The sequence below is a fragment of the Lonchura striata genome, chromosome 5, assembly GCF_050655825.1.
Source record: "Lonchura striata isolate lonStrDom1 chromosome 5, ASM5065582v1, whole genome shotgun sequence".
NCBI classification, from domain to species: domain Eukaryota; kingdom Metazoa; phylum Chordata; class Aves; order Passeriformes; family Estrildidae; genus Lonchura; species Lonchura striata.
In genome coordinates this window covers 68,094,015-68,237,187 of record NC_140707.1, presented here as the reverse complement: position 1 = coordinate 68,237,187, position 143,173 = coordinate 68,094,015, and the positions used below count along the sequence as shown (strand labels likewise).

The window sequence follows — 143,173 nt, the reverse complement described above, 5'->3', positions numbered from 1 at the left end:
AAAAAATAGACAGCTTGTAAATTGAAAACTGTTGAAAACTGCAGCTCTGCAATGTTCCAAGGAGTAATTTTTCTGAACACTTCAATGGTGAAGGGTCGGAGGGTGAATTATTCTAGCCTGGTGGTTAGCAGTCGCTTTAATAATAATTTTATTATTTTGTACAAACAGGAGAGGCTGAAAATTTCCTACCTCTGAATATCCTGTAGGAATTAGGAAAATCTCTGGGAAGGTGAGAGGCTTGAATTGGGCAGGGAAAAATGTTGAAAGCTTAGCACATGTGTGGGGAAAGTTCCTTTCTCCTCTATACTGGATAGCAACACAAAAGCAACACCTTTCCACACCTTCTCAGTGTTTTGTGTTGTGTGGACTCTGGTAAATGCTTCCTTGTGGCTGAGTAGTTGGGGTGGCTGTTCATGTGCTCAGTGGTGGGTGGTGTCCTGGAAGAAGAGGCTGTGAGCATGGATGTCATGTTTTATCTTCTTTTCTTCTGCCAAGATCAGCATTAAATGCTCGAGACAGAATTTCTTTTTCTTGTATAGTTATTAATTCTTATCTGTGTTACAGTCTCACAAACTGTGAGTTCTACAGCATTTCACTTACAAACTACAAAATGGAGCCCTATCTCTCTCTCTCTCTACAAGGCTTTCGAAGGATAACCTGCCCAGTTAAGAAATGACACCTAAATTATTTTCACTTTTAACCCAATAACCAACCACCCGTGCCCTGAAATTATTACTTTTTTTATCCAGTTACCCACCCAAACCGCTGGAGAAGAAGGTGAAGAAGGATCAGCCTCCACCCTAAGACTTCCATCTTGCTTTATATATATTACTGTATTCTAAAACTTTAAACTCTTAAGTTTTTCACCATGTGATATTACACACTTCTATCCAAACTCCACGCCCATAAATCCCAGTTCTATCATTCCATTTTGGAAGCCTTCCCCATGGCCTCAGGTCAATGCAGAGTTCTCCTGGGGCTCAGTGCCTGTCAGCACAGAAAATCTGAAATTCTCAGCATCCAGGGCTCCAACAGGTGGAAGTCTAGAGGTGCAGCTCCACTGGCACTGCACCCATGGTGCTGGAAGTCTGTGTAAAGCACCAAAAGGTGCTTTAAGATTAAGCCTTTTGTGGCTCACTCAAGGCCACAGGAGGTTCTTGGCAAAGGAAGGGTGTGAGCTCAAGTTCAACAAATACAACATCAGTACCTTGGCCACAGAGCTGGGATGTCTCTGTTAACACAGGAGTAGAAGTGATCAGATTAAGGATGAGCAAAAGATGCTTTTTTTCCCCCCAGAGAAGTTTAAAAGAGAACCAGCACATGGCAGTGCTACCACCAAGGAAGTTGTGCCAAGGGAGGAGAGGGGGAGGACAAAGCCCAGTGTTGGATGTGGAAAGCAGAGGTGTGGTGCAGAAAGAAATGTTAAGGTTGGATTTACAAATCGGGGAAGGGTTACAAAGAGGGTCACTGCTGCTCCATGATTTCCACACACAGTTCACAGCATCCTAAGGAGAGGCAAGGATGGGTACATGGCTCTAGTAGAAATGATACTCAGTTTAAAGAAATGCATCAGCTTAAAAGAATAAACAGATTTTTACTCCTCCAAAGAGCTGTAATTGAAATCAAGATAACCTACTACCTCCCGAGGGCTTTGTCATAACCTTCAGATATCCTGAGGATCCATAATTGGATTTTTACCATAAACAAGCATTGAGAAACATGTTTCTTATTTAGGTTGTTCATGTGCTTTTTTTCTTACCTCTTAGTCAGGAGAATTTCTGTGGACACGAATGGGAACAGGAAGGGAATTTGTCACGTGAGGAAAGGCAAACTTCCCAAAGTCCACAGAACTCAAAACTTTTAACCTATTTTGGGCATTTAGAAAACAAAATGTTTACTCTCACAGACTTGTTTTGCCTGTAATTTAAACTCATTTTCTCTCCCATGCCATTTAAGCAGATTACATTTCAAAACTAGATTTTCTAGAGAGCTTGCTTATGTATTAAAGAAGGCTGACAAAAGCAAAGCAGCCACACATCAGATCCTACAGAATAAATTTATGTATGCACTATGAGGATATTTTCTAATATTTCGTCTGTTGGACAGAATTTTAGATTTTTTATTACATAAATATTAAATTATGTATCACATAAATTCAATAATATACATTAAATATTTATAAAATTATATTTTTTACACTTATTGCTTGTATTTATTTGTATTTTTGTTTGTATGTATTAAATACACTGAAGCTTCTGTTTTTTTCTTCTGCTTTTCAGTTTATTGTGTCTCTGTCAACTTCTCCCAGCAGTGCATGTTTTAGTGAGAGGATATGCTTTGTTTAGAAAACATGAATCCAATAATATGAAGAATAACTTTCAAACCTAATTTATTGACATTGTCAAAGAATGTGGAAAATTCGGAAAATTTGGAAAATTTCAAACTTTAAGGTCAAAAAGCTGAGAAAGCAAATATGTAAATATGCTAAATATGTAAATATGCTAAATCTTGGAAGATTGTGGATTATTCTTCAGACTTCCTTTTCTTGTTGGTCTCACTTTGATGCTTAAAATGGACTCAGTTTTGCAGGCAGGGTACTGTGAATGGGATTGAGATTTCTGTCTGTATTGCAGTGACAACCAAACAGCTGGTAATGATAAGGGGATTTTCTATTACAAGTCAAGAGGTGCTGGAGGGAAGAGCCAAAGCTCAGCTTTCAGACCTAACTTTTCATGTTCTGACAGTTATGTATTTGATTTTTCAATGTTACGGTTTACTGCTAGCCCAGAAAGACGATAATGAGAATTTAGAAGCACAGTGATATAATTGGTTTGTATGTGGTCTCTGAAAGTAAATAGCGTGAAAACAATTTGGCTGCAGTATTTTAATTGAATTTAACTGAATTGAAACACTTTATTTTTTAAAGAATGGGACCATTTTTCAATCTTCTAATTTTTTTTAACCTACATGCTGTATTTTTTTGATTGTTGTGTCTTCTGAGTTATATTTTATTCCTTTATCTATTCAGAAAGTTTTTGAACATACCACTCTCAAAAAGCGCAGGATGGGTGGTTCTGAATGCAATTCTGAAGAACAAGTCCCATGGATATCTGTGGATATATTCTCACCCCATGGACATGTAAAGTAGGTCTGGATTCCCAGTGGGTCTGAGTCAAAAGCTCACAAAATAATTTTGAGCTTTCCCCGTGACTCCAGTTATGTTTGGCTCACGTTCAGTGAATGGGGAGTCAGTTGACTTGTAATTCTGACCCCAACTTATTTTTATTTATTATGAGTGGACACCAGCTGCTTCTTTGTTGTCTGAAATATACTGCATGCCCTTGAACTTTGACATCTTCCTTCCAAGAGGATGATTTAGGCTTTGTCCCGGGTTTGCCAAACCAGCAGGCTACCCCATACTTTTGGACTTCCGACAGACCACGAGGGACCAATCCCCCACCTCCCTTTGGAGTGGTACATAAAGTGAAATAAGGAAAACATAAACGAGGCCTTATGAAATGGAAGTATTGATCGACAGGGCCACAGCTTGTGTGCTACCTTTGCTGATATGTTCAATTAACAGTCCTGTCAGGGAGAACCTGGCTTTGGTCACTCAACCTTACTTCATTTGAGTTGATAACCCTCGATATCCAACAGTGGGATAAACCAGATTCCTCAGCTTTGTTTGTTTTGGCCTACCGTGTCTCTTTATGAGGAAAATGGTCAAAGTAAAGTGCTTCCTCTGTGTATTTTGACAGGAAACAGTACTAATATGCTTTCCTTTTGTCGTATGCCTTGCTCTTTTCTCCCAGTGTTGTTTAAATATTTTCAGTCCAATGACATATTTATTAACCCACCACTCTCTGCATGGGGTAAGACTTTGATTGGCCCATCTGTAAAGACTCTCAGTTAAGGTGGTTTTTTCAGCGAGAGTTAATAATATTACTACTATTCACGTAAAACTCTGAGACAATCTCTTTAAAAATGGAGCACATTTATCTAAAACAGCTGGTTAAGAGAGCATGAGGGCCCAGCTAGAGTCGGCAAGGTCGGGGGTCAGGGTTAACACCAATCTCTCTGGAACTTTGAAGCTGACATTTTACAGATTATATGTGTCTCAGTGCACAGTGGGCATGGCATATAAATTGGTCTTAGAGGCCCCTATTTGTTCTCTGCATTTTTATGAGCCTACAGAGTTGTTCTTTGAAGCAGCACACACAGAAAATAAAAACTCATTTTAACGTTGTGGAACTATTTGCAGTAAATCATGTTAACATCCTGGCTTTTCTTTAGAGAGATGCAGGGTGTTTTTCCATGTTCTTGGGTGCTATGATTGCCTCTGATTTAATCCTGTAATTTTCCTTCTAATCTCACTTCATTCATCTTGTCTTCTCTCCTGTCCCCACTTTGGTGTTTGCACAGTTCTCCTGTGTGCCTGGCTGATTTTAAGCTCCAAGGACACCTTTACTTTGCTTCATACAGTGACTTAGTTATTGTAAGTGCTTACTCCCTCCTCTATCAAAAGTCCCCTGGCACTATAAATCCCTTGCTATTGTATGGCACTGCAGCCTTAAAAGGAAGCATCTGATTTCAAAGAGACCAAGTTCCATTCTGGAAATAATTATATCATTTATTTTATGATTTTTTTAAAATTGCTAGGTGTTTTAACTGGAAAATGCTGAATTCTGGAGAGCCACAAGGAACAGACACTGTTAACAGAATCTGCTGGAGGTATTTTAGCCACCTAATTAATTTTCAATAAATACTTCCAATAGGTAATTTGCTTCTGGCCAAATGTAAATCAACTGGAGACAAATAGGGTTAAAATTGGAAATGTGTGATGGGGACAATGTTTATGGACAAAATAACATGGCACTCCTAGAAATAACTTGCTGACAGTAATAGAAAATTGGACCACACAGAGGTTAACAAAACCTGAACACTGTGTGTCACATGGCCCTGGCAGAGTTTCTCCAGCTGGACACACAACTGGCTCCTGTGTGTGGGTCTCACCATACAAGGCCTATTTATCCTAATCCTCCTTTGGAATGGATTGGGAATGACATCCCTCAGTCCTCCTGTACCTGGCATCCTTCCTCAGGTGCCTTTTCTCCATTCTCTTTTGCAAAAATTGACTTTATCCTTCTCTTGAATCTCCACGAAGACTCAAAGACACTCCAGGCAGTACAAACATCCTCTGCAGTGTGTTCTCAAGGCTTAGGGGTCAAATTTTCAGAGGTCCATAATAGGTGAATTGATGAATAAAGTTTTCTAATTTTTTTAATTAATAATGGTACTAATCTATACCATCTTCTGAGATAAGCTTAAAATTGCATATTTGTTTTTCTTAAAGCTTCCTCATCTCTTTCACATATTTTTCACTGCTTCTAATTCCATAATAAATCCCATTGTCTTCTCCAGATAATGAAGTCAGTATCTGTCCTTTCCCAAAGGGGCTGGTAAGAGATTAATTTTGTGCTTCCCAGTATTTCCATGCAGGTGGCCCTTGGACAGGGCTGCCTCATGGCCAAGGTCCCCCATGAAACATGCCCAAGTCCCTTTCTGCCCTTAAATCCAAACTGGAAAACATCTGACCTGGGCAGAAACAGCTCTTTATCCATGGAAACCTTCATATGAAAAAAGAAGCATTAAGGTTTGATGCCTTTTTATTATAGATGCTAAGTCACTCACCCCATAATTTAGAATAAATTAGACAATTTGGTTCAGAGACAATGACAGGATTGGTGTTACTTGCTCCTGGTGTGCCTGTGGGTGCTGGGAGAGACTTCAGAGCAGATGCCAGGTGCTGTATGAACAGGGAAATCCCCAAAGCTGGTGATCATGGGCAGACCAGCAGCAGCCCTAACGAGATGTGGTGGAGCTGCAGTGACATTGTCATCCTGAAAAACAGGCTACAGATACCTCTGTGGCACGAGGTGTGACAAACACAGGTTGCTGCCAAATAAACATATGGACAATAGACCTTTGATTGCCCTTCTTGCTTAAATCTTGAGCGTTTTCTGGAAGCAAAACTCAACTTGTGGGTTCGCAACTTTTATAAACTTCTCTAAACATAAAGGTGACAAAACAAATTATGACAATTATCCTGCCATTTTCCCAGTCTCTGTTACTGAAAGGCACTCACATGGTCTCAGCATCTCCCTAATTTTAGTGGATTTAGGTCTGGTCCTATAGGTAGGATCTCTGTCAACTTCAGGAAAATGGCTGGGCAGCAAGTTTGTTGGTTGATCTAGCAAATCTTTTAGCAACTGTAGAATCATGAGGGGGTCTGGAAAATTTTCTTCGTCTTTTTGAAGTCCTACAAAGTTTATTTCTGTCACTTTTATTTTTCCATGATGGCCAGTGTATGGAAAATGGCAACGTATCAGGCTCCATCCCTGTCTCAAGCAGCCCCAAACAAGGCTGTGTGCTGGCTCCCATGCTGGTTTCCTTCTTTTTCTTGGCTGTGCTGGCGGAGGCATTTTGCTGACACTGAGAGAGGAGTATTTATTTAGTTCTATACCAATGGAAAGTTTCTCCATCTGCAGTGCTGCTCATCAGAGATCTTTGGTTTTTGTTGTTTTTGTTTTTTTTCAAATGGCTCAATGCTGGCAATGTCTTCAGTCGAAGACATTTTCTCGGTGTCCCTTTTTGCTGAGCAGGCAGATGAGTGGGTTTCATGACTGGACAACAGGATGGGCATGTCCATCCTGCTCCTGCTTCTCTGCAGTCTGGACAGCTTTGCTGCTTGTTAAGAATGCTGTCACAGGAGCTGCCCATGAGATTAACCACTGCAAGGCTTTGTGTTTTGGCTGTGGCCACACCTCTCTTTCAACATTGTGCAACTGAGCAGTGATGACAATGTCTGCCAAAATGTCCAGCTCATACTGTTCCTTCCTCCTTGTAAGACACACTGTTGCTCCATCAAAACCAACCCTAAAGAGCCTCTATGCTTTGGTTTCTCCTATTTGTGAGACTGCATGGTGGGATGAAATACCTAATTCACAAATCCTTGTATATTGACAAATTGTTCTCATTGAAAGCAGAAAATGCCTAGAGACCTTACCATACGGCTTGAAAATTCTTAAGGAAATACTTTATGATCAACAAAACCAAAGCAGCTGTTCCCATTTTGCTGGGATAATGCAATCCCAGCTGGAAGGTGAGCTGGACTGACCCCTGCCCTGAGGAGGCAGCAGCCCACAGCAGAGCAGGCTGGTGGCAACAGTGCTGTAAACATCTTTGCAAGAAATCCTGCATTGTACAAAAACAGAGCAGCCTTCCTTGATTTGATAATTCTGCTTTTTCCAGGTCTATGTACTCAAAAGACTTTTGCATAGCTCCAGTTTCCAATGTACCTGTCCAAGCTGGGTGTGTCCTGCACTCAGGTGTGATGAAATCAGCCTGAGTTTCCCTCATTTTTGGTAATAAGAAAGGCAGGTAAGAGCTGAATTCAACAGGATTGTGCAGCTTGATGCAAAATCCCATTACAAACAGATATTTTAGACGTGTTCCCCATAACAATATTCTAAGGGAGTTAAAAAATTGATAAAGGAAATAACTGGGCAAAAATGTGTTGTAAAGATAGGGACAGATCTCAGCTGGCCTAAGTTTCTATAGCTCTGCTGAAACAAATGGAGCCTTTTCTTATTTTATTACACTGGTGTTTCAGCACATAAAGCTGAATGTCCATCATTAATTATGAGTTGTATTTTTAAAATTCATAGTCAGACAAATAATTCTGTAATTAACATTGTGCCTAAACATGCGTTTAGGATTGCAGGAAGAGGGACCAATTAATCTAAAAACCAATAAAAGAGCAATTCACATGAGGAAAAAGAAACTGATTCTGCATGGTATTTTAAGAATATTTTTCTTCTGTATCATGAAGTAGATTGATTAATTAACCCTGAATCACATTTAATAATCAAGCAATCAGTTATGTGTTCCAGGAATTCTGATTTTATGACCCATCTCCCAATAGCAGCAAATTACCTTTACTAACTGTGTTTAAGATGGAGTTATCATAAATTTTTTTGACTGCTAGAAGAGCTGATGGTCATAACATCAGACAGATCAATCTGTTTTGGATAATAATCTTGAATTTTGAAGGAAGATAGTTTTACTCTTAGGATTCTCTTAAGATAAATGATGGCAAGTTTTCCTTAAGTCTGGTTCCACCCAGTAGTACAAGGTAGTTAATGAGGGACTTAGAAGTTGCTGGAATACTTTATATACTTTTTGAGTTTATGGACATTTGATACAGTGCTGAATCCATATATTGCCTTTAAATCTAAAAAGCATAACAAAGCTCTACATTTTCTGCATTAATCTAGATGTATTTAATTAGCAGTCAAGCATGAGGCTGGGAGCCAGGAGGTCTGGGCTGTAACTGCTGTGGGGATGCTTTGCAAGCCTTGCCTTTGCCTGTCACCTGGGAATAAAAGTCTCTCCAGGGAGCATTTGCCACAGTGGAACTTAATTTACTGATGTTTTTAAAGAGCTTTAAAGGACTGAAATGGGAGGCACAGGAGAAATGAGAATTGTGAGGATCTATTGTGCATCCCAGGACCCTGGCAGCTGTTAATGATGGACACATGGCAGAAAGTTTACAGAATAGCTTAGATAGCCACATATTTGGGTACTTACCAAACACAAAGCTTGTTCCTGCTGAAATCAATGGAAGTCCTGTGCTAAACCTCATGAAAGCAAGACCAGCTCTTGTTCTCTGGGTCTGTGTCCAAAAAATGGTGCAGACATGCTGTCATAAAATTTTCCCACCAGGACTGCCTTCATCACATGGAACTAGAAAGTGCAAAGGAAGAGGGAAGCAAGATACGTATCTCTTTACATGAAATGGAATTTTATTTTTAATCTCGAGACAGGCTTTTCTTGATTGCTGTGCACAAATTTGTTTTACTTTACTATTGCCAAATTTCTTGAGCTACTGCCAGTCGTAATTCATCTGAGCTCCCATGTCATGATTAAACACGTTGAGTGACTGAATGGAGATGGGAAATGCCAGCCCACATAAATCACAACAGTCTGCCAGTTGTTCTCCATTTGCTTCCTCCTCGTAGTCTCCCAACACCCATGATCAGTGCTGTTTCTTGGTTGCTTCACTCACATGTGTCCTCATCCTGCTTTTCTTACAGCTTCGTTTACAAAAGTTTCTCTCTTGTTCTGCCAAGTAATCCTTGTTTCTGGGGAAAGCCCATCTGGAACACTCAGGTGAGTCAAATCCAGTGGCTTCCATTAGCATTGCAGGGATATGTTCACCTTAGTGTGAAAAACCACCTGGAAAAACCCATTGAGCTTGACGTTTCAGCCATTGAGAAATGCCAGTAATCCACATCTCAGTTCTCATGGCTCTGCCCCAGCAAGGGCTCCCACCCCAGCCCAAAGAGGCTTAAACCCACAGATGAAGATGAAGAATTGTGCTCTGGGCTCCTGGCAGCTGTTTCCTCCTTTGGCAGAAGATCACAAAAATGACACGTGAAAACACCGAAAAAATGGTAAATCACTCAAGAAAAACTACATCTATTTTGTTTTGTCTTGAAGTGTTTCATTCTAATCATAAACTATAAGGTGTTAAAGGGGTTAACAGGCTCTCAACTCATTGTCAACTAATTATCTTTAAGGTGTTGTCATCACATACTAATCGCTGGGTGAATGCCAGTCCCACCACGGGGAGGTGCCCAACCCCAGGGTGACCTTCTCTCACCTAACAGATGCTTACTTCATTAACTTCAACCATCGCTTGCACGGAAAAAAGCTTTTAGGGGCTTTCATCTTTTTAAAAGGGCAGGGGAAAAAACCCTAATAAACTGGTAGCCTGGTTAGCAGTAGGGGACAGCTTTAGCTTCAGGCACCATGGGTGGCTAAGATGTATGAGAAACAGATGTAAGGCCTTTGGTGATAGGTCTGCACTTTCTATTTATTGACAAATGAAACAGGCAATAGAAGGCAATTAAAAGCCAATGATTGCACACAAACAGTGCAAACCACAACAGCAGAGAGGAAAGAAAAGCAACAGCACAGTGCAGCTCAGCTTGTTCAGGGCCAAGTGACATTGATTTGGGAAGCAAAAATGTGAATTCGTTGCAAAGAAAATGTTTTGAGTTTAAAGCTGAAGAGGTTTGATAGTTGTTCTTGCTTTTGGATTCTGTTTTTCCCTAAGGGCTGCCCAGTTACAAGGTACTTCCCAGCTGTGTGACTCTGGTTTTCTTTTTGGGGTTCAAGGAGGAGCTTCAGTATTGGTATTAATTGATGGAATGGATAAGAAACATAATCAAATGTGATTAGACAGCAAAGGAACAGTCCTTCATTGCTGTGACTGAACGTGACAGTGTTTTGATACCAAATCTCAAGTTTGACAACCTCTCTATATCTTAATGTTTTCTTAACAGGCAGCTGAGACCTGGACATGAAAAGATAAATTCAAATTCCTCTACTCAGGTTCTCTAGAGAGATTTATCCCTTTTCATTACTAATCTTTTGTCCTCAGGAAATCAGTTTGCAAGATAGTTTATCTCTGAAAGAACTCCAGGAGTGTGTTCTGCTGACCTCCCTGATCCCAGAGTTTACAGACAGGGAATGCAGGGAAGAGGGGATCTTCTTTGTAGGTATTTTAACAACCAGACCTGGGATAACACCTACTTTTCACTTAATATGATGAAGGTGCAAATCCATAGGCCCAATTTAAGTGAGTCTTTATTCGGCAAACTATAATTTTGCACCAGAGGCAAGGAGAAAACCAGCAAACCCTCCCAGGATGATGTTACGGCCGAGCAGAATCTCATTAAAAATCAATTCCTCATGTCCATAAAACAAGTTTATTTTATCTTGTGGGAGCCTGCTGTTAGCACTCACACAGTCCCATTGTGTGGAATTCCTGCCTCTAGTTGCATGCCAAACTGCACGGTGTACCATTAACAAGTTTCAATTTTATGCTAAGCTTTTCAATATTTTTGGTGTCATTAACCGCAGGTTATTTTGCCAGCGTGTGGTGTCTTATAACATATGTTATTAATAGTGATGACATGTTTAGGTTTTGAAGGTTTAAACAAGACCTCCAATATTTACATTTATAAAAGGGGGAAATGATGAGAGCAGAGCTGCCATTGGCCACCGAAGGCTCCAGCTGTGCAGGTATTCATCCTAACCCTCACAGGTCAAGGCTTGCTGGCCAACTGTTACAAAAACATAATGCAAACCACATTTTATAAGCACCACAAGACAAGCCAATACATGTTAATTATCTATTAATCTGCCCTTTTTGCAGAGGGTAACAGGAGGGACATGTGCTTGGCCTGGTGCTTTGCAGAACCCCACCCACCCAAGGCCTGCAGGGATGATGGCACCTGGGTGATGTGGGTGCCATGGGCTCAGGTGTCCTCATCACTCACACTGCCTTAACACACAGATAATCACAGAACAGCCAGAGCTGGAAGGGATTCACAAGGGTCTTTGAGTCCAACTCCTGGCCCAGCATAGAACAGCCCCAAAAATCACCTGAGACCGTTGTCCAAACACTGGGAACTGTGGCAGAGCTCAAGATGCTCAGCAGCTCTTCCTCACTGAGACCATGCCATAAAAGCAAGGTAAAATACACTCACATCTCAAAAAGTGAGGTCTGAATTAATGCATTTTATACCTTACTGCAACAGGGTAAGAATATGCCTGTGCTCAGTAAATAGTTTTGCTGACCTGTGGTGATTTTAACTTCTGTAACTTGATTGTGTCTCTGGGCCTTTCATCTACAGGGCTTTTACATCTCTCTCTGTGTGTTCTGGTTGAAAAATGGCATTTTGGATTTTTAGGCACTATTGTAGTTAATGAATAATGGTTTCATAATAATTTAGAAATGTCACTTTTGCAAGCTGTGAAGAAAACATCATATGTTCAAAGTATTGCTAATCTTGCATGTGTGTGTTTGGGAAGAGAGGGGGGAATTGCAGTCCTTAGTACCAGACATAATTAGGATGATTAGTCAGGGCTGACTACACTGTAAATTATAGGGAGCAAAGAATGGTGCTTGAGTGATGCTTTGTGGTGCTACAAAATGATTCATGTCTAGGAAGAATAAACACAGAGTCTTAAACGAATTATCATACACTGTATTTAGTTATAGTGACAGAAGGAGTCTAATTTTCTTTTTTTTTTTTTGAAATTATGGTGCATCTAAGATTGCAGGCTTAGGATTTTCAAAAGGACACATCCAGCTCTATTTAGGCAACCAACTAATTGACTTCATTTACTTGATTGAATTTCCCTTAAAAATTCCAGTGGCACTGGTTTAGGTTTTTGGTTCACAAAAAAAGTACAGGCATGGAAAAATGCTGCATAAAGTGGAATTTCCTGTGAAGACAGAATTGCTGTGTTTATAACAGGTAAGTGTAGGCAGCAAGGAAGTGATGGTCACAAATGTGCCTGTGGGCCCAGCTGCAGAACAGAACCAGGCATGGGCATGGGACCTCTTGGGAGAAGTCATCCCCTTTTCATTCCTTACATAATGATTGTGCTTTTTGTCACAGTGATGTTATTTGCTGTGATCTCAAATACTTCAGTTAAAATACAGGTAATTAAAAGTATGACATGACCTCATGCTGCTATCTCTGAAATGAATGGTCACAGAGCACAGATAAGGACCTGGTGACACAGCACTTGTTTGGATCACCAGGGAGCCCAAGATCTCTGTTCCTCAAACTTGTCTGGGCATAGGAGATGTCATGGTCAGACAATTTATTTTATTTTCCTATTTTTTTTAAATCAAAATTGCGCAATGAATAAAGTGAAGGATAAAATAGAGCTGAAATTATCCTTATGGTTTTGTGTAAGGAAACAAACAAAATTACCTAACGTATCACATGTTCCCATGCTTGTATTTTTGGCTTCCATTCATCCAATAAAAGTTGTGTGAAATTTTTAGGGAATTTCAACCAAATCAGATAAACAGAAAGAATATTTAAAGTAAGGGGGGATTCCTACAGGTTTTATGGAAAGTGATGTCTGTGTAAAATGAAATCTCCTTTCAGGACTTCAAGGGAACTTATAAAAAAGAGTGACTTTATGAACAAGCAGATCGAGGTAGGACAAAGGGGGATGGTTTTAAACTAAAAGAGGAGAGGTTTAGATTGAAAGAAATTCTTCCCTGGGAGGGAGGTGAGGCCCTGGCACAGGCTGTCCAGAGAAGCTGTGGCTGCCCCATCCCAGGAAATGTTCAAGGCCATTCAGTGTGGATGGGGCTTGGAGCAACCTGGGATAGTGGAAGGTGCCCATGGCAGGGGAATGAGATGGTCTTTAAGGTCCCTTCCAACCCAAGCCATTCTGTGATGATTCTGTGAAAGATGTAAATAAAAGCCCCTCCTGAGAGAGAGAGGCAGCAGCAGAGCCCTGGCTGAACTGATAGAAATGGGAAATACCTGTGAAACACTGAATACTTGTGTCACACTGAACACCCCAAGAAGAGAAGAAGTCTGTGCTGAAGTTCTGACCCAGGTATGAGACACAGCCACAGGTTATGGTGTTAACAGAACCCCTTGACTTTAGACTCCAAAAATTAAAATTCCATTTGAATTCAGCATCATAAAATATCATCTAGGAAATTGAAAACTTGTAGTATGGTCAGGACACTGAAGAAGGATTCTATTTTGTTTAAAAGGCTTGTTTTTACGAGTCCTCTCAAATTTTACACACAGAAGAAATAATTTGTTGTTAAAGTACTTAAAAATCAAGAAAAATTACCCAAATTTTATTTTCTTTCTAGTTAATGAGTTTCAAAATAATATTTATTGGAGTTTTTCAAAGCAAATGGGCAAGTTAGACATGCACCTCCTGCTGGCTTTCAGTGAGGACACAACAATTCACTGCCATATTTTTTCTTTAAAAATCTCCTCCACCACTATGCAACTATTCATTTAGGCAGGACTGATTTTGTATAGAAGGAGTGCCAGAACATTAACACAACTTGTAAATAATAGAGGGCTCTGCTGGGTGGTGAACTAGGTCCTGTCTCACCATGCTGCAGCCCTCTCACAACAGCTAACCCTGGATTCAGGCATCCAGCACTAGGAGTGCAAATTGAGAAATGCAGCTGGTGACTTTTTGCTTCATTTTTATTTTTCTCCTCCTCTGAGAAGTCTCCAGCTAGAATTCCACAAGGCCCCCTGCAGACAGCAGGAGCAAAGTAGTTGGTGGAGTCAGGAAATTTTGGAGAACCAGAATGATCTGATCTTCATTGTTGATTCCTCTTTATTTCTGGTTTGGGAAGTGTCACTGCCTCCCTACAGCATCTCTTAAAGGTTACCTGTAGAACTTTTTGGAATTTTAAGAGCCTTCACATTTCTCCAGTTCAAAAAGATGGGATGGCACAGTGCTGTGGTGCTGTGCCCAGGAAGGTTTGGAAGGAAAGTGTCACCTGGACTGGGCTGTGCCAGCTGCTGCTGGGGCAGGAGTGTGTCCATGTGCACCGAGCTGCTTCTCCCCCATCCTTTCATTCAGTGAGCTCAGTGGGGTCTCTGCCCTGCTCTCAACCTCAGCACAGGCTCTTGCCTCTTCCCTGACACAGCATTTACAGCACAGCAGCTGAACAGCCTCAGGACTGGTGTTTTTCTTCCTCTTTACCTAAAACTACCCTTTTCAAGGGCTCTGACCATGCAGGTCACTGTTTTGGAGGAGCACACAGGAATCTGGGGTTTGCAGCAGGTTCTAAATTCAATTATTGCTTTGATGTCATTACAGTAACCAACACCAAAAGCACACGGACTCAGATGCACTTCCCTGCTTTCCTCATTTTGGGAGCTCTTTGGGATCAAGGCAGAGTTCTTGCTGTCTGGTTATTTCTCATTCTCACTATGTCTTGTCTTCAGGACCTGGGAGCCTTTTCTGCTCCTCTCTTGCACACTTTCTTTACCTCAGCTGCTGCTGAAACCAACATTCTTCAGGATAAAAGCATCTCCTGTTTCCTGCACAGGGTGTCTTTCCCAGAACATACAGTCCCTTTGGTCTCTTCATCTGCAATTCCCTGCCACTGTTTCCTGCTATTCCCTCTCTTGTCAGGTGGCCTCAAGCAGCCTCCAAAGTTATCCAGGTCCCCACCTGATGATCAGCAGCTGAGCCTTCTTCCCTCCCAGTCCCTGAGATGTTCATCATACTTAAGAAGTGAGGTAGCAGCTTTCTCTTTGTCCATGGCTGTTACAGTGGAACAGACTTCTGGCAGCATTTAGTGACCCCTTTTTTTATTAGCCCTGTGAAAAGGCACTAACGTTTCTCTCATCACCTCCTGTGGATTCTGGGATACTCTAAGCCTAAGGGAGCCAAGAAAGAAAAAGATTCCCTGCTCAGAATAGGTTTTGTAGCCTCTCAGACATGCGAAGAGTCCCAGAGAGCAAGGAGAATTCACAAGCTGTGTGTGCAGAGATTGCCCAACTTGTCACTTAACATGAAATTTTACAGTCTTTCCCTAGGAACGTATATTACTTTAACAAAATAAAAAGACTTTCCCCTTATCAAGCATTATTCTTTTACATTTACAGTTTGCCTGACATACAGGAGTAATATTCCATGGTTTGCTACAACTTGTAAGTTTATGACCCTTCTGTGGTAGATCAGACTAAACATAATTCATTCGAAGCTACTTAGTGTTCTGGGAAATAAACCCCTGAACTTAAATAACTATAGTGTGACCTCTGTAAAATATTATTTATAGGTTAAGAACTGTTATTATGTACATATCAAGATATGCCAAAGGTTATAAAACAAACACTAGTCAGCAAACTGCACTGTTTACTGGCCAAGTCACTCGTGGCTTGCTCTCTGGTTATAGTCCTACAAATTCTGTAAATGGAGAAAAAATATGAGTTGGCTGCCTTGGTAATTAGAATGAAGTTGAAGCTATTGACCACTAAGGATTTGATACCAAATAATTCTCTGTCATAAACAAAATGCCAAACTATAACCAAGCAATCCAATGGAAACACATGGTGTTTTCCATTAAAAGAACATTGATTGCCACAAGGGTGCAGCCACTGTCCCAGTCAGCAGGGAAATGACAGCCCTTCATCCACTCGTTCTGTAAATCAGAAAGGAGACAGCTCCAAGCACGATGAAATGCCTCCAGAAGGGAATTTCAGGTTCTGGTTTTGATCTCTGCCATCCCACAGGAGGCTTAGGGAGCACGTGAGGGTGGATTCATTGCTCTGCTTGTTCCTGTGTAATTTACCCCTGTCAGAGCACATCTTGTGCACAAGGCTCCTGAAATGTTTTACAGGCAGGGTTGTAGGGACACTTTGGCCAGAAATATTCATATCAGTCAAAACCACATCATATAATTTTATGTGAGAAATCTGTCATAGTTTATTGTTTCTTCCCCTTCCTCTGTCATAGTTTATTCCCCTTCCCCTTACTCTCCCCTTCCTCCCCCACCCCCCCCCCTCCCCCCCAAATAATGATAGTAAAAAAAAGACAAAAAAGGTTTGAATGAAAAATTAACCACTAATTTTATCTGGACAAATCTTGCAACAGTCACATTTAATGTCCTAGACAGACCCTTCTATCACTTTTTCAGACAGAGAAGTTCCCCAGGAATGTCAAAGAGATTTTAATAATATCTGCAGTAAGGACAAATGTAAGTACCTGCACACAGATTTTCCTGGCTCTCACACCAAGTCCAGTAATGCTCAGCTCACAAAGATCCCTTTCAACTTGCTCTTTAGACATCAGGGAGGGTTTTAGGCATGTAAAGTAAATTTGTAAGGGGAAATAAAAAAAATTTTTAGCCTTCTGAAGAGAATTTTTTTATTATTAATTCAGGACTTTTTCTTTTCTTGTCTTACTACAAAACTACCACAAAGAGAGCTGGTACCAAAATAGCCAACAGCCCTGTGGTTAGGACAACCCCTACAGATAGTGAAGACTGAAATTCATGTTCTTTTGCAAACTTTGGATTTGCCCCTTGGTGTGCCACCTCCCATGAGAGTGCCTGCTGACCTTTCTCTGCTGACCAAAACCCCACGCTGGGCTGAGGCAGCTTTTCTCCTGGCAGCTGGGTGGGAACCAGCACCTTTGGCTGGAATTTCTCAATCCATTTTGTTCAACAGGTCTCTTCTGCCCTACTAGCTCATGCTTTTTCCATAGTGTTTGCACTGGGGGACCTCAGTCTGTTACACATCCTAACATTTCCTTCCTGACTCGATCCCATGACAGGAGTGACACTGGCAGTGACTCTGGGTATTTACATAAACACCATTTTCATTGCATTGAGGCTGTTGAAAGATCCCAGTTTAGTAGCAAGGAGAAAAATCAAATTACACCAATATGATGTACCATGGGAGGAATGAGTTAGTTGCTATATTGTCACTTCTGGGTGGAGTTGCATGAATTCCAGGGTGATATCCCTAATCTGGGTGGAAAACTGGCTGTTAGCATGTGAGCCAAACTGCTCATTAAATCCCTCTGAGCTTCCCTTAGAATATGGCAGGTGTAGACTTAGCCACCAGTCTCCAGGGATGTGGGAAGTACTGGAACAGACAGAGCTGGGTGTATTTTCCTTTGAAAAAATGAAAAGAGGTGAAATTTCCAAATATTTGGTTCCTTTTGCTAGGTCACAGTTTAGGTTAATGTTTCCCCGTGCTCAGTGAGTAAATATTTCCTGTGACCTGCTTTAGTTCAGCTGCAGCAGGGCTGGGGGGCCTGGCTTTCAGAAGAGCTGTGCATCCATGTCTGCATTCTAGGAGGAAAAACCCAAATCATGGGGAAACCAGGGCACACTGTGAGCACAGAGCATCTGAGCCACTGTGAGCCAGCACAGGGAGCCTGGCAGGGGAACTGGGTGTCCTGTGTCCCATTCCTGCCTCTGTCCCACCTGCAGGGAGTCTCAGGCCACCACTTTTCCCCTCTTTGGTCTGTTTTCCTTCTTCCCTTATGCAATGTCTGTTTTGATGGCAAGATCTCTGGGACAAATTGTGTGTTTCTTCCTGGGTTTTCACCCAGTTCTTAGTACAGGGCAGTCCTCTGCTTATTCCACTCCACTAAGGCACCACTAAAAAGCAAATAACATGAGAGATCTGAAAATTTTTGATCTTACCTATTCAATAAGATTAAATTTGTATTTTAAATATGAGTTCCTGTGGGTCTCCTGTTTTTTTTTTTTCATTTACATCCCAGAGTAATTTTTGTCTTTGATTGCACAGGAGGCTTTAACATTTATGTCCTTGGAAGAGGCTGGAGCTGGTAGTTGAAAGCACAGCCCTGTGCTGCTCAGTGCAGTCCCAGCCTGCCCAGGGGGCTGGTCTGACCAACCAGAATCAAATTAAAGCGTGTCATAAAATTACAGCATGCTTTTCTGTAAAGTTTTATTTTTACTTTCCTGGGCCTGGCCTTCAGGTTTCATTTGGAGCAGTGCTCAGCAGAGCTCCCTGTGGGCTGAGGGTACCCTCTAGAGGAACAGGCACTGGCAGCAGTGAAACACAGGGATGCTCTGTCTTCCCAAAGGCTTTTTTAAGGCTGGTGAGAAATGAGGGAAGATGGTATTTGGAATATGAAATCTGGATCCTGCCCATTTGTGCTGCACACTCTGTGCAAGGGTGACAGGGTACAGGTGGTTTTAGGGGTCACGTTTAAGGGGAGATGTGTGCTTCTTCAATCCTCCCAAAATCTGGTTTTTGGTTCCCAGGCCTGGTGGGAATAGTGCAGTGCAAAGAGGGACACAACACTTGGTGTTTCCTCCTGGTATAGTGCTGGAAGAGAATAATTTAGGTTGGAAAAGACCTTTTAGGTCATCAGATCCAACCACTGTCCCAGCACTGTCAAGCCCATCACTAATCCATATCCCCAAGTGCCACATCTAAAAGTTTTTTGAACACTTCCAGGGACTGTTATTATGATTCTACCACTTCCCCAAAGAGCCTGGTTAGGGCAGTTTGACCACCCTTTCAGTGAATAAATTGTTCCTAATATCCAGTCTAAACTTCCTCTGGTGAGGCCATTTCCTTTTGTCCTGTTCCTGTTCCATGGGAGCAGAGCCTGACTCCCACCTGGCTGCTCCATCCTCCTCTCAGGGAATTGTGCAGAGCCAGAAGGTCCCTTCTGAGCCTCCTTTTCTCCAAGCTGAGCCCCTCCTGTTCCCTCAGCTGCTTCTCATCAGATTTGTGCTCCAGATCCTCCCCCAGCTCCATTCCCTTCTCTGCACCAGCCCCTCAATGTCTCTCTTGGGAGGATCCCAAACCTGACCCCAGGATTTAAGGTGTGGCCGTGGTGGTCCCCTCAAGGCTTATGGGATGATGCAGGCTGAGCATGACATTCAGGCTGTCAGTTCTCTTCAGTCTGGCCAGCCCTGCTGGGAAAATTGTTTCCACTGTCCATGGAATGGGGTAGTTCTTCCTGAAATGGAGTCCCACTTTATGGGAGGAAAAGGAGTTCCTTGTTATCTGAATTTTTGCAGCCTTTCCCTCTTCATAGGGATATTCTTTACACTCGGATCTCAGCACCCTCCAATTGAATCTGTCTCTTCACCCCCAAACAATTGGAAGGAGTGACTTTTGTAAACAAGGGTATTGGCAATACAGGTTGCCAGTTCTTTGGTTTCTCAAAGAATTATGGAGAAGCTGATAATTTATTATTATCATTATTATAAAAATAAATTAATTATGAAGAATCTATTGACAGCACAACATGCAGGCAAAATAACGCTCCCATTCCACTCTCCCATTGCAAATGCCTAAGCTTTATATTCCCCCTGCCTTGCCTTATTGCAGAACTTCAGTGGCTCTTGCCTGGTTTGAAAACAAAAGAGGCAGCTCCATCTAGAGGTCTGTGACAAGGAAAGAAATCCTGTTTTCATAGCTCTGCTCTTAGGAGTTTCTGTTGATGCAGCGTTGTGTATGTAGGAGTGCTTTCTCCTGTTCAGCATGGCTTTTCCTCCTGGTTTCTAAATGCTTTCTAAATGTGTTCTAAGATTTTTTTGAGCAACGTCTTGACGTTTTGGAGCAATCCTGAGCTATTCTTATTTCCCCAGCTTATTCAGAGTGAGCTGCAGCTCAGCAAGAGCATCCCTGTGTGTAGCTGGCTGCTTGTGTGCAGAGTTTGGGACAGAATTGGGATGGTCAGCGAGGTCCTGAGCATTGTTTCTCTCTGATTCTTAACAGACATCTGAGAATTTCTCAAGGCAGTGTGGGAGAGAGGACTGTGCTCAGGCCTTCATTGGTATTTTCTGGCTGAGTGTACACCCTGATCTCAAAGAAGGGAAAAGTTCCACTCTGGGAACCACCATGGAGTGGGGATGGGGACATGCAGGTCACTTTTACTCATAGGTGTGTACCAACAGAACTGTTATTTTAAGGAATTAGGAATCTAACAGTCTGACTCAAAAGGTCCTTGGGATGGCATCTTCATATTCCAGAGCTTTAGGCTTTACTTAGATTTTTAAGATCTCAGTAAAGGTGCATACAGTGCTTTTTTCCTACCTCTGAGTGATGATTAAAGCAATGCCACAGAGAGACATCCCCTGCACAGCACATCCCAGAATGCAGCCCTGCCACAGCACTGTAATCCTGTGCTGGGGGTTGTGTTGGGGCTTGGTTCTGAACCAAGAGAAGAGTTCTTTGTAATGGACTGAAGAATAAAAATCACTATTCCTTAGATGGAATTCAAAGGTTAATAATGCCCAATACTTCCTATGTGTTTTTTTTTCTTCTGATCATCCACTCCATGTAATTGCTCGCTTCTCCCTTTGTGCATCCTTCATCATCATTATATTCTCCATAGTGTACTCTCATTAGAATACTTTTAACACTATTATTCCTAACCCTTTCCTGCTGCCTTTTATACTTCCATCTGTACTACAGGTATTGAAGATGATAGATCTTGTGGTTGCTAGAAAATGTACAGATAAATAGAAATTATTGGTCAATGCCTGCATTTCAGTAGAACAGAGTTCAGCTCTTGAGATGAAGAATGAATATGCAGTTCTTGGCAGACAAGATTTTGTTCTGAGAAAAAAGAAATTTTATGAGAGACATGGCAGGAAACTGAAAGATCAGGCTCAGTCTTGACTGAAAAAAGAACTTTAAGAGCTTGTTGAGCCTTTGCCAGTGTTAAAGGAGTCAACTCAGTTAAGTATTCTTAGCTAATATAACGAGTCTACAATGTGTAGTCATAATAGCCCCATAACATTATTACATTTTTTTTCCTCCTCTTTAGTCTGCTTAGTGTTAAACAATGTCTACTATTGTTTTAGCTCAGCTCAAAGTTCAGTCTTTGGGAGACTTAAAAAACCACAAAGTTAAATTATTCAATAAATTAACAACACCCTACCTCTTAAGGAATAACATTAATATTAGATAAACATTGCAGTGAACAAGGACATCTTTAACTAGATCAGGTTGCTCAGAGCCCCATCCAACCTTACCTTGAATGTTTTCAGGGATGGGACATCCACAGCTTCTCTGTGTCAGTGTTTAACCACCCTTGTTGTAAAAAATGTCTTTCTTATATCTGATCTAAACCAACCCTCTTTTAGTTTAAAACCATTACTCTTATTGCAACTGGGTCTACTATAAGTTTGTATCCATCTGTCTTCCAAGTCCCCTTTAAGTATTAAAAAGTCTCCCTGGAGCTTTTTGTTCTCCAGGTTGAATCCCCAACTCTCTCAGCCTTTCCTCACAGCAGTGGAGCTCTGGGCACCTCCATGGCCTCCTCTGGACCATCTCCAACAGTTCCATGTCCTTCCTGTGATGAGGATCCCAGAGTTGGATGCAGCACTCCAGGTGGGCAAAGACTCTGGGGTCTCTTCAGTTTTTAAACAGTCCTGCTGTTCCTCATGGAAAACCCTGGGATTTATTATGTTCCTCATGGAAAATCTTGGGATTTATTATCTTCCTCATGAAAAATCCCAAGATTTATTAAATCCTGAGCTAACCAAAAGCTGAAAGAGGCAGAGATGCTCTTTTATTCTACCATTTCCAAAAGGTAAAGAGAATGTACACACTTGACAGTCTGGGGCCATTCCCAGCAAGCCTCTGCTGCTTAAAGGCATAAAGTGCACATCCTTGGGCTTCTTAAATACTTCTGAATTTCTTGTCCAGCCAGTTCTGTTGCACAACATGTTAGCACGTGCTGGCTTGGGAAAGAGGGTGGGAAGGAAGTTGTTATCAGAAGCTGATAGGAGGGAAGCTGTATCCCAAGTGCCTTGTTTATAGGCAGGAGCAGATAAGGTGACTCATATCTCAGAGTCCCGGCACAACACCATCCCCATGCTCATACCACGTGAGACACAGGCGTGGGCATACGGAAAAGGCTTTAACCCCTGCTCCAGGGATGACAGAAGCACTTTTTAATCCTTGGTTATACAAACCAGCAGTGTCTTTAGCCTGTTCTTAGCAGAATCTCCTATTGTAAATGCAGGCGAACCCAATGGGAAGAAATGACGATGTCTGACTCAATTAAGAAGGCTGAATTATTTCTTTATTATAACTATGCTAAAATACATTAATATGCTATATAAAAGGAGGATACTCAAACTACATACTACTTTCTCTGACTCTAACTCTCTCTCAACTCATGACCCTCTCTCTCTCGAGTCCAGCCCCAGGTGGGTTGGATTGGCCATCAGGTTCAAACAATCCTCACCAGAATCCAACCAAGCACTCACTCCAGGTAAACAATTCTCCAAACACATTCCACATAGGAAAAACAAGGAGCAGAATTAGAAATTGTTTTCCCTTTGATTTCTCTCTGTGTACCTCTATCAAAAATCCTGAGAGGGATTGCCAAAATCTCCCATCTTTTTACTCTCAATACTGGATCCATTGGTTGCCATAACATCTGAATGGGCTTGCAGGTAGCACTGGGCTGATGTAATTTGACCAAATTTGAAGTCCATGCTTGTCCTCTGACCACTTTGTGTGTAGTCAAACCATGACAAGATCCCATTTCACAAGCCAAACAGGAACAGGGTTGGTGAGGCACCTCCAGTGCAATGCTCTGAGATACTGCATCGTGAATCACTTTATTTGAGGAGTGTGACCTCTCCTCTCAGAGAGTTAAGCATCACATGTGCCACCAATACCCTGTGCTGGTTGTGGCCCTATCTGATTGATCCAAGCCCTTAGAGAACAGGTTGGATCACCTATTCCAGGTGTGCCTTTGTAGCAGAGAACAACTCTAAAAGGACCATTAATAAGCGCAGTGTGGTAGGAAAAGACCAACAGCTCAGAAATTGAGTTATTTCAATACTATTAAATATACCCAACCACACAGAGGGTAAGGCTCAGTCATCTCACATATCTCCACCTCTGAAATGCTGATAGTTGTCTTGCAACACCAACTGGGTCTAGCACTGAGGGACTCCAGAAGATGGTGCTCTCAAAGAGCAGTAACAATGATTTCTGGGTGTCTCCTCCCTCATTTGGGTACCACGGCACTGCAGGTTGAAGGACACTGCTCAGACTGCTCCATGAAAGCCGCTTCCATGACAAGCTGCTGCCAGGCCTGCATGGCATTTTGACACTGGTGTTGTTTTTCCATTGCTTTGAACTGCAAAAAGAGGAAGAAAGCAGAGAGAAATGTGGATCAGGGACCTTCAACATTCAAAATGTGGAAGGGAAGGGCTTTCATATCTCGGTAATACTGGGCAATATTCCTCACATGCAGGCATTTGCAAGATTATGGCTCTAAGCTTATTTGTAAGCCACAAGGCCAGAAGAGAACTGTACAATTATCTGGACTAAATGTTAATGAGGGGCAGAAAGCATTCACCCTTAGCTGACACATCTGTCCCTATGCAGAGGAAGTAAAAGATATTTTTAAACTTGAATGTTGAATTTCAGTAGATTAGAAAGAGAGAACCATGAATGAAGCTGAAGATTTTCCAGCCTTCTATATACACGCTACTGGATCTTTTACATAAATCTCATTATTACGCATATGGGTGGAAGCTGCTGCCCAACAAAAAAATACAGAAAATCAGGAAAGCAGAAGGCACTGCAGATGCCTGGTGCCTCAGAGCTCTGTGGTTTAGAGGAGAGGTTTGTTGGGCTCAAGGGTAGGAGGCTTGCATGTGGACTGAGTGTCCACATGGATGCCTTGAACCCATTTCTGAGCATGTCTGTCATGTTCAGGAATAAGTGAGAAACTAAATTATAAATAATAGAGCAAGACTGCTGGGAAAGAAATAAACCCCAGTAAACCAGAACAATCAGTTTGTTCTCCAGTGTTTCCTGTACAAGTAATAAAATCTAATAACTGAGTTGCTGTTAACAGTTAATGACCACTGCATTTGTTAATGGACCCAGACAAATGAGAGCAGTTTAATACAACAAACAGGCCATTAGCTGTATTAATGCTTGGCTTGTAGGAGTTAGAGCTCTTATAAACTATATTCTGCAGTTTATAATACCAGCACTTTATAAAATGTCCTGGTGTTTTCCAGAAAAAAAAAATAATAATAAGGATCAGGTGAGTTACAGTTTAGAAAATCAGTATTCATGGCAACTAGGAAAAGCTGATATTAGACTACAATCTCTTTTTCTGGTTTGTACTGGAATAAATCAGGATCAACAGCAAACAAACCAGGCCCAATTCTTGTATAGCTTAAATGAGTGGCAGCTTTGCTTTTGACTTCAGTGAGTTTTGGATTGATCCTATAATTATTATTATTAGAGAGGAAGTTGATCTTTTTTTTTTCCTCTTCTTCTCCCTAAACCACAAATGATTTCACATATGGGATATTCAGTCTTGAGCAGCTGTCACTGTTTAAAGGTTTAATAAGCAGTCTTATAGAAAGAACTATAAAAGGGAAGTGGTATAAATAGACTAAAATTAATAGAGGAACAAAATAGAGTTAGTTCCTACTTCAATTGCCTCTACAGTTCTCTTAATTTTGTATTTTTATAGTGTATTTAGCTGTAGTTTCAGTTACAAAAAGTGTCACTGGTACTTTTTGTAATGGTAATTGTGAAAGACCATTGCTTTACAGACTCACTGCTGAATCTAACCAATGTCTGGTAGAAATTTAATATGGAGCAATTTAAGACTTTGCCCTTAACTTGCCAAATGAGGATGATACTAAATTATTACAGAATTATAGACTACTGGGGAAGGGAATAACACACAGTTTGGTGGGAAAAAGAAATTTATATTTTTACAGGGTGCATGAAATAGGCTCTAATTTGTATATATCTGTAGTGTGAGATGAGGCCAGGCTTAAATCATAATGTTACAACAGGACTTGGCCAAGCTCTTTGGCTTTGTTTGTGGATCTGAACTGGAAGTTTTTCAGACAATTCCCAAAAACATAACAGAGAAGTTGCATAAACTTATCCTTAAGGTTTCTGTGACCTGAAGGAAAAATGCAGGAGTAAACTATGAGAGTTGTTCCTATCTTTGACCATTCACCCACCTGCAGGGAATAGTGCCTAAGCCAGCCTAAGGAGGTGTCATTCTTCAATTTTTTACTTAGATATGGAAATTACAGCTCAGAGGAGTATAGCATGCTCACTGTGTCCCTCCTAGATCCATCATACCTCAGCCATGCTGTTCCATATCCTTCCTGTCGATTCTTTTCAGCTGGCAATTTGTGGTTTAAGAACATTCCTGAGCCAGGATTTATCTCATGGTCAGTAGCCACTATTAAGTCTATCCTCCATTAACACCTAGTCCTGGATAAAGCTGGTTTCTGGCCTCCATTTTCTACAATGAACTCCAAATTATAACTATGCATTCTGTGAAAAGGATTTGCTTCTGTATGTTTTTAAACCTCTGACCTCAAAACAATTGTAAGTGTCCTTTAGGTCTTGGCTGGGAAAGAATGAAAAATCCTTTCCCATTCATACAGCTCATGTGGTTTATGATTGTACAGATCTTGCTCATATATTCCTTTTCATTCATTCCTTCCCAGACTTAGAAATATCAAGCTAGGCAGTCTCTTTCCCTTCACAACCATGTTTGATCCCTTTCATCACCTTTGTCATCTTTTTCTGTACCTTTCCTAGATCTATTCTGCATTTTTTTGAGATGGAGGGAGCAGCAGGCTTGCACACAATAAATGGTATGAGTGTGTCATTTATACAGTGCCTGAGTGACAGTTTTGGCATTGCTGTCAGTTGTTTCAAACAATTGCCACTTGTCTACTTGTCTTTTTGATTGTTGGTGAGCTCTAAGCTTTTTTTTTCCCCAGGGAGTTTTCCACTACGCTAAAACCTTCTCCTAGAGTGCCAGGTTAATAAGATTGCCTGTACTCTGGTTTGTTTATCCTGTAATTTACCCATAATTCAGATTGCGCTGCCTTTCTGCTTCATTTTCTCCTTGTTGCCACTGCATGTCTCCCACCACTCTGCTGCTCAGGCACACCAGGAGATCTGTTCACTCTTCTCAGTGGGTTCCTTGAACAGCTCTGTGCCAGGGGCTGACTGCTCAGGGAACATCCAGCTTGGCAGGAAGCACTGGGAAGAGGTCAGCCTCCCTGGGCACTCCAGGCCACAGAATGAATCACCCTGCCATGCCTGGAGCCTGGTCTCCAAGGTCCTGCTGGGGAAAGGAAGAGACTCCACACTCCTGCAGACCTGACTGGCCCCCAGAGCTGTGCAAGGAGGATCAATGCAGCCATCACCAGATGGTGCAGCTGCATTCAGCCTCGCAAGGTCATGGTGTGCGGAGATGTTTTGACTTTTGGAAGAAAATACCTAACTGGGGATGTTTTTCCAATGCATGGATGTCTGGAGAGTAGGCAGGGTAGATTCTGACTTCATGTCGCTGCTCAGTTCTCTTTGAGAACAGGACATTTGGCCTTTGGCTGGGAGTTCAGAATAGGGGTGTGTTCAGATGCTGTTTGAGATGATCTGTTCCAGACTAGTTTGAGTGGATAAACAAAATTAATTAGATTCACATCATATGAGTCCACAGGATTGATTTTTTCCTGAAGCAGAAAACTGGCTCGTACTGCTGTTCACCAGAAATACTTACAACTGTGGCTCACCTGCTTTTTTCCATGAGTTTTACAATACTTGCTGGGTTTATTTGAAGTCTGGGTAGAGGAATCACATTATCACATGAGATTCCAATGAACCACTGTACAGAAAAAGTTATTTACATTCTCATTCCTATTCTGGATGAAACTTCAGCAAGGCAAAGTACTTCACCTTGTGTAGTTAAGCAGTGGAAAAGGCACTGTCTGAGCCTTTAACCAGCAGATTTTTGTCTTCTCCCTGTTTCTGGCAATAAATATGTAAGCCAGCCATTACTTCTAACATAATGCTTGGGATGACTTTCATCTCTGCCTGCTTAGGAAACTGAGGAAAAGGTAAAGAGAAATTTTGACAGTACTATGATTGTAGTTCATGTTTACCTCTTAACTATAGTCTCCCAGTGCCAAACATTGTTCACTGCTATTGCACTGAGCCCTTTGAAAGGGCTCCAAGCAAAGTAAAATCTGTATTTGATGATTTGGAATTTACAGAATGAGTGCTCCAGCCTTTCTAAGGCCTTCAGCCTTATCTTTTAGGTACCCATGCTGGGTGCTTTAAAGTTCAGGCTGTGTTTAAACTTTGTCTGCAGCCCTGAGTGAGTCCTGGTGAAGTCTTCTCAGAACTCTGGGTTGCCCACGATGGTCAGTATGGATTCTGCCCTGGCTTCAAGGGACAGCTCATAACTCAGAAGGACAGAAGTGGTGAAAGTACAGAATGACAGATACTGGAGCTCTTGAAAAGGTAAATAGGGGACATTTTTATTTTATGGTGTCATGAAAGGCGAAGTGGTGAATCCAGACATGAAAGCAGTAGCAGATACACAGCCGATAAAAGGAAATCTTCATTTCTGACCAGTTCACTGCTGTGGGATACCAGAATGCAAGAAGATATGAAGATTAAAACCAGGGAAAGTAAAATTACCTAGAATTATCACAACTAATGCTAAAGTGCATTTCAGAAGGAACAACACAAAAATTCTAAATCTACAAGTCTTTTATGAGAAGAGAGTACTCTGTGTTTACTTGGCCATACCTGCTGCTGAAAGATCTGCAGCCAGTCACTCCTGGAAACAAAATCCCAGAACGTGGGGTGGCAATTTCTAAAACTAAGCTTATATTCCTCTTCAGGATGAGCAGTCCGAACCAGGCTCAAAAAAATCCTAAACACTTGTATTCTCCAGTTAATAGTGACAGAGCAAGTAACTTAACAGCCTTGAAAGGAGACCTGTCAGAAGTCTGATTTACGAGTCTACAAGTTTTTCTGGCAGAACAGTTGCTTCCATGTGAGGAGTGATCACATTACTGAACCTGTTCCACCTGCTCTCTCCAGAGGAGGCAATCAGAGACAACCTGCTCTGTCTGAGGTTTGGAAGGAGCCTTGGCTTGGTGCTTCTACAAAACTTGGAAGAAGACAACGTGGAGAAGGGGGTGAGGGAGGAAAGGGGATGGGAGAAAATAGAGATGGTGTGCTAGGGAATGTGAAAGATGGAAGAGCTGAGGTAAGAGGAGTAGTCTGGAAAAGAAAAAAAAAAGAAAGAAACACATTAAAAAAAAAAGGCTGCAAGCTGTCAGCCACTTTTGGCACCATCCAACTGTGGTGGGTGGTGGGGTCACTCAAAGGACCGCATTTTAGGGAGCACAACCTAATTCAGCCGATGCCGGCTGAACAATGCCACCGGGAAGGCAGCATTTCATTGTTCCCTACCCAGTTCACACCGCTCTGCTGCGAAATCTGCAAAGCAATTAAAACTAATTAAATTCCGACTTTATTAAGTGCGATCAACCCCCCCGAAGACAATCCACCCTAAAAACAACCCCTGCGCGCCGAGTGCCGGGCACGTTAATCACCCGCAATTAACCCCCGAGCGGCGGAGCCAACACATCCCTGTGCTCCCTGCCCACGTCCTCCCGGCCGGGCGATGCGGGAAGGCGCCGGCAGCCGAGGGCGAGCTGCGGGCAGCGGGGGCAGCGCTGCTCTGGCTCGCTCCTGTCCCCGTGCAGCCGCCCAGGGGCCGCGGCTCCGAGCAGCCGCCCTGCCCGGGGGGTGCTGAACGGGGAGCCCCGGGGGATCGCGGCGCCTCGGAGCGTTCCCCCGGGGCTGTGTGCTCTCGGGGCCGGGCACAGCCGCGCGGCCCCGCCGCTCTCCCCGCCCGGGGGTCCCCGAGCCGGGTCCCCACAGCAGCGGCAGCCCGGGCGGGGCGGTGCCGGAGCCCCGGCACAGCCCGGGGGCGGGCGCGGTGCCGCCGGCCGGCCCCCTGAGGAGGCGCGGCGGGGCGGCGCCGGCCCGGCAGGAGAGGCTGGGTGCCTCTCCCGGCGGGAGCGGGCTCTGGCTCTCCTCCCGGCGCCCGGGCGCCCCCGGGGCGCGGCCATGTCCGGAGCCATGAAGTTCAGCGGGTACCTGAAGGTGCGCATCGGGGAGGCGGTGGGGCTGCAGCCCACCCGCTGGTCCCTCCGGCACTCGCTCTTCCGCAAGGGCTACCAGCTCCTGGATCCCTATGTCACCGTCAGCGTGGACCAGGTGCGCGTGGGGCAGACCAGCACCAAGCAGAAGACCAACAAGCCCACCTACAACGAGGAGTTCTCGGCCACGGTCACCGACGGCCATCAGATCGAGCTCTCCGTCTTCCACGACACCCCCATCGGCTACGATGACTTCGTGGCCAACTGCACCTTGCACTTCCAGGACCTGCTGCGCTCCGCCGCCCCCAGCGACACCTTCGAGGGCTGGGTGAGTACCCGTCCGGAGGAGAAGCTGGGAGAGCTCCTCTGGGAATGAATGAAGGGCACTGGCGGAGCCGGGGCTTGTCCTTGCACGCCTGTGCCGCAGACACCGTGCAGCCCGGTGCGTGTCTGCAGGTACACAGGTGTGCTCCTTCGCGCATCTGTGTGTGCCCCTCTGCTGCTCCTTAGGGACCCTAAGGACTCTCAGCTGTCGTAGCTTGAGGGTAAGGACGATCTAGTGGAGGGCTCTGAAGTCTCTCTTCATGTTTTTAAATAAACGGAGACAAGATCTGTAATACGTAATTTGCAAACTACACCAGCAAATTCACACAAAGGTGTTCCTCCCTCCTTTTTCTCAGCACACTGAGGCGCACTTGGAGACTTGGATATCTGGGTTGGATAGATTTCTGCCCAGCTCTACACATGCTTGCACAATGGTTTGATGTGTGCATGTGGATTTCTTTGACTTCTTAGCAGAATGGCAGGACTAGTCTTGTGTCTGTTATGTACACTGCTGCTCTGGGTCAATGCAGTTTCACTCTGAGCTAATTCTAGGTTATTTTGAGGTAAACGTCACTTGTATGCAGCCCAGAGAACCTGGTTTATGGATTAGTCCTGATGGTGAGAGAAACAGTACAGTCTCTAAAATTGTACCTTTCTTTCCAGTCTTGTAAAGGAGGACAGAGTGACTGCATTGATCCAGGCAGTTTGCTGGTAAGAGTTAGTTTGATAAAAAAAGGCATTTATTCTGAGTAGAGAAGGTGCAGAAGAGCTGAGAATATTCAAGGCTGTGATGGGTATAAACTTTTTGAGACCAGTAAGTTCAGGATATGCGGTCAGATAACAACCACAATAAAAACAGATGTTGAGGCTGATAGTATAGAGAACAGATCTTGATCCTATCACTGGGGAGAATGCTGGGACTTTCTGCTCTCAGCCAGTGTCTGTGGCTGAGGTGTGATGTTACATCTTTGGGGTGATTACAGGCAATGTATATTGGGGCCATTTAGTTAGGTACCTTACGGGTAGGTGTGAGGTTCATGCACTGGAGGTGTTCTCTCTCAGACAGTGCCTGATGCGGTTTTTGTGTTGGACAGAAGGGTCCCAGCCACTCTCCAGTGGCTTAGCTAAGGTATTGCTCCTGACAGCCCAGCCAGAGCTTAGGTAATTGGGTTTGCCTGGTGGATGCATGCCCAGCTTCCCAGGCTACCTGTGCCCCTGGAAGGTATCTGCTCTGCTCCTGGGGTTTGTGCTAAACCAGTTTCAAATGCAGAACAGACCCCTATGGGCAAGGCAGAGGAGTGAGCTTGAGATAAAGTCATGTGGGTTTGAGGGTTTTCTTGATGTTTGAGTTGCTGGGGATGTTTGCTGTTGAGAGAGGCCCAGTCCTCTAAGGAGGCTGGAGTCCTGGTCACACTGGAGCTGGCTGCATGTGGGGTGGGACTGCTCTGCTGCAAAGGTGGTGGCCTTATTTACCTTAGTGAAATACCTGTCATAATATTGCTGCTGGTGTGGATCCACATACATTTCTTCAATTTAGTCCATGCTGCTGTGCTGATTTTTAGGGCAGATGCAAACTGTGGCCTGAAATAATAATCTGGTCTTTGGTGAGGGAAAAGTTTTTAATCCTTGCAGGATAGACATGTGTTTTATGAACTCCTTTACCTGTGAGCTGATGGGTGCAATGGGGTGGGAAATCAGAGAATTCTTTTAACTAGATTGATGGAAACTAATTTTAGATCTGGGTGTGTAGACAGAGGCTAAGAGCTTCTGCTCTCCCTTTAAATGAATGTCTGAAACTTACAGCTGGGGTAGATTTAGTGGGGAATGAGCAAATGTTTGTCTTCTGTTGCCTTTCTCTCTCCCCTCCCTTCTGATTTGCTTCGTTAGCATCTCACATAGCGTGCAGCCTGCATCACATGATGACAGGGAACAGCATCTTGCTCTGATAATTTAATATGTCTTGATAAATCCAGCAAGGCTGTCACGGGAGTTTGTGTAATCAGGATAGGAAATGCTGGTTTGTACTAACCCGAAGTCTATGAGCTGCTGGCACAATGCGAAACACCACAAGGAAATGTAGATGATTTGAAACACCTCCACTCCAAAATCCTTCACTCTGTCCTTTTAGCACCCCCAAAATAAAAGCACAGATAGGCAACTAAGGAGTGAATCGAGTGAGAGGAAAATTGGTGAATCTTCCCAAGTTTAACCTGGCTTATGCTTACTTGGCTGTGCGTAATTTTTCATTTTGATTTGAAATAGAACTTTTATGTTCACTTTTCAGAGACAGGAAAGACAGTATTTTGGTAAAATCCAAATGATTAACAATAGGCAAACAAGGCAGTTGGCTGCTTCTGCTCCCTGAATTCTTATCCTGAGAGGAAGCTATCAGGAATTACCTATGGCAGTCTTGGTGTCAGCTCTCAGGCTCATGCTGCTCTGTTTATAAACATGGATTTTCTCCTGCTGAAAGAAAAAAAAAAGTGATTAGTTGTAGCATCGGTCAGCACCTTTTGTGAGAGTTGTAGGAAGTTTCAGCGAGAGGCAGGGAGGAGCAGTCTGTGTATAAGAGTTGGTACTTCCCAGATGACTTGCAGGTACATCACTGCAATTATGACCTGAACACTTATGCAGATGAGTAAGTGTATGGACATGAGCTGTCTCATCAGTAATGCTTATACACCTGAGTCATCCCACTGAGTGCTGGGGCACTGTTCTCTGTTCATGATGTGCTTTACAATTCATGTTGCAGAGACTTCAAAACTGACCCTTTTACTTCTAACCGTTTGGGTTGTTTTCCAAAGTCTTTCTAGTAAACACATTAGCATGGTCTGGATAGCTTCTCATTTGTGTGTTTGTTGTTACACACATTTGACTAAATTTCCACAGATCAAATTTGCAAGAGCTTATTAACTTCAAGATCCTTCTTGCTGTTTCCCCTTTCTTATATTAACTTGTCAGGTTTCAGTGAAGTCGTTTTTATTAACATTGTCAATTAAAAGCCATCGTGCCTTCAGCGTGGTGTAACGCAGTCACAGCTGAGCGCCACCTCCCCAGTGCCATGTTCTGTCTCTGGTAGGAATTTGCCTGTGTGGGTGTGAGATTGTGCAAACCTGAATGGTTGCATTTTACACAGGTGTGCATGACCAGGTGCAGGGAGGGAGCTGAGCTGTTTGCTGGGATTTACATCAGGGCTGAAACTTGAAAGCATTTAATTTTGCACTAGCCTGTGCTAGGATCTTTTTACTTGACATATGCACCTTTAAAAGTTATTATCTCCTCTTTGTCTGTGTCTGAGTGCAGTATAGAAAGCTGTCATATATCAGTGAAGCAAATGGAGTGTAGCTGAAATGGGAGATGTTTACAATACCTAAGATTATTCCTGAGTTTTATGTAGTAGCTGAAGTAATTTTTAACCTTGGGGAAACACTCTTTACAGATACTGAATGGCGTTGTTATAAGGGAATTGTTTAACCGCAGTTGTAAAAATTGTTAGTCCCTGGATGGAGATGTCATAATTTCTAAGACTTTAACAAGGAGTAGAAATTTAAACCTTGATCTGGAAGTAGCAGATAATGAGAGTACACTGAAGGAAATCACATAACAGATGGGCTATAAGATTAGTGAGCCAGTCACAACTTCCTGATGAGTTTGTTGCCACTTGCTCATGTGCAGGAAGAGATTAGAGCAATTCTTGTGCATTCCTTCACTTCAGCTCTTTTGCCTGTATGTTTCCCTATGATTTTTTTTTCTTTCTTAGGGCAGAAATAATTGTGTTTCACCCATGTTTATATACAATTGTATTTGTTGAATGTGAAGTTCAAGAGTTAAAAGATAATTCACCTTCTCTCCAGAGCATCATGGCCATGGCAGAGAGGCAGGGTGCTGCAGGTGAAATATTATATGGTTGCTGCTTCTTTTGACTCCTGCTTGACTGCAGGGTTCTTCAGGTGGGCCAAAGTTGCTTCAGGAAGCCAAAATACTTTATAGCTCTTGACAGAGGATTTTGTGGTACAGTATTTTGTGTCTGCCCAACTGTAGAGATAAATGAAGCTGGTAGAGCTGGAATAAGTGGTGTCTCCATGCATGGGGCAGAAGCAGGCTGGGGTGAAGTCCATTTGACTTCTGTTTCCGTGCTCACACCTGTAATGTACATAGTGCAGATCTCTGATCTGCGTGAAGGTCACACTGCTTATTAGTTAGGCTTGAGTAAAATGAGCTCCTTCCCTAACTTTTTGGAAGCTTTAAGTTGTTTCTGTAATTGTTATTACTGATACGCAGTTACTATCTTGAATAGGACTTGTGGAGAGAAACGCCCACTGCAGGAGGCAAGATGGGTCTGAAAGCTACTGGAATTTCAGCTTTTCTTTCTTTCCTTTAACATAAAGTTGTCCTTTGGCCCTAAGAACAGATCCCCTCAAAATGCCAAGAGAGATCCATGCACCACGACTACCTGAGAGTGCCCTGCAGCCCAAGACAAAGGCTGTAATAAGTAAGGGGGGAATTCTTGCTGTTTGTCAGGTGTTTAATAGTCTGTGGGGGTGTGATGCTAAAAGCAGTTGTTCTGATCCAGGCAGATGAGACTGCTGACTGTCATGAAGAGCTGCATACGTAGTGCCCTGTTCCAGCATCAGAAGTTGAGGTATTTGGAGTCCTGTTTCTTGCTCCTCCCCAATAAAAGGCCTGGCTGGCAGCTGTGAGAATCCTTGGAGAGCAGGGGCATTTTGCTTGAGAGAAGAGTGTGTTTGGCTGGGGAGATTTGACCCAGCATGAGAAGAGCCAGTTTCCAGTGGTTGGGGCCAGTAGAGGGTTATGGGACTGGTGTTCATGTCCTGGCTTTGAACTGAGTGCAGCAAGATGTGGGTTTGGCTCTCAGGGTGTTCTGGGGAGCAGCCATATGGGCAGTGAAGTGACAGTGTTCTTGTCCCCTTCAAAGATGTTGTCACTGCATTCATCAGGGTCTGTGGCTGAGGCGGGGGAAGTTCTGTGCCTGGGGCAGAGCCAGAATTCCAGGAGTGCAGGACAAGGCAGGACAGAGTCCAGGCAATCAGGTGCTGCAGTGACCTGGAGGGAAATGGTCACATGGCTAATGGGCACCCTTTGGTACTCTTGCCCTCAAGAGCAGTGGCAGTCACCTCAAGATGGATGTACTGGAGTACTGCATCCATCCCTTGGGCCCCCCAATAAAAGAGGAACATGGACTTTTTGGAGGGAGTCCAGAGGAGGCCATGAAGATGCTCAGAGGGCTGGAGCACCTCTGCTATGAGGACAGGCTGAGAGAGTTGGGGTTTTTCAGCTTGGAGAAGGCAAAAGGGAGGCCTTTCAGCATCTTCCAGTGCCTAAAGGGGCTAAAAGAGAGCTGGGGAATGATTTTTGTCAAAAGCATAGAGAGACAGCAAAAGGCTTTAAACTGATAGAGGAGAGATTTAGATTGGATGTAAGGAAGAAGTTTTTTTTTTACAGTGAGGGTGGCACAGGTTGCCCAGAGAAGCTGTGGATCCCGGGCCATGTTCAAGACCAGGCTGGATTTGGCTTGGAGCAAGCTGGTCTGGTGAAGGTGTCCCTGTGCATGGCAGAGGGTATGGAATGAGGTGGTCTTTAAGGTCTTCTATTCTGTGGTTCTCTCAAGCCCTTGTTGATGTTGTTGGCTGGAGTGGGGGGCTGACTTTGATGCCAGGGGTAATTTTACATTCCTGCTGATGGAGTTGCTGCTGAACCAGTTGAAAGCTCTGGTTGGAGGGAGAAGAGGCAGCCAAGGGCTGATGACCACATTGCCTTTGGTCATGTTTGATGCTCATGAGAAGGTGTTTGCAGACCTGCACCCACAGCCCTGAGGGTGCTTTTTGCAGAGAGGCTGTGAGGAGGAGGAGGGGGCAGCAGGGTGACCGCAGTACAAGTGAGCCCAGCACCCCAGGAAACTCTGTCCCCAGCCCTGCTGGCCCCACCTCACCCTGTTGGTGTTTTATATTTAGCTTTTTCTGCAGGTCTTTTTGTAAAGCACATTTCACCCAGGCTGTCAGAGGCTTTCTGTTTGGAGTATTTTCTGAGTAATGATTTGGTTTCTGGCCATTTTGAGCTTATAGGCAATAAACTCTGCAGAACGGATCGTCAAGGGGGCCATTTGAGCTATTGAAATGCCATTAGAAAATCTACTGATTTACAGGGTAATTCAATATGAAAAACATATCCCTTACTGAAGTGAATAAGACTCCCACCCTTTCTTCACAAACTATCAAGGCTCCTTTGATGTTTTAGGCTTCAGCTATTGTGCTTTGCTAATACAGCCAGGAAACTGGGGGCCTTTTGTGTAACCATGGAGAAAAAGATGAACAGCAGAGTTACCACATGAAATGAGTTACTGGCAGCTTTTATAAGGATTCTGGATCAGCTATCGCACCTTCTTGCCTCCCAGATTTCATCCTATTTAGGCATGCAGTTAAGACATGTCAGACCATGCTGCAAATGTAATTTCTTCTGGAGACAATGAGCAATCTTTGCTCTGATTGCCTGCTCCACCCCTGTTCTATTTGCAGGGCCGTGCTGGACCCAGGCTGGAGTCATGGATAACTAACCTGGCGCCGTGTCCTGGTGGAGATCACCATGTGGTTGTTCCTCTCCCAAGCCATGCCCTTTTGCTGGCTGCTTGTGAGGGAAAGCCATGCTTTATAATAATGATATCAAAGATAAATGTGTTTCTGAAACATAGAGCATCCAGAAGTGTCCCATTAACATTGCTAAGCCACTTAGGGTAAGCCAGGCAAACAACTATATTTCTGCAATGCCAATGATATTTTTGTATGCTTTGATATCATGAGGTGTTCTCATCACTTAGGGAGGTCAATTGCTGAGGAAGCCATCCTGCTTTAATTTAGAAGCCAGCACCAGGAGCAGATGTGAGCCAGCTTTGGTTGCGTTTGAGCAGTGCTGTGTGGGAGCAAGCATCCCTCAGTAACTCCTGTGCTCTTGATATTCAGTGTCCGTCCTGGGCCCAAGGTGATGGAAAAAATTGCTTTTTCAGTGCCCCTGCAAGACCTTTTGTGCCCTTGTTGTGTTAGACCAGAGGCATCTAATCAATGTCCAGATCTATCCCGCAGGCTGCTGGAGCAGTCTGACCAGCTGATGGCCCCGCTCCCTGCGCTGCTCTGTCCTGGGGCTCCTCCAATGTGGGGCAGCTTGCAGGCAGAAGAGTTGTTCTGGTAACTGCCAGGGTTGGTTTTTTTTTTTTTTTTTTTTGCCTGATCTTCCTTGTGAGACCCACTGCATCTGCAGAAAGCCTCGCTCTCCAGCCCACTGGTGCTCTGTGTCCAGATGCAGCCCTCAAGCAGAGACAGGATGCCTGTGACCTGTGTGACAGATGGATGGCACACCCTGGGCAGTCTCCTCTGAGTGCCACATTGCAAAGCAATTAAGCCCATCCTGGGGAAGATGCTGCAAAGCCACAGGGCTTTTGGGATGTCAGGTCTGGGATAAGATTTTCACTTGCTGGCTGGACCTCTGTGGCTCTGGATGGGAATTTCTGTGCTCCATCAATGTGATGTGGACCTGTCCTTTGGGTCAGTACAGCTCACACAGAACTGAAACCCAGCTGCTGTCACTGTGCTTGCCCAGGAGCAATGCCAGTACAAAAGATGTTGGCAGGGGAAGAAGGAGGGAGGGAGGTATGAATCTGTTAGATGATATTACATAAGGGCTTTTTCTTGGTGTTCACCTGCACAGTTTTGTAATTTTTGAGTTTTGTGAGCGAAATGGTTGTATTGGAATCAGTGATACAGTGGCAGCTCTCCAGAGTCCTTCCAGGAGGGATCTCCTTTCTGTGGAACAGGTAGGAAATGAAGCACTGATGCAGAAACACAAGCTGGGCAGCTGTGGTAGCTGACTTCAGTTTGTGAAATGGGAGATAGAATAAATAAACTATTTTTTAACCAACATGATAATGCTATTTATGCCTTAGCGGAATTTCTCTCTTATTTTTATTTTTTTACTTTTTAATGTAGTACAGCTATGTCTTTTGAAATGGGGAGAGGAGGGGAATGCATCCATGCAAGTCACATTTCTAAATGTGTGATATGCTGTATGAGTGTTGCATGTCTGCTTTATGTTTAAAAAAAGATCGGTACAATCATTTGCAGTGTGAAATCACTTAACAGATCAGTAGAACCCAGTAATCTCTCAAAATGAGGTAGTAAGGGACAGGATGTGAGAAACAGCCTGTCTGTCTCTGTTGTCCCAGGACTTTACACCTAATAGTAAGAATTACAGTGACAGATTGTCTGATGATATGCAGCCACGGGCTGAGGAGAGGTTTGAGCTGATACCTCCATATCTGACACTGTGGTGGTTTTTCTGCCTTTCTCTCATATATTCTGTATTAACCATTCTCAGAGACAGGATTTTGACTTGCCAGCTGGTCTCATTTGTTGTGAAAAAGCAGCTCACACCTTTCTACAGCACCTCTGGTTTCCAGCTCTCTCTCGCTCTCTGGCCTGCTCTGTGGTTTCTGTTTTGCCCTTGCTTGTTCCTTTTTTTTTTTTTTTAATTCCTTGCCATCAGTCTGCATTTTAACATAGCACGGTCTTTTGCATTTTTTTATCATGAGTACATTTAATTTTACTCTGTCATATAAGCAAGACATCCCTTGGAAATTAAATTCTTCCTGTACATCTCCACTTGCCAAATTTAGTGTCTTAAACCTCCTATGATAGCAGTGGCGTCTTAGTTTGGGAATCCTGTTGTCATTTTTGGATAGAAAAATGTTTGCCATCCTTCACAGCTTTATAGATGCTGTAGTAGGTTCAAGCAGGACCAGTGGTGCTGGGTGCTGTGGGTGTGAGTCAGAGGGAGAAGTGCACTGTCAGAGGGATCATTTAGGGTTGTGGCAGCTCTCTGGAGCTGGCTGGCTCCACAGTGAGGATGGGAAAGAGGGTGACAGTTTAACTATGACAGTAAAAGTCAGCATGGGATGTCTGTGCTCCAAAGTGCTTTTATCTGACAAAATAGTTGCAAATCAGTGTTGTCTCTGATAGCATTGGAGCTGGCTTGTCAATGTGTGAGTTAGTTCCTAGAGGGATTCTCTCTACCTAGACTGATCAGTGTGTTCATCCCATGCTAAATGTATTCAGTTCTGGGCTTTGCTTCTTCAGAATAACAAAGGTTGTCTAAATCAGGAATGACTAATGAAAGACTAGCTTGTCCTGTTTGAATTCCTACTTGGTCCTGCATTTGTATTCTTGGTAAACAAGGACATGTAGCTTGTTGGCCTTTTCCCCAGGACTGAAGAGCAGAGGAAAAATAGAGTTCCAAGTAGTGAAATTTGGGATTGGTTTACTGCATGTTTTATTCTATCTCATATCCTTAATTTCTTTTAAATTTTACATGCTTTTAATGTTATCCTTCCCTCACATGTAAACTGGCCCATACATGAAGCTGTCCGTACCACACTTCCTTCTGGTATCAGTTTTTAATAACATCTATGTTAAAGTTGCCTTCTTCCTTTCTTACTTGTTTTTAAAAAGTTTGCCTGCATCTTCTGTGAGATTCCAGCAGAACAGGAGCCTAGTGTTTGCTTCTGCTGTTGCTTGTGAGGTTTACGTCAGTGGGCTCCCCATGGCTTCGATGGAATTATGCTCCCAGCTTTGCACTGGCTAATTGGGAGAAGAACTGGACACGTTTCCTTCCCCCTTCTTGCATGCAGCAGGAGTTGATAATGATGGCTGGGTTGTACATTATTTATTGGGCATAGTGAGTGCCCATGGTGCTCTGAGAAAGAGGAAGGAATTGGCTTCCGTCAATGAGTTTATTATCTAGGTCATTCACAGACTGAGGCATCTCACATTAATATATTCAATGAAAATTTATTCCCTCAGGCAGTTTGCTCCTGAGCCTGGAAGAAAATATATCCATGTGAGGAAAGTGTTCCTGTGCAGTTCAAATCCATGGTGGGATTTCTTGTCAATGCTGCTCATTGGAACACGCTGTTAATACAAAAGCTACAGAGCTTTGTGTAGGGTGAGCTTCCATCTCCTAATAGGGCTTGGTGGGAGTATTGCTGCTGATAATCAGTTTTCTACATGGAGCCCACGCTTATCACTTCATTATCTGTTTACTTGATAGCAGCAAGAAGTCCAGCTTTGGGTACTTCCTAGGAACTGCTCACCAGACTGGTTTGTAAGGGAGGGCGGTTTACTGGAAATTGTTGAAAATGACCCTGCAGTTATTTTCTTTTATAGAAGTTTGTCCCTTGTTTCTGCAAGGGACTCCTGATGTGGCAGCTAAGAAGAAATGCTAGTTTATTTAGTCTTGTTGAATATGATGAGATGTAACTATGGTCATTTAGTAGCTACTTTACAAGCAACTAAGTTGTTCTCAGCTTAGAGTGGAGGAGAACTGGGTGGAAAAGACAAGCCATCTTCCTCTCAAAAATTTGCCCCTGTTACAACAATCCTCTCAATACCTAATGATAGTAACTCATTTTGACCAGCTTTAAATCGATTAGCTTGAGTAAGATCTAGCCTGTCTTGCCAATAGGGATGGTGTTTTCCCCTCTTTCCTTGATTCTAGAAAGGAACATGTTCCACTTTCCTCTTGCTGAAAGGTGTATCAAAATCTATATCTTCAAATTAATTTTGCTCATGTCAAAGAAGGAGCAAGGTTTAGAGCTGTTCTAATGAGCCCAGAGAATGGAGCTTTATTCTTTCCCTTTGAAGGACAAAAAGGGTATTATGTAGGCAAAATAAGTGGTACAGGAATAGATAAAAATTTCTTTGGCACATTCGCACAGGTTGAGGCTGATTTCTCCAGCTCTACCTAAAGCAAAGTGGAATCCCCCATATTTACTGTTAAGGAGCTGTCTCTGCTGGCCAAGACTCTCTGTATCCACATCCTTAGGGTTTGTCATCCTCTGGGAGTGACAGTGCCGAAATGAAGAGCAGACTCCTGGATTCTGGAGGCTCAGGGATAAAGCATCAAAATTCCAGGCTGTGCTGCACATCCTCACAGAGTGTTTTTCAGCCCCTTTGTAAACAAAACAGGTTCATGTTCTAGCATGACCCTTTCCATCTGGGCTAATACAATGCTTATGAAGTCGTCCAGTGTAGGAATGAGTTTTGTGTTTAAATGTGATGGAGCACTTTTTCATCAGGCCTGTGACTTGTGGGCTCTGGCAATTTGGACAGGGCAGATCCAGGAGGGCGACCAGCGGGTTTTTGCCCTCCTCTGCCCCATGGGCAGTCGCTGTGCAGTGGGAGAGGTGGAGAGCTTCCTGCTTGAGTCTCTGCTTCTCACATACCCCATTTCACAGCTGAGCTTGCTAAAGAAAGCATCAGTCAGGCGCCAGGCAAGTCAGTGTGGGGGGCTGTTTGCTGTGGTTTTGGCGTCGTGTGAAAGCAACCGTCCATTGTGCTGCCTCTGCAGAGGAGCGGTGGCGGCCGGAAGAAGAGGCGGGAGTGGAATTTTGGGGCAGCTGGGGACCTTATTCTGCTTTTGGTCAAAGCTTGATGCCAGGATGGTTTTTCCCTGTATTTTGTATCTACCAAAGAACTTGGTTAATGATTTATCAGTTCATAGAATCACAGAATGTTTTGGGTTGTAAGGGACCTTAAAGCTCATCAAAGTTCCAACCCCTGCCATGGACAGGGACGCCTTCCACCAGACCAGGCTGCTCCAAGGCATGTCCAGCCTGGTCTGGAACACTTCCAATGATGGACCAGCCACAGCTTCTCTGAGCAAATTGTGCCAGTGCCTCACACCCTCATAGGGAAGAATTTCTTCCTAATCTCTAATATTTACCCTCCTTCAGCTTGAACTATCATCAGCCCTGTACTTCCCCAGCAGTTTCTGATGACCACTGTACCAAGCCCTGAGGTTACCTGTGCTCCTCTGGAGGACTGTTGGTGCTGCTCTCCTCTGTCTCTTGGGTGAGAACTGCTGCGTGTGGCTGCACATCTGCAGGAGAGCAGGATGTTGATGCAGTGGTATGGAGCTGCATGTGAACGCGTGCATGCTGTGGCACAGACAGGACACGACACACATTCATTTTAGTTCTTGCTTGGTGCTCTGTGTAGCAAAGACAAACCCTTTTGGCTGGTTATGTTCTTCCTGATTAGTGCTATCTTGATTAAAATTCTTAGAATTAAAAGCTTCAGAAATTTTGAGAAGGTGCTTAGACAATTGAAGCTGTATCTAAAATCATCACTTGGTTCATTTTAGAATTGCATGATTCTGATTTTGTCAAGAATAATATTGAAGGATCTGAGTGATTTCTTCAAAGTGGAGCAAAAGATCATTCAAGTTGTCACATGTTTTGGCTTATGTGGATGTGATCTCAGAAGGTTTCTGGTGCCCTTGCAAGTTTGCAATTTCCCTTTGTCATGGAGAAAGCCGTGTCTGTGATTAATACGAGGTCACTGGTGTTATTTCTATATATAAAGAAGCTTAGTGCAAAGAGGCTTGCCTCAGCAATGCATATGCAGTACTCATTGTTTTTAAGTAATGCACTTCTTATTTTAGTAACATTTTTGAAGCTCCTGTTCCTGTTTTGAACATGAACATTAGGTGAGAAAAGAGTAACTGAGCTTGCAGGTTTTAAGTAGCCCTTGGTGTCCCCATGTTTGGCTTCTGAAAGATTGCTCTGAAAACATCTTTGTGATCTCAAAAAAGCTCATCAGTGTTTTCTCAGTATAAGTACTGTGGTTCATTTCTAGGTTGACTAAACTATCTTTTTATGTTAATAGTTCTGGTCATAGGAAATTTCATTTTCAGAAAAATTTGCAGATCTCTCATCTCTGGAAGTGATTGGATGGGGCTTGGAGCTACCTGGTCTAGGCAGGTAGATCCATTCCAAACCAAACCATTCTATGATTCTGTGGAATTTGGGTTTGGTGGTTTTGGTTTGTTTTTTTTTTTTTTTTTTAAATTCTCCAGCTGCACAAAAAATATGCTGTTTCAGTGCCTGATAATATTTTTCACTGTCAACAATAAGGAATTTTTTCTCTTTTGAATATATATGTATATTTTAGCCAGTAAATGGGTAGTTGCAAAATTCTGTACACCTATAGCATTTCTTCTTACTCCATCTCTGACAATATTAAGCAAGTGTTTCCACAGGAACAGTGCTCTTTACAATAGACAGTGTTGTGGCTTGCTTCAAAGCCACAGCTAGAACATGTAGGTGTTTGAAGAGTACCAGATCTTTCCATCTCTTGCTGTGAATTTTCCAGTGGGTCAGTATTTGTTCAGACTTTCTATCTCAGTATCTGACACCACCCCCCTGTTTCACGTTGCTCTGTGTGGCAATGCCCCAGAAGCCTTTCAAACTCTGCTGGGCTGCAAGAGGAGTTTTTTAGAATCATGAAAAGTCACAATTTGTGGTGTGGCCAAGATCTAGTCAGCAGCTCCAGTTCAAGATCAAGTGTTCAAGGCCAGGCTGGATGGGGCTTGGAGCAACCTGGTCTAGAGGAAGGTGTCCCTGCCCATGGCAAGAGGTTGGAGCTGGATGATCTTTGAGGTCCCTTACAAACAAAACCATTCTTTGCTTTTTTTTGTGGTTCCATCAAACTCCTTGCTACTGTAATCTTACCTCAGACTCTTTCAATGTAATGTGTATTAGGAGTTGAACAGTGTAACAGTGTAAATTATGTTTCTTAGGGAGCTGTGTTTGTAACGTTTCCCTTCACTGAATGTGGGTCAGTCATTAAAAGGGACTGGATCTCTTCATTTACTTCCCTCCAAGGTGGTTGCTGAGAGGACAGGAACTGAGTGCCTCTTGGCTTTATATCACACAGCTTGGTAAATCTTAAAGAAGGCAAGCAATTTGACTTTATTTTCAGGAGATAAATGCTGTCCAAGTGATTGCTGTCCTCAGCTGGTGAGAATTAAGGAGTTACAGGAATGTGTCCCCACACACAGCAAGGGCTGTTTGTCAGCAGGAAGAGAAGCGTGAGGTCCACATTAGCAGTACCACCCAGTTGGAGATGTGCTTTTCTCCAGGAGGGAATTTATACTTTAAACACATTAGCATGCTGGAGTTAAAAGCATGTGTGTTTGTATATAAAACACATGCAACACTTTGGCACAGATAAAATGCCAGGCCTTCCATTCACAAAGAAACAAAAGGAGGGAACACGACAACAGTTGTTCTAAATATGACTGGCTTTGTAAGTGAGCCTGTCCTGCTCTTGGCTTACCCAGGATTGCCATGTGCTGGGGCTTGTGGCAATCCTCAGCAAAAGATTTGTTTGGAGAGCAGAAGGTTTATCTGCAGGTTTGTGGGTGAAGCTGAAATGTGAATGGGAAATGTGGTCAGCATCCAAGTTATGTTCTCAACTGGCCTGTCAGCAAAACCACTCCAACCATGTCCTGACCTTTTCCTCTACATACCCTTTCTGGGTGTCTCAACCCTCTGGTTTATTTAATCCAAGGTAAATCTTGGTCACATTAGTTCCCCATCTTGAAACCATGCTTTGGAAAGGGAAAAAGAAACACTAAAAAGAGGAAATATGTGACAGCATGCTGCTGGTAGGTGCCAGCAAGCTGCCTGTCAGCTTGCAGTTGTTCACAAAACCCTGGAGAGCCTTCTGTCCTTCAGAGGGAGGCAGGTGGCTGGGTCAGCTGAGCAGCACATCCCAGTGACACAGCACCTTGTCACCATCCGGTGGCTTGGGACAGCTGGAGGCTGGTGCTGTTCAGCTCCTTCCTGGCTTAGCCTAATTGCTGGAGTCACAGCTCTGACTTCATGGTCACAAGTGGGTAGTGAGATCATCTCTCTCATGAGGTAAATGAGGAAAATTGTAATCACAGACTTGATAGGACTAAAAATTGCTTGGTCTTGGACAGTCTGTCTCTTATTGTAATGCTTGGCCTCAGGATTTCAGGACAACTTTTTTTTTTTCCATATTATTTTTGGTATTGATATCCAACCCACTGTCCTTCCCCATGAAAAACCTCACCTCTGCATCCTTTTCTCTAACTGCTGTTTCACAGAAATATTTTGGTTGTACCCTTCCATCATCTCCACCAAAATAAAAACCAAAACCAAACATAAACAAAACCCACTGTACAAATAGGATATGATCTAACTTGGCAAAGCAAGTGTTGGCAGTGGCGTGTCTTTTCTGGGTGTTGTCATCTGCAACCTACATTCTTTTTGCTGCCTGGAGACTTGATTGTGGCTCCCAGCACTGGACCTCATGGGATTGGAGCAGAGATGTGAGCAGTAACATCTGGACACCAGGAGCAAGCATCATACCTTCAGGAATGCTGGGGGTGTGCATGCCTTGGCACTCCTTTTTTTCGGGTTTTTTTTTTTTTTTTTGGTACCTTTGGAATCATCTAATTGGCTATGCAGCCAGAAACTGCTGGTGCTTTTACATGATGTTCTGGGATGTGTCTACCAGGGATATGGAGCAATCCCATAAGTGGTTGGCAGGGAATGGGAGAGGGAGTATGTGGGCTAAAGTACTCTTAAACCTTTCTTTTCATCTTTCCCTGTGTCCCAAGCAGGTTCTCTCCTGTGAGATGCCACTCATATTTGATAGTCTGCTTTTCATCCTTCTGTCTCAAATTATTGGTCAGATCATCTTGCAACATGGAGAGGGGATGTGGTGGATTAATACTGGCTGGGTGTAAATGTTACTCATTAATAATTTCAGTGCTAAGAAACTGCCAGGTGAGGAAGTGAGAAGAAGAAGAAGGAAGTCACTGTGATAAATTCCAGATCTGGGAAGAATTATCAGAGCTGAGCTGCTTAGGCTTCCCCATAGTGTTACAGACCATGCTAAGGTTGAAAGTTGCTTGATTTAATTTCTCCTTTTGGTATCCTCACTAAGGATGAGTAATGGGACTAACACTTTAAATGGGAATGTGAGCTGTGTTGGGAGCTGTGCTTCTAAAGACTGGCATGCCCCTGAGACATGCCATTTGAAATCTCAGGATTTGCCAGAAATATTGCTGATAACTTGATCCTGCAATAAATTAATTCATTGTGATGCTGACAGGGGTGGTGTTGTGTGCCCCTCAATCACTTAGCTCACGGCTTTAAAGTCATTGAAAAGACTGAGAGTTCTGGTTCTTTGAAGCAATTGACTCTTCTTGATGTCTGGGCTTCTGTGGAGTCCAGGTACATGTTGCTTTTGTGGGTTTTGCCAAGTTTCCCTTGCACTTCTCCAAGCAGTGTGGCTGCTGTGCAGTGAGCTACTTCTGTTTTTTGAAGACCCAAAGCCCTGTTTCTACCTCTGCTCCTGCCATTCCCATACATTGCTTTCCTTTTCTGTAAAACTGATGGTGTGGGATGTGCTCAGCACCCAGAGGGGCTTTGCTGTCTTTGGTTGGAAAGGTGGAGATGTTTGGGGTGTGTCTGATGTGGGTGATGTGTTTGGAGTGCACAATCTCCTGTGCAGCTCCTTCCTTCTGTCACATTGGCTTCAGGAGAGATACGGCAACAGCACCAGAGGAATGTGACACCAGGATGGCAGCCTGGGTGACAGCCAGCACTGTGGGCCTTCCTGAAGCTTCTGCCATCCACTTTTTAGGGTTCCAGCTGTCCCCAGCTCAGTGAAGATCAGTAAAAGTCTTTTTAACACTTGTTGTCGAAGGGAGGAAAGAAGGAGGAAGGTGCCTGTAAGTCAAGCTCTCTGCAGGGCTGTTGGTTTGCATCTGTACCTCTGTCTTGTGGAACCCCATCTTCCTGGCATCAACATGCTAAGCACATCTCACTCCAGAATTCTTCTTTTGTAGTTTTACAGTGCTCATTATTAGTCATCAGGCATCATAAATAACTGAACTTTTCCATCAGATTGTGTTTTGCTGCAGCACCAGGACTTAACTTTTAATTGTTGCTAAAGGGATGGTATTTGGCTCTTCAGTATCTGACTGAAATAGTTGGAGTAGGAAAAAGTTGTGACCTTTCCCCTTTCTACCTGAGGTGTTGAGAAATTTGATGGATTAGCTTGAGGACTAATGGATTTTAATGGTTCATTATCTCATCTGCTGTGGCCTGGTTTTAGAAAGAAGAAAGAGCTATTGGACAAAAATGGAAAAGCAGCAGTACACCAAATGAATTACATGTAGCAGGAAGATATTTTAAAAATAGTGACACACCTAATGGAGACTCAAATGAGAATAATTTCTCAGAAGTTTAGAATTATGCAATAAAGCCTGTGAATAATGAGAAAATATTTCCCAGCACTGAATAGTGGAGAACACCACAAGTAGGTGAGTGAGCAAAGTTCTGGGGAGACAGTTGTAGAGGGGCTCTTCACATAGTGATGCAGCTGGTTTAGGGGTCCTTGCTCCTTGGGTTGAATCCGTGAACAGGGTGTTGGGGGCTCTGCCTGATGCTGTACAACCCAGTGGATTGCCCCTAAGTTGCCCCTAAGTGCCGTCCTGCTTTAGCTGTGCAGTGGTGGTCCCTGGGCAACCCATGAGACACAGAACATCAGACCATGTACAGACTGTGCTGCTTAGTGTAAAGTCATAAATGATTCATGAAGTCTGCCTCAATTTGTTAGGGAGGTTAATTAAAGCTGAAGGTGAATTCTGTGCCTTGGAAGACTTCTCAAGACTGAGAGAACTGTTGTTTGCTTCTCTGCCCAATCTTTTTGTTGCTCTTCCTGAATTTCTGCCTGGTGGCTGTTCTGTTCCTCTCTGGGCCAAACCCAGGTCTCTGGTGTGCACTGGACTACCTGGACTTGCTTTTTAACTGTTCTTTCCTTCCTGGGGAGCATTGCCTCAGTTCTAAGCACATGTGTGTCATTGCTTTACTTTGAGGAAGCTCTGCTCAGCATCTCATTGTGGTGGCCCTTGGAGTGTTCCCACGTGGGAAGTGCCACCAACTTACCTTCTTGGTACCAGTCAAGGAATTTATATCTTTATAACTGTAAACAGAAAAAGTGGCACAATTTCCTGTGTTTTCTGCCAAGTTATGTTGGGTTCATTTAGGAGACAGAAAATACTTTGGTTGATAATCTCCAGATCCTGGAGATAGAGAAGGGCAATTCCTGTATTGTGTGTTCAGTGATAGACCTAAAAGCTGTCAGGATCATCCCTTTGCAACTCCAGCTCTACAGCTATTGAAAGATTTTTCTTCTGGTGGTGATAACTGGTTGTTGAGGTTTACTGATACGTTGTCACTGTTAATTGAATGGAAATAGAAGACTTTTGTTGTTTGATTATTGGTCAGTGCTTTGAAGTCCCCTCAAGAGCAGAGACCCTGTCCCACTGTCAGCCTCTTGTACCTGCAGTTGCACATACAGGTGTCTGCAGGCAGATTTCCATACCTTGCATATGCAAAGCTGATAGCCTGATAGCAGCTACTGAATGTGAGCATGGGTGTATTTGCTATAATCAAGTGTTCAGACAGCTCAAAATGAAGCCCTGCGTTTGCCATCCTTTAATTGAGTGGTCCTGCATTGATGTCAGCATTTGCCTTTGGGAAATTAAATTAATTTGTGATTTTCCTTCCCATCCCTTAAAAAAGACTAGCTGTAGGAGGAAGGCAAGAGGAGCTGGAAGGAAAATACAGTGATGGACTGGACATGGTGGTATTTGGCACGGTGTTACAAAGATGCATGGTGAATAATTAAGGTTTAATTGCGCTCAGCAGAGCTGAAGCTCTGCTTGTATGTGCTTGTGGTAGGGAAAGGCAGCATCCGTCCTGCCCACGGGATTCTGGTTTCACACGGGCTGTGGGAGGGAGCTGGGGGGTTCCTGCCCCTTCTCTCTGCTCAGGGAGGCTCAGAGCAGCCTTTTCTCTCTGCCTGGCATCTCCCCTGGCCACCATGTGCTGTCCCCAGGGTGGTTCCAGCAGCAGCTTTGCTGTTGGTGGCAGTTCAGAGAGTCATCCCACGCTTGGCATGTTCTGTGCCCTCAGGAAAGGGACCCTCACTGGTTGGGTCTGGTCATCCTTCTCATTTTCTTCTCAGCCCATTCACCAGCCTAGCCATTTCTAGCCCCACACTTGTAGGAGGCTGTGGATGGAAGCTCTCCTCTCTTGCAGACTCCAGTGTGTGCATGAAATTCTTAGATTCTCCCATGTTCCCCCCATTTTGGTTTGAATTTCACATAAATTTCTAAAGGAGTGGGTTCTTACTCAGTGATGGTACTGTTGGGATCTGAGCCTTGTCTTCCAAAAACTTCAGTACCATGGGATTTATAAACAGGCAATTGGATCCTTTGCCCCTGGCACATAACTTGGGAAAAAAAGGTAAAAAATCCCTCTGGAGAGTTGTCATTTTTCTTTGAAAATATAAGAAGAACAAAAACATACTAGTCCCTGAACCAGTTGTGTCTGTGTTTCTCTCTTATTAACTTTATAACATTAATTTTTTTTCAAATATGCTAAAGAACATCTTCCTGCAATCATTACTTGTAAATCATTCATTGCTTTAGAGGTATTTCTCAAAAGCCATATAAATTATTGTTACACCATAGGAGCAGACTCTAGCTCATGCTTTCAAAAGTTTTAATTTTTTTTTAAGATTTGAAACCTCCTTTTTTATCTGTATTCTATTTGTAGCTCTTCAAGCAGGTTTTCTTGGCAGGAATTTTCACAGGATAAATAAATCTTGTTCCCGCCTCAGCAAATCTACTGTAGAGGTGGGTAATCTCTTGGATGAAACCAGACTAAAATTGATTAAAGAGTCCAGGATTGGCTAAGAATCATTAGTTATGCATACCTGTTCATGGCTGGTGCACAGCTTATAATTAGTCAGCTTGAACGAAAACAAAAGTAATATTTTAAGCAGCTGTCCTGAAACAAAAAATTTAAATGACAATATTACAGTAATAGCTGGAATAACTGGTTATAGGAGTTTTGGGAGAGACTGACTTTCCACCCATGGGTGAGTTTAGCTGCAGAGTATTAAACTTTGTTCAGGTGAGCTGTGAGGGCTTTCACACTCAGGGTACGTGGACCTGCTGACTGCAGGTGGGATTGGCAGCTTTTCCCAGGTCTGCCCATGGCAACTGTGGTGGGAATTGCTGCCCTGAGCACTTGCCAGCCTTTGCAGCAATAAGAAAATTCTTGGTACCCTGTTTTGTGTGTATGCTTTTATTTTTTTTTTTTAAGGCACCCTGATTTGAATCTTAAAAAGTGCATGCTCTGTGTTTGTAGAAAAAACACTTTAATGTGTTGGTCTGGAAATGCAAAATCCTCTTTGTACTAGACAGCCCTGAGGATTTTCAAAGGTGTCTGACTTGATAGACAGGTGTCTGTCAGCCTCAAAAAGTATAAGAGAGACTGGTTAACCCAGACATTGCGTATTTGGCTGAGAAAATTGCCATTTGACCTGTCCAAGGAGGTGCTACCTTATTAAAATACAGAAAGAGCTGACATTCCATAAGCATGATCTGGTAAGAGCTTAAACAAGAAAGATGACAAGAAATAACTGGAGGCATGTGAAAAACCGGCTATAGCCTAACCCAAATTTTCAGCTCTTTCGACTGAGCCTTGGGAATTGCCTCTACAAATGACTGATTACATATGCAGTTCTGTTAATTAAAATTAAAAATTATGTAGGAAGTCAAAAGATACAGCTACTTGTTTAATTAGGCTAATGAAGTCCCTAGGTAGCTTTTATATTTGCTTTACTCACTGCAAGTGTCTGGCCTGTTCTGTTTTTGAAGCCATGTCAGCATCGACATGCCTTAGGAAAAGGCTGTGCTTCTAGGATGCTTATGGATTGTGCCTGTGGGGAAGGGAGGATGGGGCAGCAATGGGACAAGGGATGTTCTAGGCTCCAGGGTAAACACAGTCATCTTTTGTGTCTGATCCAAACACAATAAAAAGATTCCCACTGATTCTGATGTGCCTCAGATCAGACTTCCCAGGTTGGATTATCTGTTGAGGGGATGGGAGGGGAGAAAAAAAAAAAATCTTATAAACTTGTGTTTGTGCGATGTAGTGCTCTTGCCAGGTGCAGTGTTGAAGATGTGTTTTCATCTTGGAGACCCACCTTACCTACCTCATCTTGATTTTGGAGAGTGAGCGACTTGCAGGCAGGCACCCTTTGGATCTGCCTCTTCCCATCCTTTCCCCGGGCAGGCTGGGCTCTCTCGGAGGCCAACTCACTATACCTGCTCTTCAAGTTCAGTGGATGCTTCAGCTGGGTGTTGATATGTTGCCTGAGAGATTACCCTCATTCTGAATTTGTTTTCCAAACCTCTTCCAGCGATGAATCATGCATGGACAGTTTTTATTATATGTGGGAAGGCATGTGATTAAGTAGCCCTGTTTTGGTCTCCCTGCATCTGCTCCACTCCTGAACTGACTTATTTTTTGTAATGCAGAGAAGGGGAGTAAATAATACCTGCCCTGTGGTTGGGAACAATGTCAGCACAGCCCTTTTCTGGGGAAGGTGTGTGAGATGCTTCACTGGTGCCCCTCCTTGTGGGAAACCGGTCCCTGGCAGCTCTCTTTTGAAGTCACGTGGAGCAGCAGGATCCTGGCAAGTTCAGGCATGGGGCACCATGTGAGTGGTTTGGGTTAGAGTGGAGTTCCTAACTCCCAGCACACTGTCCTGGCAAAGGTTTGTGCCTCGCAGTGGAAGTGTCATGAAGCCGTGGCTGAACTCGTCATCCTTACCTGCTCGTTTCCAGCTCGCCTGCCAAAATCCTCCAGCGCTTGTTTTCCCTGGTTCGGCTGTGAAGTTCAACAGAAGTTAAAGTGAGTGCTTAGCTCTGGGCCAAAATCCTGTGCTGTTCTCACAGGTACAGCTCAGCTCCAGCAGTTGATTTTCCTCACCCCTTGTGCTGTGGACAAACGTGCTGCCTTCATTTCCTTGAGGGTGACTAAAGGATTTACTACGCTGATAAGCACACTTTCCTCTCCCAGTGAGCTAAAACTTGGCCAGGTTACCTCTAAAGCAGCCAGAAAGTCTGTTTTTTCTCCTGGTTCTTCCCTGGGGACCAGGCTGAGGATGAAAGTGCTGGAGAAGCAGGGAAGGGTGATGATTGTTTACAGGTCTACCTGCCAGTGGTACGATGCTGCACGCCACCAGTTTAGTTTGATTTATTCTGAGATCACTGCACCTCACAGCATTCACAGTATCAGGCATGTGTAGAATTTCATACTTCTCCTTTGCTCCCAATACAACAAGACTTTCCTTTGGCTTTGATACTAAACCGTCCAGGCATAAGCTTGTGATTCCCTAAAATAAGTTATCCCATGCCAGATCTTTGGCATTAGGAAACTTTTCTCTGTACATATTACTCTTTGTTGATTGTGTCAAATACTTATGGATGGTTACATTCCTCTATCACTTCTCTTATACCATGGTGTAGGAGTTTCTCCTGAGCATTACCTGTGCTGCCTTCAGGCTGTTGAGCCTCTCCTGCTTTCTTTAAGAAAGAATATCAGCTGCTTTGTTGACCCAAACTGATTTCATGGTCTGCTTTGGACTTTATTAACTCTGTCAAGATTAATATTGCACCACCCTGTTTCTCTGTAAAAATGTAGGGGTTTTGCTTTTAATGTCAGTGCTGGGAAATGCAAAACAGAGAAGAAGTGAGGAGCAAAACTTGGTGTCTGCGTGGTGCTTGTGTTCCACCCACGCTGCTGTTGGGAGGATCCTGAGGGTGTTTGCTGGTGCTGGGAAGTACGGGCATCACTGGAGCTGTGCCAGCATGGAGTCAGGGCTTGGGCTGCCAGCCCAGGTCGGGTTATCCCTTCCATGGCTGGAGGGCCAGTCCTTTGGCAGCTGCTCCCTTTTGAACTGCTCAGGACTTATCGAGTAACAGAACACGGTGAGAAGCCCTCTCTGCCTGTGAAAGGAGGTGCTGGTGCTGGAAGTGCTTTGGTGACTGCAAAGATTGAAGCAGAGCTTATATCAGTAGTTCCTCCTTGTGGGGACACAGTGGGCTACCAGACTTCTTATCTGTGGGTCTCTGGTTTCAGCTGGCTCTGGGCAATTTCTGCGTGCCCAGCTCTGGCTGCAGTTTTTGGATCGGGAGAGTTTCCCACAGCTGTGGCTGCGCTGCAAGGGTGAGAGTGCTGCTGAGGGTGTGAAGGTGGTGCTGAAGGTGTGAAACAGGGACAGGAGCATGAGTGGCTGTGCTGCAGGGCTGCCTGAGGTCACTCCCAGGGCCTGAGCGAGGTGCTGGCTGTTCACACCCAGCCCAGCACGTGGGGCTGTCCTGGCACCGTGGGTCCAGCAAGTGTGAGCAGCTCACGGTGTCAGCTGCGGCCAGCATGGGCCACTCCGGTGGTGTGGCCATGGCTCAGGGTGTCCCTGTGATGGTGGGAAGCGTGTCCTGCCAGGCAGGTGCTGCTCTCAGGGAGCTGCTGATGTTGCTCAGGTCTGTGGTCACATTTTCCTTTCAGGTTTTTAGGTCGGGTGTTGTTTTCTGTTTTGGGCACGTTCCACAAGTCTGAGAGTTTTCTCAGGTACTGAGTTGGCTGCTACTTAGCTGGTCAAATTCATTCTTAAAGGAGATCACAGCAAGTCTAAAAGCCAGACTTTTCCATGTGGTCTGTTATTATTTAATTTCATTTCTTGGTATGTTATCTTTTGTTGTTCTGTTGCTATCAATTTAAGACTAGAGAAACCATTAAGACTGTCTGGTTTAAATCCTTGTAAAGGATAAGAACTCCATGCATCCATCACCACTGGTGTGCCAAAGTTTCAGCAGCTCCTGGCATGCTGGGTCTTCAGCCTCATTTTGGAGCTGTAATTTTTAATTAGAGCCCCCTTAGATGTTCTTTAAGAAGATACTGAGTGTAGCTCAAGTCCTCTTGGCTGAGTGCTCTTGGACTGTGGTACAACATGAGCACAGCTGCTTAGTAGGTGCAGGGGATTTGTCTGGTCTTTAATCTTGGATCTGGAGGGGAGAGAGATTGTTTTATAACCCTCATAAATCTCATGCTCTTTCTTTCTGAATTAATTTGTTTCTGTTTTGTAAGATGCTATAGGCAGAGGACTGTGCTGTGCTAGGGGCAGAGGAATCCTCTTTGCAGGGATGGAGAACAAGGTGTCTCAGGACTTTGGGCCAGTTTTTGTCTGTGCCCTGTGTCAACGGTGGCTGATGCTTTTGTTGGATTTCCTGGCCTCATCCCAGAAGCTTGAATCCTGACAATCCTTTGCTCTTAAGACTGAACAAGGAGTACAGGATTTAGTCCACCAGAGATACTGTGTCAGAAGAAGGGAGGAAGGATCCTCTTTGTCAGTGTGGAAGCAGGAATCTGACATATCCTGTATGGAGAGTGGCAGGAAAATAAGCACTGAAAAATTATTTTGGAAACCTAAGTAAGTAAGGATTTTTCCATAAAACCTGAATCCTTATTGTCTTGTAAATCAATCTGTGTAATTATATATTATTATATATTTTGGAAAGAACCATCTCTTTACAAAGCTGCACATCTCTCCAGGAAACTGAAATTTAGGTAAAAATGATGCATGATATTGCTGGAGTTGAAATTTATTTGGGAAATGTCTTCAATATTAATGGAGTCAGAGGGCTGTTGAAACACAGCTTCCTAAAATCAGTATAATATGCAGTGCAAACAAGCACAAAAATTAATATTGAGTCAAGACTAAATATTTGCTTTAAAATTTCCTTGTGAGACTGATTTTAATTTTTTTTTTTTTAGTGGAGAATGTAGTGTCCATAAAATCAGCATTTTGCTCGGATTTTCCCAAGCAGTTGTAGTTTCCCTGCTTTGTGTCCCACTGATAGGAGTCTGTGTGTGGCACCTTACAACCATAGCTGGAATCACGTGAATGAGGTGTTTGCTCATTCTTTTTCCCGAAAACATTTCTTCTGCTCATCCTAACAAATTCCCAACAGTTTAAGTAACAATTCCTCTACTTCTGCAACAAATTCCCAACAGTTTAAGTAACAATTTCTCTACTTCTGCAACAAATTCCCAACAGTTTAAGTAACAATTTCTCTACTTCTGCAACAAATTGTGGGCTAGGGAAATGTATGTCTGTCTGTGCTTCCCCTTCACTTACCCCAGAAGGGTGTTTATTTCTGGGCTGTGTCAGCATTCTGTACCTTAGCCCTGCAGAGTCAGCCCAGCTCAGTCACCTCCTCCCACCTACAGCTGTGCAGGTGCTTTCCTTGCATTCGTAGCTTGGCTGTTTGGCTTCTCTTTAGGGTTCACCTTTCTGTTTTTCCAGTATCTTAATATTATTGCCTGTTAGGTTCATGGCAGCAGCCTTTTTTGGAAACCAGGAGCAAGTTCCTGGGTCAGGGGTGGTCCATAGCCTTTGCTTTGGGAGTTCAGGTTGATGTTGGGGGTTTATTTCAGTGATGTGCTGGATGTTTTACACTGGAGAGGAATCAAAGGGCTCACAGTGTACAGGAAGCAGCCTGAGCTCATCATCCTGTGGTTGTACAGGAGGAGTAGGGAGGGTTTGGATGAGCAATCTATTAATTCCCCCAGAGAGCTCCATTTTCAAAATTCCTGTTTTGCATAGGTGATTGATACCCATGAGGTGTGAAGCTCCTCTTTGCTAATTTTAACCTTGAAATTTGTGGGAAATTGAGGGGTGCCTTGTTACTTCTTTCTTTGTTTTTGTTTTTTACTGAGATTTCTGTGTGACAGCCTGACTCAAATGTCATGAATCCTTAGCTGGAAAATTTAAAAACAAACAAACAAACTCAAAAAAAAAAACCCATCAAAAGCAAGACCTTTATTAAAAATGTATCTCAAAATGAAAAAATCTACTCGCCAAAAAATAAATGCTTTCTTTCAAGGACAGGCTGACTGACACTGGGATTGAATGTCTGATCCCTAAAATGATGTTCTGTATCTCTATCTAATTTAGATTAAACGACAAGAAGTCCTTAGGTAACAGCAGTAACAGTTTTCTATTTCCTATGGTTTAAGGCCAGAAGGTGATTTATGTATTAAATCACCATTTGCCTCAGCAATGATGGTATTTTGAGAGACTGAAACAATTTCATTGAGATAAAATATAATAGAGAGGAAATATCCATGTAATTCTCAAAACAGCTGCACATTGATCTTCCCAGAGAATTCAGTGTTAGTCCTGCTTCATTTGTCTCACAAATTGGAACACTATTAACCAGATTTTATTTTTTTAAACTTCTGTTTCGTCTAGCAAGGTTGAAATTGTTCAGCACTTCCAGGAAAAAGGAAGACTCAAGTTTCTTATTTTTTTATGGAGCCCTGAATGCTGAACAATTTGGGCACTGGATGCTTGATTTTTTTTTTTTTATTTTTTTTTTTTTCAATTAAGGTGTGAATGAGAATATATACGCTTTCAAATATTTTCAAATTTCTGCCTCAAAGAAAACAATCTTCTAACATTTCCTTTCCTTTTTTTCAGGTGGATTTGGAACCAGAAGGCAAAGTGTTTGTTGTCATAACTCTTACAGGAAACTTCACAGAAGGTAAGGGAGTTACTCTGGCTTGTTTCCATTCAGAGCTGGGCTCTGGTCTGTGTCCCTGCCATCAGTTCCAGAGCAGTGCAGATGTTTTGGATTCTTCAGGAGGCACATGCTGTGGTGTGCCTGAGGTTTCCTGAGTGATGGGGGAGATCTGGTGGGGGCTGTTGGTGGCAGCTGGAGCTGTGTGTGCCCTCTGCTCTGATCTCACACCTGGGGAGCTGGGTCATGCTCTCTCTGGTTTATTCCCTGAAGTTGTCCTTCAGACAGGTTGATTTTGTCACTTGTGCTTTTCACCTGGCTTCCTCTCGAAGGGCAAGCTGAGGAGAAAGCAGAGCATGTTTAAAATGGAGCACGTTTAAAACATCTGGATGGTTTTTGTTCTGTAATGGTTCACATCTGCTTCAGGAGCATTTCTGTTTCCCATGTTCCCTTAGCACAGGAAGCTTGCAAGATTTTAGTGTGACAGCTGCCCCAAAAAGTTATCTGGGCAGCCTTTTTTTGGTACCTATATTGAATATGTATTTAATAGTGTGATGGTTTTGATGTCCCTGTTTTTTATTGTGATACCAGTTATGAGCATGGATGTGAGCTGTGCTTCAGCAGCCCAGGAAATCTCTGTATTTGTAACCAGAGAACAGGGAGAGTGCCAAGGTGTGCTGGGGGGGCCTGGAGGAATTTCTTGCAGGGATGAAAAGGATGTTAGAAATTGGATTTAATTTCCTATGACAGAGCCAGGGATAGAAGGAGAAGAAACCGGAGTGCTTTTACTGACTTACATCCCAATTTGTGTCCACATGCAAGAGTGCCATGCTTGGCCATTTAAAGCAGGGTTGAGCAGGGTTGGTGGGCATGAGCATAAATCCAGAGCGTGTTTCAGACCTGTGCTGCTGGCTGAGCATGTTGCTAACAAGGTCTCAGAGATGAGAAATGCAGAACTCAGATGTTTGTACAGCTACTGCTTGCCGAGGGAAATGGGAAATGTTGGAAATCATTTACTTCTCTTTCCTCTGTTGTACTTGAGGATGTGTAGACTTAAAGAACAGGAACATCAAAGATGGCACTTAGGATTTTTCTTGTCTGGTTGTTCCCATGTATCTGGTTGTTCACATTTAGAGTTTCCAAGAAAAGTCTTAATCCAGGGCAAGCCTGATTGCAGATACTGACTTTTCCCAGTCATTGGGTAAAGCAGGTGTTAATGCAGAAGGAGTTTCCCTCTGATACACAGAGAGGTCTTGTTCATAATATCATATTTAATTCTGCTTTTGTCTCTTTTGCTGGAAGTGTGGAGGCTCTGAATGGTATTTGAAATTTTAAGGGTTTTTTGGAAAAAAGTCTGAGAATTCATTACTTGAAAGCTCAAAAAGTGGCTTCTCACTGATTCCCCTGATCTGGAGGGCAGCTGCTACCACCATATCATCCTTGCTCCCTGTGACTTCTTATGCTGAGCTAGCTGTTCTGTTTATGGAAATAGCTAAATTCACAGGGTCTCAGGCATTGTCTGCATCCAGTAAAGTAAAAGTCCTAAAAGTGGGCAAAGAGAGGGAGGAAGTGAGGGGGATAAGAAGAAAAATTAACAAAACCCAAAAAAAACCTCCAACAAAATAATTGAGACTGGGGTTTTAGGCTCACGTGAGACTGCCCTATTTTGTTTGTCCTGTTTTGCTTACTCAAAACAGGCAGTCCTGGTGGTGTTTGGACTTTACCTTTAGGACTGGTGGGTTTTTTTTGGTTTGATCAAAAGTTCTTCTGACCAAAACCTTAATTTGGTTCTGCTTACCTATAGCAGGGATGGAGGAGCAGGGTGTGACTCCTGGGAGTCTGCCAGAGGCATTTGAGAGCTGTCAGGATGTGAGGACAGTATAGCAAACATGCAGCTGCAAAGAGGTCAGTTCTTTGCAGGTCCCCATATGGCTCCTCTGTCCGTCACTGCTACCCTGCTGTTTTGAGGCAGGGAGATCTGCCTATTTGATGTGTTTAAAATACATGTAGTTTTTCAGAAAAAGAAAGGAACGGAGCAATAGGAAGTGAGGAAGGCCTAGAGAAATTATACCTGCCTCTCTTTATTTTCTGTGCTTGGATATACTTGCTGTGCTAAGCTGTGTTTGATTATATTAACTACCCTCATTCAGCTGACATTTCCTGTGTGAAACAAACAGTGCAAAATTAAAATGAAAGTCTCCTTACCTTAGGAGGAGATTACCTCTCACAGAAATCACAGAATACTGAGTTGGAAGGGACCCACAAGGGTCAGCAAAGTCCAGCTCCTGAACTCCAAGGGTGGCACATCACTGGTGGCCCTGGCTCCCAGCTGGGGTGGAGGGAAGCACACTCTTCCCCAGCCATCTCCCTCACTGACCCAGGAGCTGTTCCAGTCCCGACTGTTTTACAGAGAAGGGGAGGACTGACTTCTGCCTGCCATACTTCAGGCATTGCTTAGGTATTGATTTCCTGCTTCTTCTCAAATGAATTTATTTACGCTTTTCTGGGTTTTGTTTATTTCCCCATTTTGGATTTTTTTTTTAGTAATGAAATTTTTTCCAAGCGTTTTTAAAACTTTATTATTGTTTTTACTCTGGATAGAAATACAATTGTTTTTCTCCCCCAAGGGTGTCTTTAGCATTTCTTACCTCTGTCACTGTGTCTCCTTGCCTCTGCTCTAGTAAAAATAGTGAATGTGCTTTCTCGGAGGTATTTTTGCTGTGGATGTGGCCCATCTGTGGATGTGAGGCATGTTGTCAGCTGAGGAGCTGGGGGAACAGCAGCAGGCTGCAGTGTGTGGGACCACACCAAGCTCTGCCCAGGCCTGGGGACTGCAGGAGCTGTGGTTTAACAGAACGCAGGGAGTCCTGCTTCCCTCCCTCCCTGTGATCCCATGTGTGTGCAAGGGTCTCTGAGATAATCCACAAGATCTCAACTCTTGCAGGGCTTCTTTAAAGGGAGAAAATCTGCTTTATTGCTCTCTTACACACGTAGGGCTCTTGAGGTACCCCAGAGGGTGTTGCTCAGCTGCTGACATGAATTCAGACCTGCTCTCCAGTGCTTGTTGCTTTCCCCACTGAGCACTGGTTTCAGCTGTGAAAGAGCAAACCCTGAATTAACTCTTCTTGGGCAGGATAAGATTTGAAATCAAAAGCCTTGCAGCGAGTGTGGGTGAACCACTGCTGTGGCTTGTGCCTCTGTGAGAAGTTAGAAGAGATTCCCAAGAGCTGGAGATGGTGCTTGGGCCAGGCTGTTTGGCTGCAGCAAGGTCAGGCTGGACACTGGGAGGCCCCAGGTGTGTTCCTGGGTGGATTGAACCTCTCCCCTTGCAACACTGGAATCCCAGAGCCAGCCCAGTCCACTCACAGCTTTGCCTGCAAGGTGTGCTGCATGCCCTCAGTTTGCCACCTCTCTTTCTGTTTGCTCTATTTAATTCTGAGCAAAGCTAATTAAATTAATACAAATGAAGTATTTGACTGAATTAATGAATGAAGCAAGCCCTGTAGAAAACAGTGTTTCTATTTTAGTGCTTTGAACTCTTGCAATTTGCCTTTTTTTTTTTCATGTTGTCACTCAAAGTGATAATTCTGGCTTGAAGTTCAGTTTTAATTTCATCGTTCTAAAATAAGTAATGGTTGTTTCTTTTCTTTCAGTGTCAGTAAAGACAAATTTAAGTTCTGGGCAAGAAATAGAATGACAAGAATATTGAAAAGCCAAGTGAGTTGGTAGAGCAGATATAGCACCTATTGCTAAATATTTCATGTTTATAGGGTTTGCAGCAGCAAGGAATCACAGAATCATATTGAAAGGGACCTTTAGGATCATCTAGTCCCATTCCCCCAAGGGGGGAAGCTGAACCTGTTTACCTACAGGTACCCTAACAACCAGGTTCAGGAAGCCCAAACCTGCTTCTGGACCAAGAAATGCTTCTTTGTTTTGCAGCTGGCACATTCAAATGGTTTGTCCTCAAACACAGAGACTTGTGGTCTTTTGCTGTCATTTTTCTTAGAATACATTTTTCTAACACAAAGTTTTTTTAAAGAAATGATGTTTTCTCTAACAGACACCACTAAAGATCTGTAGCCTTAAAGTGTGAAGTGGAACAGAGGTATTGTGCTAACAAGATCCTTGCTCTGCACTACAACATAGCTCCTCAGCCCCATAAATTTTATATTGGCAGATCTATTATCAGGTTCTTGCACAGCAGGGAGGAAAAGAGTTTTACCAATCCTGTAACTGCAATAATGACTGTAATAATGCAATAATGACTGCTTTCAGCTCATCTTTTATAGTTAAGGGAATAAATACTGGAAACTAGGAACCAGGAATAAAAAAAATGTCCTGTTCTCATCCCCTGTGTTTTGGACCACTGCTCTTTTTTGGTTTAGTGACTCTAGCAGAGTTTTAAAACTCGTAGTAGACACCACCTAGAAAACCTGCTGTTGCAAACAGGACATACCAGTGCAGAATAAGAAAGCTCTGCTGTCTTTGGTTTACAGTCTGAGGACATGGAAGTATTTAATGTCTAGCCCAAAGTCTTATGTGGCAGACACCAGCAGGAAGCATGCATTTCTACACTCTTGTATTTTTTTTTCCAATGTCTACATGTTTTTCAGTGCTTTACACTTGTCACACCTGTGTGCTGTAGGCAAGGGATTTCCAGATCCACTCCATGTTGGTTCAGCTCTGCATTTTCAGTTGGAGATAGGTCAGGACAGTGTTGAGTCTCATGGGGGAGCAGATACACCCTAAGTGTGCCCTGAGAAGATTGAGCCCTTGCAGGGACCAGGAATGTAATCCACAAATGCTGTGCATTTCTGTGTGGCAGGCAGGTGAACTTCAGTGGATCCCCAGCCTTGCTGAAAGATGTCAGTCAGGTTAAAAAATAAAATGCCAGGTTAAAAATAAAAGGTTTCCAGAGGCTGATCTTGAAGTCCTGAGCAAGAATTGGTCTCCTGGAGGTCACTCAGCACACCCCACAGAGGTTTTCAGACAAGCAGGTGAAGGCAAGAGCAGCTCTCTCCTGAAGCCTCCACGAGTTTCTTTATTTTGTATTTCAAAGTGAAACTTTCAAAATGTGCACATTGCATTTCATGGGTAAATATTGCTGAGAGAACCTGAGTATTCTTGCACCCTGGAATTCTGGTATCTCATATATGTCTCTCTGCCATTAAAAAAGAGAAAACAAAGCGAGTTTGTTAAATTCACAGGATGAATTTTCGCAGGGAGAAAATATTTCAACAGGAAAGCAAACAAACAAACTGTTTATTTCTGATAGCAGGAAGAGCCAGACCTTGGAAAATTAAGTGATTGGCTTGGTGTTTATGGAGTGACTGTAATGCAGAGGCAGGAGAACAGCACCCCAGCCTGCCACATATCCACAAGGCTACTTTTATTTCTCAGAAAATGATCCGTGTGAGCCTCACAGCTATTGCAGTGTGTCTAATGCCAAGAGGTTTTTGTCATTCATTTGTGACTTGCCAAGATCTGCCAACTGCAGAGATACCCAGGCACTGTAAAAATGCAACAAACAGCAATATCAGGGTTAACTTCACTTCCTCAGTGGGCTCTGTTTTGTCTGGGCTCTGAAACCTAGAGATAAATATGCAGGCTTGCAATCAGTGGGATTTCAGTGTTCCTGGCTGTAATGAGGAACAGAGGTTTCTTTGCTTTATTTGAATGTGATTCCTGGAAGAGGTGATGGTAGTTCCCAGGAGAGATGAAACCTCCCTGGCCTTGGAGGGCAGGGCTGTGCTGGAGCTGGTGTTTGTGCTGCAGTGGGGCAGGATGGGCAGTGTGGGATGGGAGGAGAGGAACACAAAGCTATAGGAGGTGAGTGCTGGGATGTAGGGATAATGGCACAGCCCTGGTTGCTGCACTCTGATGCTGTTTCATGGGCATCTCTCTCTGGACCCAGTGTGGTTGAAGGCACCTGGATGATACCCTGGACTGGGATGAAGGGGATGCCCTGACAGCAGCACACCTCAGCTGGACCTGGATTTCTCTAGACAGAGTTTCTGAGGTGTGCCTGACTGATGGAATAGGTAAATGGCTGTCCAAAAGCCTCAGTGCTTACCAGGGGTCACTCTGTAAATCTGTGCCAGAAAATGTGGGAAAAAATTACCAACAAAGCCATGCTGTTTATTTTTTCATCCATCCATTTCTCTCTCTCTCTCTCTCTCTCTATATATATATATATATATATATATATATAAATACACGCATATATGTATATATAACTTTGGCTCCACCAACTATCAAATTATGCTGTATCCCATTTAATATCTGAGTCTCTCAATTCTGGCTTCTGGAGGAGACTCCTGATTTAGGTGGTTCCACCCCAGTCAAGGATTTTCCTTGTGTCTGGGTGCCTGTTCAGCATCATTGTCCCCTGAAGGTAGCAAGTGCTGTTGTGCTGCAGTGTTTAATTACCTCAGTTTACCTGGGAGGTGTTCAGGCATGGTTAGTGCTCGTGGGGAGACCCAAGGGTCCCTCTGGCTTCACAGACAAGAGGAGGATCAGCAGCATCAGTCTGCTGCTTGGTGAGGGTGTTGTGCAGTTCAGTCCTGCACTTCACTGGAGGGGGACAACATGTCCCAAATAACCAACTGAGCTCTGACCCAGCAGAACTGGGTCTTTGGCATTAGGTGAGCTGGCATAGAGCTGTAGAAGCAGAGCTCATCTTCCAGTGGTGCTTTAGTAGGTGAATATTCACACTTGCAATTTATTCACCTCTGCTTTAGGTTGTTGCAGACCATGCCCAGCAGAAAATAATGAGTTTCCTGCTCTTCAGTGCCAGCTGTTTTTGTTTCCTGGAGTGCTTCAGCAGCAATGGTTCTGTTTGTTTTCCAGAATTAAATGCTGAATCAAAATAGAGCTTTGAGCAAAGAGATCCTGACGTTGTTTGGCCAGGGTGACCTCAAGCTTGGCAGAGGCAAGAGAGGGAAGGATGAAAGCTTCTGCTGTCCCTGTCTGCTGTCTTTGGGTAATATTTACTCATTTGTGATGTGGGATAAATTGCATGCCATCAGCATGGCTCGGGGTGCTGTGGACACCACCTGCACTGAACCACCTCAGTGGCTGCAGCTCCTGGCACTGCCTGCACTGCTGGCAGTTGCAGATGAGGGAATGAGGCAGTTTCATAACTGAGGGTAAATCTGTCTGTCTGAAAAGGATGCTCTTGGGTTTCCCTGGGGCTGCCTTGGGTCAGTTCTTCACCAGCTGTCTGGACTGGGCTGTGGTTGGTTCTTGGGCCAGAATTCTCCCTGACTGAGCTCAGCCCTGCCCTGGGTGCTGCAGTGAGGCAGGAGGGGGAGCCCTGGCAGTGCTGCAGAGGAGGGAGCAAAGCAGGAGGTCTGGCTGAGAGGTGTCCTGCTCTCCTTGCCCCATCTGCTGAGACAAGGGACCAGGGCAGTGAATAGTGGAAACACTGGGAAAAGTTGCTTGGAGAAGAAATTGAGCCATAAGGGCCTGGAGGAAGGACAGAGATAAGGAATATAAGGAGAGATAGGAGGTAGGAGACTGGTCTGGGGAGTGGTGATGGAGGGGTATGGGCAGGAGTAGTCAGGACAGAGCAGCTTAAAAGAAGCCCAAAAGGTTAAAGGAGGTGAGAGGATGGACAAGAGGGGATTGTAGGAGAGCTGCAGGGGACAGGAAAGGCTGCAGCAGTAGCATAGCTGTGACCATCAAAGCCAGTTTCTTGCTAGTCTGGAACTGTTTTTAATCCCAGAATCTCAGCTCTTTTCTGCCGTCTAGCTGCCAGACTTGCTGAGCACGTGTGTCTGTCACTGGCACTGATCCACACAGTAAAGCAGAGTCCCTTCCTGGGAAGTGTGTTCCCCTGTTAGTGCTCTCCTCTCTCCCTGGAGCTGTGTGCTCAAAACCACAGCCTTGCTGCTGAGCCAGGACCGAAGAGACTGCTGCAGTTCCAGCAGATGAACTTGCTTCCAATAATAACTTTATTTGTTTATAAAATGTAGGAAATTGCCTTAAAGCCAGAAACCTTTTCATTTGAGGGTATCACTAGAAAATAAAACTCTCAAAAGCCAAGCAGTGCTGAATTTTTATGTCTAAAATGAGTCTTTTGTGTATGTTCACAGTACAAACTTGCAGATCACACTTGCAAGTCAGCAAGGACAAAGGCAGAAAAATGTTTCTTGTCCAGCCTGCCCAGCTCAGAGTTCTTAAGTGTTGAGTGAGGAATCATTCCTGAGCGATGGCCTCAGTCTAGTCCTACAGCTGTTTTTACTTGCATCAGCTCTCGTTCTGTATTTCACTTGTGAATGGGAGGCAGAGTGGGAGAAACAAGCCCTTCAAGGAGGGGTCCAATTGCATCCAAAAGGGCTGATGACAACTTGCACAGGAAGGCCACGGCAGAGAAATCCCCGTGTCCCATGATCTGGCTGGAAAATGGCTGTGTGGGAAGGCAGTGCTGGATGGAAAGCAGGGTGCTGTGTAGGGGGAGAACTGCTTAAACCTGTGTGAGGGCTGTTGTGACCATCAAACCACAGGCTGGCTTTCATCTCCTGTCATTTGAGTCTAAACAAATTCCCTCCTGAAGTGCTCCTTCCCCATTGAAGGACTGGGAAAAAAGATGAAGCGAGGTACAGGTTTTAGGTGTCTCTCGTTAAGCTGTTGGGGAAAGTGACTTTCTTTCTGCTCACCCAGCTCTGCTTGTTTGTTAATTGAGAGGAGTGAGGTGGGAGAGCCCGTGGGGAGGCAGGGTATGTGCATCTACTGCTACTCTTACACGTGCTGGAAAGGGCCACCTGTCTGGGAGAATGAAATAGGTGGTGTCACATTATGGAGCTGCCCAAGCAATCTAATGGTGAGTCACTATCCCTGGAAGTGTTCAAGAAACAGCTGGACATGGCACTCAGTGCTGTGGTTTGACAATGTGATGTTTGGTCAGAGGTTGGACTCAATGATCTTGGAGGTCTTTTCCAAACTTTATGCTTCTATGAGCCTGAGCCGAGGCAAGCAACACCCTCTCCATGTGGCAACCAGCATTTTTAAAGCTGTATTTGTTTGAATTTGGGACATCTGCTTTTGAAATACCAGAGACATATTTCAGAAGTGGAGAAATATGTATTGCAGGGTGAAAACCATGTTTGGGTGGAGATGGGGAAGGGGGAGAGAATCAGATCTGGCTGTGTTAGCTGCTGGGAAGCTCTTGGGGCCAACTGCATTTCCTGGAGGCCTTGGGAAATCCCTCTGGGAAATCCCAATAATCCCCTGGCACTGGGAGGGGCAGAGCACTCATGGTTCCTGCCATCTGCAGGGGTTTCAGGATGGATTGTGCAGTCCCCAGCCTGAGCACTGAGTATTTCCTTGTTGCATTGCCAAGGTGGGGATGTGTTGATGAGGAGAGGTGCTGCTTCTTGGCAGAGCTCTTCCCAATAAGCTGGGGATACAAGAGGCTGAATTTATTTTTCTTGACAGATGCTTTGCTGTGGCAGTGTCTTTCCCAGCCCATGGTGTGTGGGAACCTGCGTGGGAGAGTGGCATGGTAAACAACCTGCTTTTTAAGGCTGTTGAAATTAGAGGACTCATTGGCAAGCTGCCACATGGAAATCTCAAAAGTTCCTGGGTCAGCTGTGGGATCAGAGCCAAGTTTGTTGCTGGACCACTTGGGCTCTGCAGCTGTGGGATGACCAGTCCACCAGGAGAATCCAGGTGTAGCAGGGTGGTGATTCAGGCGTTGATCATCCTGCCCAGTGAGCCCAAGGCCAGTGCACCTCCAGGAAAAGCAGTGGAGGCCCCAGTGGCAGAAGAAGGGGAATATTTAACTTGTCCTGTTGAATTAGCTTTCCCAGGTACTTTGTTCCTGACTAGATTCCAGTTGTGCTTTGGGATACAGTTTGCTTTTTTGTGGAGATAAGTACAGTGCCATTGGTGAGGAAGGCTCAAAATTTCATCCTAGGGATAGGTGCTGTGTTGAGCAGTGTGGTTACTTATTTTGGAGATGCTGCAAAATTTTGGGACCCTCTGGACACAAGATACTTGATATTCCCATCTCAGCTGGCTTTTTGTTCAGCCAAGCTGCTTTGTGTGTTTTGTCTTTGTGTTCCATAAAGAGTATTCTCCTGCTCCTCCTTCTTTTGAGGTTGATGTTAAACCTGTGTCTCTAGCAAATTACACTGCCTTGACACAAAAATGTGAGTTTTCAGCAGATTTGGTTGATTGTCAGACATTGTGTGGACACCCTTCTTTCAATACCAAAGCAGCCAACTTCTGAAGCTGCCCCCATGCCCAGAAAGGGGGATGTCAACTTTTAAAATAGCTTTAAGCTGCACTTGGCTAAAAATAGGTTTGGCTTGGATCTTGTGCTTCCCTGTGTGAGCAGAGCCTCCCAAGAGTGAGTTGTGATCGTGCTCTGGAGCCACCCACAGCATGTGAGCTGCTGATGGTTGTGACACGCAGGAGCCCCCAGGCAGAAGGAGCAGGGAGGATTCAGGATCTCCCTGCTACCATTCTGCTTTTCTGCAGGATTTTGCACAAGTGATGGGAGCTTTGACTTACAAATGCTGTCACTCTGTTCCTGCTGCAGCATGGTTTGAGATCTTCTAAATCAGAGGGCTTCTGGCACATGAATTAATCATGGAAAAGATCAAAGTTGCTTTGTTAGTTTTATTTTCCTGTTTTTAATGAATAATGTATTAAATGGTTTCCTTCTCTAGTAAATCACATCTCAACATTTTTCTCTTGAGTTTGGTAAGTGGGAAGGACCAACAGGAGGTTTTACAATGGAAATTCGCTTGCCTAAGCCCAAGGAAATAGTAATGATTCTAATTGTGAGGGGAGGAGGGAGTGGAGTCAGTTTGTTAGGGCTCTAATGAGCCATGCAGTAAGAAGTGTTTTGGGTTTTGTTGGGTTTTTTTGCCTTTTCTTTCGTAGGTCAGTGTGACAGGAGTGGGTTATGGAGCAGTTGAATGCTGGTAGGTCTGAGATGGCAAGGAGGGGGCTCAATTGTGAGGAGGGAACAGGGGGGCTGGGGTGACTTTTAGATTAGACTTCTGCTGGAAGACCATGCCAGAGAGAAGCACCTGTCTGGGATACGACCGGACTAATTTTTTTGTTTTTGAAACTGTGTCTTTCTGGGTAAGGGACAGATATGAGGTGGCATTCTGGTCACAGAGCCAGTGTGGGGTCTGACAGCCTTAGTTCAGTGCTTAGGTTTCTCTTGTCTCCCTCAAATCCCTTTTCTGATTGCTATATAAAATCCTTTTCTCCTGGGGTCTCCTCTCTGTGCAGGCTGAGATGGTTCTTTGCCATTGTTGCCCAAGCCTGGTCTCTCTGGCAAACAGATATATCCTGAGATTTTGCAAATGAATGCAAAAACTTGCACAGATGGAATGGTAAGGTTACTCACTATAGAAATTAGTGAGAAGGCTTTTCCATTGACATTTTTCAGCCTTGTGCAGCATACTGTGGTGCCTTGCTTCACAGCTGTCAACATCTGCAAGCAAACATTTAAAACCAGCTTTTCTTAGGGGAAAAAAAAAAAAAAAACTTTTCCAAGAAAAATCATGTAATAGCAACTCTGGAAAAGCTGCTCTGTGCACGTCTGAAAACCTGTATGGCAGCTGGGATTAAAACTCTATGCAAAGTAACCTGTATGGTGTTCATAACTGGTTGGGAGACTTGAAGAGGCAGAAAAATACTTGTTTTAGAGGTTCTCAAGCTGCCTCCTTCCTGCTTTGTCATGTTCTCACAGGAGTTATGCAAACAGATAAAAAGCAGCTTTTCCTCCCTCAGCCCCAGCACTGGGCTGTACCCTTGGCTTTGCAGCCATCTCCCCTCCTGAAGATGAGGATGCTCCCAGCAGCCACACACTGGTCACTCCAGCTCTGCAGAGCTGTCCTGCTCTCCCTGGCACTGCTACAGCCAAGTTCAAGAGGCTGAAGAAAACTGAGCCACTCAAAAGTTGCTCTTCTGTCTTACCTGCTGGCACCAGCAGAGCTTTGGCATCACTGTGTAATTCTAGAAATAAGCCTGTGATGTGCTTTTGGTCATGCTCACCAATATTGTGTGAACCTCACTGACCTGTTCTCACTGCTGACACACTGAAACATCATCCTTCAGCTTCAGTCCTCAAATGCTGCTAATCACTGAGAGCTGAGAAGATCCTAGATCTGGCAAGAAAACAAGGAAGATGGCTCTGCCCTACTTCAGCACTTGGACCAGAAACAGAGGTCTTGCCTCCAGTGCACAGTTCTGTGTGATTTGATGCAGGGATGATTACATATTTGCATTTCCAAGAATGCTGATAGTGCTGTTTCACACTCCTGAATGGGGAAAACTTTTTATTGATTAAGAGCATCGTTGTTCCTTCTTACTCTTTCAGACAATATTGACAGGTTGGCATCTAAGAGGTGAGCTGCCTGTTAACATGGCTTTTCTGTGAAGTCCTGAAAGACAAAGTGCTGCCAGCCTTTGCTGGCTCTTTCTCTGATCTTCACACAAAACTTTATCCAGTTTCAGAGGGCAAAACAGCAGCTGGATCAAACAGAAGTCTCAGCCTGTGTTTGATGTGCCACATGTTTGCTTTGCAAGGAGCCTCTCCTGGGGTTGGAATGAGAGTGCAGAGACTGGATTGTGCACAGACTGGCAAAAGCAACAGAAAGATCAGCTGCTGCTGGGAGAGAAACCCCCTGTGGTCAACATCATCTTTGTGGAGGTGGCTGTTTTCCACCTGGCTGATTTGTGCATCCAACTTAATTTTTATGGGCAACTGAAGAAAAGCTTTGTAATAAAAAAAACTAGGCTTTCACTCTGCAGCACTAATGTTAGGGAAAAAGAATAGGATGCTTAAATCCTTTTCCCTTTTCAGGGTCAGGCTTCTTCAATGGTGTGTTTGTGTTTATAACATTTTGATAGCAAAGCTTCCTATGGTTTTGACCATCCTTAGGATTATGGTGATAAAACTCCTGCTTAAAAGATGCAAAACCTTAGTAAGGGATTTTTGTCATAACTGACATGTTTTACAGCCAGAAAAATAAACATGCTGGTTTAGCCTCAGTTTATATTCAGTAGATGTGAGGAAGCCCACTGTTAGGTAAATATTGAGAGAACACCTACATACTGATGACTGGAGGGTGTGGGGGCTATGAATTAATTTATTTGATCTGATTTATGTATTATTTTCCTAAAACACCCACTACTAGTCTCTGTTAGGGCATGGGTAGATGAGCATTTATCATGATCTGAGATTGTTGTTCAGTGCTGTGATGCTTACAAGAAGTGAGGGATCCCTTAATCTTCTATCTTGATTTTTATACTGCAGTAAAATCAGTGGTTGGTCTTTGTTCCGTGCTTGTGTGTCACTCAAGGGGAGCTTGCTCACAGTGCTCCTAGGGGAGGATAATGGTACTGATAAAAAAATGCTTAATTAAGTTTTTACCTATTATCATTATTGATTTAAGGCTTTTACATTGTTTTTTAGAATATCTTTATTTATTTCAAGTTAAAATGCCGTGGTGCATATGGGAGTGTAACACTAGGAACTGCCCTGTGTGAGGAGGTACCTGGCTGACCTTTGCTGTGCTGGAGTTACAGTGAGATTTACTTTCAGCAGATGAGACCTGACTCGAGTCAAACAGCTCCAAACACACCATTTCATCCTGCAGCTCTTCCTCTTGTTTTCCTGCTGTAGTTATGCCACCACTGTAGGGATTTGCCTGGAATACAAACTGGGGCAGGGGGGAAAGGAGGGATCTCTGGCCAAGAAGCTCAGGGGGCAGGTGGGGTGGTGATGGAGGCTGCTGAGTGGGTGAGGATGTGCTAGTGCTTGCATGTGTCCTCAGATGACTTGGGGGGTTATTTATTCTCCTCTCCCGCTGCATGTATAATTTCCACTGCCATAAACACATGTTCAGTGTGAGTGCAAAGGAGGAAAGGGGAAGAGGCTTTTTAGTGTTGAACTTTGTAGTTAAGTTTTGCACATAGGCAGGCACCCTGGATACCCCATAGTTACAGATGTCCCAGTTGAACCACGGATGTGGAAACTCCCTTCACTGAGCAATCACTTGTATGCTTTTATAGCAGTATTTGGACATTTGAGCCAGTCATAATGGTTGTTGCTTTACCAGAGATTAGAGGCTTTTAAATGTCAGGGTCTCTTTAATGGTCTAGAATGGCTTTGTTTTGTAAAACACTCTCTGTGTCCAGAAGGAAAATATGTATCCTGTAGGAAACTGGCCAGAATGCAAAACACGAGCTGGGAAAATGTCTCTGATGGCTTTATATCCCCTGACACCAAGGATGGGAAGCATGAGGGGCTGCTGCATTGGCTACCCTGTCACAGAGTCACAAAATGCTTTGAGTTGGAAGAGACCTTAAAGATCACCTCATTCCAACCCTCCTGCCATGGGCAGGGACACCTTCCACTATCCCAGGTTGCTGCAAACCCCATCCAGAGTGCCCTGGATCACTGCCAAGGATGGAGCAGCCACAGCTTCTCTGGGCACCCTGTGCCAGGCCCTCACCACCCTTACAGGGAAGAATTTCTTGCTAATAGCTCATCTAAATCTATTATATTTCAGTTTGTATCTATTCCCCCTTGTCCTAGCAGTACATACCCTTGCAAAGAGTCCCTCTTCAGATTCCTGGTAGGTTCCCTTCAGGTACTGAAAGGCTGCATTAAGGTCACTCCAGAGCTGCCTCTTCTCCAGGCTGAGCAATCCCAGTTCTTTCAGCCTTTCAATTAGCAGGCTTCAGTGCTTCATTGATGGATGATTTCTGCTTACAGCCTCTCACCCAGTGGTACTGGGACCTGCTGAACAGATGTTGTGGGTGTGAGTTGAGGAACTGCTGTCCTGGTGCTTGGAAGGAGGGAGGTTTTGGTAGCCATATGTTTCACCATTTCAAAATCACTTGCAGCTTGTTGGAGGGCTGAACTTGGCAACTCCATGGTGTGGTGTGTGGCATGCATGAGCACCCAAGCCCTAAGAGAGAGGGATTTATTCTTTGGGATGTGGTTGTATATGTAAATCATGTGGTGGATGGTCTCCTGCAGCTACACCTGGACTCAAGGTATGGCTGAGGTTGTGCTAAGCTCTCCCTCTCCATTTCACTTGAGCCAGCCCCAGGAAATGGGAAAGAAGAGTGCTCAAAAGAGTTGAGTTGAAGGTTTGGAAAGTTATCCAAACCTTCCTGAAGCCTGCTTAGTAACACCCAGATTTGTTATATTGTAAATTGAGGTGAACAAAAGTATGGGTGAGGATCACCAGAAAGATGTGCAGTATCAGCAGAACATTAGCAGGGTCTGACAGCCAAGTAGTGGGAGAAAGTGTGAAAATTGAGGAGCATTTTAAATATGAGTTAGCTTTGAGTAAAGAAAAAAAAACCCAGCTTGTGGCATGTGCATTTAATGACAAGCAGGTCTGCAAGATGGAACTGTTGTGCTGTGGGATTTTGGTGTCTGGAGAACGGGGGATGGAAGCCAAGTACAGCTCTAGGGAGGAGGCTTCAGGCTGGCCCTGGTTGTGATCCACCAGTGCTGGCAGCATGGAGACTCCCTCTGTAGCCCAGGAAAAAGCAAGTGCCTGTAATTTTTTGGGCTTTGTGAACTGTTTCAAAATTGCAGTCTGTCTGAAGCTGGGCAAACCACCATGGTGATGCACAGCAGTGTCCCATGGGTGGCTTTGCAGGCTGTCATCGACCGTCCCCTATTCCTGGTGCCAAGGATTGATTCCCTCTTTCCGTGTGTGGTCTGTACTGTATGGGAGAGCACCAGGGACGTGATTACCCCATGCTGGTTCTTGATGGGAACCATAAAAAAAACCAGAAATTGTGGGAGCTAAATTGGGAACATACTCTTTTAAACCCTGCTAAATGGGAGCTTAAAGCTGTTGGGCTTCTAATGGAGCAGCTGATATGGAGCAGGTTGGTAACTGGATTGCTTCTTTAGGTGATTTAGATGCTCACCACCCACTCAAGCCCTGTGCTTCCCTTTCCATGCCTCAGAAGTTCTCCTCTGCATGCTGAACACCTATACAGGACACTTTGCCAGTTGAGGTGTTTGGCCCTGATCCAGGAAAAACATTTATGTGTTTGCCTAAACCTAGATCAAAGTGATGATCTCTTGAATTTGAAGTTGGGCACATTCTGTAATGCTACAAGGAATTTTTTTTTTTTTTTATTCTCACATGAAGTTGCAGGAGGCTCAGCAAAGCAATTGTCTCTTCATCTTCCTTTTAGAGGACCTTTTGGTTGCCCTCTTGAGGTTCTTCTTGGGCTTGTTTTCTATGGTAGATAACAAGGCAGTTGAACTTGTGCAATGATGGGTGAATGTTTGAAAAGAATATTAAACCTCCACAAATCAGATTACACTTCTGGAGATCAAAATGACATCTTGTGCGTGGGAAAGAGGTGAATTATCTCCCAGCTGCAGAGTTCCTCCATCTTGCTGTCATGTGTTTCTGGTTGCCCACTGACAGAGGCAGGATGCTGAGCTAGATGGACCAATGTTCTGATTCAGTCTGATAATTCCTGTGGTCCCCTGAGTCCTGTTGACCTCAGTGGGAATTAAACACATGTTTAAGCACTTCCCTGCAAAGGCAGGCTCTTCTGAGCCAGTCTCTGCCCAACTGCTTGGAGCTCTGCACTGAAGAAAGCAGGTTTCTGTTAAATGCTTGGATCAGACTTACCACATCCTTTTTCTTGGTGTGTTGAAATGGGAAAATCTTAATTTATAGCATGTGCTTCCATGTGAAAAATAAATGCAAGCTGTCCTAAAGTCAAACCATGCTCCATGTCACTGTGATGCCATTGGGTAGGAGGTTTCCATCAGTGCCTGTGGAAGGGACATGTGCAGAAATGGCTGGGAGAACTCAGCAGAAAACTCTTGGGCTTTATGGCTGGCTTTGCTTCTAAACCTGTAGCAAGAGTACCAGGAGGAATACATCCTGTGGCTCACAGCCCCTTGAAGTGGCTGGGCTCAGTACTGACAGGATGGTTTCCCTTATCTCAACTCCTACAAAAAGGACCAAGAAATATGCCTGTGATGTGGGATTCCTGCATTTCAGGCCTTGATCAGGTTGACAGCTTTTCCTCTATTTCCACCCTCCCCCTGCTCCCAGTGGTTAATCAGCAAAGCCAGTTGAAAGCAGGGAATTGCTCTGCCCCCTTTTTTTGTGGCAAGATAAGTGGGAGGGTGACAGCTGTGTTTGGGTCCTGTTGCCAATCCACTGCTCTAGGAGTTTACAGACCTGCCCCTTCCTGTGGAATTATATCCGTGCAAAGGGTTTGGTAGGAGCTGGCTTTGGTCTTGCATCCAGTCCACTCTCAAAAGTCCTGAACACTGTTGCACAGTCACCTCTGGCAGACTCTGGTTTCAGGGTCGTCACTTTGCAAATTAATTAACTTGAAAACTGCAAATTTAATTTCTTTCTTCTGAGCAAGTGTGCCCCAGATGAGGCTTTGATCTGGGAAGCTCAGCTGAGTGCTGTGTGAGGATCCCAGAGACCAGCTGGCTGGGACATGCAGTTTGGACAACTGCTGCCTAAATGAGAATGGCTCTCTTCATCTAGAGTTCAGTTCATGCCCTTTGAGAGACACTTGTTTTGTGTCAATTGAGTTTTGCTAGGAAATTGTTATATAGCTGAACTAAACTCAGTAAAAAGATTAGATTATATTGATAGGTAATTAAATTGTGATACTAAATTGTGCCAGAGGAGTTTGGACTGGGCATGAGGAAGCTTTTTTTAATGAGAGTTGATTCAGACCTAGAAAAAGGCTTCCTAGACAGGTGGTCAGTGCCCACAACCTGTCATATTTAAGAAGCACTTGAGCAATGCTCTTAAAATACATAAACTTTTGGTCCATTCTGATATGGTCAGACAGTTGGACTAGGTGATTATTGTAAGTCCCTTTCAACTGAAGTAGTCTACTCTGTTCTAAAATTAAATAAAGTTTTGGGACAATTCAGATTTGAATGCCAGCAGGTCCTAGATTGCTTCTTTCTAGAACCATCAAATATTACCTAACATTTGGAAAATGAGCCCTTTAAAGGAAGCTGAGTGTGGCACATATCAAACTAGCCATCATTGAAAAAGTAGCCTACATTTTTTTTAACCAACACAGGAAGTATTGGAAGTATGTAAAAATGCTGCAAATAGTGAAAAAGAAATGTAGCTAGAGAATACCAAAGGTGGATAAACTGTTCTCAAAGAAAGGCACTGCTTTCACTCAGCAAGTGTGGTGGTGGTCAGTTGATTATGTGTAGTCTTGTTTTCAGGGGTTATTGCCCGAAAAGCTGTGAGTTATTACTCATTAGCCTTGAGCTTCTAGTCTATTTACAGTTTTTGAATTAATAGCTTACTGGCATGTCTCAATATAGGAGGGGAGTGAGGATAAGATAGGAAAAGGCAGATATTTTTAGATGAAAAATACAATTTTGACATAAATGGGACATTGCAATTAAGTTCTGTACCTGTTCCAGATGCCATCCTTGTTCTAGACCACAGTCCCCTGACTTCTAAACCAGGGATGTAATTATGGCTTTTGAAAGCATTTTAACATAGAACCATAGAATGGGTTGTATTGGAAGGAACCTTAAATATTATCTAATGCCAACCCCTTGCCATGGGCAGGGACACTTTCCACTAAACCATGTTTATCCAAGCCACATCGAACCTGGCCTGGAACATTTCCAGGGATGGGGCAGCCACAGCACCTGTGGGCAATCTCTGCCAGAGCCTCACCTCCCTCACAGACATTAATTTCTTCAAAAGATCCAATCTAAACCCACTGTCTTTCTTTGTGAAGCCATTCCCCCTTGTCCTGTCACTCCATGGCCTTGTCAAATCCCTCTCCAGCTCTCTTGGAGCTCCCTTTAGGCACTGGAAGAAGCTCTAAGGTCTCTCCAAGCCATCTCTTCTCCAGGCTGAAGAGTCCCAGCTCTTCCAGCCTGTTTTCACAGCAGAGAGGCTCCAGCCCTGCCATCATCTCTGGGCTTCAGCAGGTCCATCCTCCTTAGGCTGAGGTCACAAACTGAATGCTGTAGCAAACCCAGAAGCAATAACTGTGTGTGATGACTTTAACGTTTTGTTGTCCCTTTTTCTCCTTCTCCCCCTTCACAGGGACGTTGCAGAGGGACCGGATCTTTAAGAACCTCACTCGGAAGCGGCAGCGGGCGATGCGAAGGCGGGTGCACCAGGTGAACGGGCACAAGTTCATGGCCACCTACCTGCGACAGCCCACCTACTGCTCTCACTGCAAGGAGTTCATCTGGTAAGAGCAGCTCGAACACCCTGGCACAGAGCTCCCTGGTCCTTCGTGTTCTGGGGACAGGGCACCCCCAATCCTGAATGTCACCAGGGCCTCCGATGTAATGCCCTTGTGTGGCAGGGTACACTTGTGCTGCAAAATGGAGTCTGCTGCAGAGAGGCCAGAGGTGTATCTTGGATGCTGGAAGCAAACTGGCTTGGTGTGTGGATGTGGCAGTGTCCCTCCCTTGTAACTACAGATATTATTTCAAGAGAAAATAAGTAATGAAGCAACCTGAAGAAAGAACCCCACTCACTGGAGTGGGATGTTGAGATTACACTGAGAAAAAAAAACAGTTGCTTGAATGTTTAGAGAAAATTCCTGAGAACAGAAAAGCCACCAGAGAGGTGTGAAGTGATGCACATGGAGGAGTAGGCAGAGTAAGGAGAAAAACGTAGATATGCCTCAAAGTACATGGAGTGGGAGAAATAATAACAGGGTGTGGGCTGCTGGGATCAGTGGAATATGTGTGATGTGTGTTGTAATGAAGTGAGGTATTTGAGAAATGAGAGTGAGGGGGAATATGGGGAATACAGGCATGTTGACAGCCTGCCTTGTGAGCCATGCCTGTGCTCTCACACCCCTGTGCTGTGTTGCACCACTACTGCTGGGCAGCTCTTCCATGGGATCTGATAATTTGGGATCCTCCTGCATTTTGGCTCTGCCCTCTGTAAACAATCTGCAAGACAACTGTCCTGCCATTGAATTGTGTCTGTGTTTTCTCTTGGCCAGGGGCGTGTTTGGGAAGCAGGGATACCAGTGCCAAGGTAAGGTGCTCTGCTCCTGTGTGCTGTGTGTGGGATGTGCTGCTTTGGGATGTGCTGGGACACCCTGCAGCTGTGAGCTGCTCTGGAGTCACCACTGCTCTTCCTACCCAGGCAGCCAGACCTGTGCTTTTGAGCCCTTGTCAGGTTTGCCACTGACATTCCTGCAAACACCTGCGTGTCCGGATGCTGTTCCATCCTGTGCAGGTCCACTCAGTTGCTACATGCAACACCCAGCTGGGCTTGAGGCACCCAGGGTCCCTTCAGGCCAGTGCTCAGCTGGTGTTGGGACACCAAGTACCCTGCTGGAATGGCCACCTTCCTTTCTCTTCCTATGAACTTCAACAAAATAAAATTTGGGAGTTTGCGACTTTGTGGGCTGGCACAGCCCTTCTGCCTGAATGCATGGCATGGTTGACTGGCTGTGGAGATGTATGTGGTGCTTGTTTGCATTTAATTATTGTTCTACCTTTCCTTTTATTTTGCCTTTCCCTTTTTCTCAGAACTGCCTGCTTCATGGTCACTCAGTATAGCCTAACACAGCCTGTTCCTGTTCAGTATAATAGGGCACTGGTGTCCTGGGAAAGGAGGCTGCATGTAAACAAAATAGATATTGCTGTGTGAAACTCTCTTCACTGGATAATTATTTCAACAGTATCTTTTGAATAGCTTGAGAAGCTGTCCTGCTTCTTTCTGTGTCCATCACCCATATTTGATATAGGCAGCTATTTTCTAGGCAGTGCAGAATTTTTGTTGCTGTAGGTTGAAGATACATCTTCAGATCTGTTGTAAATTCCAAGCCACCATTTTTTTTTCACCTCTGTACTGTGTGCTGATGATGTAGCTGAGCAGCTGAGCCTTAAGGAGCCCAGCTGGTGGATTGATGTGTTCTGAGTCTTCCAAGGGCTCTTTTTAATGTGTCTCTTTTATTTCCTAGTGTGCACCTGTGTTGTACACAAGCGCTGCCATCAACTCATTGTCACAGCTTGCACGTGCCAAAACAATACTAACAAGAACGATCTCAAGGTAAAGTCATGTTGGTTATTTTGGGTCATCATACTTTGTCTGGGTTGCTGGGGTTGTCTTATAAGAGAATTTGTTATTTTTATTAATGGGTTTAAAGGTGGAAAAGAGTGATAGGGACCTGCTTAAAAGCCATGCAATGTCATCCAGTTGGTCTGTTGATGCCATTAACTGTTTGGACTAGCACATGGTTTAAGAAGTCAGGATATTGTGAAGATATCAATGGAAGACATCAATAAGTGGCAAATCCAATGGTTTCCTTGGTAATTTTCTTGCATGATTAACCATGGTGCAATCAAAATCTGGTGTCAAGTTCTTAATGTGGATTTCTCTGGCCAACCACTGGTCTTTGTTTTGCCTCTCTTTTCTTTCTGATTGCCTGAAGGGCTCATTTAGTTGTTGCTCCAGACCTTTGGTCTGTGAAATACATTGTAATAAAGAACCCTTGCATAATTTATGTTTCTGAAGGTTTTCCTTCCTGCTGGTTTTGGCTGTGTTTGATGGGAGTAACATCCCCACCAGACACTGCCCTGTGCATTGCGTGTCTCATTTCTGGAGCTGGAAATGGTTCAATAGCTGTTTGAGGAAAAATCAAATAAAATCAAATCTGTTTATTCACGAGGCAGCTCTGTGTTTTGTGCCATGCAATTGCCTTTGTTATTTCTTACTTCCAAACTGCTGAGCTGAACTCCTTAAAATGACCCCTTGACAAGCCAGATGAAAATCAGTTAAGAAGCCTAAGAGTAGAGTGCAAGTTAAATAGTGAATGTCCTTGCCCCTCTGTCAGGGTTATGAAGGTTTTATGACACATTTAAACTACTTTAAAAGAAGCCAGAAATGAGGAGGCACCACTCGCCTTGAACTTCTTGTTCCAGTCACACCTCTGACTTTTCTTTAATAGAGTTGTGGGTTCCACCTCAGCTTTCCAGGATCTGCACGTTGAGAAACAAAATCAAAAGTGATGAATATGCTAAATGGGGGCTGGTTTCTTCAGCCATTGAAACATTTTTTTAAAGGTGCCTTTGAGATCTGAATGATTTACAATTGGAAAAGAACAGGTTTTAAAAAGGGGATGAGTGCAAGTGATAAAGGGAAATGTGTGCCTGAAAGGCTGTTAATTACAAGGAGGGCAAAAAGAGGAATGAGAATTTTAGGAGCTGTGAAAGCAGTTCTATATTAAAATTAATAAAATCAACATTTTGATCTAAAGTTACATATTTTTGCACATAGTAAACAAGTCAATAATTTTGAAACTGTGATTAAAAAATGCTCTAACTCACACTGCAGTGGGATTGGTTTGTTTTGAGGTATTCCAATTCTGACTTGTCTTTAAGAATTTAGACTTGGCTAGGGAACCCTAGCCAAGGGTTCTTGAGGAACCTGGAATCTGCTTTGCCAGGTAGTCTGGCCTGGCCAGCAAGGAAAGCAGGGCTGGCTCACAGCAGATGAGGCTGTTAATTCAGTATTCACTTGCCATAAACTTCAGTGAGGTGATGGGACATTATCTGACTTGAAATTATTTTCTTAGATTTGCACTTAAATGTCTGTATGTAAATGAACACCAGCTTATAAATATGTATTTGAATTTTAAACCTGTTCTTTCCTTTTGGTGCTGCAGGTGACTGAACAGAGGTTTGGGATCAACCTTCCTCATAAATTCGGCATCCACAACTACAAAGTCCCGACGTTCTGTGACCACTGCGGCTCCTTGCTCTGGGGCATCCTGCGACAGGGTCTACAGTGTAAAAGTGAGCAGCTTCTCACTGTTGCCTTTTCACAAAATACATTTATTTTTAGACTCCTGATGCACTGTGTGGACTTGATTTGTGCAACCTTCAGGAGAAAGCTGAGCAATTGATATTTATATTTGTAAGAGTTAAGAAAACAGTGGATCTCCTTTTGAATCTCTGGCTGCCAGAAAGACTCTACTTTGTACTCCCAGCACAGCTTTGTTTAACTTGCATTATTAAAAGTTTTCTGCTTCCTTCATTCGTATTTTCCCTTTACCTGTAGGTTTTTCCTCAGCTAATGAGATAAGGCAGTGAAAAGGCATCTGAAGGGAAAAAAAGGTCATTGCTTTAGGCTGGCTACCCTGCCTATTAATTGATGACTAAGCATGTTCTGGTGTTATGTTTTTGTTTCAGTATCCAGACTGTAAAATCCTCGCCTTCATCTCCCACAAGAGGGTGTGTGTGTGTGGTCATGAGTTAGAACAGGAATGATTTTTGTTTCCCACTGAACGCTTTCTTTAAAATTAGATATAGGAAAATGCAGGGGACATTTGTTGCAAATTCTGTGGCATTATAAATATTAATTGTACTTACAGACATAGCTGCAGTTATGCACCTCAAAAATATGTGCTTATGAAAAGCTTTAGGCAATAATGGCATCCTGCTTGGAGAGTTTGGGGTCTGTTCCTGGTTTTCAGGAGTTTATTCTCTTACTAGAGTCCTAATTTTGCTTCTACTTAGATTAGTGGCAAAGAAATCCCTCTAGTTTAAAGATGCAGGGTAGGTCCAGATGGGTGTATGTCCTGAAGCAGAATTAGTAAATTGTTTCTCAGCATTGAACCCCTCCAAGCTGTTTTAATTGTTCCTTTGTTTTTACTTTACCCCCTCAGTCTGTAAAATGAACGTCCACATCCGATGCCAAGCAAACGTTGCTCCAAATTGTGGAGTGAACTCAGCAGAGCTTGCCAAAGCCTTGGCCTGCATGGGTCTGCAGCCGGGAAGCATTTCCCCAAATTCAGTGAGTATTTCTTTTTTTCTTCTCTATTTAAAGCATTTACAACTGAGTCTTTCTGTGGGTGTAGGAGGGGGCAGAGGCTTCCAATAGGACAGGTAATGTTGGGTGGTGGACTGCAGGCATAGGTCTGTGGCTTGTGACAAAGGCCTTGCCTGGAAAATGGATGTTTGGCATCCAGGTTTTCATCAATAGGTGTTGCTTTGCAATATGCTTATGTTTCACAGTGCTGTGACTCTTCAACACTCATCTGCTTATCACAAATGAGAGCAGAATAAGACCCCCTAACTAATTAGTGATCAATATAATTCATGCCATGCTTTTTTTTTATTACTGCACTGTAAATGCCATCTGTGTGCATGTTTTGTGATAGAGCAAAAGAGCTCAAGAAGAAGCCTAGTTATCTTCCCAGCATTGTCACTTTTGCTGTGTCATTTTGGGGAAACCATTTCACTCTTCACTACATCACTGGCCAAAAATCTGTGGCCCCTGTCAACACAACAAAAAGAAAATGTTAAAGCCCAAACCATAATTTCCAGATGTGGTAAATCTTCTCATACAATTGGCCAGCTACATTGATCAACTACATCAGGCTGTATCAGCCTAGCAGGCTCATTAGGATGTGCTGCCCCTTTTGATTTCAGTCAGCTTGTAGCAAACTCTTATCCTTGTTCTTCCCCCTGTAGTAGTTTGGAGGACAGTTATCCTGAGAGTTACAAGGAAATCCCATACTCCCTTTTCCATTCTGCAAAAGTCACCACTTGTTCACACTTGTTGTTTGTATCATCTGCACATAAAAAGGAGATGAAAACAGAAAAAAAAAAATCTGTGCTTGGTGTTTAACGATGTCTTTTTGTTATTCATGACATAAAGGATCTAGGAAAGTTTTTAGAGTGTGCTGTAAGGACAACCTTGAATGGCTTTAAGGTGAATGAGGGTGAGTTTAGATTATATATTAGGAAGAAATTCTTAACTGTGAGCCTGGTCAGGCCCTGCCACAGGTTGCCCAGAGAAGTTGTGGATTCTCCATCCCTGAAATGTTCAAGATCAGGTTGGACTGGGTTTTGAACAACCTGGTCTGGTGGAAGGTGTCCCTGCAGGGATTTGGAACTAAATGATCTTGAAGGTCCCTTCCAACACAAACCTCTCTGTGTTTCTGTGACTGCTCTTGGTTCTTTGCCCATGGTGGCGAGTCTCCTGTGCAGAAGGAACTTTGCTGTACACCAAAATAGTCACAAGATGGAGCTCACGAAGTCCCTGTGACTTTGTTCAGACCAGTAAATTGAATAGAAGTGCTCGTTTGTATGCACATGCATACCTGGAGAGCTGTGAGCAGAGGGCACCAGAGGTTGGCTTAATCTTTCTGTACTTCAAAATTAAGAGCTCTAGAAAAGTGTGCTAATACTGGTACAACTCCTAAATATGCAGCACCTCACTGCTGGCTTGCTCCACATCTCCATGAATTTGGAGCACTGGAGCAAGCCAGCAGCCCAAATGTGGAAAAGAGACATGTTTTGAAGTTGGGGTCCCACTGAGCTGGGCTTTGAGTAAGAGTCTTAAAATCAAGTAGAATCATAAGAAATTCAGATGAGATCTGCTTGGGTTCTAAATCTCACCAGCCCTTTGCCTATTGCAGAAATTACACAGTCCTCCTTACTTTGCTGATAGCTAGAAGACTTGGATCTCCCCACTCATTCTCTTTATTTTTTTGTGGGGAGTAAGAATGGAGAGAGTCAACCTTGCCTCTTGACTCTTGGGGATGGTCCTGTGCAGGGCCTGGAGTTGGACTTGATCCTTGTGGGTCCCTTCCAAACTCAGCATGTTCTGTGATTTTCTGTGATGTGCTGGGCAGTGGGTTTACAACCTGAAATGCCCAGATCAGGAGCTGGTGTTGAGATGTCAGCACAGCCCTGAGCAGTGCTGAGTTTGGCTGGTCACGTGTGGCAGCTGTGTGATTCTACCAACACAACTTTCTGTCTCTGCAGCCATAAAGTGCCCCTGGAAAGGCCCCAATGCCCTGGTTGGTAGATTGCCTACCTGTGAGCACTTCTGAAGCAGAAGTACAATTCCTCTGCAGACTGACACTTCTTTGCTTTCTTCCACAGAAACTGGTTTGCAGATCTACATTGAAACATCAGGGAAAAGGCAGCCTGAAGGATGATGACACCATTAATGAAATTTCAGCAAGCAAACTTGGGATCAAAGACTTAACCTTCCTTCGTGTATTGGGAAAGGGGAGTTTTGGAAAGGTGAGAGTTATTCCTGGCTATTTTGTGATAAACCACATTCCTTATTTAAGAATACCCAAGGTAGGTGAAGTGATTTCATAACATGGTACACAGGCTGTCCAGTGGTACTCCAGAGCAAGTACTAAGTGGTACTTGCTTTGTGCAACAAAGTTGGTTGCAGAAAGCAGGGAGAAAAGGGAAGAGAAAGAAAGCTGACAGCAAAGTAAAGAATTGGATATCACAAAAAAGAAGTTAGCACCTGAAAGAACAGCTGCATGCCAGGGCCTGTACCAAGAGTTGCAAGTGTGTGTTAACACCGCTTTGGGCAGCATTTCTTGGAGCTTGTAAAGACTTTTCCTTTAAAGGCAATAAGGCAGTGGATTCAAGTATGGTGAGATGGTGGTTTTGTTTCTCTGCTTTGCCAGGAAGCCAATGTGAAAGAGTGTGTTTGAGTTTTATAACTGAGGAGAGAGGTGGAATGCAGGGCCCTGCTCAGGCAGTTTGTGCTGGCACAGTGGGTGACCTTCGACCAGCCAGCCCCGTGGCAGACAGGAGCAGCATGTGGGTATTTCTGTCCAGAGCAGCCTGCTGCAGGCAGTAGTGTGTGTCATTGATTGTACACTGATGCCCATGCTAACAGGCTGACTCACTTTGGTCCACAAGCCTGCTCATGAGATGACTGACATTTCCAGTCTGGGAAGGTGTGACAGACTCTGTGTTGCTCAGAGACAGAGGGCTCAGCCCTTGACATTCACCCTCACTTTTGCTTTAGGTGATGCTTGCCAAGATGAATGAGAGTGGGCAGCTGTATGCAGTGAAGGTGCTGAAGAAGGATGTCATTCTCCAGGATGATGATGTTGAATGCACCATGACTGAGAAGCGCATCCTCTCCTTAGCCAGGAACCACCCTTTCCTCACCAAGCTCTACTGGTGCTTCCAGACCCCTGTAAGTATAGCCAGGCAGTGGCCAGCCTTCCTCCTGACCTTGCTGGCATGAGGAACCTTGCTGTGTTTTTGGCCCCTGGCCTATTACCAATGTCCACCTCAGATCCAGGAGAAACCTCTCTGCTGGAGGATGAACAGAGCCCTGTGCTGTATTTCACCTCTAACATCTGCTGGGCATTTGGCAAACAAAATCCTGGCCTTTTCTAAGCTCCCTAACAAATTGGTAAGGCACAAAGCCTTCCTCTGTGTCTTCCCTAGAAACATCTCTGTGCCGTTGAACATTTCCAAGTGCAAATGTCTGCACACCTGCAGTGTCCTCTGGTTCCTCTGGGATTTTAGGCTCTGCTCTGTTGCTGCCTGAATTTTTAACAAGACTATATTTGCATTGAGTTTTCTGCAAACTTTAAGATTTTCACTTGGAACTGAGGGTAGCCTCTGGTCTCTGACAGCCTTTGTAGGCTGCTCAGAACTGAACCAAAGATCCTTTTGGGGTTACTGGAAAGGGTCTGCCTGACAGGGATGGTCACTGAGGCAGATCCATGTCTGGTTGGTATTTCTTTTTGTGGAGGGCAGGCAGATGGCAGCATTGCTGTCCCTTGTGCCCTGTGTACCGAAGTGGAGGACAGAACATGGGCTGAGTGCCTGTCTGGGAGCCTCATCTGGTGTGTGCTGGTGGCTGGGAGCCTCTTGCTGGTGTGGGTGGTGGAGGGAGGAGTGGCTGACATGGGAGGCAGTGGCCGCAGCCATGTATGGCAAGGTGAATTTGGGAATCCCTCAGCTAAGCTGTTATTAGGACCAAAGCATTTTGTGCATTGTAGCTCTTCAAAACTGCCTGGGCTCCTTTCCAGTTGCATTTCATTCTTTGCTAAAGGGCAGTAGAGCTTTTTTTCCTCTTCCAAAACGTAGGAGAAACTTGCCCTTTTAATTGCAGCTTTGCTCCGCCCACATAAACCCAAAATACCTTTAAAAAACCAAAAAAAGAGCAGACAAATGTATTCAGCCACCCACCCATTTCTCTTTTCACTGGGGTGATGCAACAGCCAGCTATGGAGGTGAAGAACTGTGCTCATTTAGGGTGGAGCCTTTGGGTAGACTCATCTAATAGAAATGAGTGGTTTGTGTTGGGTTTTATTTAATGCACAGCTCACATGATTCACAGAGCAGCTGTGCTGTATAGCAGAAATGAAACTTAAAGCTCACTGTTGTCACTAGTAACCAAAGAAACTTTCATTTTGTGATAGTTCAACTTGTAATGGCTTTCCTGAAATATCAGGAATGTCCAGTATTGCTGTGTTCTATTTGAGGTCAAATGTGGACTTCGCCTCTCATTGCTATGGCCTTTGGTATTACTTTGCTTACTAAATTTGTAGTGTGGATGTGAAAACAGCCAGTGTGCTTCTGGGCTGTGCAGAGTGCTTCTTATGAACTCAGGGAAGGTTCAAGGTCACTGTGTGAGCACTGTTTGTCACATTCAGAAAAACTGAGTGCAGTCTGCTGTGGGTGCAGGCAAGGTGTTCTGGGATGGTGAAGTAATTGCAGTCATTTACAAAGAGGAAGAAAAGGGGAGAACTCAGCCTGTTTAGACTAGCAAATTCAAAGCAAAAAGAGGATCCGATTGATGTCTGCAGATGTCAAGCACTGAGGAGGGAAACAAAGCTGTCAAGATGCTGGTTAAGATTAAATGAGTCTAGACTGGCCATGGGTACAGTTAGACTGGAAGTTAAAAGGAGGTTGCTAAACAGTAGAGCAGCCTGGAACAGGAGTTTCTAGACCAGCTTATCATCAGACAAGCAGAGGGAAGAACCCCTCAGCCCTTGGTGCCCCAACACAGAGCTGGTCAGTCCTTGAAATGGTGCCAAGTGAGTGGTGCTTGTATATCAGCATCCTGCTACTTCCAGTCTTTCCTAGGTTCCTCTTTCACTTGAGTCCCACTTCCACTCTGACGATGAATAACACAAAAAAGGGAAGCATTTTTTACCAAAAAAATGCAGATTTCAAATTAAGGTGGTTCATGACGTTTTTTGTCTGTGGTCTGCACTCAGTGACACCCACTTCAGTTCAGAATAACTAGGTTTAAATTGCTTATACAAGCACAATTAAACCCCTTTGCTATAGCAGAGAAATTATTGCAACACCAGGATATTCACTGGTCCCAGTCCTTCCAGGAAGGCTGAGCCAGGCTGATACAAACTTGGGGTTTCTGTTTCTTGTTTGTATGGCATGGGGATATCCCCTCCATTAACAAGACCTTGGCAGAAAACGATATCTATATATATAAACCATTATAGATATAAAAAGAGTAACCACTTATTCAAAATGTCATCCTGCAGCCATATTTAAAAATTTATGGAGTTTGGGCATGGTACCACAAATACCCAGTTTGCAATTAGATGGAAACCACATGACATGTATCACAGTTACAGCCCAGACTCTTAAAATGTGGTATTAATGGTTCATGTTATAAAGAACAAAATACAGCTCCAGTCTGCCATGCAGATCCTGAGTACATAATGACCTACATGGTCTGCCTTTGGGAATATTTCAAGAACTAGCCATTTTGAGGCCTCTTACCATTTGTCAAGGCCAAGTCAAAGCCTGATCCTATAAGATCAGGACAAGGTGGAAATGACTGGCCCAGCTGGAAGGCAGACAGGGCTAATGGTAGGTGCCAGATTCAGTTGGAGCCAGCAGTGCAGCCCCATGGAATGTGAGCTAAATTATGGACCAGGCTGCTTCAGGAACTTGGACGAGTCATTATCCATTCTGCCAGGCACCATCCATGCCTGGCACTGGTGAGGCTGTACCTGACACAGGGGTGTCCAGTTACAGCCTCCCCATCCCAGTTCAAGAGGAAATCATGGAAACTCAAAAGGAAGGCTCTTGGAAGTGCCTGAGATGTTGCTGCAGTTTGAGGACAGAGCACTCATAGGATCTGAGAATTTGGCTGGATCCAGAGCCACTTGAATTCTGTTTCTTCTACAATATCCCAGTCAAACCAGCAAACTCTTCCCCTGGCTTAAGCAGCCTGAGGGTGACTTTAACAACCTGGGACATGTCTGTGCTGCACAGTGTGATGTCCTGTGGTGCCAGGAATGCAGCATTATTCCAGGGATGCCCCATCCCTGGAAGTGTCCAAGGCCATGCTGAATGAAGCTCTGAGTAGCCTGATCTAGTGAAAGGTGTCCCTGTACAGGAGAGGAAGGTTGTAATTAGATAATCTTTAACATCCCTTCCAACCCAAACCATTCTGTGATTTAGCTGAGCAGGCACAAGTACCTGAAAGAGCAGTGCATTACCTGAGTTCATCTATACTGCTGCTTCTTCTTCTTGCCTATTTTAGACCTGGCTGAGGTTTTTCCGAGCTGATATTAGCCACTGATGGTTTTCAGAAAGGTTTTCTGTTCTCTTGTGCTGCCTCTGTGCTCAGTGTGAGCCTGCCTTAGTCTCAGCTGCTGCTTAATTGATGCCTTCCAGCAAGGGCAGCTTTATTTTCCCAGGGTGGGCTGAGGCTGCTCTGACCTCCAGGCAGCCTCCTTGCTCCATCAGGGTTGAATCCTGCAGCCACTAGGTGGTAGGAGCTGCAAGGGCTGTCTCTGCCTGCTGTGGGTCACAGTTTTCAGAGCATAAAGATGAAATATCAGCAGCTCAGTGGGCTGGCAGAGGCTGGATGTAGCCATCTGTGTGCCCAGCACTGGACTGGGCAGTTTTGGACTTGCACCTCTGGATTCCTTTGCTATGAAAGGCAAGGAAATAGTCCAGATGCTCCATTTCAGGGGGGCAGTTTTAATCCTGCTTCGGCTGCATCTGTGGGAGGTCTTCCTTCCTCACCACCTCTCTGTTTTGTTTTTTTTTAACTTGAATTTTTTTTAAATTTAAGGCCTTGCCTTGGGAGCTTTCCACCTTGCCTAAGCCATTTACCTCTGCTTTTTCTAGGGCCTTAGAATAATTCTTTAGTGCCAGAGAGGATTATGCTTCTGCTCCAGTAATCTGCGAGTTATTGACAGCTGCTGGGACCTGTGGATAATAGTGGATCCTGCATTAGGGGTGACAAGCACCAAAAAGTGTTTGTTTCCTTTTACCTGACAGTGGTGTCATCCAACACCTCAACAAAACTGTCCTAGGAGGGGTGATAGAGGCTAAATGTATAAATAGCTAAGTCAGTAATATAATCCTGAGGAATGTGAATCCTGGAATGTTTTAATTAAAATCGGTTTGCAGTAAGTAGGTGCTGTCTTCTTTGGGGTTTAGGAGCTATCCTTCCTGCACAGGTGGTTTGCTTTTAAATCCTTTTGTCTCCGCTCATATGCATGAGAATGAAGAGTGGTGGGGGAGATCAGCTTCCCATGCCAATACAGTTGAATAGCTTCTGGGTTTTACTTTTATTGCCCTTATCCCTTTTCTCCTGACCAAAGGGTTCTTCCAGGGGACTGTCCCCCAGGCGATGCTGTTCCCAGCACTGTCCGGGTCAGCCAGCCTGATCGTTGTATGGATTTGCTTTTCCCTCTGGCTCTGCTGTCAGTTGCTGAGGCTCAGAGCCTGCCCCTGTTGTTCCAAAAATAGTGAGACACGAGAACTTGGCAGCGGGATGTGATTTTCTATAACGAGCGTCCTTCCAGATAATGACGAGCAGGGTGCTATTTAAGCCAGGCAGGACTGGCCTGGGACTCCAGGACAGCATAATCATGGAACTGGTCCCGTTTTACGAGGGCAGCCTGCTCTTTGGCACGCAGCTTTTTGTCCCCATTTCTGGCTGAGGGCTCATGTCGTGCTCTCAGCATGGAAGGGGAAAGCTTCTCTCCATCTCCACTGGCTCTTGGGGCACTCAGGCAGTTCTGCCAGGGTCAGCGTGGTCATCTTGTGATGGAACCCTGTTCTTTAGAGAAATGAGCCTGTGTTTCACCTCCTAGAATTGCTGCAGCTGACCTGGAGCCTTCAAAAGGAGCATCATTAAGTGAGGGCCCACGAGCCAAGGTGGTGGGACTGAGAGGTGGCAGCTCACCCACCCCTTGCCCCCAGGTGCCAAAAGAGAGGTCCAAGTGCCCTTGTATGTCCAGGGGAGTCCTCAGTTGTGATCTCCTCAGGGGATCTCCAGTGTCAGCCTGGTTGTCCACCAGCCACTCCAGTGTCACCAAATGGGCAGAGCACACGGCAAAGCCTGGTGTACTGGAGATGAGGGAGGCTGGAGAGGCAGTGACAGCCTTCCCAGGGCTCTGGGAGATAAACAAGTGCCCAGACACAGACTTTGGAGTGTGCTGGTGGGCCTTCAGGAAGCTGTGAGGCCTCTTTGATGTTCTCTTTGAAAGGCACTGGGAGGGAGCCCTTTGGGAGCAGAGAGGATGGCTGTGATCCACTCCCAGGCTCTGAACCCTCAGCAGTCCCTCTGTGGCACATTGAGGAGACACACCTCCTTGCATGCATTTGTGTGACAGCTAAATGCATGTCTTGGGTACTTTTCTTCAGGCATTGGCACTTTTTCTCTTATTCTTGAGAGTTGATACCTGTGTTAGCCCCAAGCCACTCTGTTGGAAGGCTCTGCAAGTCAGGCTGGAAGGAGCTTGAGCTGTTCTTTAGCTGGGGTGGCAGGTTGGCTTCTGGGGGGCTCTTGGACTGGGAGGTACAGGGGAATTTCCTCTCTTCCCCTTCACTGACCAGTGTACATCTTGCAGGTGTGTGCACCGTGTGCCCTCGTGTTGGCTTTGTACCCACAGCAGGGACAGCCAGTTTCTGCTTTCCTCTGGCTCGTGTCTAGCACAGAATAAAGACAGGCTGGTCAAAAGTGCATCTTCCTGTGGTTTGACAGTGTCCACATCCAGCAAAAACCCCTGATGTGTTTGCTGGTTCCAGTTGTCAGTAAACCTGACGTGTGAGGCGTCCCCGTCCTGCTTGGAAAATCTTTGCTTTTTCTGACATCTGCAGTGACATCTTGCAGTGGGCACTTCATTGCAGGAACATTTGAGGCCAGGGTTTTTTTTTTGCAGGCAGGAGGTGAAACAAGATCAGACTGACATTTCTGACTCTAATCTGTGAACTTTGCTGGGTGTCCATGCTTGGGCTGCACACTGAGGCGATGCGAGCTGAGGTGAAAACCTGAGCTGGAGGGTTGGAAGGGGCAGCTGCATCGTCCTGTCGCAGCTCCCCAGTGTAACTTTCTGACCCCAGATGGTTGAGGGACTTTGGATATTTGCATTTTCATGAAGCTGATATAAATGCCTGTCTCCATCTGCAGTGGCTTAGGGGCAAGACTGTAGCTTGGACAAATCATCAAGCTCACTACAAGGGTAGCCAAGTGTGTTGCCTATGGTTAGCCACATTATGTGAAACTAATATTTTTTGTCTTTAAAATCAAGGAAGTTGCAGCATAAAAAGAGATCAAAATGGAAGCAGCTCTCAAGCAGCCCTGAGCAAGCAGATGTCAGTCAGTACTGAGGAGGAAGGGGAAGAAAAAAACAAAGGCAATCTAAGCTCAGAGAAGAGGTAACTAACTGAGGTGTAAGCCAGTGATGCTTTAGGTTTCAGTCTCTTTGAATCCATATTGCTTTCCAGGTGATGTTTAAGGTGAGAAAATGATTCAGAAATCCTCACAGCAAGCTGTTTCCAAGTGGCTTTTGGATGTTTTGGCACTTAATTTTTGTGAAGACCTTTAGCTGAGTCTGTAAAGGTTTATAGCCTTCCCTAGCCTTGCCTGAGCCAACAAACATTGCAGAGCTCAGTATTTTCTAAAATGGGAAGAGCTGTTGCAGGTTGGTCACTCTGAACTGAAAAGACAAATTTCAGTAGCCTTTTTAAACTGAGGGCTGTAAAAAAAGCATGGTGTTTACAGGGCTATTCTCTTCTGAGATACCAAGATGCCAGCAGCCAGCTGAGGGGTGCAGATGACCTATAAATCTTTGATTAACAGGTAATGTCTATAGTGACACACACTCTAGTTCCTTATTTGTCAATTTATTCCCCTCTGAGTTCAGTCAGCCCTTTGAATTTTTGTAATCTTTCAGGTGGGAAGGAGTATTTACCTAGTTTTCTTTACCATTTTAAAAGGTCTGGGAGGGAAGATTTTGTGTTGCTTCTTCTTTCAATTTGTTTTGTATCCTTTTAATATTTCATTTTAGTTATGCTCAAATGTCTTTTTTTTTTTTTTTAATTGGGATTTAAAAAACAGACCTTTTTTTGTACATAATTGATTGGCTTATCTGAGTTTTGGGTTTTTTCCTAATTTGGGTCTGGTCTTGTTTCAAGTAGAACAGATACAGGTGAACAGGATAACCATCCTTTTGCACATGTGGTGTGTGAAAGTTTCTAGTGAAAAGATAAGCTACTAGTGCTGTGAATTAGGCTGTCTTGCAGGGAGGGGATGAGGAGGAAGGATGTGTGTATGCTTCACTTGAATACCCCAGAAGATGCATTGTTCCAGACAAATGACTGAATTTGCCTATTACGAAAACTCTTCAGCATATGAGCTTGAAATATCAGCCAAATGGTTAAGAAAGTAGCAGCAGGAATTTGGAGGATGCAGATAGATTTGGGCTTGTTTGTTTTTTTTTGGTTTTTTTTTTTCTTCTGGGGCAAGTGGGAATCCACAGCTCCCCTCAGCCCATCCTGGTTTGTGGTTGTCATTGTTAGCTACTCTGGAATGAGCTCAGTGTTGATGCTGCACTGTGCACCCGAGTGCCAGGGCTACCTTCACCCCAAGGGACCCTGCAGAGTTTATTTATGCAAGTGGCAAGAGCCACTTCATGATTCTCTGGGCCATGTGTATGTGCCTCGCTGCAGTGGCCTCACAGGCAGCCTCGTGGTGCCCACTGTCAGCAAGGTCAGAGAGCAGAGATGGTGAGGTGATAACCAGTGATAACTGCCTCCTTTAGGTTGGTGACTCTTTAATAAAGGACCTGAAAACGAGCCTGGTGTGAGGAAGTGACCCGAGATTCTCAGAAATGTGTTCACCAGCTGTCCAGCCTGGAGGAGATACCACATGTACCTCATGCCCATTCTGAGCTGGCTTAATTTCCACTACACCTCCTTCTAGCTTAATAAACCACCCAAAACCAGGAGAAGGAAGAAACCTTCCCCTTCCTAGCCTTTGCATCACTCAGTGAGCCCTCATCTGGGTAGCCCCAGGGCTGTGTGTGCCATCTGTGGCAGAAGTGGTTCCTGGGGCTGGCAGGCACTTCTGCAGCCACTGGAGCAGGGAGGGAGAGCAGCTCAGCAGAGCAGATGGCTGTAAAACCTACTGCCTCTCTGCCTGGGAGTCCTGGGCCACGTGCATGGGGTTCCATCTGAGCCAGCATGGGGCAGAGGTGTTCCTTGATGTAGTTGCTGTGATTTGAAATGAAAGTACCAAATCTTCACCTGACATCAGTTGCTGCCTTGCTCTGTTGCAGTCAAGTGAGAGTGGCTTCGTCTGGAAGTTTGGGGCTGAGCTCATGAGGTCTGCTCTTGTGCTCACACACGTGTTTGTGCATGGGTTGTTGTGACTGCTTCATGGTGAGGCTGTTCACAGGATACCTGTGATCCTCCCTGGGTTTGAAGCCATGTGTAACCCCCCTGGATAGCCTGTTCTCCCTAACCCTTGAGCTGGGAGCAGCAGGGAGCTCGTGGGGTGCAGGGCTGCTGTGGTCCAAGGGCTGGGTGTAGAGGGGAGGCATTTCCAACAGGAATTCATAGAACTTGTGTATTTTGTGAAGGGCTGGGTATGGAATCATAGACTCATGGAATATGCTGAGTTGGAAGGGACCCATCAACAGCACTAGGTCCAGCTCCTGGCCCTGTACAGCAGAGTCCCCAAGAGTCCCACCCTGTGCCTGAGAGCACTGTCCAAACCCTTGTTGAGCTCTGCCAGGCTGGTGCTGTGACCAATGCCCTGGGGAGCCTGTTCCAGTGCCAGCCACCCTCTGGGGGAAGAATCTTTTCCTGATATCCAACCTAAACCTCCCCTGACACAACTTCAGGCCATTTCCTCAGGTTCTGTCACTGGGCACCACAGAGATCAGTGCCTCCCCCTCTGCCTCCCTCATGAGGATGTTGAAGAACACAGTGAGGGAGGGAAAGCACTTCCAACAGGAATTCATAGAATCTGTCAGTGTTGTGGAGGGATGGGTATGGAGGGGAGGCACTTCCCACAGGAATTCATAGGTTCTGTGGAGGCCTGGGTATGGAGGATGGTCATTTCCTCACACAGCAGCATCTAAGAGTGGGGCATGACTGTGTTAGTCATACAAAAATAAGTATTCAGTTAAAAGCCTGATTCTGATTCCTCCTCCAGATCCTGTGCTTTGCAGTGCCTTGACCCAGATACAGATGGCCACTTGTACTGCTGGGGAGTTGGACATGTGGCTTTCTGGAGCCCAGCACTGAGAAATCATGGTTTATTTGCTCGCTCTCAGCAAGACTTAGGGCAGATTTGCTTTGTGTGGAGGTTGTGGACCACGAAGGGAGAACATTGGGAACACTGAGCAAGCCTGCCAGCTCTTGTAATTATCTTGTAATAATTTGCTCGCAAGCTCCCTAAGCCGTGCTCCTCTTTTTGGAAACAATAACGCTTCTCTGGAAGCAGTGACACAGCTGTCTCTGTTTGGGGATGATTTGGAAAACCTCCTTTGTGCTCTGCAAAGCATAAATTACCAAAACAGGGAAAAATTACTGTTTTTTTGGGGAAGCCCTTTGGCTTCAGTGAACTCAGACTGAGCCCAAAGATGATTTTCTAAGGAATTGTGTGCATGAATTATTTTTAAAAAGATAAAATGCAAACTAAGTGGAATTCCTGAGCCAGGCTGGCTTTGATTTTTGTGTGGGAAAATTGGACCTTTATGATTGGTGATAGGCTCCCAGGAGGCCTTTGGTCTTGTGTGGGTTGTAAATGGACATCAGCTATGACTTTTAAGTAGAAGAAGATAGAAGCTGGCCATCACACTGTCCCTTCTGGGCACATGGAGAAAAAGGATGCTCTTTAAATAAAATCTGGATTTTTTTTCTTCCCCTGTGATGACAAAGAAGAAAGGTATGAGGATCCAAACCAGCTTGTAGAGCTGGTGAGAACAAAGGGCTAAAGTGATGCTTGAGATGGATTTTAGTGTTTGCAAGGGGCAATAACCAGTGTGTGGATTGTCCTTTTCAGTGGCTCTTGCAGTCAGGGACTTTCTTCAAGCCCCACAAAACCCCTTAAGACAATGAAGAAATATAATGGATATATGTAGCTGCTGTCAGCCACTGCTGTGCTTGCAACAGCCCCTGCCCTGCTCATAGGTGAACAAATAGGGATGGAAACGGAAATAAATTTTTATAAAAACCAAGAAAAATAAAAAAAGACAGCTCTCTTGTGTGAAAATTGACAGGGTTAATCTGTACATGTAGGTTGAAATAAACCTGCTTGATCCCATGGATTTTGTTTCCTCCAAGTGTTTTTTTTTAATTCACAGTAACAATTGCTCTGAGAGTTTATTCATCTTGATCCCAGTCCAGGAGTGGTGCAATGTGATTTCCTCCTTGCTGCGAAGCTTTTCATGTCACTGTTTCCTGTTGACTCAAATGCTCCTTTCTTACCACGTCAAACAGAGATCCCACATCAGGCAGATTTCTGGGCAAAGCACAATAGAAAAATAGACATGTGAGGAGTCCAGCATTGGGCTCTGTCAAAAAACATTCCAGCTTTCAACTCCTCCTAATTTCCACTGATGGTGCCCAAGAAAGGAGGAGACACATAACTGATTCTTAAGTCAAATTTGCCAGTGTTTGAACTATCTGCTGTTTTAAGATCTACTTTTCCTGGCCTCTTCTTAAGTTGTTTACTCAGACTTACTCTTCTGGCTGCAAATTGCCTTCTTTCTTTTCTTTTTTTTTTTTTTTTTTTTTTTCTATTCATTTCAATTCTTCCCTCCCTCTTCTCCCTTTCCCCCCCTGCCCTTCCCTTCCTCTCTCTTCTCACCTCTTCCCCCTCTTCCCTCCAGCTCCTTCCTTCTTTCCTTCTTTTCTTTTCCTTTTCCCCTCTTTTCTTCCCCTCCTCTTTTTTTTTTTTTTTTTTAATAGGATACCCTGTTTATTTTATTTCTTAATGATTCCTGTGAGAGTGGTTGGTCTTTGCAGTTTTGCAAGCTGATGGTCTTCCTTAAGAGTAAAAATGGAAGGTCTTGCCTGGCTTCTAGATGATTTTCCCCAAAGGATGATCATTAGTGCTGATTTTCCAAATGCTTGTTGCCAGGCATGCAGCTGACCACAAATGCTGCATTATAAACCAGTTGTAATACCAATACAGTAAACCAGTTGTAATACCCATCCTTCTCTTTTCTTCAGCAGCCCTATGGGATTTCTAAGTGTTAGGAAACTGGGAAGACACTAAGCTGGACCTCCTTAAAATAATTTGAAAAAAAAGTTAAAGATGCAGTAGGCCAAAGTTCTGTATCTATGCTTGACCAGTGAAATGAGTCCATGGGTGGGTGTGACCATATAACACGTGCAGTTGTACTTGCTCAGGTTTGCAGTTAGTCTGAAGCAAAAGCAGTTTTTAGAAAAAAGATGCTATTTCCATGGCAGCAGAATTTTAAAATCAGCTCTTCTGGTGCTTACCTGAATATTTGAAAAAGAAGTAGTGTCTTTCTGTAAGCATCATAGTAAAGACGAGTACAGCCAGAAGTCTGAGGGGGCTGTGAAGTTTTGCCTGTTCTGGAGAAGCTGGACATACATGTTTTAAGATAGGAAATGTTAATTTTGTTTCCCTGAAGGTCACCTTTAAGGAAAGAGTACAAAATCCATGTGTGTTCACCTAAGTGCATGCATGTTTATACAGGCATATGTACCACTTACATAAATACACACACGATCCCTCACCAGGCTGCTGGTAAATTAAATTGCTTCCTGTTGGGGTTCTGGCAAGAGGGATTTCTTTTTAAGTATGAGCTTGAGGAGATGCCTGGACAAGCTGGGCTAGATAAACATGTGTCATATGGAGAGATCAGCAAGGAAGGAGGTGGGAAAGAATAACAAGGAGATGTAAAAGCTGGCCTGACTGGAGAGGCAGAGGTGATACCTGTGCTGCAGCCAGAGGAACAGGCAGGCACAGCACAGCCAGACTGAGTTTAACCATCTGCAGTGAAGATGTGGCATTAGAAGGCTGGTGTGGGCTGAAGAGCCGAGGCAGGTGATGGGTTTGCACAGTTCATGCTGCTCTGGCTCAGACTGCTGCCTAGACAGACCAGCTCAGGTGTATTTCAGTGCCCTCTCATAAGGACAGAGTGAAACTATGAGGTGGTGTTGTCTATATGGACTGGAGATAGAATTCAACACGTGGCCTTGGTGCTGCAGTAGTGTTGTGGGAGTCCTGAGAGCAGTGGTGAGGCTGCACCTCAAATTCTGCATTCAGTTTGGGACCCTCAGTGCAAAAAGGACATTGAGGTGCTGGAGTGTATCCGGGGAAAGACAGTGGAGCTGGGGAAGGATCTGGAGCACAAGTCTGATGAGGAGCAGCTGAGGGAGCTGGAGGGGCTCAGCCTGGAGAAAAGGAGGCTCAGGAGGGACCTTCTGGCTCTCTGCAACTCCCTGACAGGAGGGTGGAGCCAGGTGGGGGTCAGGCTCTGCTCTCAAGGAACAAGGGACAGGACAAAAGGAAATGGTCTGAAGTTGCACCAGGGGAAATTTAGATTGGATATTAGAAACAATTTATTCACTGAAAGGGTGGTCAAGCTGCCTGGAACAGTCTGCCCAGGGCAGTGGTGGAGTTACCATCATTGAAGGTATTTAAAAGATGTGTAGATGTGTAGCAGTTGGGGACATGGTTTAGTGGTGGGCTTGGCAGAATTGGGTTAGTGGTTGATGGTCTCTAAAGGTCTTTTCCAACCCAGATGATTCTATGATTTTGTGATCTTTACCTTCTGAAATGAGCCCAGGAGGAGCTGTTGGGCAGAGCCCAGGTTGGCTGTGTGAAGAAGGCTGTCCTCATGTGTTACAAGCCATTTGCTTTCCTGCTTGTGTCCAATGAGAAATGAGAGAATTTCTGGTTTTTCTTCTGCCATGTGAATCTCAAGATGTTAATACCAGTAGTCATTTCAACCTGGCTGGCTGCCAGAAAGTGGAGCACGACAATGCTTATCCTCTTAAACTTAGAGAGGGTTTAAAAGTAGCTTGTAGATAATTAGCATCAGACTTGGGAAGAGGCTTGTGGGAAAGAAGGGCAAATATTACCATTAAAAGCCTGGCTGATCTCAGTTGAATTCTATGCCTGTTTTCCAATCTGCTTGTTCCTGATATTCAGAGAAAAACTGAAACAACAAATACTGAAAGTCCTGAAACAATTGCTGAGAGGAATTTTTGAAATGGACAGCAACAATTGCAGGGTTTATTTTTGTGCTAAATCTCTCTGTGTCCTTCCTCTCACAATCAAGTGAACACAGGCAAAACCCTTACTCACTGTGGAGCACACAGATTAAGCAAGTGCCTCCCTATCTGTAGGCTTTTGCAAAAGCCAGAACAAAGCCAAAAAAAAAAAAAAAAACCTCAGGGACTAACAGCTGTGGTTAATGAACTGAACTTTATCAAATAGGTTGCTTTTCTGCTCAGCAGAAACTTTTATTTATGCTTCATGCTTATCAGTTCCTCTATTCCCAGAGGTTTCTGCAGCTTAGTCAGAGGAAAGCTGGAACCTGAGGGCCCAAAAAGCTGCTGCCATGCAAGTGTATGGCAGGAAATCCTATCCTGGAAATCAGCCCACATTCTCCAGAAATAATGTTGGGATATCCTTGAGACAATGTTGTGCTGTTGTGGTGAAGCTGCAGTCTGGTTATGTACATTGTGTTATCTAGCAGCTTTCCCCCGAGATCTGAGGTGTTTACTAGGGAGTGAGTGATTTTTTGCAGATTTGTCTTGTGCCGCTTAGCTCAGAGAGTACTGAAGAAGGGATATTCCCTACTGGTTGAGGTTAAGGATAATTCAGAGAAACCCAATGGGAGCTGATTACTAATGAGCATATAATTACTAACATGCCCAATGCACACATGAGCAAGAATTCATTTCACCACTGGGGTCGAAACTTTTGGGAAGAGTGCAGGGCAAGGAGGTTCTAACAGATCTTCCTGGTATAGATTTGATTTTTCCTGAAAAAATCAGCCTTTCCCCTCATTCCCTCTCACACTTAATTAATCTGGTTTTGTTTGGGAGAAAATAGTTTTAGTAAAACTTTTCCAAGCCTGAGATTAATGCTGTTGATGTTTGTTGTGTTTGCCTGTGTTAGGATCGCCTGTTCTTCGTGATGGAGTTTGTCAACGGCGGGGACTTGATGTTCCACATCCAGAAGTCGCGGCGCTTCGACGAAGATCGGGCCCGGTTCTACGCTGCAGAAATTATTTCAGCCCTCATGTTTCTCCACAGCAGAGGCATCATTTACCGGTGAGCTCTGCATCTGTGGCTTCCCTTTGTCTGAACCCCATGGCTGAGAGTTGGAGTTTTCTGCTTGTATAAAGAAGTGTCACCTGCTGCCCATCAGGAACAAGTTGTCAGCTGGGGTCACGGTACCTCCATATTCCCTGTGCACAATGGTCAAGGTGCACCACTTCCCAGCAGGGAGTGAAATTTCTGGGCAAGCATCAAATGAAACCTTCCCAGATTTTCTGCAGGGTGAATGTAAGGATCTGCTGCTTTGGCCACAGTCTGCCATCTTATTTCAAGGCTAATACATGCTGGTCGCACCAAAGCCTCTGCTTCCCTACTGTGTTTAAACCCTATCTATTTCACATACCTATTCAGTGCCACTCATCTCAGCCAGTAAAAGTGTTTTCACTCCTGCCATGGTTCTACAGCACAAGTTTTCCCTTCCTGAGCATGTCTGGCATCTTTGTGTTTGCAGCAGGATTGGAGCATTGTTGCCTCCATGCGTCAGTCTCCACTCAAGGTCTCAAGGCTGTTCTCAGGAAGCTATTTCCAATACATAGCTCTCCTTTGTTATTTGTCATTTTTCTGTACTCAGGGGGGCAGTTTGGTTATATTTTTTCCTTTCTGTGCTGCTGAAGTGCTCCCGTGTCAGCTCAAGCATAAAGGTATAGAGCAGCCAGCATGGATCAGAGCCAGGCTGCCGTGCAGAGCCCTCCCTGGGCCAGCATCACCATTTGACCAGCATCCTCCCTCATGCCCCAGAGGCAGAGCAAGGCCTCTTCTGGGATGGAGTAGGAAGCTGAAGCAGGGGGGTGTCAGCACTGAGACAGTCTGGCTGTACAGAAAGGTTTCTTTCTGCCATACTTCACACAACACCTCTGAAATCCTTCTGCCCAGAGCGCTGGGGAGGAGGAACAGGCTGTTGTTTTCTTTGGAATGCTGTTACCTGGAATCCAGCAGCAGTGCACGTATTTTTTGAGTATGGTCTGCTGTAGCCCTGCTCAGTCCCACTTGTGGCATGCCAGCACTGCAAAGAATAATGTCAAGTCTCTCTTTTTTGCTGCTTGGTTACAATTGTACTGCTGGGATCCAGAGCTGGGTGCAGGATGGGACCAGTTCCAATCCCAGTCCAGCTCTGTTAATGCCATTTCTGTGGGTTAGGCCAAATGTCAGCTGATTTTGGACTTTACATAGTTTAACCCAGTCAGTAGGACATCCTCCCATGACAGATAAACTCGGGTTTGAACTCACAAAAAACAGAATAGCTGAGGGCTAAAGTGATCAAAGGGCTGGGGGCTGTGCAAGGGGCACTTTCCTGTCTGATGGGGAGATGATAGGATGAGCCAAGTAAAAGCAGCTTCTCTGTCTCTTTCTAGCTTGAGCTCCAGTTAGAAACAGATGGTCAGGTGAGGACAGAAAATATTAAAATATTTTTAAGTATGAACTCATGCGACATATATGGCACAGTTGAAACAGAGAAGGAGTGTCATTTTAATATTCTCCATGTCGCAAGAGTCTGAAGATGGCTAGTGTTATATACCCTATGTATCAAGCTCCTAAAGCACTGTGATTGTCTGTATAAAATAGCAAATCTCCTTACTCTACAGCTGGATTTCAGTCTAATTCTTCCCTTGTGAATAATGCCAGCCGCTGAGGAGACCCTGCCAGATAATTAAGCAAATGACATTATCCTTAAAATAGTGACATCCAGTAGTTATTGTCAGTCATTCAGCAGCAAAACTGGGTCTGTGCATAATGTAAAGCCTTGTGCTTATAGCTTGTCCTGTCTGTCCCAGCCTGCTGCCTGTCACAGGGCAGGAATTACTGATCCCTCTGGGTTTTGGCACTCTTCAAGTGCTGCTGTAATTCATGATTGAAACTGGAGGAATAATTGGAAAGCTTCTTGAACAACTGCACAGGCTTTGATCTTGTTGAGAAACTGGTTAAGCTGTGGAGTCAGGTAGCTTCAGCTACATGGGGCAGGTCTGCAGGGGGGTGGGTGACTTGGTTTCTTATAATTAGTTGGGGTTCTGGAAGATGTAAGAGGAGGGAGCTCCTGGCTGAGCTGAGGTTGCTTCTGTCATGTCACAAACACCAGGCTCTGGAAGGGAGTGTGCAGGATGGAAGGGGATATTCAGAATGGAATCACTGCACTTCCATAAGAGTTTGGATCAGATTTTATGATAAGAATGTGAGTGCTTGCTTAGGGAGCAGGGGGCAGAGACACCAGAAATAGCCTGACCAGAAAGGCTTTTACCACTAGCTCTTCAAGGTGTCTTCTTTCTGGGTTTCCAGGGTGAGTAAGGAAGAGAGTTGCTGGCCTAGAATACTCTGTGTAATTTGTTTTTCTTCTGGGCTTAACTTAATAATACTGTGTTTTCCTTTGCTCCCTTCAAGACTGAGCAGTTCAGGAAAGAATCTGCATTTATCAGTGCAATGAGTGTTCTGCTAAGTCAAGGTGCATTTGCCACAAATGCTGCTAAAAGTTGGGTTTTCTCTTCTTTGAAATGCTAGAGAAGTTTGAGAGACAGCACTGAAGGTTCATCAAGAAGTAGCTGAAACTTGTCATTGTGGTCTGGCAGGATGGTGCTGGTGACTGCTAAAATCAGGTGTTCATTGATTCCTTTTTCAGCCACACAGAAGCAATTTTAAATAGCTGTAGAGCAATATTTTTGCAATTGCTACTGTAATGAGGTTTTGAGGCAGATGATGCATTTTGGCTATATGTGATTTTTAATTTTAAAACTGGGCTTACAGCTGGATTAGTTCTCTCATGGGATAGTTTTCACGATTCAACTTAAATTCTCAGTGAGTTTGCTCCTCATTTTGAGGAAACACCTTTTTGTTCTCTTTAAAAAGAAAGCTTTCCGTTTCAAAAACCTTTACTTTTCTCTCTTCATTTGCAGTACTACAAAGGAGAGATGGTTTTCTGGCCTTATCAAGGAGAGGTCTCTGTCTTGCTGTGAGCTGAGGTTTAGCTGTCAACTTAGCAGCACCTATTTATAGTTGCTTCCTGTAAAAAAAGAAAATGAGCAAGTACAGTGGGGTTCCTTGGGCCATCATACAGGGGATTGCATCCAGACATGGAAACAATCTTTTCACATCACAGTGTATTGTGCACCCCTAACCACAGAGGAGTAGGGCAAGGACATATTTGGGATCAGCTCATGCCAGATGCTGCCAGGAAAGTGTTAGGTAAAATCATGCTTATTGTGAATAAAATCTTTGCTCACAGGGCAATATTTTTGCACTGCTGCTTTCTCCAAGATTATTTCTAAAGGATATTACTGTGCTGGGCTATGTTGCAGATAGGTGGGTTGGTTTGTCATTTTTTCTAATGGCTGGATGTGCTATTTTTCTCGAGGCAATTCTTGCCGACTTTCACTTTCCAGTTCAGCAGTTCCCAGGGTAGGGGAAGCATATTTTGGCTTCTGTGCATGCCAGAAACAAAACAAAGCAGCATATCTGAGCAGAATTGGGTTGCACAGTGGCTTACTCAGTACAAGGGAGCTGGTCCACTCACAGTCTGGTAAAAGGCAAAGCTGTAGTGGATGACTGTAAGGGTTTATTTTAAAAGCAGGATATTTCCTTCTGGGTAGCACTACTATAAAAATGTCTGGTCTGCCTTGCTGCCCTTGAATTCAGACCTTGGCATAGGCTTTGGAAGTGGGTGGATCCACATGTCAAGGTCACCTACTTGAGTATTGAGGGCAAATGCAAGTATTTTCTTACATTTGGTTGTTGTGGGGTTGGATTTATTTTAATTTTTTTTATTTTTTTTTTTGGAGGAGAGGACTTTGAGGTTTATAGTAAAATACAGTAAGACTTTTCCAAAGGCAACATAAAGCAGTCAGCCCAGCCTAGCGACACAGCCTTAATTTTTATGACAAACCTTCCTCTCTGTCTGCCAAGGATGCTTGGGCTGAGAAGGTCTCTTTTTCTCTGAAAAGAGACCCTCCACTACCTGCAGAGGTGATGCAGCATGCAGGATACAGTCAGCTGTGCAGCCTATACTTGAGTGATGGTTTTGGCAGCCTGAGGTGTAAAGTTGGACAGCTCCATGCCCCAGCTCAGGGCTTGGCACAGCACAGGGGCAGATCCATCCTTAAGGCTACAGGTGATGTAGCATGGAGGTAATGCAGCTGGCCAGGAGCCAGGGAGCTAAAGCACTGCTGAGAGGGACTGGTTATTGGCTGGCTGAAGAACCTTTTTTTTATCCTGAGGGCTCTGCTGGTCAGCTCATTTCACTGCCTTTGTGTCTCTGCTGGTGTTTCTAATGCAGCTGACCCCTCTGGAAAGGCTGGGGTGTGCTGGTGCCCTGTCACACCTCTGCATGTGGCATGGTGTGCAAAGAATCCCTGTGCTCTGGTGTGTTGGTCCTGTGACTCAATGGTCTTTAATAGGATAGGTGGTCCTTTTGGGAGGCAAAAGATAATTATGCAATATCCAGATGAGGACATGATCTGGCCTTGGGGCTGAACTCCAGCTCTTGGGGAAAATAAGATAATAAGATAAGCATATTATAACAGGCAGTGTTTTCTCCTCTGTGTGTTACCTGAGAGTATCTCCTTACTGCGTGGGGGACTTCTTATGACAGGGAAAAACTTTCTCCTCTGGGATCTGGAAAGATTGCTGGATATTGGCCAGGCCTCTGAATTCATCACCTTTCTTTGGTGGAGGAGACCCATCAGGTCTGCAGCTGTGTGTCTCATGACTGTTGGCTTTTATAGGGAAAAGGCTTTTTGCAACAGGTTAATTCCCTGCTAATTCAAACAATGAGCCTGTGACACTTGAAGGAAGCTTTACATAAGCCTTTTATGGAGACCAGTTTTGCTGGAAAGACTGCTGTTAACTGAAACAACACTAAGGTTTCTTTCAGCAAAATCAATTAAAAATTACATGCTGAAAACAGAAGCTGAATACCTTTCCTAATTACGTACAGCCACTGTTAACAGAGCAACTTTTATTAGTGTGATGTTTACTTTTTCTGTGTCTCAAGACAGTGTAGACATGGGATTCCTCATGTTCACTCTTTGCTTTGTCTTTTGGTTGTTGGTTTTTTGTTTGGTGGTTTGTTTCTGTTGGTTTTTGTTGGTTTTTTTTTTGTTTGTTTGTTTTTTTTTTTTTTTTTGCCACCAGTGATTTTGTTTATTCTCATCTCATGCCCTTTTTCACATCTGGAGCCAGCTCTTGTTTCCCCTGAAGTCAAGGGGCTTTCCCCAGGGAGGTAAATGAGCAGTTGAACTGGATCTGTGGCTGATAGCAGCAATGCTATGCAAGGCAAACTGGCTGGCTGGGGGGGCTATTCAGGGATTCCTGGTGGTTAGCTTAGGTGCTGTGCATAGCTTTGTTTTCCTGGTAAATAAAGATAAGCCTTTGGTTCAATTAGGTGTTTTTTAGCTTTTCTGAAAGAGAAAGACCTGATAACAGCCTTCTAATATCGAAGAGGGGTCTAGGAGAAGGCTGGAGGGAGACTTTTTGCAAGGGTATGCAGTGATAAGACACGGGAATGGCCTTAAGCTGAAGAAGGGTAGATTGAGGTTAGATAATAAAAACAAATTCTTTACTGTGAGGGTGCTGAGGTGTTGGCACAAGTTGCCTAGAGAAGCTGTGGATACCTCATCCCTGGAAATGTTCAAGGGCAGGTTGGACAGGGAAGGTGTTCCTTCCCATGGCACTGAGGGTTGGTTTGAGATGATATTTAAGATGTCTTCCAACCCAAACTGTTGTATTGCTCAGTGAAAGTTTTTGGTTGAATGTGCTGCAGTTGATGTCTCTCTAGGTAACTTGCTGATTTGAGGTATTTTATGCCTCTCCTCCCCGTGGATTTGGCTGTGTGGGCAGAGTTGTTTTCATCTGAGGAAAGGGTGGGAACAGCTCAACCAGTGCCAAAATGGGTGTGAGTCTCCATAAGCTCAGCTGTGGGATCTGCTCCCTGTCACTTCAAGAACTCTGGGAGATCTCCGAGGCTCAGTGCTGTGCGGGATTGGGGCCTTAAAGTGGATATAAATGAGCAGAGTAAAATGAAGGATGTGCTGTGTTCTGAGAGCAGCAGAAGGGATGAAATATAAGCTGATTATCTGGTGAATGAGTGAAGCAAATCAGCTAAAAGCTGCCAACTGGCACAGAATACCCCACCAGCAGTGCCATCCCTGCAACCACTGCTTAGTGTAGAAGAGGAATTTTCATGCTGGAGTCTCTGGAGATGCTTCATTCAGCTTTAGAAAACATAAAGGGATGTGTCTGAGGGTCAGGAGTGTAGTGTTGTCTGTGGCTATTTTATCTGACAGTCAACAGCTCGTGTAGACTGATTTGTGCTTCTAGACAGTGCATCTTCCACAGAGTTTTCCACTCTGATGTGGTTGTGCATGCTTGTGAGATGGGCTCTTTTACAGCCTCTGGCATGCAGTGCTTAAAGGGCTGTTTCCCTGCACTTGATCAAATGGAAAGTGCAGAGAGGAAAAAAAAAACCCAGCCTCTCACGTTTCTGTGTCATGTTTAATCAGTCAGAGTGCAGGACAGTTTAGTCCTGATTTACAGTTGTGCTTACGAAGAGCTGTCCTGTTTTGAGATCCACATATCAGATCTCTGTGCCCCACTGACTCCACTGTATATCGTCTGTGAACTTTGGTGGAACTTTCCACATGACTAAGGACTACTGAATAGCCCACAGAAGTTGTTGGCTCTGCTGGTGTCTACTTTTCCTTTATGGTTATTTAAAGGGACTGATTTAAAATCTGCAAACCCTGCACATAATGAGTTTGTATAAATCATTTAAAAACCCAGCTCAAAGGGGCCTCAAGAGTTTGTGTAGTTCATCCACCTGCCCCAAGGCTGGAGAACCTTTGCTGAATGCCAGTCTCATACTTTCACCTTTTTTTTTTTTTTTTGGTGTTACTGCTTCATTTGCATATTAAAATATGTGAACTCTTACAGGCACAGACTCATTTAGGGAATGCTTCCGGTGAGAACTTGGTGTTGTTTGAGAATTCTGGTGCTGGCACAAAAAAAATATAAATAAAAAATCCCCTCATCTGTGGAGGGCATAGGTGATTAGATGTGAGTTGTGTTCTGGCATTCCTCTGTGACTAATACATCCTCATGCAGGCATTTCACAATTAAAGAGCATGCAGATGCAATTAAGAAATAGCTGTGTGTAACAACTACAAGTTTGCAAAGAAAGGAGACTTGGAAACCAGAATTAGGCTCAATCTTTAAGTCCCAGAGCACCAGGGAATATTTAGATTAGGACTTTTGAAATGAAGAAACTTTTCTACAAAAATACTGGTTTTCTGTCTTTCCTGCAATCTTCATTCTGTTTTAAAGGCATAAAGGTCACCAGAAGGAGAAAACATAAAAACTTAAATATATTTTATGTTACTTAATTTTTTTTAACTGCCCCTAAATATAACTGTTGTTTTTAGAACTGCTCATATGACTTTTAACATGTACCCTGATACCAAGGGCATTCATGTATATGATTACACAAATTTTGAAAACATTTGCTCTCAGCTCTCAGAATTGCCCAGCATTAATCTAGTAATTTTATTGATCTTTGTACCCATCTCAAAATGAGGAAGCTTTCAGTGTCACTCTCTGAGAACATGAGCCCTGGGTTGGCATTAGGAGGCTGATATATATAGCTGGGGAAAAGGTCTCTCTGTCAACCTTAATAAATGTTTGGTACAACTTCTTGAAAGAAGGATTATGTTGACAAAACACTGTTGCATCTGCTCCTCTGACTTGCTGAAATGGAAGATTTCTTGCATCACAACATGTTGCAGTGGGTGAAGTTGCTGTATTTGTGAGGGACACAGTGAGAGACTCTGTGTTGAAATATTTGGCCTGCAGCAACAGCTGTAGCTAGCCAGGGAGAATTTGACTTACTCTTTTAGCTGCAGCAAGATTGGCACCTGATGTTTCCTTAGTCAATAATCCCAATGTTTAGATCTTGTTCTTTATGCCAGGGAGGAGATGGGTTACTCTGCTTTTATAGAAGCAGAGGAATTTTGTAAAGCCATCCAGCAACTTTTAATATCAGTGGTGCATCACTGTCACACCTTGATTTTATTTCACACCAGATTTTATTTCAGAGCTGCCTGTAATGATACAGATATAAACAACAAAATAATAACACAATGGAAAATTTTAACTATGATAGGGTAGTGCTGCAGTAATATGTGTTTTACAATTCAGAATTTCTGTGGGAGAGATTTCTTTCTCCTGTCAGTGGTACACTGGGCAGGATGGTGGGCACAGCTTTGTTTCTGCCCTCTGAGTGCCAGCTGAACTGGTGCTGGGGCTTGTCCTTAGCTGCTGGTGCAGGCCAGGTTGCTGTTTATGGGCTTATTCTTATGGAGCAAGGGGAGAGTATTGCTCACCATTTGGCCTCTGAGTCATGCCACCTTTGCTGTTAATAGGTTGGAGAACCTCCCCTTTTATGAGGCTGTGCCCGAGGGCACAATTTGATCTTGGATTTGTATTACCTGGTTATTATTATGCCACTGAAGAAGCAGTGGCAGTATTCCAGCTGACAACAATGGAAAGGGGAGCAAGCCTTCAAGTCTCAGCTGTGTACAAATGTGAGATATTCAGAACCACAGAGATCCTCCATGCTCTGAGCTGATTTCCTTCTGAATCAATTAAAGTTTCACTAGCACGATATATTATTAACATCCACAGCTGCCTTCACAAATCTCTCAGCAGAGTGGCAGAGGAGTGCTCATGAATCAAGAAAATTACTTCCAAGTAGGAGAGGTTATTTGCTAGATAAATCCCTGATCCAGGCATACTGCCACAGCTAAGTCTGTCCAATAGGATGTGTGCATCCACATCTGAAGCATTTCTGATCTGAAGCATTTTTGTCATGGTGCCTGGCCAGAGTGGGTCATGCCATCTTTGGTTGTTGTGCTGGAAAAGGAAGTGGGATGGAGGAGAGGATGAATTGGGAAAAGCAGGGTTAGCTGTGCATGGGAGCAGGGGGACGTTCTGCCATGTGCAAACCTGTGTGGCAGCAGGGGCAGTGGGAAGTGCTCCCTTCAGACTCTCCAAGGACATTCCAGCCAGCCAGAGTGGGCTGTGGTAGTGAGACTGCCGTGTGTCTCCGTGTCCAGACTCGGTGGCACTTGTGCTAAGGGTCTGAGCTGGTGTGTGACATTTAGCAAGCAGGCTTTGGGTTTTCTCCTTCCTTCTCTGGATCTTGTTACGTTCCTTTTGACATTTACCTGGGCATGAAAATGTAGCAGGGTCCCATGTCCTTGTTGACTTGTGCCTAAAAGCTGAATTAGTGTGCTTTGTATTTCTGTTTGTCAGTATCTCTTAACCATAACTTGAGGAATTGTATGCTTATCTGTGCTTTGGAGATTTTGACACAATCTTATCAACTTTGTAACCTTTGACATTTCTCTTTTTTTTTTTTTTCTTTATAACCTTTCTTTCTAGCTGGAGCTCCCCATTCCAGTATTACTTATATAATTTCTCATATATTTTGAGCAGTAACTTGAAACTTGGTGCCCAAACAGCAGCTTTAAAGCCAGAATTTCTACCTTCAGACCCTGCTGAGCACAGAGGGAGCAAAAACCTTGGCAGCTGACTCCTCTCCTGCTTCTTGTTACTCTGTCCAGCCTTGATAAATGAGAAAGCCAAGGAGAAGCTGTGACTCCTGCCAGCTGGCAAGCTCCCTGGGAGATAGTCCCAGACAGTCCACCCACTGGGAAGGTCAGGAGGCAGCACTGCCCGGCCACTCCACCCTTGCAGCAGCACAGAGCGTGGAGCCAGAGCTGGGCCTTCCAGTCCTGCTTCTTGCTGGGGTCTTTCTGGGGCTAGGGCCACCCCCCACAGCAGGGTGACAGCTCTGGGTGTCCTTTGTGCTGCTTGGGATGCAGCAAGCCAGGGGAGATTCAGGCAGTCAGCTCATGCCTTGCACTGCAGAGTTACTTTTGAAGTTTGGGTGGCCCTTGGATGGCAGCTGATCTGCTGGTGGTAGGTTTGAGGTAGGACTGGTGTAACTCCCACCTGAATTGATGTTTTTTTTCCCCTATCCTACCACAAAGAGGAAACGCCCAAACAAACCTCTGTGGCATCATATCTGTTAAATAAATATCTTTTATCAGTGACTGAGCCAATTGAAACATAGTTCCCTGTCTGCTGTCAGAAAAGGCAATACTAAACTGTGCTGCTTCTTGGAACTCGTGAGGTTTTGGAAATGATCCAGAGCGAAGGGAAACCAGCTTTCAAACCCCTAAAGCCACAGGTCATCTGTGGCTTGAGTGGGCTGAAGTTGGATTCATGCATGGAAAGTCTCTATGTCACAGATTCCCCTACACTCTCTTGTGAAATTGCCCTGCTCACTCAAACTGGTGACTGCCCTGACAGGGATAGCCCCGGGGGAAGGATAGCTATTTGGTGTGATAAAATTAATGGGAAACTATCTTGCAGCCTGCCCTATTTACTGCCCCTCATCATCTCCACTCAGAGCTGCCTTGGGGTTCTTCAGGACTGATGGTTTTCCCAAGCCACAGGACAGTCAGAAATTCCTGCCAGAACTGTTGATTGCTTCTTCCCAGCATCAGCCCATTGGATCTCTGGATCCCTGCTGGCCAGGAAGCAAGGCAGCAAATGCCAAATATTGCCAGTAAGCTGACATTAGGATGGGGACACATGGAAGAGAGAGGATGGTCTTTAAATGTGGCATGGAGTACTGGTATCTCACATTCTGTCATATCTGGGTCAGGGTAATTGAAGTCACTGACTGCCTGAGAGCCTTCCCCACTTTCTCCTCACTTTCTTACAACCAGGCTCATGCTGAAAATTTCTACCTCTTCTCCAGGGAAGCTCCTGATATTTCCAAGCTTTTGTTCTGCCTGTCTCTTCCTTGGGACCTTGCTGTGGTTTGGGACAGTTCAGGTTGTTCTCCTGTTCCCTGAGGGACGCAGTCAAAAGACAACTGTCCTTCAGCAGAGGTGGGTTATAGAAATAAGCACATCATTCCCAGACAATCCCTATTTCCCTGAAGCCCACAGCATGTAAGGGTGGCTGGGGCCTCTGGGTGTAGCACAGGCACTGCTTGCTCCCAGGCTTTCTTTGGGCTGTGCTGGCACAGCCATGCACAGCCCTGGCCAAGTGAGTGTCTGTCCCAGCGCTGTTATGTAAGGAGGAATTTCACCATTAATTACCTGTCTTGGCTTTGGGTTTCATTCTGTCTCTGCTGACACCAGAATGAATCTCAGAAGATTCAGCGAGGCTTCCGCAAACAAAACAAACTTTACTTCACATGCTCTGGGCTTTGCTGCCTTCTGCCAGGAGCATCCACTCTTCTGGGATGTTTCCCTTTGTTTCCCTGCCACTGAGGAGGGACAGCAGTTTTTTGGAGATGCTGCTGAGCATAGCTAACATGCTCAAGTATTTGAGCGGCAGGGAGGCTGGCACTTCCAGTCAGGCCAATTAAAAGGGAAAAATTAACATTTCCCTTTGCTCTCAGCCACCTTCCTGCATTCTGAAGGGCCGGAGGAAGGAGGGATGCCTTTAGAGCTGTAGAGGTTGGCTGGGACAGAAGTGTGTGCTGGGCCAGAGGTATCTGTGTGGATCGTGTTCTCCCTAATGGCTTTCCTCCCCCCATCTGAAGTCATTAATGCTCGTTAAGCCAGGATGGAAACAAACCCAAACAACAACAGTCTACAAAATAATTCCATCACTCCAGACTAGTTCTTTTTTTTCCTCCAGTGAGGCAATTAGTCTCCTGTGATCCCATTTTTAGCCAGACTGGAAACAACCAGCCGGACAATAGTGAATTCCTCTTCTAGCAGAGCAGTCATCGGATCTGCTCCCTGGTGGGAAAGGTGAGGCGAGTTCCCTTGCCTGTCTCTAGGGGAAGAATCTCCCTGCAGAAATTCCTGTGGGCCTTGCTGAAAGCCCTATTTTTGTGCAGCCTCTCCCAGTGAGTCACAGCCTCTGACTCTCTGGCTACTCTGAGAGCTCTCAGTACCATGGCTGTTCTGCCAGCCCACTGCAGGGTTAATTCTCTGTGGTTTTGCTCTCTTCAGTGTACAGCCCATCCCACTCTCTGGCTGATGATGCCAGTTGTGGGTGCCAGAAAGTCATGAAGTAACTTGTGGTTTATACCAACAGCAGACCCAGGTAGGACTCGTGTGGAGGCAGGGCGAGACTTTTCCAGTCTTGCTCATTTGAGTGGTACTTGGTCCTAGGAATGGCCCAGCTTGGTCCTAGGAATGGCTCAGCCCATGCTAGGGAACAGTGCTGTGGAGCAGTGGAGTGTGATATGAACAGGGTCTGGCATAATTTGGGGTATGTGACAGGGCTAAAGTCACTGAGGCTGCCACCTGAGCAGGCTGCCCAGAGAAGCTGTGGATGCCCCATCCCTGGAAGTGTTCAAGGCCGGGCTGGAGGGGGCTTGGAGCAACCTGTTTTAGGTGAAGGTGTCCCTGCCCATGGCAACAGGGTTGGAATGAGATAATCTTTAGGGTCCTTTCTAACCACAGCCATTCTGTGATTCTCTTCTATGATTCCCTGAGTCCTGTGTAACACCACACAGAGTTGTGGGGGGAGCTTGGCCAGAGCCACCCGGGAAATTACTCCATTCCTGTAACTGCTTGTAACATGAGTAAGGTGAAGTGCTGTCCTCTGCCCAGGGCAGAGCCTGCAGCTGTGTCACACAGAGGGCCTTCCTCTTGCCTTTGAGGTTTTTGTAGGGTGTGGGGAAGCACTGGGTTCCCCCTCCATCACTGCAGCTTCCTGCAGGACACTGCCTGCCTGGCATGCTGCACCCTCACTGCCCTGAAAAGCACGGATGGGATGGGGGTGGCAGGTATAGCTGGAGAGCACTGTGGCTGTGCTGCTGGAGAAGGAGACTTAAATCACCAGAAAAAGGGATCTTGCTGTCTCTAGGTTCTGAAAAGCAACCCCGATGCCACCTTAGCAGCTGGACAGTGCTAAACCCGAACACTTCTCTTTCAAGATGCAGGAAGGCTCAAAGCCCAAATCCATGTTTTACCTCACACACATGAGGTAAAAGCCACAGGGTTCCTAGTCAGGTGCCAGGAAAAGCTGCAGCTGCCCAGCAAAGGGCAGCTGAGGACAGAGGGGAGCTCTGCTGCTCGGCTGCTGGGATTAAGAGCAGCTCACCGCGTGTTTGAGTCATGTGTCACCAGCGCCGAGCTCTGACTCCTCTGGTATGAAGGTGCCATGTGGGGCTGTGGAGTGCTTCTGCTGGAGATGGAAAGCCAGGGTGGAGAAACACTTAGCTAAGAAGTCTGCCAGGCAGGCTCATCTGGGGATGTGCAGAAAAAGCGTTTCTGCCTCATCCCTACAGCTCGGATCAGCTCTGGGACAGAGCTGCTGCATCCGGGCATCACCCTGGGTGTCGGCTGCTCCCGCTCCGTGCCTGGGCAGAGCCACCTTGGTTGCTGTGGAGGGATGAGTGCCTGTTGGTAAACGTTGTCATCTTGTTGGGTGTTCTCTGTTTTGAGTCATTTCAGCCATGGTGATGGCTGCTGGTGGTGCCAGGAGTGCCAGCAGGCACTTGGGGTGGGGGCAGCAAACCAAATGCCCGAGGATTGAGTTCCAGGTGGGTGGGCAAGCTGTGGAGATGCAAGGGAAACTCAAGGATTCCAAACCTGCAGTGCCAAATTAAGGGATTGGCTGGAGAGGAGGCAGGATGGGTTTGTGTTTGTATCACTGTGGTTCTTCCCAAGTCACCACAGGGACAATGGGAGGTGGGAAATGAAGAAACCCAGTGTTCAAAAGCTGATTCCAAATTCCTTGGACATAACTTTGATGGGAAAGCAGCTGCTATGGTATGGTGTGATTGCTTTCCTGTTAACAGCCGAGGACAAAGCACAATGCAGTACCCACAGCACCACCCTCCACACAGTGTCCTGTGCTCTCACAGCCATTGGATCATTTCAGGTGGAATCATTCCTCATTCAAAACCATTTGTGAAGTAAAGCATTGTGGAGTCTGTTTGAGAACAGAGATGGAGGACAGGTAAACTTAAAAATAATGACCCCAAAGTGCAGAGATGACATTGGCCATCTATTGCTCCATGTCTGCAAATCCATCTAGAAATGTTTCAGGGGTTCATTAGCTTTAATGTGTCAATTGTGGGTGATGCATTTCAGCATGTTGGTATTAAAATAATACCTTTATTCCTTTTTCTCAGGACAGTACAGTCATTCTGCTTTTCCTGAGCCTCCATGGTTTTCCATTAGTCCTCAATCAATATTTATTCATGAGAGAGTATCTGAGAGCAGCAGTCCAGTCTGAGAGCAGCAGCACTTGACTGTGGAGATGAGTTTGAAGCACCTGATGGCTGAAACCACTGGAATTGTCAATAACATTAAGAAGAACTTTCCTGCCACAAAATAAAAATGTAGCCTTATAGGTGGAGAGTGCTAAACTTTGATGAGGACATGAGCTAAAAAACAGCACAATTTAGATGCCACCTGGGTGTAACTTTAGTGAACACAGACAAGGAGCTTTTTGAAAATCACCTTGCCTTCAAGTTGAATAACTTTTGCATTGTGATAGAAAATAAGTATTTTGCAGTTTTGGCCTGTGTTGTAAACATGGGAGGTGTAGGTTGAAAATCTGTAATTCTGTGTAAGTAGAAAATCTGTAATCAAATCTGTAAATCAGCTTTGATCTGATGTGGTACCTCAGCAAGAGGCACCAAGGTTTTTGCCTGATGTTTCTTGTCACCCTAGACTAGAAATAAGGATTTGTGGTGTCTTCTTCCTGACCAAAGGAATTTATAAGCAAGACATATAATTGAAGTCTGTGTAAGCAAGAGGGACCTGACAGCTTCAGATCTTCCACAGCTAAAACAGTAAAATCTGAATATGTCAGGAGGAATATTTCCAGATAGGCACACAGTACCGTGGGCATCCTTCTCCATAGTCACACATGTCAGAGGCCAAAGGGACTTGGAGGAACTTGATCTGTGAATGTGCTAAAAATTCAAGGGCTGAGCATTGTGAAGACAGACTTTCCTCACTATCCCATTTCTATTTCTTTCCTTGATGGGGCAGAGGAGACTGCTTATTTCATTTTGTGAGTAATTTGTTTCATACATAACAGGAACAAGTCAGTCGGCAGCTCCTTATGCCTGGTAGCCATGTCAGGTGAGCATCATTTGATTCCTGCTCTGGGTTACTGCTGCTTTACTAACAACCAGGCAGCCATCTAAGCACCTAATTTGGGAACTTTGGTAGCCTTGTCAGCTGATGAGTCAAATTTGGAGGGCCTGTAGTGGCTTGAGAAAGCATCTGTGCTAGCTGAAGAGGGAGCCCAGACCAATGAGACTTGAGGGTTAAGTACTTGATGTGCCGTAGGGATAACATCAGCCAGCATTGTTGATGGGCAGTTTGGGGTCTGTTTGATGCTGTGTGGCATTTGGGGTGACACATGGGATCTGGTCTGTCCCTGATAGCTCGGCAAAAAGGTCAGAGTCACTGGTTCCTGCATGCAGGCAGCCTGGGAGGAGTCAGAGTGGGACTGCAGAGAGCTGAGCATGCCCAGCCAGGAATTCACCTGGCTCTGCCCTGCATATCCAGGATCCTTGGGCTTCACACACCTCTGGGTGAATCACCTGTAATTCACATGAAATGAGAAACTAAATCTTGTGATAATGACCCATCTTCTAGGCTCCTAGAAAAGCTTCTTCCATTTTATATTTAAGTGATTGCTGTGGTCAAAAGCAGAGAGATCAGAGCAGTCAGAAAAGCACTGTTTGCCTAAAGGTTCCCTGGAGTCTTAGAAAAAAAAAAAAGCCAATTATATCAGTGATGGTGTGGATCTGTTTTTTTAAGAAACAGCTCTCAGGACAGCATTTCCTAGGAAATTCATTCATTTCTTCCAAGGGGAACCAGGCAAGACCCCCTCCTGTGCAGCAGTGGGATGGCTATGTGCTTTGTGCCCACAATGTGTCACTAGCAAGGGAGACTGTTCTTTTGCTCTGTGCATAAAAATTCAGTGCAAATGGTGAGATTTTCAAAAGCAACCCTGCTGGGCCAGCACGGATGCTCCCTCAAAAGTTAATAGTAAGTTTGGCAGTGGAAATCTACAGGCCAAAGCAAGGTGCTTTTGAAAATCCTGTCTAAAAATACAGTACTTCTGCCTTCAGCTTTGTTTATTCCATTATAGAAAGGAGATTAGCACCTATAGCCTTAGCTTTATAAATCTGGATCTGTAATTCAGAGCCTTAATAAGGTTAAGTAATTTTTTTTTCTCAGGGCCTATTTCAAAATTAAGTCAACTTGATAGGAATTGTTTTTTTTTTCACTACTATCCCTAGATTTAGAGTCAGGCTCAGAGTACAGTGAACCTTACCTGTATCAGATGAATGTGGAGAAGTCTGCCTGACCAGATTTACAGGTTCCAGGCAGGAGTGTCCTTCCCACAGAGCAGTGCTGGCATTGCCAGTACCAGCTCAGGTTGCTTTGCTGCCCAAGCCAGTGCTAGAGGCAGTCTGCACACATCACCCTGATGGATAGGGACACCTTCATTTTTATTTTCTTTGATATTTCTAGGAGTGAAATATTCCCCCTAAGACTGGAGTGTGAAGAGGGTGGATCCCATGGCAGCTGTGGGATGAGCAGGAGAGTCCCTTTGGTGTGGGCTGCTGGCTCATTCCCCCAGGGCAGGCTTAGTGGCACACAGTGGGGACATGTCACTGTGTGCTGGGGGAAGGAGGAGCCTTTTCAGCAGCCCAGGCCAGCCCTGATGCTGCCAGGACACCTTCAGCAGCCCTGTGGTGGGCTGTGGGCAGCTGGTGATGACTAATCCTGGATAACTCTCACTCCATCTTGTAGTGTTGAGACCATGGTGTGCTGCAGGCACAAACCTGATTTCGTTTTAATTTCTATATCAGGCTTTGAATCAACATTGTTCTATTTTGGTCCAAGCGACACAACAGGCTTGTGCTTTTTAACCTCTCCTAACTCCCCGATTCTTGTTGCTGATTTTGGGTCTTGAATCTGTTGTGTGCTTCCTCTGAAGACTTCAGGCAATGGGATGCACAAAAAGAAGCATTGTATTTTTTTTTTTTCCTTTTCCCCTCTTTTTCTGGCAACAGTAAAATAAAAGCTCTGTTGGGAACAACTCAGCAAGTAATGTTTCAGGGCCAGCAAATTCCAGTGCTGCTGCCCAGTGGGACTGAGGAGTCTATCACAGGACTAGGCTGGCAGCTCAACAAGAGAGAGAACGCGTGGCATCCATACCAAAAGCTGGACACGAAGCCTTTTTCCTTCTGCCTCTCCCCTTCCTGCAGTAAATGGGAGGACAAAAGCTTTTGGATTCAGGGAAACACTTCAAGTGTAGCACCTCTTTCCTGATTAGAGTCTCACATAAAAGTGCAGCAAATAATAAATAGATTATATATAAATAGATTATGTATAAGTATCCATTAAAATGCACGCACACCAATTTAGATGTATAAATAAATTATAGGGATTGTGCCATCTTTGGGATTACTCCAGTGTGGCAATCTCCAGCACGCCTGTATTTCACCAGTAATGGCTCTGGCTCATGGCTGCCCCATTTCACATGTCCCCCATGTCTTTTTGCCCTTGTAAAGCTGCCTTTGGACACTGTCATCAGCCCTCTTACTGCTGCTGTGGGTGTGCCTGACCCCAGAGGGACTCACTGAGGTCCCACTGTCTCTGTCCCACCAGCGTGGGGGAAGCTCTGTGATCATCTCTCCTGGTGTGCCCAGAGTTTTTAGTCTCTGCCTTTATACTTGAGCCTACCACTCTTGTTTTAACTGGAGGATGAATCATGCCTGCTCATCTCAGCAGCAATGAAATGCTGTGAGTAATTGTGTTAACCTTCCACAGGTGCCCTTCTGAAGTACCCAGAGGGAGGGGAGGTGGGAGTGCTGGTGCTTCAAGCCACCAGAGAGGTCTTGGATGCTGGGTAGGGCCATCTCCTGTGCTGTAAGAGAAATCAGTGCCTTGGGCACTGCTTTGTCTTCAGAGCAGCAGCCTGGGGTTTAGCAGGAGAGGGCCAGAGCTCTAATGTGGGCTGGGGAGCCCTTGCAGGCAGGAAGGGGTCAGGCAGATGGACAGCCAGCAGCGCTGGGTGCCAGACCATCTCTGCCAAAAACCCCGTGGTGCTGCCTTAATGCAGGCAGATTCCTTGCAGAAACTTGTCCTTGGTGCTTCAAGGGCTGCCTGACTTTAAAATAATAATAACAGTGCTTCTGGATACAGTGCCTGCCAGTCTGTTTAGTCTGAAGCCCAAGCAGCAGAGCAAGAATCAGACTTACCCAGTGAGTGTGCAAGACTGATACCCAGTGCCTTTGGACATCCTGAAGAGCACAGATGGAGGTGTGAGGATCTGTCTTGGGCTAATTCACCCACTCCTGACCTTGCCCTCAGGGCAGTCCTTAGCCATGTTCTGTGGTGAGAGTGTTAAGCATGATCCAGTGCTGTGTCTGACTCTGGACTTGAGTCCATATTGCATCAAGTCTGTAACACCTTGTGTTGCAAGAGAGGTGGAGCCTGCTTTGCAGGCTGAGTATCCCTAATCCATCAATCCCTTTGTCCTAACACATGGCTGCAGAGCATTTCCAAAGGTCTGTGCTCTGGGTGCCAGCAGGATGTGTTGGGTGAAGCAGAGACAAGGCAGGAGGCTCTTGTTATATTCTGCCACATTGCCCTCCCCAGCTGTCTGTACAGGATGTGCTGTGGTGGGACGGGGCTGTAAAAGCCCCAGGAATGGTGCTGGGCTCCTGGCAGGAGCAGTGCTCACATGCTGAGGTCGGATAGACCTTTCCCCAAAACCTCCTCTGGCTCCCATGGACAGCAAGGACAGGCAGCTGTCTACTGTGAAGTGGCCCAGCAATGAGAGTGGATTTTCAGTGGAGTTTGACTTACTTGTACCACTTCCCTTAATTCTGGGTTGGATCCATGAATCATTAGATCACATTTCTGCTATTACTTTGTTTGTGAGAAATGAGAAGGTCAGCCTGGAGCCGTGGTGGCTGTATTTACAGTCCCTAAACACTGAAGTCTGGTCAGATTTTGGAAACAACTTTTGGCTGTTAGGCCAGCGTAGAAGGGCACTTGCTATGTTTTGTTCCTACTTTCTGGTAATTACAAATTACAAATATCTGGAGAGATGTTCCCCTCATTTCTGCCCTGTTATGCAGCACTGCAGGTTGCAGTTTGCTGTAGCCAGGCTGTCTCTTGTGTGGCTGACAGTGCTCTGGGTGGGTTTCACCTCAGAGGTTGTTTGGAAACCAAAATAAAGGTTTTCTTTACCCAAAGGAATGTTTTTCAAGGAAACAAAGAGTTGAAGTTAGTTTTGCAGTCCCTGTGTATTTTGACGTTACTTCGTGCCGTGCTGGGGAGTATGGAGAACACAGACTGAATCCCATGGGATTTTGGGAATTGTGATGGGAAGCTGCAGGTGTGTAAAGCAACACTTTGCATCTCAGCCTGCAATGCCCACACAGTGGTGTGTGTAAATGCCTACACAATGCTTATATGCTGGGTAACAACAGCGTCCTGCCTCTTTTTATTCAGCAGCAAAACTCAGGATTTCAACTGTTTTTCTCCAGCTCGCTGCAGCTTGATCCTTTTCTGATCTCTGCTTTCTGGCTCCCTTTCTCAAAGGCCAGGAACCTGGTGTTTCATTTGTGATCTCAGCATTTCCTCCTGCCCTAAAGATGTGCCTAAGCAAATCCCAGCAGCTCAGCCTGGGCTTTTATGTCTTAGCTCTGCTAGAATATGTTGCAGGTGTCAGCTTCAGCCTGTATTTACTGCTGCCACTCAGCTTTACCACTGCCTAGGACATGCTTACCTGTTCCTTGGGGCTATGAGAGTGTGGGTTCCTGGTTATAAAAGTTTACTTGATCACAGAAATAAATAATGTTTGGTTGCTATTAGAAAAATGTGGGAGATGTGAACCATATTCTGTGAAGGAATTTATAAGCAAGTTCTCTACAACCCAAGACTTACAGTAGAAATGGCCCTAATTGCCAAAGTGGTATAAAATCTTGAGGACAAAACGTGGAGATTCCTAGTCCAAAGCTGGTGGGAATAGATTCATGAAAATAATTATTTTCATTGAGTTTCCAAGATTTAGTATGGAAAGAAAGATAGAAAATAGTTTTGTGAGCTCAAAATAAATATTAAGGCTTTTTGAAAGCAATTATATTTTTTTTTGCAAGTCAAGACATCAATAGTTTCAGGTAAAATGAAGTATTTTAGTTTGGATCTTCCTTATGAATGCAAAGGAAAATGGGAGACATTATCAGCTTCAGAGCAGTATTTAGGGCTTTACAGAAAACTGAGATCTCCATCTGTTCTCCTTATTTAATCAAAGTATGGATTTAAATCTGCTGTGCACTGTATTTGGAGCAAAGCCTCCAACTTGAAAACTACTGCTTTTTCCTTAACTATCTTAGCAACTGTGCTATTCTGCAAGTTGTACATCTTTCATTCTCTTCTGTTGAAGTTGATTCATTAAAAAAAAATTATAATGTTTTTGGAGCAGGAATTGGAAATCTGTATTGCTTTGGCTACCAGAGCAACAATAGAAATGCATTTTTCTGCATCATGATGGAGATTGCAGTATTTTTGTGAAGTAAAATTACTTCAGCAGAAGAGATGGAGAAAAATTAAAATCTCATCCCTGCTTGCAAAGGGACTTGAATGCTCACCCAGAAGTGTTTTCAAGGAGTGTCTGAAGGGAAAGTTTTCCCCTTCAGAGAAGCCAAAGTTACTCATTTAGCTAATTTCAGGTTTGGGGATTTTGTTTTTCATTGTGTATTTTTTTGAAAACGGTTTGGCTGGAGTTCTACATTAGCCACATTTACCTTTGTGGCTGGTACTGCTTTCACGACTGAGTGATTTGCATTGAGATGGGAGCACCAGGCTTTAATGAGCTTTAAACTGGACCTTTGAGATTAGCAAACCTGGGATAAACTTGAGGGGAGGCAGGAAGCCAGTGTTTGCCACCCTTACACCTCTGGATCTTTACTACATGGACAGCCCTTACCAAAACAGGGTGATGAAACCAAAATAAGGAAAAAACCTACTAAGCTTCATCCTTTCAAATACAGTTTCTACATCAGGAGAGAGATGGCAGGTATGTGTATCACACACATTCCCTGGAAAAAGTCCCTGGTGCAGGGAAATTGCATTTGACAGATGCTTTGGAAAAGGACCAGATCATCTGCAATGGTAATTTTGGATTTTTTATGAATGTCAAACTCGAGCAGCAGATGTGCAAAGAACACCTCTGCCAGTGAGTGACATTGAAGCAGCTCATTTTGTCATTTCTTCTGGGTCTAGACTAAACAAGGCCATTAAGCCAGTGTGCCATAGCTGAGGGTGAGGACAAAGACAGCCTTTTCTGAGTCAGGATGAAGCCTGTTTTCCAGGGAGGGTTTGCCAGTGAAAGGCAGAAGCTCAGCCGGACCTTAGAAACGCAGCCTCAGAAAACCTCTCTGCCGTTACTGCTTCACAGAACTGCTAAAAATATTGGATGGAAAATGCAAGTATTAAGGAAATGAGGTAGATTTGGCCTTTCTGAGCTGGATGGCTTCCAGTTTCATCAGCTTCCCGGAATCCTTGCTGCGAAAATGAAGAGCTCCTTGTAAATCTCAGTGAACTGTCAGTGTTTTTCCTCTCATGTGGCCGTGCTGGCTTACAGGGTTCCGTGTATGGGGAGACCTGTCAGCATCAAGCAGTGAGTTCAGAGCTCACAACTGCTGGGATGGCTTAGGACAAATGCTCAAACCACAGCTTTCCCAGGGATTTATCATATGGAGCAGCCAGAGACAGCAGGCTCCAGAGGAGCCCGTGGCTGAGGCTGCCACTGTGCTGGCCCATGAGACCTGCTCCGAGAGGGAAGTGTAGGATGATGTCCTGTCAGTTTGCCGAGCAAAGAGCGTTGAGCAGCCTTCTGTGGTCATGGGAGGTCCTCTTCTGAAATGATCTGCACGTAGCCAAGGGCCTGAGCAAGTGAGAGCCAGAGTAACGTCACACTACAGGTTATGTGAAAATAGAAAATGCAAGTGTTGGGTTTCACACTGCTGGAGAGAAGTCAGGAGGAGACAACAGACACTGTTAATGGGTTTAACGTGCAGTGTGGAGAAGCCAAGGGCTGGAGCTTTGCCTCGTGTGGTCAGAATTACGCTTACCCAGCGAGAGGCAGACAAAAATTTAATGGCAGTGACAGAGACTCTCTGGAAGGACACAGCCAGCGCAGCGCTCTCGCACCTGCAGGGCTCCTGCCATCTCAGAGCTGGGATGAGCATGGGGCACTGTGCAGCTGACAGGGATTTGGGAGATCCTGCAGCATGTCCTGTGGGGCAGAGGCTGGGAAGTGGCAGCGTGCCCTGGCGACGTGGTCAGCAGAGCTGGCCCAGCCCCGAAGCTGCCTCTCGCCTCTGCTCTTCCACATTCGTGACTGTGCTTCTGCTGGCTCAGGTGTAAGGATGGTGTATTTGGAGGTATGCCCAAAGTGTTCCAGGACGTGGTGGATGTTTAACGGAACAGAAGGAGGTTTGCTACGGGGATCTCCAAGCGAGTTCACCAAAATTCCCCTTCCAGCTGTATCTTTAGGGGCACACCGCAACAGTCAGCACTGCCCAGGACCGAGAAGGTGTTTGCTGCATTTAAACCAAACCCTAGAATAAACTGTGCATTTTGGCCACATCGTGGCAGATTCCTGAAAACAAGGCCTGCCTTCATGCTTGGAGGGCTTCCTTGCCCTGCCAGGAACCACAGGGAAGAGCAACAGGAGCTTTGGCTGTAAACTACTGCTGAAGATGGGCTGTTGTGGGCAACCACGCACAAACCTCTCCCTGTGCTCGCCTAAAGCCTTTCCAGGACAAGCCTTTGCCCACATGCCTCAGCCATCATTTGTGATTCTCAGAAGAGAAAAAATAAGTTTCTCTTGCTGAGCATCCCACCCAGAGCAAACACTGCAGAATGAAACAGGCGTGGGCACTGTCCTTGGCATCCAAATTTCACTGGCCACTGGGCAGCTTGTGGGCCTGCTGGGAAGGGCAGCAGTGTTGCAGAAAGGCTTTTTCCTGGCTTGTGTAGCCAAGCCATCTTAAAGTTGAAGAGAGAGGATGTGTGATCTTGTGATTAAGATCCAAGCTGGAATTCAGGAAGCTGGTGTTCAGCCTTGTCTCTGGGGGACACGGGCACATTTCTTAACTTCTGTCCTATGCTTTCCCATCCATTCAAAAGAGGCTAAGAATACTTTTCCTTATCTCTTTAGGAGAGGATGTGGCTCTGATTGTCTTACACAATGTGTCCTTGATCTTTCCAGTGCAGCAGTGTAGCTGAGGGAGGGCTGTCTGGAGTCCCATGAAAATGTCAATGCACAACACAGACATCAACCCCCTGATTCTGATTAGGATCATAGATAGAGGGTGAACAGGATCAAGCTGGATTCAGATTTCATCTCAACCATAGGTTTTTATATTGATGTGGAGATGTCACCACCTATGTTACCGTCCTCCCTACTGCTCTCCCTTCCTAGGGAAGTAGATATCCAACCAAAGGGCAAAGTGGATCAAGAATCTAGCATGAAGGGGTTCTGAAACCTTAGGATATATTTTGGTTTTTGATCCTAATGTGGGCATCAGAATGACTTTAAAGATGGCTTTGTCAAGCCACCCTGTCACGGTGCTGCTGTGATGGCTCTGGGCAGCTCTTGGGCCAACACCTGACACAGTTCAAAAAATGAGCTGTGAGCTGTTTGTGCTGCACAGAGCTCCCATCAGAGCTCCTCTCCTGCCTCTGCAGTGGGGCCTGGGGTTTGTCTGCAGCTGCAAAGCAGAGGTGCTATGAGCTGCTACATTTTTAGGCAGGCATTGCCTAAGTCTGCAGATGACCCCGTTGTGTTCCTGACAGTGCTTCTGGCTGCAGGCTGTTCCCATGGGCAATCTCAAGGTCAGGGAAGCTGATAAGGTTTGTTAGGGCTCTGTCATTTTGGCAGTTTTGCTTTCCTTGAGGAGCTCCCAGGCTGTTAGAGGTGATGTACTGGAAAACATGTCCTCCTGCAGCTTGTTGAGCTGCAGGTCTCCTGTGACAGTGACAAGGAAGTCCTCACTCCAGTGAGGGCTGTGGGGGATGTTCACTGTTTATATTAGTGCACTGCTGGAATTGATGCAGCTGGGAGGACTTTAAGAGTTTGCCTTATGATGGAAACATCCTGTGCTGCCTGAAGATTCCCCCTGCCCACGTGGTGTGATGTCAGTAGGGAGTTTCTTCTTTTCCCAGCTTGGATGATGCTCCAGATGGGGTTTATCAGTCAGGCTGATAATAGGGAGATCTGAAGGCCCAAGACCTCAGGAGAGCAGAGAAGGTGCTTACCCTCTGCAGAGGCCTTGCTGTGCTCCCCAGCTCCAGTGCAGCTTGGCTGAATCAGAGTGCAGCCTGTGTGCAGCGTTTTGCTGCATCATAACATCCTTACACAATCTGACAGCTCTGGCAGCCTCTGCTCCAGTGAGTCCCAGAGCTAAACAAGCAGGAGCCTTGCCAGCCAGGTTTGTGATGTGTTTGGAAACCCATGTGGGCAAACTCCTGCAGCATTAAATGGCCCTGGCAGAATGATGCTTTTTCCTCTCTCCCTCCCTTTTGTAAGAGATGAAGCAAAAGAAAACCTCTCCTGCGTGACTTTCTTAATTTTTTTATGATAATGAGATTTCTCTAGGTTGCAGGTTGAGCTTCTGAGGCCTGGGATGGTGCCTGCATCTGTGTGGGGCTGCTCCAAGCATGCAGTGACTCTGGATGATTCTCATTTTAGGGACTTGAAGCTGGACAACGTGCTGCTGGACTACGAGGGGCACTGCAAGCTGGCAGACTTTGGAATGTGCAAAGAGGGCATTCACAATGGTGCCACCACAGCCACCTTCTGTGGCACGCCAGACTACATCGCTCCCGAGGTGAGGAAACCTTTCTCTGGTCAGGAAAATGACCACCATGTGACAAGTGTAGGTTAGCTTTGGAACTGCCAGTGTCTTTGGCTTTGCCTCATTTGATTGCTGAGCTCAAGGTTTCCTCCTTAGGTGTATTATCAGCCCCTTGTGAAGTAAAGCATGATTAAATCTTCAGGCTGCTGTATGCACCAAAATAAGCCTGTATTTTTCTCTAGAAAATTTGAGGTGAAAAATTGAAATAGAGCTGCAAAAATCTTGAGAGGCCCATATAGATGCTGTCCCAGCTTGATTTGAAAGGAGATTGAATTCTCCTTTGTTACACAGTTCCTTTTTCTACCTCCTCACACTGCCTGTCATTCCCCAATCTCACTACAACATTAATAAACACCTCTTTAAGGAACAGCTGCCCTCCAGATGCTGCCAGATGTTCTGACAAGGTTTCACATCCTTCAACACAATTGAATTTCTGTCTGTGGTTGATGTTTGCACCATTCTCCCACACTGACACTGCTTCCCCTCTCCAGCTGAAAGCCTTGCTCTAGGAGCCAGGTAGGTGTTTTCTTCCCAAGAAAGGGTAAGGAGGAGGGAATGTCAGCTCACACACGTGGCTGCTCAGCTGCTTCTGAGCTCAGCCAGTTTTGCTGGAGTGCCCCTTCTCCTCCAGCTCAGCCCCAGCATCATTCTAAGGCCTTGCTTCCCAGGTGACCCAGCCAAGCTAATTTAGCCCTTGCTTAAAGCACCTGATGTACTTTGTGCTGATCTGGGGGTTCCCAGAGTAAGATCACTTCATGTTCCTGGACATCCTAACAGAGAGTGCTGTTAGCGAGAACTTCTGTGTTACCATTTCCACACCCTTCATCCATCCCCTGCTCCCATAGGAAGCTTCAGGGTTGGTGTTTCTTTCCTCCCTGTGCTGCAGATCCTGCAGGAGATGCTGTATGGCCCTGATGTGGACTGGTGGGCCATGGGAGTGCTGCTCTACGAGATGCTGTGCGGCCACGCGCCCTTCGAGGCCGAGAACGAGGACGACCTCTTCGAGGCCATTCTGAATGATGAAGTCGTCTACCCGACGTGGCTCCAGCAGGATGCAGTGGCAATCCTCAAAGCAGTGAGTTCCTTTGGCTGTTTGCTCTCTGTCCTAGCTTTCTCCAGCCTAATTCCAGCAAAAGAGAGCAGGGCCAGGGTATTGGCATGTAGAAATCGCGTGAGAGTCTGACCCTGACCCTCTTATCTCGGATTGAAGGGTAAACAGAAAGAACATCCTGCCACACTTAGGTGTGTTTGCAGTTATATGGCTCAGTAGCCAATTTGGCAAGTGGAGTGTGAGCTATTTGTGTGTCTGGGCATTCCCCTGCTTGCTTAATGATTGACAGTGTGTGGTCATCTCCCAGAACAGAAGCAGCAGGTAAACACAGGGTTTAGTCCGTAGCAGCCATATGGCCAAGAAGTGAAGGCTTCCTGATAATCCTCTCTGGTAGTGCCAACGTCCCCCAGGGTTGCTGCCTATCTGCATGCAAAGACAGGGGTTTGATTTTTGTGTGTTTGGGAGGAAAAGAAACAGCAAAAAGTTTGAGGAGAGCTGTTGCTGGTGACACTCTGTCCTTGTCCTGCTGTATATTCCCAACTTTTTCTGTGAGTTCTTTTATCCACATGCCTCACATCTTTGCCTGTGACATGGGAACTAAGCTTTGAAGATTTTGGGCTCTGTGTGAGTCTAATGCACTGGAACTGCCTGACTGTAAGGAATCAAAAGGTGATTTATGACAAGGGTGCTGAACTACAAAATGGGAGACCTAACTTGACTGTTCTGCTACTGAATTCTTCCTGGCCCTCATCACATCACCAGATATCTCTAAGAACCTTTTGGAAAGGGAAGGATCAGAGTATTCCCTTTTCTTGAGAAAGCACTGTGGACAAAGATGCATTTAAGAGTGGATACTAGTAAATATTATGGTAATAGAGGATCTAAGAAATAATTGGATAAGGTAATAATTTATGGAAACTCATGGAGCACTGGCCCAGAGAAATGGCATAGTCAGTGATGGGACCATTTGAGGGAAAGAGGAGAGTTTTTAGTTGTGAAAATGTAGAAACTTTCTGCTGAAGGGTTTTTGTTGTGAATCACGCAACTGCTTCCTATAGCTGAAAATACATCTGATAAATTTCACTGAAGTCAACTGACAATAAAATCCACTCCTAGAGGAGTAAGAGGAGCTTTGAAATCACAGCTTGTGCTCAGAATTGATTGTTTGAGATGCTGAAGGCCCTCTTGGGTTTTGGAAATAACTCGCTACATATTTTAAATATAAACATTCAGACTCATTGCAGCTTCTGGAGCAGTGTTTATGTGTTTGAACTGGGACTCTAAGCACCTCTTAAGTACCAATTCCTCTTCTGCAGTGACAAGTACTAGAGAAGTGGATTTGTTGCAGGTATATTGCATAATTATGAGACGGAGGTAAAATGTGGTCGTGTAGATGCTTGTCATAACAGGAATCTCAGGGTGTAATAAAATATGATTTGTGTTTTAGCTTCTTGATGAAATGAGTGTTTTCCTTATGCTGATAGGACCTCCCAGAAACAGCCAATGCAAGCTGCAGTCACCCAGGCTGCTCTAGTTTATGTTCACAGCTTGGATTTTAACAGCTCAAGGTCCCTTCTGTGATTAATAGACAAGGAACTTGATGAGGGGCACTGGAGGAAGAGGGCCAGAATTGAGCAGGGAGCTGAGAATTTAAATAGAAAGCATTGAGCATCTCCAAAACCCAGTCAGATCAGTAACTGCTGGTTCCTTGCCTGAAAAACTTGTATGCTGTATTATGCTTGTCTCTGTATTATGTGTTGCTGGTGACAAACAGATGAAATCACAGCTGCCTCTCTGAATTGCATATGCACTGCTCAAGAGAAGCACTATACCATGTCTGCTCTGGGGAAAAAGGCTGGATTTTGGGGCATTCACCAGCAATCTTGGGATTAACTAGTGGGAATTGACAACTGAGATGTTCACTGGACCTTCAGCTCCTCAGTGTTTCTGCTCCTGGGTGGCTGCTGCCCAGAGGTGATTGTTGCATCTTATTTCACAGCACTGGTGATAGCTGCCTACAGGCTGAATTTCTGCAGCTTCACAGTAGCTGCCAAGAGCTGTTCACTGGAAGAGCTCCTTCTTTCCTCCTTTCCTTCTGACACTGAATTCTAAAGAAGCATCAGAGCATGATGGCTTTAATGGGAAGGAAGCATCCTGTCAAGAGATTGTCTGGGCCTCTAGATTAAAATGGAAGCCACACACACAGACACACAGATTTCTTCTAAATGATAACAAATATTATCACTGCTGAGGTATTACATTTTCAGTACAGTGATAATGTTTGGTTGGTATTCTTAGGTGTTAGTATAACACAGAGTGGTAAACCTGTTTTTCTTTGGTTTTTTTTTGAGAAAGACGGTAAATTTTTTAGCTGCTAAATATGTAGATTTTCTTTTATACACACTTTTGATGCTAATATTTCTCTTAGATGCAGCGTTATGACTAAATGAGCATCTTCTAATTGCTATTTTGTTTTTCTCCAACAAAACATGCACTTGAGCTCTCTGATTTGGAGCTGTGGCAGTGCTTTCTAACCATGATGTTAAGAGCTCTGGAAAATCAGCATCCAACTACTTCAGTGACATAAATGATTTTAAGTAATTACATGGCATGGGAAGCTTGTGGAAGATCAGGGAATTAAACCTGGATTCTCTTGCATTGCAGGCTAAGGCCTTAGTAGCCTTAGTAACTGGATTATCCCCTCACTAAAAGTTCTGGTCTCTAACCTTGAACAGGACTGGTGAGAATTCACCAAGTTTGAATGGTACAAAGCTCTGAAATGAAAATCAAATTCTTAGGTGTACTTTCTTACAGGTGCTTAGTGATGCTCTACAAATAGATGTATTGAGGTTTAGAAAGCACTGGATTTATTTGCCTTTGTGAAGAGCTTCATTTTAAACGAGGATAGTGACTTTTAATACTCATTTCACAGATGCTCTTGCCTCATTTGGCTTTCATTTTGCGTAATTGCATTTCACCAATTTCCCCCCATCAGAAACCACATGATTTCTGAAGATTGCACCCTGTTCATCTTTGCAGTTTCTTAATAATAACAAAACTACATTCTTAGGCCCTCATTTACGTCACTGGGTGTTCCTGGAGGGTTTGTGAACATTGGTACCAAGGAAAACAAAACTGACCTCAGTGCCCTGGGACTTTGTGTAGAATTGAAAGCGGAAATATTTGTGCTTCAGAAAAAAACTTTTTATCTGTTTCCCTTTCTAAGTTTTTTCTGGGTTTTTTTTGTCCTTGAAATTTCCCCTGGAGGGCTGGGTAGGGAGTAGGACAGAGGTAAATCAGCAAGGTTTGATAGAGTCAGTATTCCCAGAGGAGGAAAGTTGAACATCTCACGTGTGTACTCTGCTGTGTCAGAATGTGTCACTGGGGAATTCAGGTAATGATGCTTCAAGCCAGGAGGAGAGGACTCAAACTGAGCTCTCCTCTGCTTGTGTGAGCAAGCCAAACTGGGCATGGATTTACTTGTAGGAGTAATAAAAGTGCAGAAGAGAATTTCTGCTGAATAGATTCAGACCACTTCAGCTTATTCTAGACATAAGTTTTGCTTTGATTTTAATCCCTGATTTCTCCATAGCCCTACCTGAATGCAGTTATGAGGAGTTCATGGCAGTTACAAGGAGCTATTGTGTTTATGTGTGTCAAATAAATGATTTCAAGCACTCTTTGCCATCAGCTGACAGAGCAGTCACCAGGGTCTGATCATGGAGAAACTGTGAGGGAGAAACTCTGTGAGTGCTCACAGAGCAGAGACTGCTGCACCAAATCTCTTATGGGGTGAGTGCAGCTAGAGATTACTTTGTTACAGCATATCAATATTCTGAATTTGTTAATTGTCACCAGCAGAAAGTGCTGGAGCAGAGAGGGGAGCTTTCCAGGCAGCCTGAAGCTTTGGGATTGAGCTGAGTGAACTGCAAAATGAAATACAATCCTCTTGCTTCCCATAAGCAGGGTGGGTTTTTGGCAGCGTGTTTCACTCATTTCATGCTTGCCTTTCTCAAACGCAATTCAGCCACCCTGCCTGGCTCACAGGCAGCTTAATTTGAGGGAAGAATGGAGGGACACACTGAAAATCAGGTCTCAGAAGTCGATGGCGTAATGGGAAGCAAATTCCCTGGGAAAGCTGCAGGGATTTTCCTTTCTGAGGGTGGTTTCAGATGAGGAGAGAAGGGCTAAGCCTGTCAAGTCACTCCATGGACTGGTGATCTCAAGTAGCAGTGCTTGGCCCAAAGGCTTGGAAATTCGGATGAGCGAGGGCAGCTTAGATGTTTTCACCTCAGAGCCTGGTAACAGCAGGGGCTGGAAAGCAGCATCTCCCTAGGGAAGTGTTAGTACTGCTCTGCCTTCTGCACCCTGGGTTTCCAAACTCCTGTCACAGCTGACTTTGCTAAAGCCAAGGATGTCTCGTGGCATTTTTATGCTAACCCTCAGTCCTAATGAGAGCTCTGAAATACTTCTGGCCTGGCTGAAATGCTCCCTCCAAAAGTGAGGCTTAGGCAGCCTTGCCTGTAGCTTTATATTTTGGGGACACAAATGAAACTAAAGCCTGTTCTTCCTCCAGCTGGTTAAAGACGTGCATTTTGAGAAAAACCCTACTGGAGTTAAAAGAGTGGGCAGAAGTGGTTATCTCCACCTCCAAGTGGGTTTTGTGTGAAAAATAAACACCAGACAAGAAAATAAGAATGTGCAGAGGAAATTTGCTGTGGTTTTAGCAGCCTGTGCTTGTTCAGCACAGGTGGAACAGCACCAGGGTGCCCAAATGCCCCTGGATTGGTGTGAAGAGTGAGAGGGCTGGGAAAGTGAGGGAGCTTGGCTGAGGGCAAGCATGAGAAAAATTGCATCAGCACTACAGTCAAGGATGCAAAAGTAAAACTTGAGCTGTGTTTCTAGAGAACAGCAGCCTGGAAGTGACTCAAAAGGCAAATGGTCTGCTTGAGTGAACTCTTTCCTGCTTTGTGTCACTGAGTTCCTTTCCCACCTCCAGACACCACTGAGACTTTGTGCTTGCAGAATTGTGTAAAACCCCCTTTGCACTGTCAGGTTAACTCCAGGAGGCTGTCCTGTCTGGGAGTGGTGCTGCAGACTCAGCTGCAGCAGTAATGGTGCTTTGTGGGTCAGCAGGAGCAGGGTCCTGCTCTGATGACCTGTGTTTTATGGGCTTGTTTCTGGCTGTCAGACCACAAGGTGAGGGAGTTGGGATTTCCTATGTGTACCCATGTGCATACAGAGAAATAAGTTCGGTGGAAGTTAGGAAAGTGTGTCTATGTGTATGATTTTCTTCCCTAAATTTGCAGCTGACACTAGGTGAGGAAAAACTGTATTTGAAGGGTATCTTCCTCTGTCCCTCCTTGTCATGAAAAGGAGCAGTGTTTCCCATCATTTTTCAGGAATCCTAAGTGATGATAAAGTGAGACAAATTTTATTACTATGTTTGTGTGTATGAGTTGAATCCAGGCAAGTACAAGTTGTCATTCCAAAGAAATACTGAGGAGCTACTCCTGTCCCACATGGCCAGTGAACAGGACAGTCCAGTTTGGCTGGATGCAGGATAACAGCTCCAGCAGAGCTCCTGGAGATTCAGGCTCTGCAGGCACTTACCATAATGGGGGCTCAGAAGAAAAGAGTGAAGAGATCACAGAATGGTTTGGGTTGGCAGGGACTTTAAACACCATCCAGTTTCAACCCCCTGCCATGGGCAGGGATACCTTTCACCTGACCAGGTTGCTCCAAGCCCCACCCAATCTGGCCTTGAACACTTCCAGGGATAATTCACAGCTTCTCTGGGCAACCTGTGCCAATGCCTCACCATCCCATGGCCAAGAATTTTTTCCTTACATCTCATCTTTATCTCTTCTCTCAGTTTAAAACTGTTCCCCTTGTCCCTATCTACCTGTGTAAAAAGTTCTTGTCCCTCTTTTTTATAATGACCCTTTTAATACTGGCAGTGTCCACATACAGATAAAAAAGAAAATTCCCTGGAACACTTCATCCAGGGCTTACTAAGGGAGTGTGAAGTAAAGCAAAGTGAAGTGCCCACCCTAAGGGTGACATCCTGAGTGCCCAAACCCTCGGTGAGGACCCCTTATTTTCAGAAGGGTTTTGTGGATGGTGAATGCTCTGTGCTGAACCAGACTGACCCCACCACTGTGGGCAAATTGAAAATGCCCTGATGAGGAGAAGAGGCAAAGGATGGAGCTGTTACAGCAGAAAGACTTAGAGGCAGATTTTTTTTAAAGTAATCAAAGCAAACAGTCTGCTGTGACAGAGGAGTGGAGGGGAAAGGGCTGTTCCCAAACTGCTGACGAGGATGTCTGAATTCAGGAGAGGGGTGGATGATCCCAGCTGCCTCCTTGCTGCAGCTGTTCACCCCTGACATCAGCAGAAGGGTGAGGTCCTCTGGACTTTGGAGAAGTTTATTCTGTTCGTGTTCTGCAGTTGTTTGGGGTCGAGCACCTCTGGACAGGGGGAGGTCAGAAGTAGCTGTCAGCAGCTCAGATGCCACAGGGGTGTCTGCCTCCTCCCTCAGCACTTCACTCATTGTAACATCTGTGCTTTCTGCTGCCTTCTTGCCTCACCTTTTCCTTAAGTAGTGGGCAGTCACTTTGGCCCATGTGTAAACTTGACCAAACCCCAGTGTTTGTGCTCCCCAGCCCTCTCCTGAACACCTCCAAGGAGTGAAAAGAGGCAGCCAGATGCTGATAGTGCCCTTGTGTCACTCTGCTCAAGTTGTGTCTCCCCTTTGTGTTTGTATCGTGCAGATCTGGGCCAGGTTCTTCCTTTCCAAGTGACAGAAAAAGGCAGATAATCTGTTTCACATTCAGTGCTGGAATAGACAGAATGAACTTGTTTCTGAATGAACCAGATGTATTTTTTAGGCAAAGTTCAAAAGGAAAAGGGACAGCATGATGGTGGACCCACTGAAATCAAAGAGGGAGCTGGATGAGCTCATTGCTTTATCCTCAGAGCTGAGGAGCCTGCTAACAAAGGCAGATAGATATTAAAAGTGCCTTCAAATGCCAATAAATTATTCTCCTTGGCATCTCTTCAGAGTTGGCAGTCTCCATAAATTCTCTTGCACAATTTGATTAAGCTTTGGCTTTCAGCATAAGGCTGATATTTAAATCTCTCTGTGAAGCTCCGTGCTGGATCTGTGTACACATTTTTCCTTTATTTTGTTTTTCAGAAATGCTTTCATCTTGCTTTTCCTGGTTGGCTCCACAACCACTGCTGCTAAAGCAGGGCTCTGGAGCATGTTGTTTCCCAGCTGGGGAGGAAGTCTGGAGTTTTAAATGATCTCTTGCCTAGACCATTTCTGCTGTAAACACACCCTGATGAGGTGACAGGGCTGTGCCCCACCACAGGTTGCCTTCTTACCTCTTTTGCTTGACCTTCTACATCCATATCTGTAACCTGCTGTCTCTTTCCCTCCAAATTCTTAAATAGCAAACAGCTTTCCCCAGTGATTTTAATCTCTTCTGTTGATTTATCACACCTTTTTCTCAAGCACTCCTCTTCCCTGCAGTGATAGTCCTATGCTTCTGAATAATTCACTCTGAAAGAAAACTACAGATATCTGTATAGAGCTTGCCAAGGCCAAATTCATCTTGAAATAGCCATTAAGTCTTTTACCATTCCTTTTCCAACAGGCTGAAATTAGCTTCTCATTTAAGTCAGCAGCGTGCAAGCTCAGATTTACTTCAGAAAAAGCTCCTGAAGCAGCCTATTGTAACATCAGGTGTGACTCATCCTCCTCTTTCCTGCCAGGGATGGGGGAAGGTGAAGGTGAATTCATAATGCCAACATTGTCTTCCCCATCTTTTTTTCCTCCTTACTCCCTGGTGCTCAGGAAGGAGCAATTCCCATGTCTGAGCCTAAGACTTGTGGCCCAGGCTCCTTCCTCAGCTCTGCCATATCTAAACTAATTTTGAAGACCCACAAAAGGGTTTTGGTGAAGTCCATTAAAATCCAGTCTTGGGGCAAATCCTAAGGATTCCTTTGAGAACCTTGGTCCAGCCTGGGTTTGGGAATGATTGCTGTATGATGGGGCCAGCTCTGGCAGAAGGGGCCAGTCCATCTAACTGGGAGGTCTTCACACTTTGATAGAGGTAACAAAACTCTGACTGACCGAACTGTCCAGGGCTTTAGGTCTTTTTCATCCCTCCAGCTTTCAACTTTATGACATGCTGTGTCTCCTCAGGAACTTTAAAATTAAAAGAATTGAAATACAACCAGGACTACAAAAAAAGCTTCTTTGAAGTATTTTTTTTCTTTATTGGACTTCACAGGTTTGTTCAGGGCACTTTAGTCCCCTTTGTACTTGACCCTATGTAAATAGACCACCCAGGGTTGTGTAACAGATTCCCAGTTCCTCTTGACAGGACTATCACAAAAGGATTAATTGTTTTCCCCTGCAACCCAAGGGAGATTTTACTCCTGCTTAAAATGAGAGTGGGATCATGCTCCCAGTCTGTTAATAAGTGTGATGCTCATTTTGCCTTCGTGTTTGTGCTACTCTGGTTGATGTATTGATTTAGTAATGGACCTGCATATCCCCATCCTGTACCTTTAGCCTGACTGTGGTAATTGAAAACCAGGATTTTGATGTTGTCTGAGCAGCCCCTGCAGCGGGTGACTCCTCAATTCTGAAAGCACAGTTTTTTTAGGGTTTCATCCTCACTAAAACATTTGTCAAATATTCCATATAGCCAATGATTGAAGTTAGTGTCTACTTATTATTACTTATTACAGAAGTACCAAAAGCAGAAGTGTCAAAAATCAGTAGTTATCCTCAGAGGTCAATGCACTTGATACTTGTGGTCTTTTTATTCTACGTTAGTGTTGATGAGTTTGTTGTTGAGTGGAGAGAGGCAAGGAAACAGGTAGATTTTAGCACAGTGAGGAGGAAGTTTGTAGCTATTCAGACAGCACTTAATTGTGGTAGTCAGCAAAGTCTCATCAGTTTACACCACTAGGAGATCTGGAGCCAGATGTGTCTGTCCCACATGGGAGTTGCTCTGTCCACCTGGGTTTATTTTGCTAGTCAGCCCACCTTGGTTTATTTTGCTGTTCTCTTGCTCAGCACTGTTTGCAATCCAGTGAATCCTTCTTGCTCCCTCGAGCTCTGTCTGGGCAGCATCGAGCAGCCATTTCTGCACCAGAGGAAAGTGAGATCAAATTTATCTGCTTAATACCCACTGCACTGACAGTTTGTCCTTCTTGCCTGGGGCTGGTACATTGGACATGTGACTTCTGTCATGCTTATTGTTACATTCTTCTGGCTTTTAGGGAGCTGGGCTGAAGACTTATTTTTACCTCCCTTCCCCTTTTTATCTGGAAAAGGAGATAACAGATATTTCACACTCTGTCTCTTCCTCCCCCCTCTCCTTAAAATGCTTTCAGGGCAGCCTTGTACTTCTGAACCCTGGCACTGTGCTGGCTGGACCTTCTCTGCACTGAAGGATTTCACCTGCTCCCAGTTTTGAGTAGCCAGGACTGCAGCGTGGGGGTGCCCACACCCTTGGGGTCACATCCTGCCTCAGCACCACCAGGAATGGCACTGGTAACAATCAGGGCTTCCAGCAATTGACCCTTCTGTGTGCAGGAGAGGAGCAGAAGCACCACATGGCCTCTGATGTCTGCAAATCCCCAGATGAGACAGAGGTGGCATTTGAGAGTGCCACGGTGACTCCAGACCTGCTCTCAGCAGAGCTCAGGGAAGGTCAGGAGGATTCCAGCTTCCAAGTGCCTGGCTCACAGCCACAGCCAGGCACTGGCTGAGCTGCCATAAGTACAAGGACTTCCATGGGACAGCTCTCTGACCACACCTTCTAGTGAAACTGGGCTGTGCTGCCTCCCTCACCTCTCGTAACCCACTTGTGTGTCCAAGGCCTGGATTGCTCTTGCTTGGGGAAATAAGGCACATTTGTGAGCATCACCTGGCAGGACTGGGATGGAGGCTGATGGGAGCTTTGCTCAAAAGAGGGAAAGACAACTCCAGCTCGAAATGAGCAGCTTTGTATTAAAAAAAAAAAAAAAAAAAAAAAGGAAAAAACAAAGAAAGATTCTTGGCTTAATACAAACATTAACGGACAGAACCATAGAACCATCTTTCTTCCTCTTTGTGTGAGGGCTAATGACACCCCAGACCGTGGGTTTGTTTGCCTTACATAATAGGCAGCCAAACTGTTTCCAGCAACTGCAGCATTCAGTTGAGAGATTCATGTAGGGAAGCCTTAATTAGAGTAATTGCTCTATTTATATAATGATTCCCTTTTGTCTCAGATCAAATGGATCTTTGAGAAATCTTATTTCCTTTCCAGTTAATTTCTGCCCTGTTAGTTAACTCACGAATCTTAATGAAGAGAAGTACCTTGGGTATCTCTGATCTGGTCTCCCTCATTACTGGGGGGGAGACTGTGGGGCGTTAATCTCCTGTGCTGCTGCTGGTACCAACATGGGAGAAATACCAACAGGCATGTTTTAAAACCATGACCAGGGAAATCTTCCATTCCTTTAACAGTTTGACTTGACTATTACAGTGCCACAATTTCAGTAGGGGCCCTGTGAGACATGAGGTGTGATGCAGAGGAGGTGACACTGAGGTACTGCCATCCTATCTGTGACAGGCTTCCTTTGGGCTCCTGGCAAAATAAAATGATGAATTTTTCTTGGTCTCTGTTCGCTGCCTGTATGATTGGGAATATCCTCCCTCTCTGCTGTGTGCTTGTGTTTGAAAGATAAACTGCTGGGACACAGGATTTCTCTTACAGGGTAAATACACCAGAGACCTGGTGGAAACTGGTGTGTCTAAACTGGTGGTTCTTTAGTACAAGAAGGAATGATTTCTTTCTTGTCCAGATGGCTGACAGTGTGAAGGGACTGGCTGAGGAGAAAGTTGTATTTCTCTTCCTGAAGTGCAGCACTCCTGTGACGGGATTGAGCCTTGTTAATGTTTTCCTAGAACGTGATGCAATTTCACGTAATCTGTGATATTACTCATGAAATTAATTGTCCTGATGCAAATAACACATAATCAGCTACGTAAAACAAATCAGGGATTCCAGTATTGAGAAAGGAGACTTGTAATTCAAGGAAATTAATGCAAGGAAGTGGCTGGTTTGTGCAAACATCCCTGCAGTGACTCCCAGGCCGTTAGACTGATTTGCAGACTCAGCCTCTTCAGACAGAAGTTGCAATGCTGCATGTGAGCAGCACTGGAAGAGTCCACCACAGCCTTGCCCAGTGTTGTAGGAGTCCTGGAGCCCTTCCCAGCATGGTCTGAGCCATGGGTGAAGGGGAGGACCAGCACAGATCCCCCTCACTTGCTGCAGACTGAGCTCCCAGGGCTGACACAGATTTTCCCCAATTGTTGGCACTGCTATTGCAGCATTTTTTCCTTGTAACTTCACCGGCCCTCTGTGGACTAATCCCCAGCTTTTAATTTCTTGTCATGGCTTGCTGCATTTTCTCTCACTAAACGTTTTCAAATGATCTCGTGAAGTCATGGTTTTGGCTCATGCCAGCTGCTGGTTTTGGCTGTGATGCTGCTGGGAGGGTTAGCTGAGGTCAGGGAGAGCCTTGCTCCAGTTTGCTGCTCAGCAAACTGGTGTAGCCCAAAGGATCCCAGTCTGAGGATGCTCCCAAGGGGCTCCTTACCCTGGGAATGGGGTAATTTCCCATGGCTGGATGTGGTCACAGAGCAAGGGCTTGACAGCCTGATTCAGGTTTGAGCTTGATAGTGTTGTTATTGGTTTTGCTGGGAGGCATCTTGGATTTGGGTTTCTTTTTGCTCTGGTTTGCCTTGTTGTTGTTACTGTTAATTTTTTTTTTAATTTGTGTTTCTTCGTTTCTTTATCTGTGTGCCAGAGGCTGAGGTTTGTGCTGCATTCATGGTTATTGTGGAAAAATAGAGATAATTAAGCATTAGGAGATGACATCTTTCCATAAAAAGCTTTCTGTTGAGCATCTCTCACCACCTGCAATGAAAGGTTGTCCTTGGAAGGACATGGAGGGTTATCAAACCTGTGAAGCTAGTGTCAACCTCTGGCCTTCCCAGGAATGCCAGAACAGCAAACACTTGTAAGACATTTTCCAGCTGTTTTTGAGTGCAGCCAAGGGGATCACGGGGAAGAGGAGCTACACTTCTGAAACCCTTTCCCCTGTGTGTGCAGAGGACAATGTCTGTGCAGTCTCAGCAGTTCACCCCTCCTGCTGCACAAGAGCCTCTCACATAGTCAGGACAGGGGCATGGGCTGCAGATACTCATTTCAGAGATGGAGACTGAGCTAATTTAAGTTTTTCAGAAGCCTTAAGCTCTTTGCTCTGCTGTTAGTGCCGTCAGACAGCAGAGGCAGCACGAGATGGTCTGCCAGATGCTGCCCTGCTGCAGCAGAGAAATGTCAGTGCTGCCTCAGGCAGGGAGGAAGCAGGATTAATGGGTTTTGGAGCTTTGAGAGGTCATTGGAGTCTTTTGGGTTTTTCTGCCTATTGGGCAACATAAACTGAAAATTCATCATTTCTGTGTCAGTGCAATAATTCCTGGTGAATTCCAATAGTGTTTGAAAGGCTTTGTTATTCATTTTGATGCAAGCGAGCTTCAAAAATTTCATTCTGTCATTTTATATACCTCTTACAACAGAGCAGGCAGCTGTTCCAGTGCAGAACATCGGTGTGTCTCTGTTGGAGTCATCATTGGCACTCCTGCTTTTCAGCCCAGATAAAGACTGGAACCACTTCCCTGAGAAACACACCCCATTCACCCGACTGTGATGGATCTGCCACCTCCAAAATTCACCAGGAGATTTTATGTGAGGGAGGAGCAGCCATGGCCAGCCTGTGGTTTTCCATCACAGCCCCTGGGTGCAGAGGTGTGTGTGCATCCCCAGGCTGGGTAACCTGGCACGGTGCTGCACTGCCCACACTGCAGGGCTGTGTTTCATGTGCCACATTGCTCAGAGCCCCATCCAGCCTGACCTTGAGTTCTTCCAGGGATGAGGAATTCTCTGGGCAGCCTGTTCCACATTTTTGCTGAAGCAGACCAAGTGTGAGTTTGACTGCCATGGAAGGGGAGCCTCTTCACGTTGTGTTCATACTCCTGGTAGAGTGCATGGCCTGTAACTCACTTCCAAGGTCCTGCTAGCCTGTGTTGGGTGCTTCCAGCACCTGGGAAACAGGCTTTGAGAGTCCTCTCCAGCGTGGTTCATGATGCTGTGGGGTCACTGCAGCCCCTTGTGCTTCTCAGCCCTGTTTTTACACAGCCAGAGAGGCAGCAGCACTGACCATAGGTCAGCTCATTCCTGTTGGAGGCAAGGAATAATTCAGAGGGGTCTTGTGGAAACCTGGCATCAGTTTCAGGAGCCAACCAGGGAAATGTGCTCCAGCAGTAGATAAATTCTTCACTCTTCTCCTGCCTCCTTTGTGGGGTGGATGGTGCCTAGAGTTACCCAGCTGAGGTTTCCCAGTCTCTGGGTCCAATGGACAAACCAGAGCTGGCCACTTGAATTTGAACAATTTTGGTTTGAATATTGTTTTATTTTCTCAGACCTCGAAACAGCCCACCTTAAGGGATGGCCTTTGCCTAATCCTCATTGTCCTAACAAAAAGGGTGTTTTAAGCAGCCAGGAATGAATTTGTGTTGGCTCTTCACTTGTTGCATTGGATTTCTTTGCTTGGTGCAGTTTTGGCATCGCATGGAATGCATCAAGCAAATAAGAATATAAACATACTTTTATATCACAGGACTCTGAACTGGTCTGGAAATGGGCAGTTGGGTTCAGGTTTTGGTCTTATATGGTTGGGCATGAATGGGAACCCAAGCAAAGTTTGTTGCCAGTCCTTTTCAGAGTTTATTTACTTTTATGATTATTTTTTTCCCTTTCCACATTTAACAGAAAGTTCCTGGTGTAATGGAGGTGGCGGTAGGGCAGGAGCCAGGAGACATGTGATGTATTCCCAGATCTTCTCTCTATTTTTTTCTTGTCTTTTTGGAATGTTTCAGTCTATACAACTCCCAGCAGCAGCAAGCTCTGGTCTTGTTTGAGCTTTCTAGGTGTTCTAGCAATGCAAATAAGAGCTAGTGAGGTGCAGATATCCATCTGTGGGGACAAAGAATGAATCTCTAGAGAAAGATGGGGCTGCCAGGAGGTTTTTGGTCTGTTTTGCAAAACAAAGAAGCCTAGTTCAAGGCTTGCAAAGGCTTGTCTGAACCAGGTCTCTCAGAGATTTTGGCTTGACCCATTTCTTGTTTGGAAACCAAACTGTTTCTGGGGATATCACTATCCCACAGAAATGTTGGGGCAGTCTCTTGGGAAAGAAATTGTGTTGAAGTTCTGCTGGTAGAAAGGGTGAAGAACAGGCTGGAGGGTTTGAGAGACACAGAAGTTCTGCCTGTCCTTGGGCCTGACCCTGGAAATGCTGCATCACCTGGGGCTGAAGAGTTCAGAGGTTCTTCCAGAGGAGCATGGGGAGAGCTCAGCTGCAGCAGCCACCTCCTCCTACAAATCTGGGTGCACCTGGCAGCTCTTTCTACTGATGTTTTGGGTAGGTAGAATGCTGGAAAATGCAGGTTCTGTTGTGGGGAATCCTGTGGCACCACATGACCTCAAAAGGTTCAGGGGTCAGAGTAGAGCTGGGGGGTTTGTGCTGATGCCAAAGGTGCAAGGTGAGCTGCAAGGTGTCAGCTAAAGGTGCCCCACCTGCTTCGTCCCTGTACCCCCTCAGAATGGGGTGTTGGGGAGAATTCTATCAATCAGGCAGTCCTCTTTCTCCTCCCCACCTTCTCTCTAGATGGGGAATGACTAGACCCTTTATGCACTTGTCCTAGGAGGGTTTGTACCTTGTGAAAGACTCCTGCAGTCAGAATGAAGTTGGTCTCTCGCCGCACCTCCCCTTTTCATTCCCCCATTGCTGAGATGCAGCAGACTTGGCCATTCCCAAACAGTGACTGATTGTCTGCTTTGGCTGGTTCAGCTGTTTGCTAAACATAATGCTCTTTCATCTTCCAGGAAATCGTCTGGACACCTCCACCGGAGTGCAGCTTGCTTTATGCTGCTGTTTCAATAGGCAAATAAAAGCAGCTATTTTCCCAGTTTAAACATAACCCGATTTCTCCAGTGAATTGGAAATACTTGGGGGAAGGGGAAAGATTGTTTATTACTGAATTTTCAAGAACTGTAATTCTAAATTAACAAGCCAACCAGCTCTTTTCCTTCCTGGGGAAAGGATTCTCCTCCTCCCCTTTATGAATATCCACAGCACTCACACTTCATCATTTTCATCAGGACCTGAAGCGCACCCACCGGGGCCCTCTCACACCATCTGTGTGATGTATGGCTTTCCTCATTGCTCCCTGGCAAGTCAGGGCACTTTGGCTGAGATTTGAGATTTCTTTTTTGCTGGCAGCAGAATAAAAATGTTACAAAATGAAATCCTTTATTGGAGTTTCAGCAGCAAGAGAGGAGACAGTCACCTGTCTGCTCCCATCAGCTCAGGGTCAGAGGGCTCTAAAAGCCAGAGCCTTGCCTGTTTTCCTCTGTTTCCTGAGATGACAGGAAGGAAAGTGTAGGCATCTGGCAGGGCTTCAGCAGGGAGAGGTTTAGGAAAAAGGCACAGCTCAGGACTGACTCCAGGCCAAAGCCTGGCTGGCTGCTGGGTGGCATTTGAGAGAAAGTTTGTACTCCTGAGAAATTAACACAGAAACAAATAATGACCAAACACACTGGGCAATATCTGTAATATTGCAAATGATGCAATTCAACTTTCTTCTCTTACTGTGGTAATCAAGGATTTCACCAAAAGCAAACGGACCATGGAGAAATACACCCCAACTTCTTCCTCTGGGGAGCGAGTCAAGTTCCTTGCACGCGGTTCCATTACGAGGAACTTGAGAAGTCCGGCCAGCAGCTGGGTTCAACAGGAAAGCTGAGGACAAGCTTTTGTGTGGCTGCTAATGGCTCCCTCTCCCGTGGCCGTGCCGGATGGGAGGGAACAAATGGCCCTTTCTGTTTTGCAGTTCATGACCAAGAACCCCACGATGCGGCTGGGCAGCCCCGGGCTGGGCGGCGAGAGCGCGATCCTGCGGCACCCCTACTTCAAGGAGCTGGACTGGGACCTGCTGAACCGGCGGCAGATGGAGCCCCCCTTCAGGCCCCGCATCGTACGTGGGGAGGAGGGCTGGGGGAAAGGGATCCCTCGGGATTTTTCCCCTCTTTTTGCCTCTGTAAGCAGATTTATTCCCCTGAGACAGGAAAGAGGTGAAGGAAGGGAAGTGTGGCCTCTCACCCTGGCTTGGCTGCTGCTTGGCCGCCTGGTCAGCTACCTCTTTTCCCTTCCATGCTGGATTTTCAAAGGCAGCTCAGTGAAAAGATGCAGATTTGTAAAAGCAGCTGCAGCAGGGTAGGCACTAAAGTACCCTTTGGCTTGCCCCAAAGATAAAACAGGGTAAGTAATCCTCATCCTGCTCACTCCACCTACCCCTCCACAAGCAGGGCTGTCTCTCCCTTGTGTCTCTGTGTCTGTTCAGCACCCAGCACAGTGCTCCCTGCTCAGGCCACTGTCAGTGAGTGCTTCAAATGGCAGAGAGGCTGCACAGGAGACAGTGCTGTCCCCAGTGGTGCCACACAGCCCTCAGGATGCTGTGTGAGAGAAGAGCACTGCTCTTCATGGACAGCCTTTCCGGGCTTGTCACTGTGGCTTCCTTGTCTTTCAAGTTATTGCCTGGGGTGGCTTGTCTCATGCTGTGGCCACTCTGCGAGCTCTCAGGGACAATGATCCACCCAGTCCTGCTCCCTGAACACTGGGTGCAGGATCAGGTACGTGGGGAGGTGTGACCCACTGGTCTGTACATACTCACCTGCTGTGAAGAAGAAATCTGAGATGAAGAAGCTGAGATGTACATGCAAGAATTATTCCTTCTCACTCCAGTCCCCTCTACTCAACTGTCACTTCCACCTCAAAAGGCTCTCTGAATTGTCTGACAGGTGGGGCAGAGGCTCAGTTACCCTTGGACTCTTCTTGTCTTTGTGCCTGTTTGTTCCACCACACAACTCAGAATCTTGAGTTGCCCCTTAGCCTGAATCAAAGACTAAGGCAGCCTGCTCAATCTGTCACAAGCTGGGCAGGATCTGGGAATGTTAGACTTCAATGTCAATAAATTTTATTGACCTCAATGTCAATAAAATATCTTGCTCTGAGTGCAGGAAAAACACACCTCATGAAAATGTGCCACGAACACAGTTTGTGTGTGTGCATTCTATACAGCCCCACTCTGTGGCACACAGTAAGGAATCCAGCACCTGGAGGCCAGCCATTTGTCTTCCCACAGCCCAATAATTCAGTATTGTGCAAGTTTAATGGCTGGCACTAAGAGGAGTGCCCTCTACCCCCTCCCCAAAACCCAGCTGAGACACTCTGCAGATGAGGAGGGACTGTGTGGAGTCAGCCAGTTGGGAACACAGCTGGAAACTGCACAGGGTCTGTGCTGCCACTTGAGGGGAGGAACTGATTTATGTTCCCTGCCATGTCTGGCCAAGGAAGCCCCCAGAGTTGCTGTCAGTTAAATTTGAGAGGGGGTTCCCTGTGAGAACCTTCAGAGTCTGGAAAAGGCTTTGCTCTGTGAGGGGCTTAGTGGGGGTAGCTGCTCCTACTCCAAGCCCCGAAAAAGCTCTCAGTCAGCTCAGCCTGGGTTATGGAAGTGATGGTTCAATGCACTCACATACAGAGCAAGGATCAAGCAGATGATACATGCTTTTGACGTGTCTTCCCTTTGTGTTTTCCATTTGACAGAAATCCAAAGATGATGTGAGCAACTTTGATCCAGATTTTATAAAAGAGGAGCCTATCCTGACCCCCATTGAAGAAGGGATCCTTCCAATGATAAACCAAGATGAATTTAGACACTTTTCTTTCACCAGCCCAGAAATGTATGAATAGCTGTGGCTCTGGAGAAAAGTTACTGAGAGGACTGGGAGGAAATCAAATGAAAACCAAGTCTACCAGTAGTTTCATTCTCAAGGAGTAGCAGTGCACTGACTGGCACAATACAGCAGCACCACTGTCAGTGTTACCTTAATGTGAAATTGAAACCTTCCTGTGTTTGTAGGACTTCTGCAGCTCTTGGATCAAATATTGACAGGGTGGAACAAACATGATATTGTAAATAGCTGCTGCAGACAGAGCTTTGGATGCTGAGCTGGTTGGCTCAGCCTCAATGTTACCGCTTGCACTGGATTCGAGGAGTCGGCTTGAGCATGAAACAAGTGTCTTGCAGCCCTGAGCCAAACAGACTTGTTACAATGCTGATTGTTTGCAAGACTCTTCTGAGGAGTCCCAGCACTGTCCAGCGTTTTGGAGACGTCATCCAACATTCCGTGGCCTGACTGAACCAGATGTTCCTACTGACTTTACCTGTTTCCTGCAGTATTTATTTCTTTCCAAAGCACAAATGGCTCTTTTTTGACACTGTTTGGGTTCCCATGTGAAATATTTAATTGTGCTGACTAGTAGAAGGAAAAAAAAAAAACAAACAAATGCCCTGTGCCCCACGCAGATTCTTCCAAATCAAAAGGAAGTCATGTGCTCGTAGTGTTTTACTCTTTGTGCGTGTTGAAAAGTTTTAGTGTTTGCATTCTGTGAAATGCCTTTTTACATCATGCATCTTCAATGCTCCTTTATTTGCCTCCCAGCTGTTTTCAACTATAATGTAACTTGTTGTACTGTTTATTTAGGCCCTTTCTATTTAATTATGTTACACAGAGCCCCTTTTGTGGGTTTAGTGCCTCATTAAAATTTTGATCCAAAGTGGTAGCACTTAAATTATTTGTAGCATTATTGCGATGGGAGCCGCAGAGCTGGCAAGCTGCTTGAAGGCAGGGTTGTCAACAAACAGGTAACACAGAAGGACAGCTTTTCTCCCATGAGAGTGATAAACCTTATCTAAAGATACACAGTGACTTGGTTTGGATTGAAGAGCTCATTACTCACAGGGCACTTCTTATTGGTTGCATCCTCAGGCTTCTGCCACAGGCAGACTGAGATGATTTTTCAGTGCAGATTTTAGAACCCAGATGCTCTGGGAGATGGTTCTGTGCTTTTCCTGTTCTCCTGGAAGCTGGATGATTTTTCTGAAGCTCCTTTGCACTCCTTGCTGGGCTTGAAGCTGTATGACAGTTTTATAGCCTCTTCTTTGAGCAGATATGAATTCCTGGAGAAGGAAAAGGATTCTAACCTCTTGCAAAGCTGATGATGTTTGTAGAGGGCTCCTCACATGCTTTCATTTGAGAGAAGGGTGAGGTGCAGCAGAGAGGAACAGTTCTGCACAGACATTGGCCCACTGCAGCTGTGAAAGTTGTGTAGGGGAGCAGGAGCCTTGAGCATGGAAATTACAGAGGTACAGCACAGACCCACTGGTCTGTCCATGCTCACCTGCTGTGAAGAAGAAATCTGAGATGAGGAAGCTGAGATGTACATGCAAGAATTATTCCTTCCCACTCCAGTCCCCTCTACTCGACTGAGTCACTTCTACCTCGAAAGCATCTCTGATTTGTCTGACAGGTGGGGCAGGGGCTCAGTTACCCTTGGATTCTTCTTGTCTTTGTGCCTGTGTGTTCCACCAGTTCTCCCTCTTTCTTTCCTGTGTCTCCTCTTCCAGTAAGCACAGCTTCATCCTCTGATCTCCCTTCCCTTCCATGGGCACATTCTGGCCACATTGCAGCCCATCCCTTTGCTGGTGTGTAGCTACCCAGCTCCTCCAAAGCAGGGAAAGAGAGGAAGGAAGGACAGGCTGTGTTGTATAAGCGGGAGAAAAAGAGCAGATTTCCAGAAAAATGATCC

General features: G+C 44.9%; 1 protein-coding gene across 1 annotated transcript; it reads left to right on the top strand.

The window, feature by feature from the left end:
• The first annotated feature begins 29,226 nt into the window (after window positions 1-29,226).
• PRKCH (protein kinase C eta) lies at window positions 29,227-142,141 on the top strand. Its single transcript, XM_021554501.3, has 14 exons — window positions 29,227-29,687; window positions 55,969-56,032; window positions 75,091-75,241; window positions 76,010-76,044; window positions 76,979-77,067; window positions 78,683-78,812; window positions 79,685-79,812; window positions 81,912-82,055; window positions 82,807-82,980; window positions 97,189-97,343; window positions 122,115-122,253; window positions 123,167-123,355; window positions 139,356-139,499; window positions 141,128-142,141. Exons 1-14 carry the CDS (start codon window positions 29,328-29,330, stop codon window positions 141,272-141,274), a joined length of 2,049 nt encoding a protein of 682 aa, XP_021410176.1. The 5' UTR covers window positions 29,227-29,327; the 3' UTR covers window positions 141,275-142,141.
• The last annotated feature ends 1,032 nt before the right edge of the window (window positions 142,142-143,173 follow it).

What these genes read in the sequence shown, in the direction of transcription:
- PRKCH (XM_021554501.3), top strand. Translation starts at nt 29,328, where the DNA reads ATGTCCGGAGCCATGAAGTTCAGCGGGTACCTGAAGGTGCGCATCGGG. An exon ending in TACAGGAAACTTCACAGAAG is followed by an intron (nt 56,033 to 75,090) that starts GTAAGGGAGTTA and finishes CCCCCTTCACAG; the next exon opens with GGACGTTGCAGAGGGACCGG. An exon ending in GAAGCATTTCCCCAAATTCA is followed by an intron (nt 79,813 to 81,911) that starts GTGAGTATTTCT and finishes TTTCTTCCACAG; the next exon opens with AAACTGGTTTGCAGATCTAC.